The sequence below is a fragment of the Adiantum capillus-veneris genome, chromosome 20 (assembly GCF_014529385.1).
Source record: "Adiantum capillus-veneris isolate H3 chromosome 20, ASM1452938v2, whole genome shotgun sequence".
Lineage (NCBI taxonomy): Eukaryota > Viridiplantae > Streptophyta > Polypodiopsida > Polypodiales > Pteridaceae > Adiantum > Adiantum capillus-veneris.
Window position 1 is genome coordinate 40,697,872 of NC_140950.1, and position 144,179 is coordinate 40,842,050.

Below are 144,179 nucleotides of genomic sequence, written 5' to 3' on the forward strand. Positions count from 1 at the left end.
CTGATTACAGAAGATGACAGAGAAAATAGGTGAGACTCGGAAGGAGAAACCTTAAAGGCTTTTTGGCTCTATCTCTTTGACAATGATAAGAAGGACCATGGCTTCATTGATAAGGATGACCATGGCTTCATTGATTTTTAGAAATGATGATGCAGAAAATGGGTGAGAAAGACTCGCAACGACAAAGGGCTTTTCAGCAATTTTGTGCTCTCAGTGCTCTAGAGCTTACCAACCTGCCCTCCTATCCAAGTGGCAGTTGCTTTTAATAAGGAGCAAGTTATCCCCAATAGGGCCACATTAAGGCCCATGGTCAAGAAACTGTGTTGGTTTCCACCGCTGCAAAATGAGGGCAGACATGACAACAATAAGGTGCAAGATGGAGAGCAAATGCGTGAAATGGTGCTGCAACATCTGGTGCTTCAAATGGAGCTCTTAGCAGAATTATGAAGCCAAATTATGGTAGATGCATGTGCATTGCTAGGGCCTTGGATTGTTGTAGGGTTTCAGTCCCCTTTGAGACATACAAGCTGAGATGAGAGGGACCACCCCTCTGTGGTTTCCCATGTTGATTTACAACAAGGTTTGTTTGTTGGAAGAAAGAACCCATTGTATCAATGCCCCTATGAGGCACAAGAAGATTTAGAAATTTTCTCATGTAGGAAAACCTAGTCTTTCTCAGTGTTGTCATACAATGCATAACATCATGAGCTTCTGCTCGAGAGGCACTGCATACCTAGCTCGGTACGATTGGGGGCAGGGGACCGCCGGCCCCCCCACCGGGCCGGGGGTCCCCTGCCCCCAATCGTACCTAGCTCAGTATGCGGCACCTCCCTCACAGAAGCTCATGATGTTGAGGTAAGTCACAATGTGGGAAATGTTGTAAGAATTTGTCCAAAACTTCTTGTGAGGGTTGTGGGAGCATGCGCATGATAGCCATGGCCTTTTGAGAGGCCTACAACCTTGGATTGCCTTTGAGCTCGAGCCCCCTTTGATGCATGTGCATCGATTAGATTGCTTCACAGCAAGCGTCATCCTACAGGGCACAAGCAAAGGGAGCGTGAGAGTAAAACATTGCAGCCAAAGGGGCTTGTAGGTTCTGAGTGGAAAGGTTGAAGCTCTTGCATAGACTAAGATCGGCTTGGTAACTATGGAGAAAAGGTATAATCACATGCTAGTGGTAGCCAAGCAATTTGATTCTAAGAAGAGTGGATCAACATATGGAAGCTTGGTTTGGAATGTCATCCCTTGGAAGGTATCAAGATTGCAACAAAGGTTTTTTGTATGCCAATATAAGTGTGAGAGCATTAATGAGCCAGGGATTGGAACACATATAGTTGTTTACGAGGTTCTTTTGTTTGCTTTTATTGAGCCACTTGATGAACGAATAAATAATGCTAATGGTTGAGGAGAAAGTACACAACGACATGAATTGGTAGTACGACAAAGATTCACCTCGAGAAGAGGACCAAACTCAGTAAGTCTTAGAGACTTGGTCAAATTGGTGCACTCTACGAGTGTATAGTTGAATGTCATGAATCCCTCCCAATGCATTGCAAATCGAAAGAAAGGTGACCCTCCTATATGGGAGGAGAAGCAATGTGACCCTTAACATTGAAGGAGAAGCATACCTAGCATTGGAGGAGGAAACAAGCATACGAGGGAAGGTTACGTTTCCTATGGTTTATAATAATTAGGTGAGGGCGGTGCCACCTCCTTGCCATACTTATGTATGGTTTTCCTTTTCTTTTTTGATGGCACGACATGCGAGTCCGTACTGCATTCATCACGATTTGTTAACCCATGTCTATAAAATTTTATTGCTATTGATGTTTGTTGATCTTTAATTTTCCATTGTTGTGAGGTTTAAACGATTGAAAATTTTATGCGCTATTTTCGAAACAAAATACAGGTACATTGCTACCCTTCCGTAGAATCATATCTGATGGTGATTTTCTTTATGAATGTGGCGTGACTTAAATCATTTCCTACTAAGTAATCATGACAAACTAGTTAGTCTTAGGTCAGACGAGATTGACTTGACATTTGCTTGTCATTCTCCACAAACATATGACGCGAAAGGGGGGTAATATGAGAAAATCCTAATTATTAGAAAAAAGGACGGGTTAATTTATCATAATTACCGCCCCCCCCCCCTCTTTTTCCTTTGTAAATTACAACCCCATCCCTGTGGGGGTACCCTTAAGCTTGATATTTATGATCCACAAGCAATTGCCTATTGAAATCAAACAACATGCTTTGGTTTGTTTGCAAGCTAGAAAGTGATGACCCCTAGAGAGAGCCACATGAATATAATTCTCACCCCTCGTGGTGCCCACATGCACCACATGTTTGTTTTTGAGGGGCACGCCCACTCTTTTGGAGGCATGCATATTGGTTTATGATGATTCTCTTCATGAATGTGGCTTGAATTGATGTTACGAGACTGGGCACTCTCCTGTTGTAGTGGTCAGCTGCAATTGGGATAGCTGACGTAATGGTTAATTATGTGCTGTCTATTTATTTTCTAATTGAGTTGATGATGATTTTGTAGAGTGGAATGCGGGGAGTTGATGAAGAGGCGTCGGCAATTACTCTTGGCCATTTTATATTTGCACAGTATTTTAGAATATCATTTCAATAACCAACTATGGCTCTGTAAATAGTTGTAATGGGAACTCCCCTTATGGGTCATGCAAGAACTAATGAGCTTCACTCATTTACAAAAGTGAAGTGGTTGTAAAAAGAGGGGCCTCAATTTTTAGCACCTTAAATTCAAAAACAATATATTAAATACCAACTCCACAAGAGAGGTGCCGTAGAGTTTGGGGCTAGATTTATGCATTTCTCTTACGAATTCTCTTCTCTACTCTCTTATCCTATGGTTATTTGCTATGTACTCTTTAATTTAGTCTCCATCTCTTACACATCTCTTACAAGCATGTCTATGTCAATTCTTTGTTTTTTTTTTGTGTGTGTGTGTGTGTGTGTGTGTGTGTGTGTGAGAGAGAGAGAGAGAGAGAGAGAGAGAGAGAGATAGTTTAGGTGTATGTGTATGTGCTTGGAAATTGGAAGAAGAGGTGGACAGGTTGATGGTGATGTTTTGGAGCATGTGTTGAATAGCTTAAGCGTCGATCTTCGCCTCTTATCCCAAGAGTGGTATCAGAGCAAACGGATTCGAGTTAATTGACATCGGATTTCAATTTTCAAGAAGGGAATTTCTCAAATCGCCAACCTCGAAATTGTAATTTATCAAATTTGCAATACAAAGACTCAAGGATTTGTGGAAATTCAAAGCTTAATCGGTCAAATTTGCAAAACAAATTTTGCTTGGTCGCTAATCGGCGATGAATTGGTGACTAATTAGCAAGCGGTTTTCAATTTCGGCTTCATGATGGTCAAAGGATGGTATGTCAAGTTTCAACTTTCAATTTTAATGCATAATCAGTGCGGATTGTGAAGGCAAGAAGAAAGCAGAAAGGCTTGGAGGGTCGAAAGATTCCTGGTTTCGAAAAGTAATTGCAATCGAGTAATTGGTTTGTCATGGAGGACGGTATTGGAAAGCATAAATAGAGAGGAAAGAAAGAAGATTGCTGGGCAAGCGTGCAAGTTTAGCTCAAAAACAATTTTTTTTTTGGGTTTTAACACGATTGCCGAGCCTACGTAGGAAGCAACACCTGCAGTTGAAAAAGCATCTTTGTCGACCTGCTCGAAAACGGCCGAAATTACCACCAAAGGGGACGCATTGCCTGTGGGAGTACTTTTGCTTCCTGGCATGTGCACAGAAGAGGTACACATCACCCACTATACCTCCATCTTGCAAACGGCGCTGTCATCTTCAATCTGCTCATCGCCATGCACTCCTTTTCATACTTTTGCTTACAAAAGTAAGCAACTACAAGTAAATCTCGGCGGGCCGCCCACTCTGCAGTTACCATTTTCTTTTTAATAACAAACCTTCAAAGGGCTTTCACATGTTACTTTGGCCGCCCGGTGCAGAGTTTCCACTTCTTTTTTTTAAATTCAATCTCATCATCAATCCAAGGGGCAATCATACCTCCCTACTGTTCGGCCGCTAAAAAAGTCCAAGTAACCCACTGAAGACGAAGATAAAATTGCGCTTCGATTGGCTTTCTATAACATTTGAAATTGCCAGTCACCCAAATTTTACGACCGTTATTTTTCAAGAATCATATCCAAATATTGAAGCAGGCGACGATTAAAAGCCGCGCATCATTAGCAATTATCCTCTACAACATAGGACGCGGATCGGGCAGTGACCATAAGTAAAATTATCAATTATATTATTATTTTGGGGTAAGGGAGATTGGACGCTACAAAATTCGACCGGCTCGCTAACGCACTGTCGGACCGTCCACTTTTCTAGCAATTTCCTAGCACATCGCCATTCTGGAATGCACGCCATCAAAATTTTTCAGCTAAGTACATTACATTTTTGTTATTTATTTTACTCTTTTATTCCGCATATTGTACCTGTAAATATCAGTAAATAGCCCTTTGTAAAAATTATTCTTAAAAATCATTAAAAAAACCCAAAAAAAGAGAGAAAATATAAAAAGCACGCAATCAAGACACACCTTCCTCAGGCACCCACGATTGCTGAACAACTTCAAAATCTGCAACAATCACTCACATATGAACGCATGCGAAGGCTCTTAGAACTTGAAGATAAATTATTGCATTCTGCACGCACCGAATCTGCACCGACAGCCAAGAAAAACAAAATTAGTAGAAAAGCCTTCACTATCAAAGATTTTGATGGCACTAAAGATGCTAGCACGGTTCTAGCATGAGTTAGTCAACTAGATGACTATTTCATGATGAAAACTCTCGAGCGTGAAATGGTAAAATGTGCATCAAATCATCTCACTAGTAGTGCTGCATTGTGGTGGAACGCCACCAAATAGCATGGAAAAAGACCACGCACCTGGCATGCATTTAAAAAAGTGTTTTTATCCCAATTTTTGCCCACACAGTACAAATCTAAAGCACGACGTCAATGGGATTTAATTTGACAGGGTCAAAATGAAGATGTACAGGGTTACCTTGACCGTTTTTCGAATTGTTTAATTCAATTGCAAGCTATTGAACATGTTAATCGCAGGAAATTGAAACGTAAATACATATCAGGCTTGGTACTACAAATTGGTGCTGAGGTAGATATGTTCGAACCAGATCCTCTGTCAAAGGCTATTAATTTAGCTCTCAATGCAGAAAAGAAGAAAGGTGGACAACCCTCTCACACTGATCAACCTGCTAACACTAATCGCAACAAGAGACCTCCTTTCTCTACTAACTTTGACAGAAACAAACACCAAAGCCGTACTTTTTTAAAGAGATGTAGATTCGACAATTCTCCTACAACTGATTAACCTCATACAAGCAAAAACAACAACAACACCCAGCAACGAGGCAACCAAAACTCTTTCAACCAACGTCCTCCTCCAAATTCTAATGGTAATAAAAAGGTGAAGTGTTTTAAATGCTTTCAGTATGGTCACTATGCAGATAAGTGCCCAAATGGTCATGCTAAGGGCAATGGTCAATCCAATGGCCATTCCAATGGAGTCAACAAAAATTCAAGTCAAAAACCCTTCAACAACAACCGCCCCAACGGAGCTACCCTTAACCTCATCGAAGATGCTACACCCGATGACAATGAAGTGAAAGTTAACTACGGTGTGGGATATGATCCTGATTATGATAACGATGACAACCCATCCTCAGGTACTCTTATATCTCCTCACACTTTGTTTAAAGTGCAAGGCACTGTTAAGGGTGAAAGTGTCACCATTCTGTTAGATGATGGTAGTAGGCATGATTTCATTTCCACACGTTTGGCACAGCAACTATCTCTCTCTGAAATCTCATCACCTCACAAGGTCAAAACTGTTTTTTATTATCAACAACCCAAGTCAGTGTTGAAGTTTGCATTGGTGAATTTACACAAGCACGTACGTTTCTGGTAGCACCATTGCATGGTCTTGATATGATTTTGGGAATGCCGTTTCGTCATGAATTTGACCCGTTGATTAATTATAAAACACGTACAATGTCTCTCACTCATAATAATAAAAATTTCTCCATCCAAGCAACACTAGCACATCAAAAAATTTCCCTCCTCTCTCACACTCAAGCCAAAAGAGCAATTCGAAAACAAGGGAAAACATATCTAGTATTGGTAAATCAAATTTCTGCTGAAACTGAAACTTCACGTAACTCCACACGATGAATTTCTCTCACAATTTAAAGATTGTTTCATGCATGATCTGCCACATGGAATTCCACCATCATGTCCAGAAGACCACAAAATTGACATTATACCGGGTAGTGAACCTCTTTGTAGAGCAACTTATCGTAAATCCTACCGCACATAGGGAAATACAAACTCAAATCACTGATTTACTTGATCGATGCTTAATCCTACCTAGTAGTTCACCATACGGAGCCTTGTCAAGAAGAAAAATGGAACCTTTCGTATGTGTATCGACTACAGGGCTTTAAACAAGATCACCATTAAGAATAGGTTTCCTATTCCTAGAGTGGATGATCTATTAGACAAACTGAAAGGGGCAAACATCTTTAGCAAAAAATTGACCTCAAATCAAGGTACCATCAAGTTAAAGTGTTTGAACATGATGTCTACAAAACTGCTTTTAGAACGCAAACTGGACACTATGAATTCCTTATCATGCCATTTGGTTTGACAAATGCACCAGCCACCTTCACACGCATGATGAATAGAATTTTCATTGACCATCAAGGTTTTGTGATTGTATTTTTTGATGACATTTTGGTATTCAGTAAATCTGAAGAAGAGTATAGAAAACATTTAACACGTGTATTTGATCTGCTTGCACAAAATCACTTGTATTTGAATCCTGAAAGATTCAAAAACTTGCATGAGCTACGTCCTTTTATCAGTCTTTATAGCTATTACAGAAAATTTGTTCGTAATTTTGCTTACAAATTACATTATTTGACTCTCCTGTTGAAGAAAAACACACCTTATGAATGGAATGATTTGCAAGAAAGCTCATTTAATGCACTTAAACATGCTTTGACTAATGCACCTGTATTCCAATTGCCTGATTTTGAAAGACCATTCTTTGTGGTAGTCATGATGCTAGTGGAAAAGGTATCGGTGTAGTCCTTATGCAAGATAACCATCCAATTGCTTTTGAAAGTCGTAAGTTCAAACCGTCTGAAACAAAGTTCAGTACTTATGATAAAGAGTTGACTGTTGTGGTACATGCATTGAAAACTTGGAAACACTATGTAATGGATACTGACTTGATCATTAAAACTGATCAACAAAGTATCAAATATTTACTTTCTCAGTCCTTAATAGATGATAGACATATTAAGTGGGACACTTTTATTCAAAGTTTTCAGCCCAACATTCAATACCAACCTGGTAAAGAAAACGTTGTAGCTGATGCTTTGAGTAGAAGACCCTCACTTAATCATCTATTAGCCATTACGGGAACTTCATTGACACTATGCCTGACACTTATGCACATGGTGATGACTTCAAAACGACATGGTTGCATATGCTTGATAATTCTGTGCACACATTTCTCAAATACACTATTCAAGAAAACTTCCTTTATTTCAAACAAAAATTGTGTGTGACTCTACCTTTCCGTACATTAATTATTGAAGAATTGCACAAACCACCTTATGCTGGACATAGAGGATTTTCTCTAACTTTTAAAAATTTATGTCGTGATTTTTATTGGCCTACTATGAGAATGGATGTTAAACAGTATGTTTCAACTTGTTTGATTCGTCAAAAAATCAAAGCAGCTAACAGGTAAGAAATTGGGACTTTTACACCCTCTCCCCATTCCTGAAAGACCTTGGGAACACATTTCAATGGATTTTGTTACTGGTTTCCCACTCACAATGCACAAACATGACATGATTTGGACTATTATTGACCGTTTCTCTAAACAAGCGTATTTCATTCCTTGTAAGAAAACATTCACAGCACATCAAGCTGCACTTTTGTTTCTTAAGACTGTTTTTCCACATCATGGTTTGCCTAAAGTGATTATTTCTGATCGAGATTCAAAACTTTGTAGTGCTTTTTGGACTACTGTGTTTGAAAATCTTGGCACTACACTTGACTTCACTTCTGCATTTCATCCTGAATCTAATGGTCAAACCGAAGTCACCAACCGCACTATTAGGACTTGTTAAAGGCTTATGTTTCTTCTCAACCTAAAAAATGGAATGATTACCTGCATATTCTACAATTTACATACAACAGCACCACTCACACTGCCACGGGTAAATCTCCATTTGAAGTTGTATATGGTCACTCTCTTCCTACTCTTGCTTCACGTCTTTCTAATGTTGTGCTTGCCGCCGCTGATAATTTCACTATTGACTTTCATGATATTTATGCAAGTGTGCATTTTTCCATTAAACACTCACAAGAACTTCACACCAAGCATGCTAACAAGCACCACAAGGCACACCAATTCAAAGAAGGTGATCACGTTTTACTTCGCATCGAAAAACAAAGGATCAAAAGTGTTGATACCAATGTATTTGTTAAGCTTGCTCCTCGTTTTAATGGACCTTTTAAAATTTCAACTACCTATCATTAATAATGTTTCTTTTTGTTTAGACTTACCTGCACATTGGCACATTCACAATGCCTTTCACATTAGTCTTTTACGCCCATTCAGAGGACCCCTAGCTACACACCACATTTATGAAGACCCACCTTCACTTGTAGACCAAGAAGAGAAACTCATCCCTGACAAAATAGTTGATCACGAGACCACCACTACACGCATTGGCATGGTTTATAACCGTTACCTTTTGACTTTCAAGGGCCACCCTAGAGAGGATGCCAAATGGATGTCTGAAAAGTTTTTTTCGCAACTTCCCCGACCTTTTCTACAATTTCTATCACTCACGGACCAGTTGATTTCTCTATTGAGAAACTAAGGACTTGGCCATTTTATATTTGCACAGTATTTTAAAATATCATTTCAATAAGCCACTATGGCTTTGTAAATAGTTGTAGTGGGAACTCCCCTTATGGGTCATGCAAGAACTAATGAGCTTCACTCATTTACAAAAGTAAAGTGGTTGTAAAAAGAGGGCCCTCAAATTTTAGCACCTTAAACTCAAAAATAATATATTAAATACCAACTCCATAAGAGAGATTCCTTGGAGTTGGGGGCTAGATTTGGGCCTTTCTCTTGCAGATTCTCTTCTCTACTCTCTTATGCTATGGTTATTTGCTGTGTACTCTCTAATTTAGTCTCCATCTCTTACACATCTCTTACACTCTCTTACAAGCATGTCTATGTCAATTCTTTGCTCTTTGTGTGTGTGTGTGTGTGTGTGTGTGTGTGTGTGTGTGTGTGTGTGTGTGTGTGTGTGTGTGTGTGTGTGTGTGTGTGTGTCATAGTCTAGGTGTGTGTGTGTGTGTGTGTGTGTGTGTGTGCGCTTGGAAATTGGAAGAAGAGGTGGACAGGTTGATGGTGATGTTTTGGAGCATGCGTTGAATAGCTTAAGCGGTCGATCTCCCCCTCTTCTCCCAACAATTGAATCATTCCCTACTAAATAATTATCGCAAACTAGTTAGTCTTGGGTAAGACGAGATTGATTTGACAGTTGCTTGTCATTCTCCACAAACATACGACGAGAAAGGGGAGGGGGAGGGAGGGGATGTTAATATGAGAAAATCCTAATTACACCTATTTTGGGTCAAGGACTAGGAGGAAGGACATGTTAACTTATGATAATCCCCCCTCCCCCCTTTCCCCCTTTTCCTTTGTAAATTACAATACCATCCCTATGGGGGTACCGTTAAGCTTGATATTTATGATCCACAAGCAATAACCGAACGACATTCTTTGGTTTGTTTGCAAGCTAGAAAGTGATGAATTCTAGAGAGAGCCACATGAATATAATCCTCGCTCCTCGTGGTGCGCACATGCACCACAATTCTACTTCTGAGGGATAAATTCCTATCTGGTCTGCCCACTCTTTTGGAGGCATGCATATTGGCTTATGCTATACGGTGAGGAATCCAAAGCATCAAAAAGTTTGTAGGGTGTCTTTTTGGGTGCAAGCTTCTCATTTTTTGGTAAAGTACAAATGAGTTTTTTGCGCTGCTTTGTTTTTGGAGTTTCTTGCAGCTTTTTTGATGTAGGCATCCATCAACAACCAGCTTTGAGCATGTGCTCGGTTTTTTCTTCCACAACTGATTAAGATTTGTGCCTCTTCGATCAGTTGGCACCTGCACATGTGCGCCCTCTATCAATGAATGCAACCAAATTTCTCTTCCTTGTGTGCATGCTGTTATGCTTTTGTCGACCCTCATCAACACTAGCTCTTCAAGTTGCAACAAGAAGAAGTTCTTTGTCCTACTAGCTTGACATAATAGAAAAGAAATAAAATCCATAGTCGTTTCTCCATATGGACACTAGTGTTTTGCCAACGCGGAATTTTTGTTGTTGCCGCATTTCTAAAAAACAATACTAAACCAAGTAATTACTTGGTAAGCCTAATGTGATTTTTCAGATTCTTGAGCCTACATGTGGCCAGTTGGCATGATCTAGGCTACTTGTGACAAGCTAAATTGTGTGGGCAAGAGCCTGAAGCTTGCTTTTAGAAATGACCTCACACATACTTTTAATATCATCCCTAACAACTTCACTAAGTGTTTAAGCACCCTGCAAAAAATAGCTAGTTATGGAGAGGGCATTCCAATAGCAACACACCACGGATGATGGGATGAAGAATTCCCTAATAATGGGGAAGGTAACCCTCTGAAACCTCAGGGGAAACCTCAAAGACATGACCCAGTGTATGTAGTGCATAATGCCTCTCCTACAGAGGAAGTAAATGATGAACATTCCTTTGAAAAGCTTTCAGTGGATAATTATCATAACCAGGGACCTAGGATAGATAGTGAGGTTATTGTGGGGTTGATCGAGTTGGAAAATTGGTACATACATCTTTAGGACAGAGTGGTTATAGGTTCATGGGATTAGGCCTCCTGTTGAGGTACTGAAATAATGGATTTCACAAGAATGAGAGTCTAGGAATCTATACCCAGGCCAAGTACAATACCTCTCTAATAACTACCACCTATTTTTCTTTGATGATGCTGACAGTGGTCTGCAAGTTATCAACAGGGGATAGTGGTTAATTAGGAAAAATCCCCTTTCTATCTCCAAGTGGAACAAAGGCTTTGATCCCAAAGGAAAAAATACCTCTAAGGTGCTTGTGTGGATAGATATCCTTGATTTTCCAATTGAGTTTTTTCCTTGGCTCAAGCAGGTGGGCTCTCAGGTTGGAAAGGTACTGGGTTAGAAGTCCTCCAATGGGATTAATGCCAAATGGGACCCTCATCTTCTCATTGAAGTAGATACACATTCTCCTTCCAGAGATTCCATAACACTTAAAGATCAAATGGGGCAAGTCCTCCATGTTCAAAAAATCATTTACAAAAATCTTCCAAATGCTTGCTTTCATTGTTTCAAACAGGGTCATCTTATAAAGGACTGCACTGAACTGGCTATCAAAGTATAGAAGGAAGCTGACAATATTGAAGACAACAACCAGGGATTTCAACAAGTCAATAGAAGGGGGAATGCAAGAAACAACAACATTAGTAGTGAGGCGGTCCGGGGCGGGCAACAAGAAGAGCGGCCTCTAAACACCCTTCGAGGCTCCCGTGCTGCTCAATTGGGGATGGGGCAAGCACAATCAGAGACAACAACAACCCACAGCCAGAAACCAAACAAGAAAAGGGGCACCACCTAGTTGTAGATGCGAACTAGGACGCACGTGATATCTCCTTATACTCAAACACACAAAGAGAGGGGAATGCAAGATATCCACACACACCAAACACAAACATTCACCACGCCAGAGAGAGGTAAGAGCACAAATCCACTTGAGCAACTCAGTCTTAGCCTTAAAGGCTAGATGCACACAAAGCTTGATGAGAAATAGAGAGACAACACAAAACTTGACCTTGTTGCCAATACACAAATTGTCTTAGGGTCACGGGAGCCCTCTCACCGAGCACCCTCTTACAATTGACTTTTTAGGCAAACAATTCAACAAGCCCTCAAACCATCAAGCATGAAATAGCACAACAGACTTCAAGGACAATATACCTTCAACCACTTGATGAGCCAACTTATCAAGTCAATTTGGAGAGAAGAGTCGTAGTTGCAGCATACAATTGCACCCAAAACTATGAATCTTATTTATGGACAAGAGTAGGCTACAAGTGTGATGCAGAGTATGGTATCACTCCACTCCTCTAGATGGCATAACTAACTTCAAGCTTCTCCATGCACTTATGTGTAGTGATGGAATAGAGCACTCACAATGCACACACTCTACACAACTAGGCTTGAAGAGTGGTGTGTTATGTGTTGAGTGTTGGAATTAGGGTTGCAGAGAAACGCACACAGCTTGGAGAAGACAAAGGAAGCTCAAGGCACACAATAGAGAGTGTGTTTCTTAGTGTGCAATGGAAAGATAGATAGCCCTAGAGTGATGGGCGTATATACAATGCACGGGGGAAAAAAACTCCTAAAGAGGGAAAAAATGCCCCGGCGGTCCTAGTGTGTTCACACACATCACTACCACATGTATATGGTAACAAATCCCCCCTGGAGTGATGCGGTGAACGAGAGCTGGCACATGAGTAAAGGGAAGTGCCATGCCCTGAGGACATAATCAGTCCACAAAGGGGAGTAAGCCCAAAGCTTTGCGGAAAGCTTCAAGCTTCTCACGAGACAATGTCTGCAAGGTTGTCCTGTGTTGGCACATAAGCCAAGCTGATCTCTCCTGCTGAGAGCCTCTCCCTGACATAGTGGTAATGCACCTCAATGTGCTTTGTGCGAGCATGAAAAACTAGGTTCCTCGCAACTGCCAATGCGCTCTGACTGTCAGTATAGATAGTGTTGGCAGTGTCCTGTCCAACACCCAAATCAGCCATAAGGCGTCTGAGCCATACACACTCAACCGTAGCTGTGAAGACTGCCTTGTACTCAGCCTCACAACTCGAAGTGGCCACAGTAGGTTGCTTCTTGCTCAACCATGATATACATGAACTGCCAAGCATGAAACAAAAACCACTTGTGGACACTCGTGTGTCAAAACAACCAGCCCAATCTGAGTTCGAAAAAGCATGTAAGTCTGGCGGCAATGATCCCCCCTTGGGATAAAACAAGCCAAGATGTAAAGTGCCACTAAGGTAGCGGAAAATCCTCTTGACAGCCTGCCAATGCTTAGACCCTGGGCTATGCATAAATCTGCTGACCTGTGAGACTGCAAACTGAATATCCGGCCTCGTGTTGCATACATAAATGAGGCAGCCACTAGCAGTTTGGTAAAGAGTGACATCAGCAGGATCACCAACATCATGTAGACTCAAATTCAAACCTGTTTCCATGGGAGTGGCAATAGGTTTGCAATCCTCAAGTCCAAACTTACATAGCAATGTCTCTATGTAACTTTTCTGACACAAGGCAATACCAGCATCACACTGCTTAAACTGTATACCCAAATAATGATGCAACATCCCCAAATCTTTCATCTTGAAAGTAGCATTCAAATCAGCCTTAAATTCAGCAATATGTCTCTCATTAGGTCCAGTGATCAGCAAATCATCAACATAAAGAACCACAATGAGAAGTACATCACCCTCACGCTTTACATACAATGTGCTTTCTGTTGGACTGTTACGAAAGCCTTGTTTGACCAAATGAGTGTCAGCTTTCTCATACCAAGCACAAGGAGATTGCTTCAACCCATACAAAGCCTTGTTACATTTGCACACTTTGTCCTCTTGTCCTTTTATGACAAAACCGCGAGGCTGCATTACATAAACTTCCTCAAATATGTCACCATTCAAGAAAGCAGTAACAATGTCTGATTGATGTACATCCCAACCAAAATGAGCTGCCAATGCACATAGAAAACGTACAGTAGTCATACGACAAGTGGGAGCAAAAGTCTCTTCATAATCTATGCCTTTTTGCTGTGCATAACCCTTTGCAACAAGTCGAGCCTTATGGCGATCGATCTCACCATCCGGTTTGCGTTTCAACTTGTAAACCCACTTCGTACCAATGGCCTTTTTGCCATGAGGCAAATCACATAAAGTCCATGTGTCATTCTCTATAAGTGCATCATATTTTGATTGCATGGCAGCCATCCAATTTTTTGAATTCTGTGCTTCATCAAAAGTCAGAGGCTCCTCAACATCATGTAAGCTAGACACAGCCAAAGCATAACAATCTGATGCATAAGATGCATGGCGAGAGCCTGAACGAGTACGACTAGTCAAAGGTGCGTCCAATTTACTGTCACGCAAAGTGTGCACCAGCCATTTTGGCATACCTCTAGCCTGCTCATTTTCAGCCCTTTCCTCATCAAGTACATCATGTACATCTGCATCAGTAATAGGCTGATCTAAAACATTTTCAGAAACCCCCATAGGCTGTACATTTGCCTCATCGGAACTTACATTCATATTTCCACCACTGAAAAGAGGCAACAAAGTGTCATAAATGTCCTGTGAGCTTACATTACTGTCTCTAGTACATGACAGCAAGGGCTGAACAGAATCTTCCACAAACACTACATCCCGAGAAACCAGAATAAGTTTTTTTTGCGGATGATACAACCTGTAACCTTTTCTTTGAGCACTATAACCAACAAAAATACATTTGACAGCCTTATCATCCAATTTTCTGCGCTGCACTTGTGGCACCAAAGCATATGCCAAACAACCAAAAACACGCATGTGCTCAATAGAAGGCTTTCTATCATGCCATGCTTCATATAGAGTAATAGACTGCAAAGCTTTCGTAGGACACCTGTTTAGTACATAAGTGGCACACATGATGGCCTCAAGCCAAAAAGAATGCGGCAAAGCTTGACTTTTGACCATACATCGTGCCATTTTCGTCAGTGACCTGTTTTTCCTCTTAGCAACACCATTTTGCTGAGGTGTATAAGGCACTGTACATTGGTGTTTTATCCCACGACTGGCCAGAAATGCATTAAATTCATGAGACATATACTCCCCCCCTCGATCGGAACGGAGGGTGCCCATAGTACATTTCGAGACATTTTCAGCCATAGCCAGAAATTGTTTGAAGCACATAAAAACTTCGGACTTCGCTTTAAGTGGAAATACCCATGCATGCCTGGAGTAATCATCAATGAAAGTAACGAAGTACAGGTAATTGCCCAAGGACGGAGTTTGCATGGGCCCACAAACATCACTATGCACTAGCTGCAATCTGCATGTGGCCCGAACTGAACCATTCTTTGGAAATTTAGAACGCTGCATCTTACCCAAAATACAGCCTTCACAAACATGTTTGATAGGTGCTTCAAGAGGCGGCAAAGAAGCAACCATATCAGATTTCTACAAACGCAGCAAACTGGCAAAATTCAGATGACCAAAACGTGCATGCCAAAGTTTTGCATCTGAAATAGCCCTTGAATCCGCAACAGCATTTGCATAATTTTGTCCATACTTGTCATACAAAGTGAGCTTATACAGCCCACGGCACAAAAGCCGAGATGCAACAATTTCATCACCAAAACTGAGATCATGAACTGTACATTTGTCCGCTAAAAGCCCATTCTGCATCAACATCAGCAACACAGTCTCCTTTCACAGAAGACTCAACAATGGCTGCATTTGTAGTGGAACCAGCATTTGCAGTGGAACCACCCTCTTTCTTCTTAGCCTCTTTGGCCTTCAACTTAGGACACGACTTGATCAAGTGATCATTGGCTTTACAATAATGGCAACGCATCTTCTTTTTGCCCTTATCACTAGAATTGCCAGACGAAGTACTGCCAAAAGAAGCATTAGGAACAGAATTTCTGCCACTTGCAACAGAACCATAAGAAGTGGCTGCATTACTGTTACCACCCTTTCTTTGAGAAGCAATAAAAGCCTGTTCAACTGCACGCTGCCTAGTCCTGTTTTTTCTAGAAAGTGACTCTTGCAACAGCAATGTGCATAATGCATCAAACTTGACAACTTCAAGATTTCCTTGGGTCATCAGTCTCCAAGTACTAGCAAAAGTCTGGTAGGAATCTGGTAAGGCATCAAGAACAGTCTGCACAAGGGAACTGTCTGAAATGACTTCACGTGCAGAAATAAGCTGCTCATTGATATCCTTGACACTAGCAAGGAAAGTGTCCATATCATCTTCCTCATGCATATTCTTCGACTCCAGCTCTTTACGCAGCAAAGCAATTTTAGCCTCATTGCGGCTTGCATAAAGACCTGCTAAAATATCCCAAGCCTGTTTTGCTGATTTTGCTGAACGGATGTGAGGAACAATGGTGCGCTTCACAGACAACGCAATCAATGCATGAGCTTGCGCATCCTTAACATCCCAACGAGCTTGTTCTGCCGTAGGCAAAACAACTCTAACAGCTGCAATCCTTGTAATAAGACCTGCAACATCCTCAACATCGCCTACATCTTCAGAACCAGGACGTACATCAATGCCCTGCAAAATGTTCCAGAAACCCTATGACACAAGAACATGTTGCATCATATAAGCCCACATAGGGTAGTTGTCCCCATCCAACCTGTCCTCAACAGCAAACATCTTGAACACATCTCTGTTGTTGTTGTGAGCCATGGTAAATGCTGCACCTGATGTGAAAACTGTCCGAAAATAGGAGAAATGGAGCGGGAACAACCTGTGCTATATAGCACAAACCGTAGAAGACCGTAAGGCACCTGTTATGCAGAAAACGGCACTGACAAAAATTCTGCACAAAATGACGAAATAGCCTATGTAGTATTGCCTACAGTGGAAATGGAGGCCAAAATGAGCCCAAATCAAAATATTTGTCGACCTGCAAATGCTCGCCAAAGCTCACTGAAATCGGAGAAAGTGAGCAGGCGTGTGCTGGAGCAGCTGGCGACTAATCCCGGGAGGACGTGACCTGCTCTGATACCAATTGTTGGAATTAGGGTTGCAGAGAAATGCACACAGCTTGGAGAAGACGAAGGAAGCTCAAGGCACACAATAGAGAGTGTTTTTCTTAGTGTGCAATGGAAAGATAGATAGCCCTAGAGTGATGGGCGTATATACAATGCACGGAGGAAAAAACCTCCTAAAGAGGGAAAAAATGCCCCGGCGGTCCTAGTGTGTTCACACACATCACTACCACATGTATATGTTAACATTGAGAATGGTGTGGTGTAGTGTGATTATGTGATGATTTACAAGGGAGATAAGGGCTCTATTTATAGGTTTTAGAAGCCCCGATTAGGATTAGACCTAATCAAATTTATTTGAAGAAATCAAAGATTATGCAAATTTTTATTTTTTTAAATGAGGGTGGGTCTCTCTTGTCCTTTGAGTCACATGGATGTGGGCTCAAGGGAAGAGAATTATTGAGGATGAAAGGAGAGAGGATTGAGTGAATAATATGGGAGTGCCTACTCTAGTAGAGGGTGCATTTTACAATAAGGTTAGTGGTTAGTAGTTAGTAATTATCACTACAAAATATTTACAAAATCATTCACCAAATTGTGAGATATATGATGAGAAAAGTTAGAGAAGGGATGAGCTTGTAAAGAGAGGTTGAAGCTTTGGAGAAGTTGACATTCACCTCTTTACAACACTGGAAGAAGAAGCGGTCAGCATGGCGAAGTAGCGCGTGTCGATGAAGCTATGTTATCCTCAAACCTTGGAAAATTCATGATAAAAGCCTTCATTTGCAGAGGTTAACCTTGGATTTTTTCTGAATTTTTGAAGTTCTTTACAAAGCTGAAGAGAGTATGGTAATATGGACATATATGTAGAGAGAAAGGGGAGCACCTAGGGGTGTAGAAATGGAGGATGAAGGCTATGGAGGTGTGAGAGAAGTGGCAATGGTGAAGAGGGTGAATTAGGAAATGGGAGTTGCAGGTTTGGGAGTAGGAAGGAGAGGGAGGAGTGTGTAAGAGTGAGTAGGTGTGTGGAAGGGTGAGAGAAATAGGAAGATTTTTTGGTGTATGAGGTGGCAGTTTTGAAGTCGGCCATAAATTTCATGTAAAATCGCCCTTGACTTCAAAATTTCTGAAAAAATTATGACAAATACTTCAGCTCACGAGCTACGTTTTGTCTTGTGGAAGTATCCTCAAATTCGGATCATAAGAAGGTGCCAAAATTCGAGCAAAAAGCTGTCCCTGCAACACCTAATCAAGCTTGAAGTGGGCCACTATTTGATTCTTTTTCCTTTGTAGTCTTCCAAGTGAGCCCCCCATACATCAACCATGACCTAATATTGCTAAGGATCTTGCACACATGTATGATATAGGATAAGTATCAAATATAATATATAATTGTGGGGTAAGAAGATAGGCTAGCTAGTCATGAAAAATGGACACATGGGATGCATGGTGGCAAAAAATATATAAAATAAAAGGAGAAAAATCATGAGGGAAGGGACCCTCGGTTATTATCTACTTTGAGTAATTCATGGAATATATTTGAAGATAAAATCTATGTACTTGTGAATGTTTAACTGGGAGGGATGGAAAATAAATAAATAAATAAATATGACGGAGCCGATAAGGTTATTGGTGAATTTTTACAATGAAGTCACATAAAGTTTTTTCAAGGCTTGTGTGAGTAGAGCTTAAGGGATAGAATGATAGTAAAATATGTATAAGGAACGACACGAAATGCAAGCTAGCATACTTAGGCCTAATAACGCACACCTAGGAATATGTATTTATATAAATACAATTTTTTTGAAAAAAACCCTTTATACTTAGGTCCTTTATTTGATAGAAAATATTTACATATAAAGAGGACCGTAATATTATAAATTTATTTTTTGGTCTCCTAGCCCAATGACTCGCTCAATGATTTGATATATAAAAAAATATGATAAAAACCTAAACGCACGCACACTATTTATAATGAAAAAGAGAGCCTAGTCATTGTGCTAGGGTGTTTTTGTGGGGTGAAGTGGCTTCTTAAAAGTATTTTATGAGAGCTGAAAAACGGCTATCAGTACATATGTGAACTGTTGATGGATTCACTAAACATGTGCCCACCGAGTTTTACACCACATTTTTAATGAATTTATACTATGTTATTTTCTTAAGCTAGTTTAGCTACACTATGTGTAAATCTTGATCTCAGAGTAGCAGGTTGAATCCTTGAGTTGAAGGCCCACATAAGTCGGCCACTAGCCATTTAGAAAGCCCTAGGTATAAAAGTCAATAATTTCAATGTGGAAAGAGGCTTATCTTTTGGAGAAGAAAGAGCTCTATTGTACGAGCGCTCAAGAGGCCAAGGAACTCCGACTTGTAATCATCAAAACTAATGATTGAATAATTATTTTTCAATTTCAAAAAGTGTATTGTGTTCATGTTTCCATGCTCTTTCAATTAAGTATAAACATTGCAAATTCCATTGTGGTTCGCGATACTACGAGCTTAATCTTCAGATTTGAGTGCTTGAATCCCTATTTTTTGTCATTTTGATCATCGGAGAGTGTTATTAGATCTTAGGGAGACCTATTTCGGGATGTTCTCTTGTAGTTTCTATGACTTGGATCATGATTTGTGTACCTTGTCAGAATGCGACAAGACTTTTGTAGACTTGACCTTTAGGACTAGTGAAGCTTCCCTTAAAGTTTTGTGACGATCCGAGTCTGTTTGGTCGACAAAATGGTGCGATGACTGAGAGTAGTGAGAAGAGACATTGACATATTTTTTAATCATTAAATGGTGATTTTCTTGTTGAGTTAACGTGTTTGATTTTTAGGTTCACTTCTTGAGGACTGGCAACCTCAAAGAGTCTCCGTATCCTATCCGAGTCACTTCCCTGAGTATTGACATAGTATGTTAGTGCCAGAGAGCTATGCTATAGTCGTCTTATCTTGGTGGCCCGCTAACATTGGCATCATTGTCGGGGAGTGATCCATAGATGGTGAGTGACTAAGTGCGTATTTAGAGTTTTCTTGTTCAAAGATTAGTCTTTCCATTGCGTTTATACCTTAGCAGTGAAGCAGCTGGAGATGAGATTTAGTGCTTGATCAAAAGTCGGGGACTTGCTAGATCTATTCTCGAGAGGTAAAGAGAGTTGTGAGTGAGATAGCCAAAAGCATTTTATTCTTCGATTGCTAGATCTATACTTTCAAAGTGCTGTATCTTTTTTTGTTACGACTTTATTTTGTACTGTTTTGTTTTTTTTTGTTCCTGGTTTCTTTCTAGAACATAAAAGAAGGGTACATAGAAACTATCACCATCAAATTGGGCTGAAAAGATCAGGGGAAAAAGGGTTGAAAACCATATTTTAAGCAAAATGACCATAACTCTGAAATTCTAAAAATTTAATAACAGACTCCTAAAAGTTGATCCAAAACCAAAAATTTGGTAGTCAAGGGCTTTAGAATACTCATTGAAAGCAGCCTGGAAAGTTTCACTAGAATTTGTGGAGGAACATGGATCGCGATCCATGTACCTTTTTAGGATTTTGGGTTGAGATTTGAGCAACTGGTAGCTGACCATTAGGAACAAAGTTCCAAAAGGCACATTAGCAAAAAGTTGGAAAAAATTGTTCAAAAGTGTCAAATATCAAAAACTAGTCAAAAATCGCAAAGCAGACACAAAATTCCACTTTTAATTGGCAAAAAGTGATCCAAATCCAAAAAAGTTTTGGAAATATCTTAATAGCAAGAAACACCAGCTGACCAAGTTTCATGTCAAAATGAGGTCAAATAAGGATTGTGATCCATGTACCTCATCATGATTTTTGGTTGAGATTTGAGCAGCAGGTAGCTGAGACATAGCCAAACACTTTTCCCAAAAGTAACATTCATAAAAAAAGTTGAAAAAAGTGGTCAAAAGAGCCAAAAATAGAAGATTGTAAACAATTGTCAAAGTAGACTCAAGAATTTACTTTTGGCTGGCAAAAACTGATCCAAACTCAAAAAGATTTTGGAAGCAGGCTACGTTATTGTTACCATATACATGTGGTAGTGATGTGTGTGAACACACTTAGTACCGTCGGGGTATTTTTCCCTCTTTAGGAGGTTTTTCCCCCGTGCATTATTGTATATACGGCCATCACTCTAGGGCTATCTATCTTTCCATTGCACACTAAGTAATATACTCTCTGTTGTGTGCCTTGAGATTCCTTTATCTTCTCCAAGTTGTGTGTGTTTTCCTACAACCCTAATTTCAACAATTGGTATTAGAGTAGGTTGCGTCCTCCCGGGCTTAGTCACCAACAACTCCAGCACATGCCCGCTCACTTTCTCTAATTTCAGTGAGCTTTGGCAAGCGTTTGCAAGTCGATAAAATTTTTGGGCAAGTTCATAGAGTTGAGTCCGCTCAAATTTCTAATTCAGGCTCATTTTGGCCTTTGTTTCCCCACTACAGGCAGTACTGCACATGCTATTGTCATTTTGTGCAAAATTTTTGTTAGTTTCAATTACTTCATAACAAGTCCCATACGGTCTACTGCGGGTTGTGCTATATAGAACGTGTCAGTCTCACTCAGTTTCTCCTCACTTTGAGCAGTTTTCACATCAGGTGCATGCATTTTCCATGGCTCACAACAACACAGATGTGTTCAAGATGTTTGCTGCCGAGGACATATTGGATGGGGACAATTACCTTATGTAGGCTCACATGATGCAACATGTTCTTGTGTCAAAAGGGTGTTTGGAATATTGTGCATGGCACTGATGTACGTCCTGGTTCTGAGAATGTAGGCGACGTTGAGGATGTTGCAGGTATTGCTGCTGTTAGAGTTGTTTTGCCTATGAAAGAACAAGCTCGTTGGGATGTAAAGGATGCGCAAGATCATGCATTGATTGCGTTGTCTAGGAAGCGCACCATTACTCCTCACATTCATTCAACGAAATCTGTAAAACAGACGAGATATTTTGGTTGGTCTTTATGCAAGCCGCAATAAGGCAAAAATTGCATTGCTGCATAAAGAGCTGGAGTCGAAGATTATGCATGAGGAAGATGATATGGACACTTTTCTTGCTGGTGTCAAGGATATCAATGAGCGACTGATTTTTGCAAGTGAAGTCATTTCAGACAGTTCCCTTGTGCAGACTATTCATGCTGCTTTGCCAGATTACCAGAATTTTTCTAGTACTTGGAGACTTATGACCCAAGTAAATCCTAAAGAAAGAAAGGGTGGTAACAACAATGCAACCACTACTTATGGTTCTTCTGCGAGTGGAAAATCACCTATTCCTAATGCTTCTGTTGGCAGCAATTTGTCTGGAAATTCTTGTGTATATAAGGGCAAAAAGAAGATGCGTTTCCATTATTGTAAAGCTAATGATTACTTGATCAAGCAGTTTTCTAAGTTTAAGGCCAAAGAGGCAAAGAAGAAAGAGGGTGGTTCCATTGCAAATGATGGTTCCACTACAAATGCAGCTATTGTTGAGTCTTCTGTGAGAGGAGACTGTGATGTTGATGTTGATGTAGAATGGGCTTTTAGTGTACAATGTACCTATAATCCCACTGTCCATGATGCATGCATGTCAGTCTGCTGCAGATTCACATGTGTGGTATTTTAACAGTGGTGCTACAAAGCACATTACCTCACATCGTGATTTGTTCACCTCTCTCGAGTTTGTCCCTCGTGGGAATTTAGTCACTTATGCCAACAATACCTCTTATCCAGTTCAGGGAGTTGGAAAGATTGTGCTTACTGCTGCAAATGGCTTGTTGATGCACTTTATGTACCTGGGATCAAGAAGAAGCTTTTGTCTGTATCTGCACTTGCTAGACTTGAACTTGTGGTCAAATTTGTCGATGACAGATGTACAGTTCATGATCTCAGTTTTGGTGATGAAATTGTTGCATCTAGCCTTTTGTGCCGTGGGTTGTATAAGATCACTCTGTGACAAGTGTGGATAAAATTTTGCAAATGCAAATGCAATTGCAGATTCAAGGGCTATTTCAGATGCAAAACTGTGGCATACACGTTTTGGGCATCTAAATTTTGCCAGTTTGCTGCGTTTGCAGAAATCTAATATGGTTGCTTCTTTGCCGCCTCTTGAAGCACCTGTCAAACATGTTTGTGAAGGCTGTATTTTGGGTAAAATGCAGCGTTCTAAGTTTCCAAAGGATGGGTCAGTTCGTGCTACATGCAGATTGCAACTTGTGCATAGTGAAGTTTGTGGACCTATGCAAACTCCGTCCTTGGGAAATTACTTGTTCTTCGTGACTTTCATTGATGACCACTCCATGCATGCATAGGTAAATCCGTTGAAAGCTAAGTCCAAAGTGTTCACGTGCTTCAAGCAATTTCTTGCTATGGCTGAAAATGTCTCGAAATGTACTATGGACACCCTCCATTCTGATCGAGGGGGGGAGTATATGTCTCATGAATTTAATGCATTTCTGGCTAGTCGTGGGATAAAACACCAATGTAAATGTCGTATACTCCTCAACAAAATGGTGTTGCTGAGAGGAAAAAAAGGTCTCTTACAAAAATGGCAAGATGTATGGTCAAGAGTCAAGCTTTACCACATTCGTTTTGGCTCGAGGCTGTCATGTGTGCCACTTATGTACTCAATAGTTGTCCTACGAAAGGGTTGCAGTCTATGACTCCATACGAAGCATGGCATGATGGAAAGCCATCTATTGAGCACATGAATGTTTTTGGCTATCAAATATATTTTTTTGGTTATAGTGCTGAAAGCAAAGGTTACAGGTTGCACCATTCGCAAAAAAAAACGTATTTTGGTCTCACATGATGTTGTGGCTAGTTTTTTTTTTTTTTTTTTTTTTTTGGGGGGGGGGGGGGGCTTATTATGTAGCTCTCATCTTGCATATATAAGTTATCCTTCCATAGGTCCACTGACCTCGCGGACCCTTGTGCGGGACAGTAAACCAGTTCTCTACTTGCTGAGCATTGTTTGATGGCCAGAGGTTGTTTTTGATAGCTTGGAAGGTGGCCTCATCTAGGAGTGTCTCTCTTTACTTTTCTGCCTTGTCAAAGCAGAGTTTGAGGCACTCCATTGGGTTACTAGAGGTTTTCATTGCCTCGTCATCACAACTGTCATCAGACACAAATCCACTTCTCCCCTCTTGAAATTTGGAGAGTGTGACAAGTGCAAAGTCCTCCCTTAAAGAAAATATACTTTGAATGTCATGGAGGAAAATGTATGATCTCTCACCAAATTTGAAGTCTGGTAGTACAGGAAGCATCAATGTGGCTTGTTTCTCATTAAAGCCAGAGACATCTAAAGGTCGTTTGATGTCAGATGTTTTAACTGTAAGTATTTTGCTTCGTTGCTCCTCTTTAGCCTCTACCTCAAGATTAATATCCTCCTCAATCTCAAGAACCTCATTGGTCTCCAAGTTCTCATCATCTTGTTCATCGGGTGGTAGATCCTCCTCATCCATTACCTCTAAAGGATCATTCAATAGACTAGCAACAAATAGAGAATTTCAAAATAAAAGGAACCCAAAGGATTCTTTAATTAGCTTGCAATCTCGTTCGTACATAGGACGCCGTGAGGGTCTATAGATAATAGGCAGCTGATGGTACTTCTTGTATGACCGTCTTGTGGAATCACAATCTTTTAAGTGCACCACCACCATGTCAGCAAGAACCACCCTGCCCCTGTGGACCTCAAGCTCAAACTTGTCTCTTTTAGACTTGAGGAAATCGTTGTGCTGAGCTACAAGGTCATCTAGAATGAATGGGGCATTGAAGATAGAAGAGACCTTGTCGAACATTTCAGCAGCTCCTGCAGATGCTGCAAAATAAAAAAGTCTTTCATCCACACATGCAGGATTTTCAACCCCTTGCTTACATTTTCTAGCTAGCTCACTGGCAGAAGAAAGATCAATGTTTCTTTTTTTGGTGTTAGTGTTAGGTAAAGGTGTTGTGCCTCACCGTGCTTTGCCCGTGTCCGCCCAGTGTCTGGTTGTCCACATTTATCTCCTTATTCTTTATACATACAAAGAATAAGGAGCTCTCACTCACATTCTCACATGGTGCTCATACAGTGAGATTTGGGAGCTCTACCCACATCCTGTGTCGTGCTCTCTCTCTCTCTCTCTCTCTCTCTCTCTCTCTCTCTCTCTCCCCTTCACACTCTTTGTACACGCACCGCATCCGCGCACTCACAATTGGTATTAGAGCCATGGTGACTGCGAACAGCACGACGGCTTTGAGAGCTTCGAGGCGATAGCTCGCTCGCTCTCGGCGGTGGAGAGATTAAGAAAGCTTGGAAGATTTGTGAGAATGCAATGGGATCTTGTGAGCTCAGTTGAGAGCGATGTATGCTCTTTTGGAAGCTCAAAAAGGAGTGTGGAAGATTGTGTGTAAGTGAAGGTGCTGCTCTAAAAATTGTGTGCGTAGCAGCACTGTTTTCAGATTCGTTTTTCTCCTTGTAGAATGAAGATCTGAGAATTCTGTCCACAAAATCCATCCGTTTTGACATGGTCTACAACTTTGCATAAGAAATTTTTTGCAAATTCCTCACCGTTTTGCTGATATTCAGCTCAGACTGACTGTATACAGAAATTGCAGGTTTTTTGTTTTCGCATAGTGTGAGAGTTTGATGCACTTTTGGAAGCAGTGCAGGTGCTCGAACTTAGGTGCATTAATTCTGAGCTGAAGATGAAATTTGAGCTTGCGCAGAGCTTGTGGTTTGAGGGTTTTTGGTAGATTTGGGCAACAAAGTACGGAGGCGTTTACACACCACCGAAGCGGTCTCTTGAGAGACACGGTTTTTGAAGCACACATGTGGAGCTTCTTTCACTTGTTTTCACAGGATACTTTGGCAGTGATTTTGTGCTTGGATTCATGGTCTTTGTGAATGGGTTTGCATATGGTATGGTGCATAGTTGATGTCTATTATACATGCATTTTGGCGAGCACTTTCAAGTGCCAGTAAGTTCTCTTGAGAGCATTGTTTTCGCATTGATCAAGTTTCCGGATTGCAACTCTTTTGGCGCTTGCTTGTGCGCGGTCACTCCGTTGATGTACGTTGAGTGCGGATTGCCATTGTATGTGAAAATGTGGAGCCATTTTGTCATTTCTACTCATTGGCATTGAGTAGTGTTATGGTTTATGGTAGAGATTGTACTTGAGTTTTTGCTCAATTTTCAGGGGAAACTCTGCCGGATTTTTCCTAGATTCTCGCCATAGTTTGTGATTGAGTGTTTACTCTCCCTTTGACAGGTTTTGTCAGTTTGGACACACCTTTGTGTTTTAGTATCCACTCTCGCAAGAGTGAGGAGTTGTGTATCCTTCTTTGCTTGAGACAGTGGTTTTCTCTCAGGTGGGAGAGTCTTGTGATCTCGAGCATTGTTTTCCATAGTTTTGGCATGGAGACACTTCAGGTTCGAGGCGGTTCTCGTTCACGATCGTGAATGACATGTTGGCACTGTGGCCGTGATGGCCATATTAGGCGTCGTTGCTTCAGGCGTATGAGGCAGATGCATGGTGCTACTATGAGAACACATGCTAGAGTGTGTGCATGTGACAGACATGTCACTTTTGAGTCTAGCTTGCCTTCAGACTACTTCGTGTCTTGGGATAGCACATTGTCTACGCGTTTTCTACTAGACGAGCATGCATTTTTTCACGTGATGCCACATCGTGATTTGTTTTGCTCTTTCTCTAGTGGAAGACTTGGTTGTGTGCAGTTTGTTGATGGTTCAACATATGACATAGAGGGTGATGGAGATGTATGCATGTCTTTACCTAGTGGTGCATTGCTTACGCTATGAGATGTATGTTATGTACGAGGGCTCAATCAGAGTCTCATTTCAGTACGTCAGTTTTGCAGAGTAGTGGACATTGTGTACTGCTTAGAGAGTAGTCATTTCAGATGCATAAGGGATCACTGGTAATAGCCAGAGGTGCTAAGAGTGGTCTGGTATATCCTTTGTATATTTCTGACACACGAGGCGGTGTAGTCTCTTTGTATTTGCAGCCATGTTTGGAGCGAGAGACGAGGCGTGTCTCTTTTGCAGATGTGCTGCATGGAGAGCAGGTTGTGCATTTGTCTTGTGGTGATGTTGACGCAGGCAGTGGTATCTCTGGGGATGCATAGCTTTGTCAGTCATTAGTTGAGGTGACATGAATTGAGCTAGAGATCGATGCATTGTTCTATGATGCGTCTGATACATTTGAGGGTGACAGTGTCCTTCAAACAGCTGTGTGTGATTGCAGTGGTGCTGATTTTTCAGTTTTGCAGTCATTCTCAACAGACATGCCTTTACCAGATGATGCTGACATGGTGATGCATAGTTAGGTGGTTCCTGATGAGGATGCATATGGCACTGAGGTTGCTGACAGGGATAGGTTGGCACACATAGTGCATGTTTCATTGGCTTTCGGGTCTCTCATGTCTGACCTTTTGGTTTCGAGACCTGATCTTGCTTATGCAGTTGGTGCATTTGCAGTGGGAGTTGTCAGTCGTGCGATGACTGACACTGGTATTGTGCATTGTGAAGCCATGCAGGTCGTCACTCGATACCTGCATCATGAGTGTCATCATAGCTCTAGCCCTAGTGGTATGCATGTTGCATCTACACTAGAGCATGTTTGGAGTTAGCCAGTGGGCATAGGTTGAGAGTCGTCTTCTCTCACCTCTTGTATATACTAGTTGTAGGCTAGTCTTCTCGCCACTTATCGGCACACAGCCTTTAGTGGGAGAATGTTAGGTAAAGGTGGTGTGCCTCACTGTGCTTTTCCCGTGTCCGCCGGCCAGTGTCCGGCTGCCCACATTTATCTCCTTATTCTTTATACATACAAAGAATAAGGAGCTCTCACTCACATTCTCACATGGTGCTCATACAGTGAGATTTAGGAGCTCCACCCACATCCTGTGTCGTGCTCTCTCTCTCCCTCTCTCCCCTTCACACTCTCTGCACACGTACCGCATCCGCACACTCACAGTTAGTCATTTGAAGCTTCTGGCTTACAGGCACTTCTTCTTGTTCTGAAGCTTTTGAGTCATTGGGGGGTTCCTTTGTCCCCCACAACATCATCTCCAAGAAATGTATCTTTAGCCAGAGCAAAGTCCACATCTCTCTTTAAAGAGCCTCTCAACAACTTAGGTGGTCTCTCTTCTGCTTCCTGTTCACCTAAGACAATTTCTGGATCCACCCTCTACCTCTTCATTCTGTGGAATCTTAATCCAAAGAAAAACAAAATATAGGCAAAAAAAGGGAAGTATTGGGACACACCACCATTTAACTCTCTCTCTCTCTCTCTCTCTCTCTCTCTATGACAAATTGGTCTCATAGGTCATGTTTTGTTTTTTTACAGAGGTTACTTAGAGCAGCTCATTTTATTTGAGTTCCAACTCCTCTCTCTTGCTATTTTGCTACCCCTTATATGCTCCACCGCGTGCGAAGAACGATCAGAAGACCAATATTACGTATATGTGTGCCATAGGACAAAAAATAGAGGGAGCGGCTTCTCTCTCACTATGTGTCAGTCTTATTTGATTGCATATCACCGAACATAACCATTTAGTGCTCTACGTGTGGACAAGAATCGGCTTACAAAAAAGACCCGTCCACGTGCCATAAGTCGAGTAAAATTGTCCTCTCTCTCTCTCTCTCTCTCTCTCTCTCACACACACACACACACACACACACACACACACACACACACACACACACAAAATGTACATTCAATCGTGCCTATAAGAAAAGAACAATCATCGGGGTTATGTTTTCCTGGGCTTGGCATGGCGACCTTCAAGATGCTATTTTGCGTACCTCTCTCTCTCTCTATGTATACGAGTTCTAATGTTATTCCACTTACAAATTTTGAAATCTACCTAAGAAAAATCTCTCTCTCAACCTAGTCAAATGTGCAGAACCTTTTCTCTCTCTCTCTCTCTCTCTCTCTCTCTCTCTCTCTCCTGTTAAGGCTAGTTGACAGTGCGGTGTGGCACTACCGACTTGGGCATATGAGTGCCAAAGGAATGCAAATCCTTCAAACAAAGAAGCTTCTACCAGGTTTGAAAGAAGTGGACTTAGAGTTCTGTGAAGATTGTGTTTATGGTAAACAAAAGAGGGTAAAATTTCAAAAATCAGGAAATGAAAGAAAAAATAAAAAACTTGAGTTGGTTCATTCTGATGTTTGGGGTCCTGCAAGTACACCATCACTTGGTGGCTCATTGTACTATGTAACATTCATAGACGATGCGACTAGAAAAACATGGGTTTATGTCATGAAGAATAAATCCGATGTATTTTCCATATTTCAAAGGTGGAAAGCCTTTGTGGAGAATGAAACAGGTACCAAGGTTAAATGCCTCAGATCCGACAATGGAGGTGAATATTGCAGCCAAGCTTTTGAAAGCTTTTGTGCTAGCAATGGAATTCGGAGGCAAAGGACAACCCCAAGGACACCTCAACAAAATGGGATTTTGGAAAGGATGAACAGGACAATTATGGAACGAGCACGAAGCATGCAGCTACATGCAGGCCTATCGCTTGAACTTTGGGCGGAAGCTGTAAGTACGTCTGTGTACTTAATCAATCGGTCACCCTCAACGGCATTGGATGGGGGAGTTCCAGAAGAGGCATGGACAGGTAAACCGGTGAATTATGCATTTCTCAAAGTGTTTGGGTGTGAGGCTTTCATGCACATAGATAGAAGCCTAAGATCAAAGTTAGATGCAAAGTCCAAAAAGTGTTTCTTCATTGGCTATGGAGAAGGAGACTTTGGGTATCGCCTATGGAATCCTGAAGATGGTAAAATCTTAAGGAGTAGGGATGTAATTTTTAATGAACAAAATATGTACAAAGATTACTTGGAAAGAAAACAAAGAAAAGAAACAGGTGATGAGTACATGGAGCTTGAGGACGGTGAAGACTCAAGGACTGCAAACGGTGACAATGTGCAACAACATCAACCAAATGAGGAGCCTCAACCTATTCCCCGAAGATCTACAAGAGCAAGTAGACCTCCAGAAAGGTTTGTTCCTTCCTTCAACCATCTCTTGATCTCAGATTCTGGAGAGCCGGAATCATATGACGAAGCTATGCAACATGAATCCAAAGAAGAATGGACGAAGAGCATGCAAGTGGAGATGGACTCACTACATCAGAACCAAACATGGGAGTTGGTTGAGTTGCCTAAAGGTAAGCGGGCACTTCAAAACAAATGGGTGTACAAGATAAAGGAAGAAGAAGGTGGGAAGAAAAGGTACAAATCTAGGCTTGTGGTAAAAGGTTTTTCTCAAAAGAAAGGTATTGACTTCAATGAAATATTTTCTCCTGTTGTAAAAATGAACTCAATTAGGCTTGTCTTAAGCCTTGTGGCTGCTCATGATCTAAATCTCGAGCAAATGGATGTAAATACGGCATTCCCTCACGGTGACTTAGAGGAGGAAATCTACATGCTTCAACCAAAGGGGTATGAAGTAAAAGGTAAGGAGAAAATGGTTTGCAGATTAAAGAAGAGCTTGTATGGTTTAAAGCAAGCATCAAGACAATGGTACTTGAAGTTTGATCGATGGATGTTGGATCATGGATTCACAAGATGCAACTCGGATCACTGCGTCTACACGAAGAATTTGGGAGATGGGAAATTCATCATCCTAATGTTGTATGTTGATGACATGTTGATTGCAAGTGCTAACATGCAGGACATCAAAGACCTAAAAGAGGAGCTGTCCAAATCTTTTTCAATGAAAGATTTAGGTGCTGCAAAGAGGATACTTGGTATGAAAATATCAAGGGACAGGACGAAGAAGACAATAAAGCTATCTCAAGAAGATTACATCAAGAAGGTACTAGAAAGGTTTGCAATGCAAAATGCAAAACCAGTTTCTACACCTTTGGTTGGTCATTTTAAACTAACGAAGGATATGTGTCCAAAGACACAAGAGGAGATAGCCTATATGTCTAAAGTTCCATATGCTGCAGCGGTAGGTTCTCTAATGTATGCTATGGTTTGGACAAGGCCAGACATTGCACATGCAGTGGGAGTTGTGAGTAGGTTCATGGACAACCCAGGTAAAGAGCATTGGCAAGCTGTGAAGTGGATACTTAGGTATCTAAAAGGGACAACAACAAATGCTTTGTATTTTGGAGGAACTGATATTTTTCTAGAAGGGTATGCTGATGCAGATATGGCAGGTGACAAAGATACTCGAAGGAGCACTACTGGCTATGTGTTCACGGTTGGAGGCACAGCAGTAAGCTGGGCTTCAAAGCTGCAGAAAGTGGTTTCACTTTCTACCACGGAAGCAGAGTATGTAGCAATGACGGAGGCAAGCAAAGAAATTCTGTGGCTTCACAGATTCTTAGAAGAGCTTGGATTCAAACAAGACAATTGTGTCTTGTACAGTGATAGCCAAAGCGCTATCCATCTTGCGAAGAACTCAGCCTTTCATTCAAGGACAAAGCACATTGAGGTGAGATATCACTTCATACGCACTCTTTTGGAAGAGGGACAACTAAAGCTAGGAAAGGTGCATACAAGTGAAAATCCTGCAGACATGTTTACAAAGGTGGTCAACAAGGAGAAGTTGAGCTTTTGCTCATCTTCAATCGGCATTCAAGGATAAAAAGCCAGAATGGAAAGCAGTCACAGGTTTGGTTTGGAGATCAGTCTCCAAGTGGGAGATTGTTAAGTATGGAGCCTGATTTACCCTTGTAATTTTCTGCGGTAAAAGCGCACATTTGTAAGGCCCCCATTATAAGGAGAAGCCATCGTGCGTGAAGGAAAATCACTCACCGGAAACCAAAATTTTCACGGACAAGAATCAGGGGCAACTTTAAAGGCCTCGGGGGCGGAGGCCCCCGAGACTTTTTTTCGCCGGAATATTATGGCCGGACGGCGGTCGGAAAGTGGTCGGAAAACAACCGGTCGGTTGGCCGGTGGCCGATAGTCAATGGCCAATGGCCGGTGGTCGGAAGTCAATGGCCGGTGGCCGGTGGTCGGAAGTCAATGGCCGGTGGCCGGTGGCCGAATTCAAAAGCGGACTTGTCTTCTCAAGGGCGGCCACACATGGGCGGATTGGAGGGTCCGATTTGGACTTATTCGCACAAGGGCGGCTACACATGGCTGTCTCTCATAAGAGAGGGCAGCCCTTTTGGCCTATAAAAGGAGGCCATTTCTACACACATTTCATAGTGTGAAGTTGATGCAACAAGGTGAGTGTGAGGTGGTGAGAGTGAAGCAAGGCGGGAGCTCCATTAAGGGTATAATCCCTTTGTAAACTACTTCTTGTTTTGAAGTACCAAAGCCATTGAGTGGCTGCTTTCCCGTGGACGTAGCCCACATTGGGTGAACCACGTATATCGTGTGTACTCTCTCTCTCTCTCTCTCTCTCTCTACACTATAATCTCGTGTATATAAATTTGTCTCTCTCCATTAAGTAATCTACTCAATTATCTATTTAGCTACGTCTTATTTCCTAACACATCACCCTCACGCTTTACATACAATGTGCTTTCTATTGGACTGTTACAAAAGCCTCGTTTGACCAAATGAGTGTCAGCCTTCTCATACCAAGAACGAGGAGATTGCTTCAACCCATACAGAGCTTTCTTACATCTGCACACTTTATCCTCTTGTCCTTTCTTGACAAAACCGTGAGGCTGCGTTACATAACTTCCTCAAATACGTCACGATTCAAGAAAGCAGTAACAATGTTTGACTGATGTACATCCCAACCAAAATGAGTTGCCAATGCACATAAAAAAGACACAGTATTCATACGACAAGTGGGAGCAAAAGTCTCTTCATAATCTATGCCTTTTTGCTATGCATAACCCTTTGCAACAAGTCGAGCCTTATAGCCATCAATCTCACCGTCTGGCTTGCGATTCGATTTGTAAACCCACTTTGTACCAATGGCCAAGAGGCAAATCACATAAAGTCCATGTGTCATTTTCTATAAGTGCATCATATTCTGATTCCATGACAACCATCCAATTTTTAGGACTTTGTGCTTCATCAAAAGAGAGAGGTTCCTCAACATCATGTAAGCTAGACACAGCAAGAGTCCTTGAGCTTCTCCTTGCTCATGTGACTTGGTTAACACTAATCAAGGTTTAATTCTCTTTCACTATGCCTCTCTCATACCTCTTTTGATTGTTAATGATGATTGATTAGCTAAATCGTAACTAATTAGTGATTAATCTCTCTCTTATCTTGTGTGATTGCCCTCTTTTTCTTGTGTGTGCATGTAGGTTTGATTGGAGTGTGGTGCTCAATAGATCTATGTGTGTGTTTGTGATATGGTGTGTCGCATGATGGGATTAGTGATGTGTGTGTCTATGCAATTGCTAATGTGTGTAATTGGGTTGATTTGAGGCGAATAGAAGTGGACATGGAGATTGCCAATCATTGTGGCTTAGCTCCTCCATAGGCTGAGAAGCTCACCTCATCGAGTCACCATTCGAATTACCATGATTAGCTCATTAATTGTGTGAGTGTTTTTCATGTCCTAGTCGGGTAGCTCATCTCTTCGGATTGATAATTTTTTTGGTCATTGGAGCTATGCTACGATGGTACCCCCAACATTTGGCGCCGTTGTTAGGGATTGATGGCCTATGTTAGTGTAATTATGGCATAATCGAATGTGTTTTCTCACTTATTTATTCACTAATTTCACTTGTGTGTTTATTGTTTTGTGGATTTTGGATGTGTGTGCATGAAGAAATGTGTTCAATTTCTCATAATTTGATACCATATCTTGCTAATTGTGTGTCTATACACTCTAATTTCACACTAAACCTTTGCTAGTTTCACTAATTTTGGTTAATTTACACACTAATTTTCTACTAATTTGATTAATATTTGGAGTCTACACATAGATATTTGCCTAATTAGAGGATTGGATTGCATTCTAATAATGTTGTTTTGTGCTAATCTATTACCAATTTCTTGATTTTGAAGTGCAAGTTTAAGGATTGGAGCTTCCAACCGTTCAACCGATCTTCATTGGAAAGGTAAACAAGGTGGTATTCTCAACCTCCCTAGAATCTAAACATATGTAGAGATGAGTAGAGATATACAACACCATGTCGATGCTATGTTATGCTTTGGAAAATTTTAAAATGTTCATTTTCATGCCGTCGTAATGTCAAATTTTTTTAGATTTAGAGGTGTATGGAATTGACAAGTTCAATTGCTAATTGTGTGGCTAATTGATCTAATTGCAAGCTTGTGCATTCTAATTAAGTGTGTGTGCACTCTTTTGAAATGCAGATCGGGCCTATTTGAAGGATATGCTTAGTAAGTCAGAAAGCACAAAAAGTGTTTTTGGAATGTGATAGCGGGAAAAAGAGCAGTGCAATCGGGTGGCCTCTGTACTCGTGCACACTCCACAAACCACGCCTCATGCAAACAAGCAAAGAACAAAACAAAGGGGGCACCCTAAATTAAGAGGTTTAGGGACCTCACACATAGTGCACATAGGCAAGTGAGACTTCTGGCATTATGATGGCATCAAAACATATGGCAAAACACATAGAAACGAAGCTTAGGGACCTTATGTAGCATATATATACACAAGACATCAGCTTAACAATACAACGGCATCTGATCATACATAACAAGGATATAGAGAAGCAAGCCAAGGATGGCATAATCCCTTGTCAAAAACAATCAACCCAGCAAGTAGGTATGATCCTACTAGCAACACATCAATACCTTAGAGAATGATGGCGAGGATGGTGGCCATGGAGCATGAGAGAAGACTCCTTATTTAGGTTTTAGGGCTAGTAATGTAGCATACTAGAGGGAGAGAGAGTAGAGCTCCATCCATAGCTCCTCGTTGTGAGCAATGTCGCCATAGCTTCGTTGCTTGGTGAAGTGGGTGAAGTGTTGGTTTTGAGTGAGAGAAGGCCTCCTTATATAGGTTTCTGAGAGGGTTTAGGATTAGGGATAAACATGCTTAAATCCGCTGATTGGGGTTACTTTTTGCTTAGGGTGGTTAACAGATTGAGGTCACCTGATATGTCACCATCAAGATATTCTCTAGAGTGATGTGAGAGGGGAGGATAAATGCTGATTTTTCTGATTGTGACACATGGGGATAAGGCCTTGACCAGCATTTAAGAGCAGGTAAGGTGGCTGTTGAAACTGGAGGTTCTGCACATGTCAGCTGGGTCCTCCTGAATATCAAATTCTCAAAAAATCCTCAACCATGGCTTCTTTTGACATGTGTTCTTTGAAAAAATCAGCATGTCTCTTTTCAACTCAAAAGTCTTTATCCCTGTTGACTCACCTTTACCATAAGATTTTCCCCTTTTCTCCTCCTGTAACTGCATTGTTGATGCCCAATCACTGCTTCTAGTAACAGTGAACTGTTACCTACCAAATACTTATGGTGCAGTAAAAAATATTTACCATGGGTAAAAAAAGTTACTGTAGGTAAAAAGTGATTTGTATTTACCATGTAGGTGAAAAATATTTACTGTGGTAAAAAATATTTACTGTTGGTAAAAAAGTGAAAACGGAGTATGCTGTGCTGTGAGTCCACACGAACATCCTCGTGTAAATTTCACTAGAAATTCACACCTAGAATGGGCTATTCTGTAAGATATAGGTTGTAGGCATGCATAAGAGCTCGTTCCCACGTATCTTCTGTCCATGGCACTTTTTACTCTTTGGTGCTTGTGAAGTAGATTTTTCTTCTCTTTCGAGATCCCTTGGACTAGAGTATCCTCATCTCCCCAACAACTGGCTGTGCCTTTATTGCATCTTCAGAAGGGGTCCTAAAAACCATGCATCAGAATGTCTTCTCATGTAGTGCATTGACAACAGGATATGCTAAGCAATGACTTGGTTAGAAATGTTGTGCTCGCCAATCCTAAATGATATTTATGCCAAATGTGATGCTTTAGTTGACAGTTCATCTTGGAGCTACCTTGGCTATCAACATGCCAAAAGCGGTGTACTTTAGAAATCACTAAGAGTGCTTGCAGAGTTTATTTTATGGAATGTTGTCTCTCGGAGTACATTGATTGTGAGATATTCCTAATGCGATACTTATTTTGATAAATCGAAAATATCATCAATTGGATTGCCTTAAGTGTGGGATATTTTCAAAGAAATTGCAGTGAAGCTTTGGCGAAATATGTTGTGCACGGCAATGCTTTATTTTTCTTGACGCTGAGGTGGACATTGCATGGAGGAGAGAAAGGAGAGACTCTAGAGGAGGCCACGAGGGCGTCAATGAGGGGGATTGAGAAGGGATTAGAGGCGGCCATAGTAGGCGACACTACAGGGAGGGAAAGCGAAGAGGATTGAGCACTTTAGGAGGGAAGGAGAAGCGCAACAGAGGAGAGAAGGGGATCGGCTACAAAGAGAGGCCCGACATCAGAGTGGCGCAACTGGTGAGAGTGAGGGGCTATGAGAGCTTGATGGACGTGACATCCACGCGCAAACCAATTAACAATTTTTATATGGAAGAGGGAAGCCACTTTATTAACACTAGTCCTGTAATTGGACACTCAAGTATCCTGAGACACTAGAGTGTCCTATTTTCCTACCAAGTTTTGTCAATTTATTTGTCATGCTAGAAAGAAGTTTTCTACGCCTTGCTTCTACCATAGGTTGGTTATGAGGGAATGAAAACATTGGATTTTTCTCCATATCAAAAGACAAGTCCTATGGAGAGAATCGTGGTAAGTTCTAAGTCATAAATTCTACTAAAATTTGAAGCTATTTTACCAAAAATATCTTAAATTCTTATATCGTTTTGTAAAGATGACCTTTTTTATGTTTGTAAAAGCCAAGTGTTGGTACTTAGAGTAACAAAACAATGAAATTACCTTCAAGGAATTGTTTCCAAGCCATTTGCAAGTTATAGACATAATTTCATACTTGAGCACGTGTTGACTAAGAGCATAATTTTTACCTTTCAAAGGTTCTCTCATGAAATTGGGGCTATTCTAGTGTAATTTGACAACTGCAAATGAATTTATATGTTGAAACCAAGAAACTACATATTTTTTTTGGCTTCCTAATGCAGTTAAATCTCGTTGCTTGAACCCAATCTTGAATTTTTTTACTATGCAAAAACTCTTGAAAATCTTTAGTTCTCCACAATAACATTGAAACCAAAGTTTTAGGTGCCCTAACTGTGTCCATACCATGTACTTTGACACATTTAGTTGATCTACATGGAAAGTTTGAAGTTATTTGAGGTTCTGAATGATTATGTATCAAGAATCAAAATATAAAATATGCAGTTTTGAAGTTTTGAAATGATCCAATAATTGTTGCTTACCAAAGCACTTCTACTTGCCACCTTGAATACTCAATGGAGAGGGTAAGCAATGTATCGCTTTCTAAAACACACAAATACATCAAATACTTATAATTCTTTGTATACAACAATATGCTTGAAATGGCCATATCAAACATATAAAACTTTCCACTATTTTATATGCTTTCTAGTAATTTTTCTTGCACATGAAACTTACAATTATCTATAGTACAATTGTGGAAAAGTTGCGTACAATTTTCTACAAGGTCGCTTCACTTTTTCTTGAGCTTATAAAGTCGATTTCTTTAAAGCATCAATCACAGTGTTACGAGGGTCCACTTGATAAGTATATTTTTTGATCATGATATCTTCTAAAATGTAAGGTTATATTTTTAAAAGACCCTCTAGCTAACATATTTAATCATATCAAGAGAGTTTTCTTAAATACACAGTCTAATGCAAGTAGCATTTAGTCTAAATTTGTAAAAAAGAGGACACTACGAATCTTGTTTTGGTACCAATCTATTGTTAACACCAAGGGATGAAGGAGTATGCAAGGAAAGGGACATGTGGAGGTCAATCTTGCACCAAAGATCAGTGATGGTGTGCAAGTGAACTCTTCTCTAGTAGTGGATATGACCACGTAAACAATGGTCGCGTGGTTTGTCCTCATCGCGTTCAATGATGGCTACTAGCATCACCAATCGAACAAGAATGATGATTGTTCACCTTTTTATGCAATGCCACGCTGGTTATAGTAGCATCACCTTCTCAAGCCAACCTTGGCTGCCAAACGCAGATACAACATTGGGGGCAATCCACCCTCCAAAATGTCTACAATATTGTGTGGATTACCAGTTGGCGAGTTTTCAAAATGTTTTACAATTTTTTGTGGATTTCCGACAAGAGAGTTCTGCATGATCAGCAAATGGTTGTGCTATCCTGTGCTAGGAACTAGTGAAGGGACACCCGTGATCCCATCAATATTTGTAGTTGGGCTACAGGCATTGATGATGTGAATACAACGGCTAGCCCTAGAATCTTGTCATTCTCGATGGATATTAGACACAAAACGTCTCCCTAAAATCCCGTTGTTCTCGATGGCACATATCATGCAAAGTAGGTACTGCTTATTTTGTCAACACCCAAAGAATCATGATGCACCACCACTCATTCACATCATTCACCCACCTAAGGTCCCACTGGCTACTTTGCGCAACTTCCTTAGCTGAACATACACTATTGTCATCCTCACTATCATCAACGAATAGACATGTACCTAGCAACCATATTGAGACACTTGATTGGGCTTTATGAAATTTAGACTAGGACTAAAGCTATAATGTGAAAGTGAATTCCTTGAAGCTTAGGAAAATACCACTTCTACCACGAGAACCTGACAGACCATGAACTCAAACTATACCTCTGTTAAGACAGATGCATCTCTTTATGCATGCGTTCTTAAGGGTTCATTTTGTGAGCCATGACAATGCCTCTTTTCGACTACTATCATGTTTTCCTTTCATTTGAGATACTTCTGGTCCCATATTACCATTAATAATTGTTGTGTGATGATGCATGTTAGTGTGTTTCGCTCTATTAGATAATTGCTTGGAAAGATTCATTCCGAGGTTGGAACTCCACATTTGAATGGCAATATACCGATACTGCTTGTACTTCACAAATGTATGCACATTGAATTGTACTGTTTCCTATAAATAGTCAAGGCATGGTAGCTCTACAGGTTTGAGGGTTCGATTTCCCTGCTTTGACACCCCCTGCTCTCTTTTGTGAAGATGTGAGCCAAATCTATAATCATCCATCTCTCTACATCTGCTTATCCCCTCGCATGGGGGGCACCTTATTGACCCAGCAAACATAAGTTTCCTTAGAACATCTAAGTTTCTGAAGGTCGGTGTAAAGAGGTGGACTAAATAAACTGGTTAAGAGCTGTGCATGGTATGGCTCAAATCACATTGTGGGTTGGAAATACCATTACACACAAAAGAAACAGTAGAAAACATTGCCACAACTTATCAGGGCACTTCAATATTCAAGAAAACCAAGAGACCTCAGTAGCTACTCATCCTTCAGTCTACTTTAAATGCCCAAGAGAAGATTTTAATCATAAATGTGCACACATACACATCCCCCCAACACAGACATTGGTAAAAATTCCACATTGATGAGCGATTGGGGAGGCACCTTGTGCTGTATCTCCAAGTGTTACTGAAGCACTTCATGTGCAAAAAACACATGGATTGAAAGACACATAATTGGTAAAACGTGAGGTATGTCTTGCATTCCTTGCTGTCAGGTGAATACACCTTTAAGTTGTCAATACAAAATACGACAACTCCCAGCTGTTCAGAAGCAGCCTGTACTTACACCTCACTTACATGCGAACTTCTAATTGCACAAAAAAATGGCCTGAATGTTCTGCTCTATAACCCTTTTATGGGAGAAAAGCAAAGCAAAAAATCATCATACAGCAATCAACATTACAACCTCACTTTATATATTGTGATAGCCATTTGAAACCTTCTCCATAACCCATCTTTCTGACAATGCTGCACATAAACACTTCAATAGCTCGCATATTCTCGCCAAGATTGACATTCCCTTTGCCAGTTGTGTAGTTGGATAGACCTAAATAGTACCTGAGCTCCTCCTCCGAAGCAGCTATAGGTATATCTATCTTATTTCCCAAGATTAGAAAAGGAACGCCAGCCAAAGAATCATCTGAGAGTAGCCCATCAAGCTCTTTCTTTGATTCGGGAAACCTCTCTTTGTCAGCAGCATCAACAAGATACACTATTCCATCGACCTGCATCAACAAATGGAAGCTTGTATTGACAGACAATTTAGATACCAGAAAATGTGAATCATGCCTGCCACGAACCCCCATACCTTGGCATAGTAATCTTTCCACACACGGCGAGCAATCTGATGACCACCCAAATCAAACGCCTTAAATTTGATCTTCCCAATACTCAACTCTTCTGAAGTAGGATGTTGGGTAGGCTGATGTTGAGCTAATCTCTGCAGGAAACAGCACCGACCTTGTGTCAGTACAAAATCTTCAGAGAGAGGGCAAGACAGCACCATGCAAAAGCTTTCACAAGGCCAAGCCACAATGACAACTGGAAAAAATGACCTGCTGCCCTTCCTTGCCAATAATTAAAACCACATGACTATCACTCAATATGTTTAAAATATGCAAATCCACGGTCTTAAACCTAAAAAAAGCTTCACAAGCACTACCAATAGAGGACTGCATATTGCCTGTTGAAACTTGAAGCCACTAACAACAAGTTCATACTACATGAAATAATGCAGTCAATATTGCTAAGCGGACTGTTGAATTGAAAAAACATAAGTTAGGCCATTGTTTATATTCTCATACACCCCTCTGTGAACTGAAAGACCATCATCTGCAAGGCTGGCAACAAGGTTTTCCAGTTTTAGTTGTCAACAAGTGGGCAGTAGCAGATTTTCTAATATGAAGCCTTGCCAGCATAGTCGTCAGCTTCCCACTACCATCCATGATTGGGAGATCTTTGCTGGTTTCAATCATTGCTGTGTCATCATCAAATAGGAGAGCCGTGGATATTCGACAGCTCCGCACAAGCAGACTAGCAGACAAACAAGCAGCCCTTAGACTACTTGTACAATCTCTACCTTTACGGCCATCGGAATAACACTATAGAAAAGTTCCAAACAAATAACAGCTTTGGTCGTGCACTCTGCTTAGTTGTTAAAGCCTTCATCAGCCTAGAAATGATCTTGTTCACTTGCCCATCTGCAGATTGCAGCTGAACCTCCAAAGCACAAGTGCGGTCATTGTGGTCAAAAACCAGATTGCAGCCACTGCCGCTTGCTAAATTTTCTGTGTAATCAGTCGCTAGGGGTCTAGCGGAAAGCAAACACAAGTAGAAAGAGAGACAATTAGCTCAACATAATGCACAAAGCGTAAATAAAAAAATCAGGCAAGCAGACCTAATCGAAGAGACGGCATCAAAGAAGAAGAGGGGAAGAGACGGCGTACTGCGTCCTTGAGCATGTGAAGAAGAGTAGTTTTTCCGGCGTTGTCGAGGCCGAGGAAGAGGATCTTGGCTTCCTTCTGCCACAATCCCAGCGAGGCGAGGAGCCCATAGAACCAATCAAACAGAAACATGTCTGGCTATGGCGGAGTGGAGATCTCGCAGATCTCCAAGATGGAACTGTGTATAGCTGTATATTAACTTTGTGTAGTATTCATGTCAACTTGTGTATTAACTTGTGTAGTATGCATGCCAACTTTTCGACCGACCCAAAGGGGCCCAAGGTTCGAACTCGCAGTCAGCTCAACGTCCCAAGAGCAACAACGCGTCCGGATGGCCAGGGTTGAACCCCCGCCCTTTTTCGAATTGGCAGAGTTGAGAAACGCCCTATCCTACCCCGCCCTCTTCAAACGGCACTGCACAATGCTCGTTGTGTTTACAACTCCAAGCCAGAATTGCTAACGCACGGCAAGGGTAGAAAACCCCGCTCGTGCAAATCTGCCCCAACTCATTCTAGGCTCCACACACAACCTCAACCGCCCCCATAGCATCTCATTCTAGCATGCCACCACATGCTAGAACTCACAATCGCTCTGTCCAAAGAGCAACTCATGGTTGGGTGCTAACGAAGGCTCCGAATTTCAAAAATTGCTTTGAGATGCTATCATATGTGGAGATGCCATTTTTTACATGCTAGAAACGAACAACTACGTACCCACATCTCCACACCCCCTTTCTCTTGCAACGCCATAGCCCATCTTTGCATACCAATTCCCTTTGTACATGCCCCCCATCTCACTAGCAAATCTTCATCAATCTCTTTGTTGGTGTGCAGATTTGGCAAAAGCTCTATGTCAAATGTTGGCCTACACCTAAAAGATTGTCATCCCCATCCCCGTCATTTGGCAAGTGATTGTCTACCCTTATTCATTCATGTCCCATGACCACCCTATTTTCACGATCCTACCTTCAATGTGCCAATCGAAAAATCCTGACAAAAGACACATTCTATGGCCCCAACCACATGAATCATCTCCAAATCAAAATATGAGACGATCAAGGTGTTACCCATCACCTGGGGATGCTACATATCAAGTTTGGGCCAAAATGACCAATCTGGGGGATTTCTCACTTCCAATGCCTTTATACAATTAATCTTAGCCCACATCCCAAGTCTCATCAAGTTTTGACTCTTTATACCCGTCTAAAACCCAGGTTTTGGAATCCTAAGCTCTATACCTGATTTTGGCTTCAAACACATGAGAAGAAACCCAAATCAAAGTTCAATTTCATAGAAGGGTATGCCATACTAAAACCCAGCTCTAGTATAAGTTCCCTACTAAGCACGATGATGAGAGCATCTACCAAGTTTCACCTCATTTGAACCTTATTTGCTAGCCAGAATCCAACTTCAAAGCCTGAAAGGAGTTCTAATGGTCACAGCTTGTCCAAATGACATCCAAATCGAAATTCGGGAATATATACAGGATGTACATGCTATGAGCTATGTCAATATGAAAAATCAATTCATTTTGAGCATGTGTATGATGTCTCACAACATGAATTTGCACCCAAAATGCATTTTTGACCACATGCATAGCACCCTTAGGCCCTGATTAGCTTGTGTTTCAAATTTGAAGTCATTTGGATAGCTTGAAACTGAGAAAATGCCAGATTTTGTGAGCAACGCTAACGTTTGCACTTGGAGTGCCCACAGGATCAATGGAATCTAGCAAATCGCTAGCAAAGAAGAAGTTGTACTTGAAAGACATCATTGCGGTGACAGAACCCTACACTATCCCTAACGAAACACTAAAATGGACCAATGCTTGGATAGATGAAGCCACATTGGAAGCTGAAGGAATTTTACTTTACTAAGGTACATTCAGAGATCCACAGGGCAATACAGTAGATGTGCCCATGATCCCCAGTGAGCTTAGTGAGTATGCCAGCAAATAAGGCATCCTCAACCACCTAGAGAGGGCCGATTTGCATAATTTCTTTGCAACAATACCAATAGGTGTGGATACATAGAGGGTCTACTGTAATGTACCCAACATTTATCCATATAAGCCATTTCAGTTATTTTGCAAAGTAATTGAGATTCTCAATTTTGTGAGTCATCATGAGTTTATCAGAGCAATCGGATTGAATCGGGTTTAGAATCTATTTAGTTATGATCTTTCTTTATGTGGAACAATAGGTTTATGTGGGAACCTAATCTATGTATGAAGAAAAAGCTTAGAGATAGTATTTTTAGGAAAGAAAGAGAGGTGAGTCAAAATTAGGATACTTCTTTCTTTCTCTCTCTCAAGATAGAATGGAAACTTGTAAGTATAGAGCTTTTTAAAAATCGCACATAAGATTCGTGAACGTCAAAAAAAAAAAAAGAGCCGCACGACGCGCGAGCTTTTCCTTCTCCTATTCTTGAAACCCTCTCAGTATTCTTAGCACCCCCCTAGGGCCTATATAAAGGACCCTTCTCCTCTCACTTTGAACACACACACCTACAGAAGCAAAAGCTCTTTTGCAACGACACGCCAAAGGGAGCCTCTCTCCCTCAACCTCTCACCTTCAAGCGATCTCCATCTCCAATCGTCGACGTGCCATCTCCCAGTTTGTGAACTCTCTCTCTCTCTCTCTCTCTCTCTCTCTCTCTCTCTCTCTCTCTCTCTCCCTAACAACGCGCTTTTCTTTTCTCTATTCCGAAGCTATGGCTCCAAAGCGTGTGATGCAAAGTTCTAAGGACGTCCATGCCGTTGCACCACCAAGGAAGGTGGGAAGAAAGGTGTCTACTCCAAACATATCTCATGCGAAAGCATCAACCGAAGAAGAAGTCGAAGCCATCCAACCTCCAACACAGGAGTTAGCCGCACGCGCTCCAAATCCGGTAAGACAAATTTATAATTCTGCATAGTATTCATGTTGACCGGTAAGACGAACTTAGACCTTACCTTAAACCGACCGGAAGCGTGATTGTTCAATCACAAGAAACAAGCATATGTTTCATAGAGTAGTAAAAGCATTGTTTTTATAAACTGTTATTGTTTGATAAAGAAAAACTGTTGATAAGTTATTATGGTTTGAGAATATGATTTTTGATTGATCTGGTTGAAAGAAACACTTAGAATATGAAATGCTGAAAGAAAATCTTGTTTCCAGATGGAACTCGTGGTTAGCGAGGTGATTCCGTGATTAGCAGAAATTAAACTGAGGTTATCGGCTCTCTTTTTGTCTCTTGCGATTAGCAAGATGCCTTGCGGTTAGCGAGATGCTCCCTTGCGGTTAGCGACTGGGAAAGTATGCGTATTTCGCTATTAGCGAATAAGTAATCTTTTGCAAAGGCTCTGTTGGTTAGACAGAGAAAGTCCGCGGGTAGCGGCAAACTCTTAAGAATAATTGAAAGATTCATTTTTGTTGAATTATAGGATTGTTTTCATTAGACCATGTTTGAGAAAGAAATGTTTTGGTGATGTTTGAAGGGCTGGATGAAAGAACCTAGGCTTAGAATTAAGAAAAGAACATTGTTTATATATGTAAAACAGTGTGGTAGTAATTAGAAAACAAGCTAAAAAGTGTGAGTGTGGGGTGGAAAGTGGGGACTGGCTTAGGTTTCCAGTCAGGATGGGTAGTCTCGATTAATCGAAAAACTCTCCACTCCCTCTTATTAAGAGAAGTGAAATTAGAAACTCATTGTGCCAAGTGTCGATATGGAACAAAACTTTGTGACACAAGATTGCTATTTAGTTTAGACTAAGTCTCATATCATATTTATAATTTATGGATGGCGGTCGTGCCTCTTAAACGTGGGGGAAAAGGCGTTGTTTATGGATTCTAAATATGTCAATGGGATTTCATCTTTATGTTAGGAAACAGCTTCATTGGATTCCTAGATTTATCGACTTGGCTTGTGGCGTATGACCCTTATAACCACGTAAACGATGGATAGAGGACTTCCTCTCTTCTGTTGTTCGTATCTCTACTTTGTGGAAACAGAGTAGGGTGTCGTCAATGGAAAAGGAGAATAAAGGAAGGCCATCTATCAAAATCGCTCCAGTATTCTCGGGGTTGGGACCTCACAATTGGTATCAGAGCCTTAGGTTGAAAGGCTTTAGTAGTTACATCAAAATTCATTGTGTGTATGGTTGTTTATTTCCATTACCAGAATCACGGAGACATTGCGATATTTCAGTTGATGCGTACCATAGTTATGGTTGAAACCTCTATTATATATTCTCATGGAGAGATCTCTTGTAGACCCCTATATGGCTTTTTAATGAGTTTATGGATAGTATTGTTTTGCTTCAAAAAAAGATTGTCGACTGGTTAAGTCATTTGATTGAGTTGTTTTCTTCAAAGAAATTGTATAACTAGTTAAGTATTGTATTCTGCGACACATGCTCCCGTCGGCGAAATGTCTACAAGGATGCAGCCATTGATCTCGGGAAGGAAATGCTAGTTCTATCGCAGTAAAAATTCTCTTCTCGGTATCTTCAGTGTTTTGCATTGGGCTACTAGCTGCATACTAAGAAATGGCACTAACTACATCTTTTTCCAACATCCCCATGATTACCTGATGTTAAGGGCATTGTTGGTCACCAAGGCTACCTAGCTGGTGTGTGATATTATTATCTCCCCCAATCATCAACCAGTCCCGCAACAGGTCGCCCTGATTTGCACACGTAGAGAAGCTGATAATGCTAGGCGCCCGCTCTGCTGTGTGTGTGTGTATGTGTGTGTGTGAGAGAGAGAACAAAGGAAAGTCTCTGTATAGATTTCTGCTTGAGAGCAGCAAATGGAGGCCTTCAGCCTATAAGCATATATAGGCTCAAGTGCAAATGCACTTTCTCTGCTCTAGTGGTAACGACAGCCTCATCATCAGCACCCAGTACCTCAACTCCCTCATCCATGTTAACTTCTTCTCTTTCACAGTCATGACCATGCATGATGGCGTCCAGCTTCGAGGTCTTGTTGTAAAGCTCACCGATTTCGAGCTCACCCTGCCTAACTCCCCTGTTTGGCATGGAGTCTCTATTGCCGGCATGTTTAGAATTGGCACCCATGGAAGCAGCATATTGTGGCCGCATCTTGGCAGTTCCCTTCATGACTATGTGGTGGGCATGAGGCTCATTGTGGCAGCAGATGAGCAGGAGGGCTTTGCTAAGATCATCGATCTGTGTGAGCACGATGTGGATTTGAATGCTGCAAGGCTTTCGCTGGGCCGTGTTGCATGCAGTACAGAACAATGCCCAAGGAGGAGAAGTTGTGCGCGCCATAGCCACGGGCTCCACAACTACACCTACATCACGTGGTGTCGAAGCGTGTGCTGAGTGTGAGGATACCTAGCATCTTGATTGAGCAAGATGCCGACTCTTCTGCCACAGAGAGACATCACAGTAGAAACCCGAGAAAAGATGAAAAGAGAGAGAAAGAGAGGAACACATGGAAAGAGAATGGGGGGGGGGGGGGGGGGGGGGGGGGGAGAGAGAGAGAGAGAGAGAGAGAGAGAGAGAGAGAGAGAGAGAGAGAGAGAGAGAGAGAGAGAGAGATTTGCCTCATGGGTTTTTTACGGCTCTCGCTCTATGATATTTTGATCTTGGCTGAGCATAATTTCGGTCTCTGTTTGGGAGGGGAAATTTGACTAAGTCAACCCAAAGGGGCCCCTTGAGTTTGTATGAGGAAAAAAAAACTATGATAGTTTGGGAAGCCAGTAGATCTGTCCAATTCACTGTTGGCATGGACACTCTCGAGAGAATGAGAGACAGAATGTTGGCTGCTCATGTGCCGATGTGTTATTGAAATGGTCTTTTTACTTCCACCCTTTCTCTTGAGGGTAGGCCTCGTGATTTTATCATTTTTTCCCCCTTGTTACTTGGTGTGAGGTCCCCACCCCGTCGTCTCAACAATGGATCTGATGGTAAACCTGGTGGCCACTAGATCTATAGCGGAAGCAAAAAAAGTGGTCTGGGTTCATCTAGCGGACGATCTCTCATCACAAAGTGAATTGAGTTCGAGTCTATTAGCAAGGAGATCTAGCTCCACCTCGCAAGGGAAGCATGATTTAACCTATGTAGCGATCCTAAGTCTCACCTTCCAAGAGGAGAGAAACCTCGAGTGCCTTTTTCTCCATGTTTCAAAGGCACGTACTCTCGAGATTTCACCGCTCTAGGGCCAATGAGTATTACTAATATCGAAGTAAGCACAATGGGGACAGAGAGTTCCCGACCCATCGGGACCACCCATCTCGTAGGCATTGGCAACTTGAGCCAAGCCCCCATTTTCCACCCCCACACTCACACTTCTTTGTGTGACCTAATTACTACCACAAAGGTTGTTCAACATAAAGATTTCTTGTTTAATTTCGAATCACATTGTTCGTTAATACAGCCCTTCAACCAGTATTGCAAACAACACCAAGACAGAATTCTGATAAAACTCAAACTTATTCATAAAAGTTCCAATGTTCTGGAGGTACAACATCCCCCTTCCAGCGAGAGTTCACTCCTTCCGTTGTCGCCTAGCTGCCCATACAACTCGGTATGTCCACCGCATAGTAAGCACGTCATGGACACTCCCACCGCATAGAAAGCAAGACATGGGTTCTCACCGCATAGAAAATAAGTCGTGGGTATCCACCGCATAGAAAGCAAGTCGTGGATTCAAGAACCCTTAACGAGGAACTCTGCCCCCTGTGATCAGTAGGGAGGTTAGGACTGATTCAATATTGGAATTAAAATGAACATGTCGAGCTAAAATTTTCCTAGCAGACATTCTTTCCTATTGCAAACAGCATACCCATCAAACATTACCTTCCTACTTTAGAACTTAATGTACAATGATTTCAATGCCGAGGTTTCCGTCGAATTTCTCCAACATGTTTGGGGATATGAGAATTCCTAACTAGCGTATGCAATGTTAATTTAATCAGCTTGAATAAAAATATGATCTACCTCTTCCACTTCTTCATCGATGGTCCATGAGATGGCCCGTATTTGTTCCTGCATAGGAGCTTTCCCCTTTCCGTTGACATTACTCGTTCCTGCCTCGCGATCGTGGGCACCACCGAAGCGCGTCTTCTTAACCGGGGCCATTTCTCACTACTTTAAATGATTAGCTTGGAGAAAGAGCTAAGGTTCGCAAGCATCATAATAGTCCAATGGGTAGATTAGTGACATCAATTAATTTCTCCTATATGAGAGATCTAGATTTTTTTCATAAAGCAATCATTAAGGATGGCACATAATCCTATGGGAACCGGCTCTAAGATAATTATTCGGCTTACATGATTAAGAATAATTAGGATTTCACTATTGGAATTACCAGAGAATTGAATTAAGTATGATTAAACTATTTCCTGGCAAATAGACGATGCACATTTACCTTAGGCATATGTGTGAGGAAAACCAATTCTTAGAGTCTTAATGACAGATTAATTCATCCTTAATTACATCTTAATGCATAAGAGAATGTATTCAATTAAGCTTCATTATTAATGAGTGATTAAAAAGAGTGATTCTCTTCAATCTACACAATTACTAGCTTACCGATTGATTACTATGCTACCTAGAGAGAGAAAATTCTGATAATTATGTTCTAATCATTAACCGAGAGTGATGTATGGCTGATAATTCAGCTATGGAATGATGATTACATAATAGAATATGGATAAGGAGAATTTAGAGAGTAGTCATAGAGAATTACGATTATGAATAAGCATAATAGACGAGAAATTTAGATGGTAATGAAAAAGGATTTGTAGAAAGCAATAATTAAACCGTGGTTACCGTGATTAAGGGCTGATAATCCTCTCGATTCTCTGACCTAATCGAGCTTCTTGAGACGAGAATTCGACAGCACCTCCCTCCTTGCTTCCCTTTCAAAAGGTGTGTGTTCCGGCAGCACCGTGCCAGAGTGTGTGTAAGTGTGTGTGTGTGTGTGTGTGTGTGTGTGTATGTGCACTGTGTGTGTGTGAGCATATGTGTGTGTGTGCAGGTCTTTAAATAGGCCTCCTCAAGCTGAAAATCGATTTGGGTTGCTAAATGCATCTGGGAGCTTCTCCAGTTCCCTGTCCACCAAGTGTCAGGTTGGCTTGGTTAACTGGTTCTGAGACTGAGCTGCTGGCTTGGAAACTCTCCCAGGACTCCCACAAAGCAAGAGGGCGTCCCCTAGCTGCTAAAGCTGATATGGAGTGGGCTGGAACCGGCTCCCACACAGTCCCGGGCCCCCGGTACCTCCCCGGACAATTTTTCGGAAAATTGGTTCTAGGCTAAAACGGGTCATACGAGTCGGATTTTGATGCCGAAAATTGCTATAGCAAGCTCTAACTAAGGCGTACTGGCCCGAGTACCTGCCATATTTAGCAGCCCCCGGGGCCTGAAATGCATTTTTTTGAAATTTGGGGTACGGGTGCAGTTTTTTGAGACGATCAAAACTGGACGGGTTGGGTGACCAAAAACTTACTATTTTTGGAAATTTTTTATAAAAATTATTTTAATTCATTTCGGAGCTTTAAAACATCCTAAACATCATGGCACTGACAGAATCTGGAAAACTGCTAAAAATAGTAACTTATTCCATTATTTTCATTTCAAGGTACAAGGGTGCTCTTTTTGATCGGGGTCGGAGACCTTACACTTGGTGAGCCAAAGGTCCTTTTCTGGATCTTTGAGCTCACAAGTAGCCACTTGGCATGATCATAGCCTTTGCCCACATGATCAAATCGTATGGCGTATGGCCACGCGCTTCAAGTAAAAAGCCTCAAGTGAAAAGCTTCGCGTTAATAAAATAAAACAAGTAAAATAAAGCCCAGCACTTTGCAGCCAACGTTCGCAGCAGCATCAACGACGCAGGTACGTCCGTAGCAACCGGGCAGGTTCGCAATTCTGCACCAGCATCAGCGCAGCAGGCAGTTTGGACGTTTGCAGCCACGTTCGCAGCAGCATCGGCACAGCCGTTAGCAACCAAGCAGGTTCGCAATTCTGCTGCAGCATCAGCACAGCAGGCAGTTTCACACCAATCAGACAGACTCATACCAGCACTGCAACAGTTTCGAGCAATTCAAAAACCATCAGCAGGTTCGCAAGCAATTATGCTTTTCCATGGGGGAGAGAGAGAGAGAGAGAGAGAGAGAGAGAGAGAGAGAGAGAGAGAGAGAGAGAGAGAGAGAGAGAGAGAGAGAGAGAGAGAGAGAGAGAGAGAGAGAGAGAGAGAGATTATGCTCATTAACCAAGTAAAAAGTTCGCCATGAGAGAGAGAGAGAGAGAGAGAGAGAGAGAGAGATTATGCCTGTCGAGGCACTTGGGATACGCTATGGGATTAGATCCTGGTATTCTTTGCAAGCGGGTATTGCCAATGATAATCATCATGATGATGGTATCGCGCTGAAGCATTTTCGCCATGAGAGAGAGAGAGAGAGAGAGAGAGAGAGAGAGAGAGAGAGAGAGAGAGAGAGAGAGAGAGAGAGAGAGAGAGAGAGAGAGAGAGAGAGAGAGAGAGAGAGAGAGAGAGAGAGAGAGAGAGAGATTATGCCTGTCGAGGTCAGCACCTCGAGAATCGAGACTCAACAGCACAACACTTTCTGAAACTTAGAAGGGCGATGATGGGTTGAAAGATTTCAAGTACTTGTCCCTTGTTTTGGGTTGCAAATATACAGAGCTGGAAGCCTCGTTATGATAAAGTCTTAGCAAAGTTTATGATTGACCTCGCCTAGAAGAGTGAGAAGCAAACAAAAAAAAGTGAGAAACAAGCAACGTTTGATGAAAGCCTTCTGTGAAAGCTATAACGATAACAACGGCACAAGGAGATCCGCAACACAAGGAGTCGATTCATGCAAAGAGGCAAGCAAGCTAATACTGTTGTAGCTTGCGTTTTATTGTCGAATAGGAAGCGAGCAGTGCATGAGCCGCCCCAGACCTTGACGAGTGTGCGTTTTTGCAATGAAGGACAGCCTCATGTAATATGTAGCGATGGCGATGGATCAACAAAGCGCCTTTTCAGTACCCTCCTCGACTTTCTTCTCTTCAGGATGATCATACCCGATTCTGAGTTCTTGAGAAAGGCCTAGTGCACGTTGGATAAGCCATGGGATGAGCTTGTGTCATTCTGTGCAGGCGGGGATTGGCAATGATAATCATGATGATGATGGCGTACAACAGCGCGATAATACTAATGATGGCTGAGGCAAACGTGGCCATGCCACGTGATAAGGAAAGCAAAGCAGAGCAGCCTGAGTTGATGAGAGTAATCAAGCAAAGTGCCGTGTGGTAAAGAGAGAGAGAGAGAGAGAGAGAGAGAGAGAGAGAGAGAGAGAGAGAGAGAGAGAGAGAGAGAGAGAGAATTACGCCAACTAATCATGTGTCATAATAATCAATATCTAATTCTCCTAAATGATTTTCTCATATTAAACTGATCATTTAATGTGGGGAAGTGCCAAGGGAGAAAAAGCTAGAATATTGGTTAAGTTAGCAGACCGGTCACAGTAGGGATCCAAAGGAGGGAAAATAGGGATCCAAAGGGGGGGGCCATCTGCAAAAGAACCATGTGAAACAATGGGCCAAAAAGACCCTAAGGTTCAGCCCATTAAGACTTCCAAAATGCTAAGGTTCCAAAATTCAAAGGTTGTGTCCAAAGGTTAACCCTAGGGAAAAATTGGATGCTTAGTGTGAGCTCAAAAAGTCTTTGCATATCCCTACATGGGAGGGGGCGAGCCCCAAAGCTAGGGGATGAGAGAGAAAGCCACACACACACACACAGGCTCCCTTTGCACAAAGGGAATGAGGGACACATGTCAGCTCCCTAGGCCAGATGCCCACAAGGTGTGCCCAATTCCTATTGGAAGACCCTTGAAGTGGACCAATGAGAATTAAGCTAGAGTAAATCTAGTTTAATTAATTTAAAAACATTTCATAAAAGAAACCAATAAGAATTAAGTGTCCTAGAAGACTATTGGGCAGTCTCCCAAGGGGTCCAATGAGCATTCAGGAGCCCCATGGCTTGCCTGATTCCTATTGGCCAGGAGGCAAAGGGGTCCAATGAGAGTTTAGTTTAATTATTTAATTATCTAAAGCTCTCACAAAAGGGGAAAGGGGGACACATGTCAGAAGGCTATCACTTATGCTGCTTAATTCCTATTGGCTTGACCTGGGGAGGTCCAATGAGGAAAAAGCCAGCCTAACTTAGCAGCTAGGGCTCGCCCAAGAGAGAGGGGGGGCTGATTTTTGCTGGGCATTCACTCTCACACTCTCACACTTGACCATGTGTGAAGGGAAAAATACTCTATCTCCTCCCAAGCTTTAATGGAGAGCTCATCACCTACTCCAAGCTTGTGAGATAGAAGCCTACATCAATAATCTCTTGGCATGTGGATGCAAATCCAACCAAGAGCCAAGCTTCAATGCATGCTCATCTTCTCTACCAAGCTAATTACTAAGCTAAGCTATGCTAATATGAGTGATTATGTGAGGAGATGTACTTCTTTCTCGTAAGATACTTCTTTTTCCTCTCAATCTACTCTCATACCCTGCTAGCTCTCACCATCTTCGAAGGTGTGTGAGGTCTTGGGTCTGAGAACGGGGATAATTCAAGTTGTGTTTGATTAAGTGTTTTGCTTGGTGTATGAAGCTTCCATCTTCATTGCACTAGCTAGTCTTGAAGGAACACAAAGAATTGTATTGTACAATGTCTCTCTTGATGGGAGAAACCATAATACAAAGCCTTTTGGAGGGGGGACCGGCTCCATGCAAATCCGGTCCTCAACTGTTGTCAATAGCTTAATTGCTCTCTCTTTTGAAAGTATTGTCGATGCTATCTAACTAGGTGTTATGCTTTTTGTTGCTCTCTCCACCCAAGCACTCTTGTAATTCTCATTAGGAATCTATTCTAATGAAATGCCCACTATGTTCATGCTAATATCCGCTACAAATGAGATTTTAGGCCATTAAATGTTACATTGGTATCAGAGCCAAGGTTTCTCTTTTCTTGCTCAAGAAGGGAGGTCCTCAAGCTAGCTACAAATGGTTGGTATTATTAATTGCCTGTGAGTAAGTAGAATAGGGATTTTTCAGCCTTGCAGTGCGCCTGCCTTTGTGCAGTTAACGGGGCATCACCGTCGAGAGCTATGGTCTTAATAGTGGAGTCCTACGGGGCTTGCCTACGGCTTAACCACTATTGAGCTATTAGAAGCTTGACAGGAGCCGGTGCTGTTTTGGTGTCGAAAGACCCTCTCTTCTATTCCTTGCAATTAATGGTATTCGAGCCGCGGGTACAGTAGCTTGAGTGCTTTTTCTAAAGGGGTAAAGAGGAGTAGCAACTAGGGCTTGAAGTGCCAAAGTACACCTAAAAAGTTTACACCTAAAAGTTGTTAGAATGGCTGACAATATTAAAGAGAGTGAAATTAATGTTGATAACTTTGATTTTGCTCATGAGCAAGCTACTAATGATGCTTCAATGCTTGTTAATTATCTTGTTTCTAGGCTTCAACAAGCCATGGGCAATCCATCTCTCCAAAGTGAAGTGCAACGGCAGCTCCGTGCTCACGGGATTCTCCAAGCTCATCACCATGACGAGAGAACACCTAGGAAGCCTCCTTGTGAGACTACCAAAAGAGGTCTCTCTCCGATTCGGGAAGAAGAAGAGAATCCATATGAAGGGCTCAAGAACTTACTTCTTGATGATGCATCTCCTTCCCAAAGGAGAACTCAAGAGCCTCCACCGAAGGAACGAGAAAGAAGCGAGTCTCCCGCCACCTCGGCGGAGATGGCTCCACGAAGACGGCGGGCTAAACGCTCTCCATCACCACCAAAGCGGAGAAGACCATCACACTCTTCTCCACGCCATAATTCAAAGAGGGATGATAAAAAGCAAGAGAAGAAAAAGGCGAGAAAGAGGACACCCTCTTCTCCATCTTCTTCATCCTCTTCCTCTTATGAAAGCTATGGTGAAGACGACAAAGATCAAGACAAGAAAAAGGCGAGAAAGAGGTCACCCTCTTCTCCACCTTCTTCAAATTCTTCATCTTCTGAAGAAAGTGATGGTGCAACTTTTGAACCATCAAAAAGAAGAGGCCATAGAAAATCCTATGCCGCATGGAAGAGGTCGTCCAAGCTGAAGAAATTCAAAGAGGGAGGGAAGAGCATCTCTTTCCTTACCTATGATGGCACCTTCGGTGCTACAGACAAAGTTTTGGCCTTTATCCAGCAATTCGATGCGGCGTTTGGAGATGAGGGCTTCACGGAGTCCTCTAAGCTACGCCATGTAGCTATGCACTTTCAAAAGTCCGCCAGACAATGGTGGTCTAGCCTACGAGCCAACGGTGAAGCTCCACGAACATGGAAGGCTTTAAGAGCTTCCATTATGAAGCAGTTTTTGGCCACCGATGCCAAAGACAAAGTACTCACCGAATGGCGAAGCTTAAAGCTCTCTCCCAATGAATCCATCCACAAATATGTAGACAAGTTTTGGGACCTACAACTCAAAGCCACTGTCTTCAAAAAGTTGGATTTTGGAGAGCAAAAGCAACAATTTTGTGCGGGCTTAACCGAAGAAATGGCGGAGTATGTCAACTCCCAAAGGCCACGTACCATATCGGCGGTAATACACCATACTATGGTGGCCTCGCGAATCAATTTCCAAACGGGGGGTAAAAGAAATAATAAGCCCCCGGAAAACAAAGGTTCCAATGAGCCTAAGGGGAAGGACAATGTCCAAAAGTCTCCTAAGGGCAATTCCAACAAAGCTAAAGAGAAGGGAGTTTACAAAGGAAAGAATAAACTCTCTCCTGAAGAGCTTGAGCGTTATCGTAAAGATAACCGGTGTTTCAAGTGCGGCGAACAAGGGCATGCGTACCGCGCTTGTCCCCAAAAGAACAACCGCCAAGATCCTCCTAGAGCTTCTTTGGTTGAAATCCAAGAGGAGGAGATTCACCAAACTCACCACAAAGGATCTCCTCTATGCCATGCTTGGGGAAAGGTAAGAGAACATGATGCTTTTATTCTCTTTGACCCTGGTTCTACTCACAATTTCATATCTATGGAGTTAGCCACCAAGCTAGGCATACAATCCTACGAGATGGGAGATATCCTACCCGCAGACAGTGCCTTCAAGGGGCAAGAAGCTTCAGTCACTCCCTTAATCGGGAAATTGAGGCTTCATGTCCAAGGCTATGTGGACAAAGAGGATTTCTTTATCTCTCCTCTCAAGCATGAGGATGTAATCCTAGGGGCACCATGGTTTGACCGTCTGGCTGCCCATGTTAAATTTCCTGAAAGGAGAATCTCCTTTAAGTTCAGGGAAAAGGACATGTATATAGATGCTAGGGAGATGGGTAACACCATCCCCATTGTACATACACCAGCTTTCAACAAGTCAATAAAGAGCTCTATTTCCGTGTACATGATTTTTGTTAAAGATTCTCAAAATGAACCTAATGCTTTAGCAAAAGAAAATAAAAGCAACCAAAAGGAATTAGAGTTATCCAATTTTCTCAAGGGGTTTCAAGATGTCTTTATTGACGACATCCCTTGTGAGCTACCTCCTAAACGAGGTAATGACGACCATGCAATTGAACTTCTTCCAGGAAGTTCACCGCCTAACAAACCTCCTTATAGAGTTTCTCAAGCTCAACAAGAGGAGATTATGCGGCAAGTGCATGAGTTAATTGAGAAGGGCATGGTTAGGCCTAGCTCATCTCCATTTTGCTCACCTGTGCTATTAGTGCAAAAGAAAGACGGCACATATCGTATGTGTGTCGACTATAGAGCACTAAATAGGATCACTATCAAGAATAGGTTTCCCGTTCCACGGGTAGAAGACCTATTTGATAAGCTACAAGGATCGACCTACTTCAGTAGGATTGACCTAAAAAGTGGCTATCATCAAATAAGGATAGTTGATCAAGACATTGTAAAGACCGCATTTCGTACTACATTTGGTCTTTACGAATACATTGTCATGCCTTTTGGCTTGACTAATGCACCAGCCACATTTAACCGCTTGATGGAGAAGCTGTTCAGACCTCATCGAACCTTCACTGGAGTGTTCTTTGATGATATTATCATCTACTCTAATTCATTAGAGGAACATAAGCAACACCTCCAGGTAATATTTCAAGTTTTAAGAGAGAATAAACTTTATGTTAATCGAAAGAAAAGTGAATTTTTCTTGCAAGAGATTCAATATTTAGGTCACATTATCTCTCAAGATGGAATCCAAATGGATCCATCCAAGTTAGAGGTAATAAAAGGATGGCCTAAACCAAGGAATCTTCATGAACTAAGAAGCTTTATAGGTATGTGTGCATACTATAGACGCTTCATAGAAAAGTTCTCACAAATTGCGGGACCATTACATGACCTAACAAAGAAAAATGTTAGGTATACGTGGTCTGCTAAGGAGAACAATGCTTTCGAAAAGCTTAAAGAAAAGCTTATCTCTCAACCTGTGCTTACACTACCGGATCTCTCAAAACCATTTGAGGTCCAATGTGATGCTTGTGGTGATTGCCTTGGGGCTGTTTTGCTCCAAGAAGGGCACGCCATAGGCTATGAGAGTCGAAGGCTCGACCCTGTTGAGCAAGCTCTAGGCATATACGAAAAAGAACTCCTTGCAGTTCTACATGCCTTAGACTCATGGAAGCACTATTTATTGGGGACTCCTTTCATTCTGCGAACGGATCACCAAAGTCTTAAGTACTTCATGACGCAGACCAAGCTCTCCGACAAACAAATGAGGTGGGCAAATTTCCTTTCGCAATTTCATTTTCATATTGCTCACATTGCTGGCAAGCATAATCAAGTAGCCGATGCACTCTCAAGACGACCGAGAGTGAATGCGGTTTCCATAGCAACTCACAATGATCTATCTTCAATGATAGATGAGTATGCTATTGATCCCGATTTTAGAGATGTGATTTCAGCCCTTGCATTAGGGAAGAAAGAAGAACCATTTACTTTACAAGATGGTTATCTTCTCTATGGCAATAGACTATGCGTTACTAACTCACTACGTGAGAAAGTAATGTATGAATCTCATGCTCCCCCATATGCGGGGCATAGAGGGATTCAGTCTACCCTAAAGGGAATTGAAACATATTTCTATTGGCCTACCATGAAAGTGAACATACATGAGTATGTTTCCAAATGTGTGGTATGTCAAAAGACAAAATTTGATAGAGGGAAGCAACTTGGATTGCTTCAACCCTTGCCAATCCCTAATTCACCATGGGAGAGCATATCCATGGATTTTATCTTTGGATTGCCTAAGTCTATCCATGGGAATACGGGAATATGGACGATAGTAGACAGGTTCAGTAAACAAGCTCATTTTATACCTGTCAAAAAACTATCAAAGCCCATCAAATGGCAACCCTCTTCATTTCACAAATTTTCAAGTACCATGGCTTGCCAATGTCCATAGTGTCGGATAGAGATCCTAGAATGACCAGTAATTTCTGGAAGGGTCTCTTTGAGAATTTAGGAACAAGGCTAAACTTCTCTTCGGCCTATCATCCACAAACTGATGGCCAAAGTGAAATAGCTAACCTAACTATTCTCGATCTACTAAAAGCCTATGTAACGGAAGTAGATCAAAGATCCCAATGGGAGAAGTACTTACCCTTAGTAGAGTATGCTTACAATAACACTGTACATACTTCTACAGGAAAAGCACCTTTCGAGGTAATTGAGGGAAGATCAAAAAGTCCCTTGCTACTTAAGGTACATGGGAAGATCTTCGCTGCAGATGAGTATAGCCGAGACCTACAAGAATCTTTCCAAAAGATTAAGGATGCTATCTCTATCTCACAGCAAAGGCAAAAGGCTGCTGCTGACAAGCACAGAAGAGCCCAAGCCTTTAAAGAAAACGATTGGGTCTTGTTAAAGTTTCCCAAGGCTCGATTAAGGCACACGACGGGCAAGAATCCTACGGGCCACCAAAAGTACTATGCTAAACTAGCAAAAAGGTACTATGGTCCCTTCCAGATTCTTAGGCCAATCAATGAGATGGCCTATCAACTTAAGTTGCCCAATCATTGGCTCATACACAATGCTTTTCATGTGAGCCTCTTAAAGCCTTACAAAGGAGAGCCACCTCAAGAACCAACTATTGAAGACCCACCGGAGATCGAGGACCACGAGGAGGTGCTGCAGCCCGAGTCCATTCTCCGACATGAAGACAAGGTATTAAGAGGCGGTAAGACTATCCGACGATATCTTATTAAGTTTAAGAATTATCCTTTTGAAGATGCTAGATGGATGCAAGGCATACAATTAAAGGATAACCTAAACCTTGTCAATGCTTACAATGCTTCCCAAGAGTAAGCAAATGTACAAAATGTTAAAAATGAACAAAAATTTTTGTCTTATAAGACTCTCTTTTTCTTTATTTGTGCACAAAAATGAAGTAGTATGCATGCTTAGATCAAGTTTGTGGAGACGACGTCTCCCGAACACCAAGTAGAGCTTGTCACTCTACTATGGAAGACTGATAGGACTAATGTGCAGACATGCTTGCGGCAGCCTCAGGCTCTCAAGCGCCAAATGGACTAGTCATCCATTATGGAATGATGTCGTAGGGTAACATAGGGATCCTCTACCCGCTAAGAAAAGGACTCATGCATATGCTTTATCTTCTCTACACCATAGTCGAGGACGACTATGATTTCAAGAGAGAGGTAATGTCATAATAATCAATATCTAATTCTCCTAAATGATTTTCTCATATTAAACTGATCATTTAATGTGGGGAAGTGCCAAGGGAGAAAAAGCTAGAATATTGGTTAAGTTAGCAGACCGGCACAGTAGGGATCCAAAGGAGGGAAAATAGGGATCCAAAGGGGGGGCCATCTGCAAAAGAGCCATGTGAAACAATGGGCCAAAAAGACCCTAAGGTTCAGCCCATTAAGACTTCCAAAATGCTAAGGTTCCAAAATTCAAAGGTTGTGTCCAAAGGTTAACCCTAGGGAAAAATTGGATGCTTAGTGTGAGCTCAAAAAGTCTTTGCATATCCCTACATGGGAGGGGGCGAGCCCCAAAGCTAGGGGATGAGAGAGAAAGCCACACACACACACACAGGCTCCCTTTACACAAAGGGAATGAGGGACACATGTCAGCTCCCTAGGCCAGATGCCCACAAGGTGTGCCCAATTCCTATTGGAAGACCCTTGAAGTGGACCAATGAGAATTAAGCTAGAGTAAATCTAGTTTAATTAATTTAAAAACATTTAATAAAAGAAACCAATAAGAATTAAGTGTCCTAGAAGACTATTGGGCAGTCTCCCAAGGGGTCCAATGAGCATTCAGGAGCCCCATGGCTTGCCTGATTCCTATTGGCCAGGAGGCAAAGGGGTCCAATGAGAGTTTAGTTTAATTATTTAATTATCTAAAGCTCTCACAAAAGGGGAAAGGGGGACACATGTCAGAAGGCTATCACTTATGCTGCTTAATTCCTATTGGCTTGACCTGGGGAGGTCCAATGAGGAAAAAGCCAGCCTAACTTAGCAGCTAGGGCTCGCCCAAGAGAGAGGGGGGGCTGATTTTTGCTGGGCATTCACTCTCACACTCTCACACTTGACCATGTGTGAAGGGAAAAATACTCTATCTCCTCCCAAGCTTTAATGGAGAGCTCATCACCTACTCCAAGCTTGTGAGATAGAAGCCTACATCAATAATCTCTTGGCATGTGGATGCGAATCCAACCAAGAGCCAAGCTTCAATGCATGCTCATCTTCTCTACCAAGCTAATTACTAAGCTAAGCTATGCTAATATGAGTGATTATGTGAGGAGATGTACTTCTTTCTCGTAAGATACTTCTTTTTCCTCTCAATCTACTCTCATACCCTGCTAGCTCTCACCATCTTCGAAGGTGTGTGAGGTCTTGGGTCTGAGAACGGGGATAATTCAAGTTGTGTTTGATTAAGTGTTTTGCTTGGTGTATGAAGCTTCCATCTTCATTGCACTAGCTAGTCTTGAAGGAACACAAAGAATTGTATTGTACAATGTCTCTCTTGATGGGAGAAACCATAATACAAAGCCTTTTGGAGGGGGGACCGGCTCCATGCCAATCCGGTCCTCAACTGTTGTCAATAGCTTAATTTCTCTCTCTTTTGAAAGTATTGTCGATGCTATCTAACTAGGTGTTATGCTTTTTGTTGCTCTCTCCACCCAAGCACTCTTGTAATTCTCATTAGGAATCTATTCTAATGAAATGCCCACTATGTTCATGCTAATTTCCGCTACAAATGAGATTTTAGGCCATTAAAATGTTACATCATGCCTACTTTCATAAATCATAGTCCCTTGCATTTGTATCGTAAGCATTGCCAAGCTTCTTTTTCAACTATTCACATTATGTAACCTACTAATATGGTTCAGTAGCCCTAGAACAGCCCTGTGCCATGAGAGAGAGAAAGAGAGAGAGGATTATGGCACCTAATCATCGATCCATATATGATATCTTCAGTTTCAATAGCACTAGACCAGACTTGTGCCATGAGAGAGAGAGAGAGAGAGAGAGAGAGAGAGAGAGAGAGAGAGAGAGAGAGAGAGAGAGAGAGAGAGAGAGAGAGAGAGAGAGATAGGAATATGCCAATTAAACATCGATTCAAATGTGAAATCTTTTATTTTAGTAGGACTAGACAGACCGATGCCGTAAGAGAGAGAGAGAGAGAGAGAGAGAGAGAGAGAGAGAGAGAGAGAGAGAGAGAGAGAGAGAGAGAGAGAGAGAGAGAGAGAGAGAGAGAGAGAGAGAGAGAGAGAGAGAGAGAGAGAGAGAGAGAGAGAGAGGAGAGAGAGTCGTGCCCGTGTCTGTTACTACTGACTCGATTCTAGATTATGCCAAATGACCATCGATTGAAATCTGATATCTTCTGTTTCAATAGTACTAGAACAGACCTTTTCCAGTCAGAGAGGATACACAGGATTTTGCAAGTTAATCATCGATTCAAGTCTGACATCTTCTATTTCTATAGAACTAGATCAAACCGATGCCATGTGTGTGAGAGAGAGATAGATTCATGCCCGTGTCTATTACTGTTGACTCGATTGCCAAATGATCATTGAATGAAATCTGACATCTTATATTTCCTTGCATGCCCTGTATTATGCTAATGCGTATTTTGTGTCTTGTAGAGAGAACATATACTCACAACACTGGACATTTGGATTGCAACACAAACGATACTCTAGTTGTACTACACTGCAAGGTTCGTTATTTCCATCCAACTCCTCATGACTACATGTTTGCTTGGCGCAACACATAAACGCTACGAGGCAGGGCATGGCTTCCGTTTCTTATAACTTTTGGAGAGACCACAGTGCCAACTCTCCACCATACTTTTGTATGGCACTTCTGCATGCCGTGCACTGTTTACTTAACATCTCCAATTTATGGCACTTCACTATAAGATGAAATGTTTAACTATTCACATTCCTTTTCTATAGCTCGAGCCAAATATCGGGGTGTAGCTTGGACAATCCGAAAACATTTGTACCACATTCCAGGTCGGTAAAGCACGGCATTTTAAATTTCAATCATTGAAGCTTTATCGATTTGTTTCTTTTAGAATTTTGTAGCTCGGTTCCTTCAGTTTTCTTTGCTTGCATACTGCTTTTATAAGTATACAATCGATGACGACCAACATCTATATATATTATTTATACATACAACTCTTTGACTAGTAAACACAAGTAGTATATTGCAATCATAAATCCAAGTTTTTGCATCTTTACTTTTCACCTAAACAATTGATGCCATACTGTATTTGTCCTCATTTCTCCTATACTAGGTATCAATATGAAGTTCTCAAGGCCTACAAGGTTACAGTCCAAGCGTCATGATGCCAGGAAACGAACTGCAGCCAAGTTGAAAGCAGCTCACCGTCCATATGCTAGGTCATGGTTTGAAATTACTCCATTATATAAAGATTGGATCATGCAATGTGACATCCTCGCTCACAATCTAGAACTATGTCCTTCTTGCGCTGTGACAAACCTCACGTACAACGACAAAAGAGGCCGTCAGACAAATGAAATAGACAGTCCTGCTGCACTCACTTCAGTATTATTGTTGAGCGCTTTGGAACACGCAGAAGTCAAATACTCATGGACGACATGTAGTTCTTGTAAAACAACTAATTCCCATCAAAGATATATTGCCATTCATGCACCTGACTACATAGAGCGTATTCTCTCTGCTCGACAAATACACACACAACTGCTTAGCATTATAGATGTATCAATAAGTGTGACAAAAACTACACATGCAATAGCACGAGGATCACTAGAGCGGAGATCATTGCTAGATACCCACTAATATCTTGGTCGAGTGCTGCTAGTCTACACTCTACAAGCCATCAGCTATCCTCCTCAAGCATTTCAGATGTCCTGGCTTTCAATATCAAGAACAATCCCATATTGCAGAGATATAAGTGCATGGCCGAACAACCACACAAGAGAATAGGGTTGTGCATATTGTCTGAAGAGGTTCTAGGAGAAATAATTCGTCGTCATTCAGAGGTACAACCCTTCGACTTGATGGAGCAAGCCCAGAATGAAAACAGCTTCTCAATTTTGGAAACATTGGCTGAGCCATCAAGATGGCACGCATATACTACATACGACACCCATGAGTTTGGTTCCATACAGCTCCGTAACGGATATATGCTTCTCAATCGTGTTGCTTCCTTCATGTACAATGGCTTGCCAAGCCGGATATCAGATTTCAAAGACATCACAATAGAGTCAGCTCTTTTTCCGTTCTTCTTTCCTTATGGACATGGCCAGTACAATGGGTAGATTCGATTCAGTGACTATATTCGAATGATAATTCACACCCTATTCTCTTTGTATACATTGTACAAGCCATACCTCCTGCTAATGTACCAGCTGAAACAGGCAATTTTGATCGCGAACAATATAACAACCACCATTTTGCAAGATATTGACAAGTACAAAAGAGCACACAAGAATGCAAACGACGAGGAAGCCATAAGGAACATATTCCGCTTCAATCTCCCAGCGACAATTGCTGGCAGTCCATCTTGGCATAGACGTTCATTAAAGGATTTGATCACCATGGTTGATGCATGGGGTTTGCCAAACATATTCATTACTTTCACAGTTGATGAAGTCACCGCCACAAAATGGAATGAGATCCGTACAATCGAGATGATAGCTTGGACATTCAATGCTGAGTTCTCTTGGAAAGATTGTCTAGTTGAATGTGCATTGCTCTTTCACAATCGATTAAAACAATTCATGAATCGCTATATCTTACAAGGAAACCAGATCCTGGGCCGAATCCATCACCACCTTGTAAGGTACGAGATCCAAAACAGAGGGTCCCTTCATGCCCATGTCATCCTATGGGTCGATGAGAACGACATCGAGCAAACAGCAACAGAGATTTCTGCTCATATTCCTGTTTCACTTGCTGATGACATACATGCAAGCACACTTCGTGAGCTCGTCCTTAACAAACAAATGCATGTATGTCGCAATGCATGTCACGTCCACAGCCACAACGGCAAATGCAAGTACGGATTTCCATACGACATTCAGCCAAATCCTTTTCCATCTCTAGATTCCCATTCCTTGAAGTGGATGTACTATCGGCCAACTCACGATGATTGGACTGTGGTTCCGTACCATTCAACTGTTCTTCTACTTTGGGGCGCTCATATGAATATCCAACGTGTCACAAATTCATCTTTGTCGTATTATCTACTCAAGTACACAATGAAGACTGAAGATATTGGACCATTGAACATATCTGCAGAAGCAGCCACCAAATTGGGTTTGGAAGGCCTCGACAAGATTAAACTGCAACTGATAGCTGCTGCTCTTTTGACTAAGCCAATTTCTGCCACAGAAGCTGCATTGAACTGCTTACAGATTCCAATCATAACAAAAAGCGACGCTGTATTCTACATAGATTCATCGCCTCCAAAACTCGGACAACATATTATGTCCAAATCACACAATATTGTGATGCATCCTGTTGACTTGTACTGTGCTAGACCAACCACCCTTGAAACCTTGACATTCTTTGAGTACCACAAAAACCACATTATCGAAAAACGTCGTCAAACTGCACAATCTACACCTTTGCTGGACAACTATGGCAATGCCATTAAACACCAGAAAAGATTGGTCAGGTTCACCGAATACCATCCAGGACACCACACAGAAGCCTTCTTCTACAACATCTTGCTACGTTATGTATGCTTCCGAAGAGAGACAGAGCTTCTATCAGCTGATAATAGAATGGGCTCTTACTTCGTAGAGTGTCAGACAAGGGATTTGATCCAAAGTAATGAGGACTTGGAGATGTACATTACAGAGTACACACAAAGAAACATGCTAGTCAGTGAACAAATCGATCAGCTTGTCCATATGATACTTCAAAAAATTGCATTGCGAACAGCAAATGAAACAATTACATCTTCAACAGATACATGGACCACCATCGAGTTAAGTCACTAGACATATTGAGGGAGTTCGCTGCTGTCAATGACTCAGAACTCACAACGGAACAGTTCAATATATACAACAAATTGTTGTATACCAAGAATGGCTTGCATGTCGTCACGGGGACACCGGGGAGTGGAAAAACACATCTTATCAGATATTTGACATATGATATGTCAGACGAAACATGAGCGTCATACTTGCTGCATCGACCGGAGCTGTAGCAACAAAACTAAGCAGCATCGCATCTACAGTCCATTATCAATTCAAGATACCAACAAGAAATCAACAATATCCTCTCTCTATTCATGAAACCGATGAACGATATTTGGATATAAAAGAAGCAGATATTATAATCATAGACGAGCTGTCTATGTTAACACGAACCACTTTTGACCTTATCATAAGACAGATTGTCAATGTAAGAAGCGGCACATTGACACATCCCTTCAACAACACATGTATTCTCTTGCTTGGTGACTTTGCACAGTTGCCCCCAGTTTGTAACCACGCACGAGACCTTTGTGAAGCATGCCATATCACAAGCTCGGTGCACTGACTGCATGCAACTTTCTACAAGATGTCATGCTCCGTATGACATGCAACGGACCCTGAACTCCTCCAATTCTTGACCATTATTCGTGAAAGAAGACCAACCACAGATGAGATCAATTGTACCTTGGGAGCATGCATTATAGACGAATCACATGTTCATGACTACATCAACGACTCCACTACAATAATTTGCACTCATAGATCAGACGTCCAACACTACAACAACCTTGCCTTGAATAAGTTGTACAATCAAATTGACATTACAAAAGTTGACCTGAAGACGAACGCAGGTAACATAAATGTACTTCGGCAATGGCTCCTAGACCCTAAGTTCAACGAGCTGGACTCGATCGCAATTGGGGCTCGTTGCATGATCACTGAAAACATCGACTTAACAATCGGTGTAGCAAATGGTGCAACATGTACTGTTGACGCCATAACGCATAACAACGAAGGTCAACTTATATGTATCGTCGTTCTCATTCATTGTACCGGTAAAAAGATGGAACTTCGTCGAACAAAGCATAAACGAACTGCAGTCAATGGCACATGGTTTCACAAATCCACATTCCCCTTGACACTTGCATACGCCATGACTGGACACAAGGCACAAGGTGCAACAATTTCTACCAAAGTTCTTCTTATCTTGAGAGATGCATTTGCACCGGGGCTTGCATACGTCATGTTATCGCGCATCACAGATCGGCGAAATCTCCGAATTCTCAATCTACCGACTCCTGATATATTTCGCCATGTTCCACTCCATGTTATACACGGAACTCATTAAAAATGTTTTGGTGGCTAGTAAATCATGTACTCTAATAGTTCATAAAATTTTCATATGCCTTTGGTTTCCAGCATCTGTGCAAAAAGTAATCTATAAACATATAACTAATGTCTCAAGAGTTCTTCCATTTTGATCTTTCGAAACTGTCATTAACTTGCACTGCATTCTTTGTAGCGTTATCTTGCGCTCTACTTTTGTCTCGATTCTTATGAACAATTTCTCATCACTTCTGCACAATTCTACAATTGGTTTTTTCAGTATGAACTCTAACCATGTCACCATTGTAGGCAACATAAATAACGAAGAGAATAAAATGAGCAATTCAAAGGTATACTGCTCTATAAACCATATCACATTATGATCCTGCAATGCACACAAAATACTGATCTCATTTGTATAACCTTGCAAAGACTTGTTACCCTTTTCAAGCAAAACATTGCCTCAAAGAAAAAACCCCAAATCGAACCACGTCAGTATCCAACAGAGAGACAAATGCATCTTCTTAACTTGGCAGGTTGCCGGCCGGACACTTACGTCAACGGTTTTGCAAACTATGCTGAACTACGATTGTTAATAGATAGATCCGTAAAGCAGCTCGAACAAAACAAGAGCATGGGTATTAAAAGAGCAACAGGTTAGCTCTACACACATACAATTTTCACTTTTTTTTCCTTCTTCTCATTGCTTTAAACATTAAAAAAACATGCTTTTTTACAAGAAATACAAATTTGTTTGTCCCTTCTAATACTCCTTTTTTTTCTAGGTCTAATGAAAGAGATCATTTGCAAACTATCTATAGAGATTGGCGTGCCCGAGGATCTCATGACAGTCGAGGATGGTAATCGTCTACTTCAATTGAAGACACGAATAAAGCCCTACATTCTTGAGATGTTGCACTATGGCTACGATGTCGCGCTCTAGGACCTCTTAGATACAACGAACAATGACGGAAGTGAGATCTTCGCAGGCTTCAAGAAACAGTGCAACGACGAGCCACCATCAATTACAGAACAAAAGCTGATGTGGCAACACAACAAAGATGTTTACAAAGCACGCTTTGGAAGTGACTATCCATACGATTTCATCAACATCGACAACCCACCCACAGGTGACACCACCATGAAAAAAATTTCAAGAAATACCCCACTCAATTATATAGTCTAATATTCTCAAGCTTCAGCATACAAACTTGCATTAATCCTGTTTCTTTCTTTCTTGATTTTGCTGTGCAGAACAGGACAACAAGCCTCAAGTTTTGCTTCTCGACCACGACAATCAACCGAGCAAAAAACAACGGACATTGAATACACCGTCTACTCCATCACATGCTGCCAAAACGGACGAAAGTACATAGGTGTCACAAACAATTTTGAAAGACAAAAGGCAGAGCACATTCGACAACCACCTTCAAAAATGCGATCCGACGTTAATCGCTACCAACCATTCGAAGAAAACTTCATTTTTGACATACTTTCCGTCTCCAAGAATTTACATGTAGCACGTACATTAGAAAAAACATTCATCAATACACATAGTAGTACAAGCTCATTTGGATATAATATTCTACGAGCTCATCCCCCTCACTGCAAAAAATACATGCTCTTGAAACAAAAAAGAAAGATCTAAATTATCCTTGTCGCTTTCGTGCACGTCTCAATGAAATCTGATTTTTTTCTGTCTGCTAACACAACATCTCTTTTTCTTAAGATGTTAAATGTCAATTTCCATATGTGCTACTGTATTCTATAGATGTTACTTAGCAAGGCCCACCAAGCAAGACTAGTTTATTTTAGAGAGCACAAAAACGAAACACACGCACACACGCTTTCTTGGGAAGATTATTAGTGGACGCAGCGAGTCTGAGGATGTTGAGAAGATCATGAGCGACATCGAGCGTTTTATCTAAGCTTGGGAAGGAGAACGCAATGGCTCTTATTGCAAAAGAGTGCTGCCTTGAATGTATGCTTTTGTGGTCACAATGATCCATTGCAAGAGGGAGAGGCTCCAAGACTTCTCTGTTGTAGCGATTCTCTCACCGACAGCAGGTGTACGCACGGAGCTGCATTGCTGACAGATCTGCCACACTTCTTTCCAAGGAGCCTTCATAGACCCCATCCGACCTTGCCCACATTCTAATTTCTCTCACATGATGTTGCTCCCATGGTTCTATCGTAGGTGCTTCTTCATCCTCGCATCCCTCCCTACATTTCCTTGCGCCTCTTTCGATGGGCATGCAGTTGTGCTCCCTTCTTGGTTGGTGACCTCTCCAACTCAAAAGCCCTGGCCACCTTCCTTACTCACCCACCCCAACTCCCACATTTGTCCTCTGCTCCAAGGGGTCACCTCTGCCGCTTCCAAGCCACTTTTTTAGTGCCTTGATTAAGCATTTGGGTGAGGCAAGCTTGCCAAGCACCACTTCTTTTCCATGCCCTTCATGTCTTGTGCCAGTTCTGATGTTTACACTTGCAATGCCCCTTTGCATGCCGTGGTTGGCTACAGCCTTGCTCATACTCCTGTCAGTAAATCGCTACCAATGTTATTGTCAGAGTTTCTAGGCCAAGCTCTGGCTCTGTTTGGCCACATGGATGGAATGGGAATCCAGCGAGATGTCTCCACTTTTAGCATTCTTATAAATGGCATGTTGAACTCCACAAAGCTCTGGTTGTGTTGATTCAAATGGAGACTAGGGGATGCATTCTAAATGGGATCACCTACACCAACCTGAGGGGCGGCCCGTTGAAGGCCAAGTAAGTTGACAAGACTCTTGTGGTATTTACTCAAATTGAGGAGGAGGGAATGCATGCCGAGCGTACAATAACCTGATGGATGGCCTGTTGAAGGCCAAGGAAACGAACAAGGCTCCAGTTATACTGACTCAAATGGAGACGAAGGGATGCATCCCAAATGAGGTCACATATACCAACCCAGTAGATGGCTTGTTGAAGGCCAAGGAACTCCACAAAGCTCTACTCAGATTGGGGGAGGACAACAACCTATACTGACTCAGATGGGGAGGAGGGGATGCATTGTAGACACAGGCACCTACAACAGTCTGATGGACGGTCTGCTGAAGTCCTAGGAGATTGACAAGGCTCTTTCCATACTGTCTCAAATGGAGAAGAGGGGATGCTTCCCAGACTCAGATAGAGAAGAAGGCTCCCAAATTGTGTTCACCTACATCGGCCTGGTCGATTGCCTCTTGAAGGCCGAGGAAATGCTTAATGCTCTTGATATACTGACTCGGGTGGAGAAGAAGGGATGCATGCCAGACGTAGTCACCTACAACGGCCTGATGGATTGCCTGTTGAGTACCAAGGAATTTGCCAAGGCTCTTGTTGTCCTGACTGCATGCCACACGTGATCACCAAAAAGAGCTTGATGGATGTCCTATTGAGGGGATGCATGCCACACACAATCACCTAAGAGAGCTTGATGGATGACCCGTTGAAGGCCCAGGGGACCTATAGGACATTACCGCATCAAGAAAACCTGGTCTTGTGTATTTACCTATTGCACAAATGCATCATCATCTTCCAAAAAGATTAGCAAAAAAACCTGCCCTAGCCTGTGCTTGTGTGTGTGTGTGTGTGTGTGTGTGTGTGTGTGTGAGAGAGAGAGAGAGAGAGAGAGAGAGAGAGAGAGAGAGAGAGAGAGAGAGAGAGAGAGAGAGAGAGAGAGAGAGAGAGAGAGCAAAAGATATGCATGGATAGACATAAAAAAAGGTTAGAGAGAGAATACTAAACAAGGCCGTCACAATGACGATGGAGGCACTGCCCATGGTAATGTTTAGTTAATCCAATAGTTGAAAGGAAATATGTGTATAGAATCAGAATCAGTGGCATGGCAGTACCAATCGTCCTCTATTGAGAAGCCACAAAGGCTTGATCAATGGAATGATATTGAGCCTTATTTTTCCTAGGCTTTATCCTCCTATGTATGAGCTACGCATCGCTTTTATCCCAAAGTGCATTTTCTATTGATAATCCAAGCATTCTTTTGTTGGCATACTGTTGATTATCACTGATGGGCAGCCTGGCAGGTTCGATGCTCGAGTTGCAGGAACCTCTTGATTTCAGCATTTACCTCGACATCAGTGATGAAGTCAAGTTTGCTTGGAGATCCAGGTAGATACTTGAGTAGCTATTGCCAGTACTGTTGAAAACTTTCAATGTTCATGTCTCAGGTCTATACTTGATCCAACCTGACTCGCTTTCCTTCTGCAGCAAGACATGGCAGAATGCGGACATAGTTTGGAGAGCATCAAGGCAAGCATGCAGCAAGGAAGCCTGACTTTAATGCCTTCATAGGTATGTAGCTGGTGATATCTTCTTGTATCATTGTGATCTCCCAAGGCCATGGTACAATCTAAATTTGTGATGAATGCAGACCCTTGAAAGTAGTATGAAGATGTAGTGATCCAAGTGTTGCCCACACAATTGATTCTGGATGACAAGAAGGGCAAAGTCCTACGGTATGCGCACGATAATGAAAGAGGATGTGCCTCCCTTCAAACACGTGCATTTTTTTTTATGAAGGTTCCACCATCTTTTGGGTGCCTTGTGGCCAAAAACTCACATGCTCCTACCTTGACTCAAGTTCTTCTATGGTTTTGATACGTACTACATAATGAGGTATGTTTTGTGCACATCGATATGTTTGTGCATGGCTATATTGCATATACATATGCCCATGCATAAGCATTACATAGGCATATGCATATCTCTATGTAGCGCTTAGGAATAGGCAGTGCCTGCCTATGTTGCATATGCTTATGCGCATTGCGATAAATGGTTCCAAGTCCGGGGGTTGTTATGATAGAATATGCTTGCAAAGCATTTGTATCGTTGATCATAATGTTATTTGTTGTGCCTACATTACCAGCATATCCTCGATTTGTTTTGTGCATCCAGGTGACTGCCTTAAGATGGATAGAAAGTTTGACAAGCTAGAGGAGCTTATTTATGTTGAGAGACATTTGAGCAACATTTCAAGCAAATTCTATGGAGAGATCACATAGAAAATGCTAAAGCATGCTGACTACCCACGTGTTCACAATGGCATTGGCTTCTTCTAAACCATAGTCAGATTGAAGATCCGAGAGGTCTATGAGGGTATCATTGCCAAGGAAGGTGCAAGCCTAGAAACTGTGAAGTCCTAAGGCTTTTCCATTTTGTAGGCTCTTGTATTGCATTTCTCTCCATAATATAGAGAGAGGCTCCATCCCTATATAAAATCCTTCCCCTTCTCATTTTTATGTCTTCCTCTGTACATATACGGTCTGTCCGATGAACGTACAAGGTTTCTTGTACAATACTTCTCTCAGGAAAGAAGTTCCTACTTTGAAAAACCTCATTGTTTTCTCTTCTTGCTATGTCTTAACATGCTTTATTTCAAGGCTTACTAATGGAAGCTAAACTTGTGGACAAGTCTGTGCCCTACAATGGAACGTCGATTTTGGATTTCAAAAACTTTAATGGCCATAATTTCCTCTATTCTAAATGTAGGTCAAGGCTCGTTGAAGGCCTTTGGATTTTGTTGCTGCAAAAGAAACACGCAAAGATCGTCTTTCCATTCTACTTATGCAATAAGCACACACATACTTTCTTATCATGCTATGAACTTGCAAATTCATAGTCCATTGTTACTTTTGAGTATCTTCTCCTTTATTGATTTTTTTTTGAGAACATTGAGAAATTGTTGCCATTAAGAAGTTAGAAAACCAATTAAAGTCTAAAGATGATGTTTTGCTTGTTTTTTGGAGGAATGTGATTGAATTTTTAGCATGCTGTGGGGGAACTACCGCTTATCCTATGGGGCTAAATGAGCAAGGCATTGTTGGCACTGTGCAAGAAAGTGGTCCTAAGTGGTCTAATTTACTCCTTGTTAAGATGCTACCATGAAGATCTAACAATACTTTGTGTAAATTTGCAACAATTTTTTCTTCTCTTCCTTGCATTCAAATAATTTGAAGTTTTAACGCAAGTTCTAGCCCAAGCTAAGATGAACCTTTCCTTGACATTTACCTTATTTTTCAATGATACTTTTTTTTTTCTTTCTTTGGAAGTTGAAAATTTGTGGAGTGTAGTAAATCCTTCACTTGTTTTTAGAGAGGTGCATCTCATGATTGGTAAGCTTGGTGACTCCATCTCATTATATACATACAAAATGTGAAGAGTACCTATCTCTAAAGAGATGATTATAATAAATTTTAGTTGTAGTTGAGGTTATGATAGCTCTAGTGAATTTTTCACTAGTTGTTGGCTTGCATAAAGGCATGGTTTAGCATTAGTTCTTGGGAGCAATTGTGGACAATCGGAGAAAATTGCCCAGCTATAGCCACATATAACAAGCTATTGATGGAAAAGTTTTTTTCCCGTAAAGGGGCATTAACTAAGCATTGTCTTATGTACATGTAGGTCATGTGAAAGATAGTTAACATTTGTTTTTCTAATTCTATAAAGAGAGACATGAGTAGTAGGTGACAGACTCTTTCTTATCTTCTTCATTCTGTACACCATTGTGATTTTCCAACTTGTTACAAAGGTGTGTAACTTGCACCGAATAGTCAAGGTGTGATGAGTTAAGTCTTATTACTTTTTTGATAAACGTTATTCTTTATACAAATTTCCTAGCCACAAGCTCTACTTCACATACACTTCATATACTTGCTCATGTTTTACCTTATGTACTCCTCATATATTTGCTCATCTTTTATCTTGTAGGCAGGCCTTGTGATTTTTTCACTTGTTTTTTAAAACAAAACCTTGACTTACACACATTTTCTGTGCAAGTGGCCGATCCCACAAGGTTCTCAACCATCTGACCCAGACTCCCCAACCGCCACTCACAAAAACACCCAAGAGAACAAGGCTTTGAGCGTGGGAGAGCTTGAGAGCTGTGAGAGTGAGCATGGCTTCATCATCAGTTTTGGAGACTCTCGTCCGGCGGCGAGAGACGACCTTGACATCGGTGATTAGAGTTGTTTTTGACACCAACATCAGGGATTTGCACCGATTCACATCGGCTAGACACAGATGGTCCATTGCCCGGTTGAGAGAGCTTCTCTTCACGATTCTCTCACCATTCTTCCTCTACGGCTTCACGCATTAGCTATTTGCATTGACACCTCGACATTGGTTTCAACACCGATCAGGTAGCTATTTGGGTAGCATGGTTTTTTCCACTGACGAAAGACGACATCGAGCGTTTTCTTGGCTTTGAGCACAAGCGGCTATGGCATCGACGCTTCCATCCGACGGTGGAAGACGGTATCAATGACACTTTTCTCGGCTTCTTGACCTCGACCCACAGGAGACGATAGAGCAGGAGCGACAAGGGATCTCCTCTATCCCCCATCCGAAGCGGCCCAGCCTTGACCTAGTCTCCACGGTGCTTTGACTTCGACGATTCTCTAGTTTTTGACTTTAACGACACACACAGGACACATTCAGCTCCAACGGCCCATTTTGGAGTGGGATTTTTCCTCGAGCGCGCTCAACTCTTGGATGATGTTTTCAATCGATGTGATTATCAATTGATGAGGTAGTGTGTGAGAGCAGCAAGCTAACTCGAATACCATTTTTTGGAGCTCTCATTGTAAAAACACTTATTCTTTTGATAAATCAAGAATATTGTAACTCCTATTTTTCAGATAAACTTTGTAATAGATGAGCCAGGGCTACAAGCTTCCAGATTGTATCAACCTATCATTACCCATCTTTAGTTAGAGATCCCAGATTATTAGTTTTGACCACCAAAAACCTTGGCTAAGGTATAAAAGCCAATTTTTGTAAGCTAATTTCAAGTTTTGGATAATGAAATACACAGCGTGAGCTAACGGCGCTTACTTCTCTCCTTCTCGTGCTTCCTACTCCCTCCTCGGTTGTCACATTACAGTCGCGTTTGTTGCATTGCAACCGCAAGTAAGAGTTCTATGCATTGACGTAAGCATTTCACATTATTTCCTAGCTTTTGGCGTCGCTGACCTGCAGCCTAATTTTATCATAAGTAAGAATTTACACTTCAAGATTAAAAACTAAACATAGGCAAGATATTGGGGCATCATTGCTAACCATTCAGGTGCATTCTAGGTCGAAAACGACTAGGTTAAAAATTCACTGTTGTTAATAATCGCAATTTTTGCACTTGACCTAAAGTGGGATTTGAGACCATAAGCATGTGTGCTTAGGTCTTATAAACATGTCCTAAAAATTTCGTTACGTTTGGATGTCATTTGATGCTACAACGGATGTGATTTGTTTGTCGATGAGCGAAGCGATTGGCTTTTGGTGATTTTAGTCACTCGAGTGTAACTTGAGTTAGATACGAGTTGTTTATTGTTTTTCAAGAGATTGACAACCTGTTGTAGCCTCTATGCACTAGTTGAGTCAGCTTCATCTCATAGATTGACAATTTAATCATGGTTCTCTCTAAATCTGCAATAAGATAGGAGTGAGGTTAGATACCTGTCCCACTGTTAACCCTCACGGCTCACGGACACCCTATCACCTACGATGGAAGTTCTAACCTATGGCGGACATTGTATTATTTATCGGGTAGAGTCAGGTACCGGGCTTGTCGGTCCAATAGGAAAAGGGTAAGAGTGATCGCCGATGAGAGGCGCACTCTAACTGGAACATTCAAGGGATTAGTTGGCTAAGCATGGGCGCCCAAGTGTGAATGTGGTGAGCTCATATAAAAGTCAACTAAACCTAAAATTCAGGGATTCTCTCATTTGTGCAATTGAAGAGTGCTCTTGCTCCATCTCCTTCTTCTTCTTCTTCATCTCTTTGTGTGTGTGAGAGAGAGAGAGAGAGAGAGAGAGTGAGAGAGAGGGAGTGTGTGGGCGATCGAGCATTACGAAGGCACGACGACGGTGAAGCGGTTGAGCGCGGCGTAGCGGCATCTCCTTCTTCTTCGCGACGAGGAATCCTCCACGAAGCAAGCGTAGAGCGGTGAGTGACACACCATCGCCTTCTTTGAGCTTACTAGTTTAGGCTTGTTGTGTACATAGAGCCATTTGTGGCTCACACACGGTGTATCGGCAAGTTCCTTGCATTGACACGTGCGACATATGCGCACATTTTTGGCGTCGCTGCCGAGGAGTGCCATACATGAAGCTCGAGTAGCACTCTGTGCTTCTCCGTGGTGCAATTTCTATTGTAGGAAAGGTAAGGAAGGAGTGTGTGTGTGTTGAGAAGAGGGATTTGGTGTTATATTGTGTGTTTTTTTTATTAATGGAGTTTTCAAAGGTTCTGTGTTTATTCTCTGTGTATTAAGGTAGTTAGTTTTCTTTGTTAATAGAGATTTCAAAGGTTCTGTGTTTATTCTCTGTGTATTAAGGTAGTTAGTTTTCTTTGTTAATAGAGATTTCAAAGGTTCTGTGTTTATTCTCTGTGTATTAAGGTAGTTAGTTTTCTGTGTACAGTAAGTAGGAAGTAGATTAGTGAGAGTTAATAGAGTGGGTTAGTGTGTAAGAGTAGGTGTATTAGTTAGAAGTAGGTAGAGAGAGTGTGTGTGTGCTCTCGTGCAGGCCGCGACGGCCTTATCCTTTTAAAAAAAAAAAAAAAATTAAAAAAAAATTTAAAGGTAGGACCGGGATCGGGAATATCTCCCAGACCCAAGCCCAGACCCAAGCTCAGACCCAAGCCCAAGCTCATGCTCAGGCCTAGGCCTCAGTCGCCTTAAAAAAAAAAAACGAATTTTAGCTTCACACGTAGCTAAAAATCGATTTTTTGAGGACCAACGGAACGTCAAATGCCCGAAAATTGTGTTGTAAAGCACACAGCAACCCTCTACGTGATACGCTCGTTTCGAGCTATCACACACTTCAATCAAAAAAATCAAACATTAAAAAACATTCAAAAAACATCAAAAACATCAAAAACATCAAAAACAAGAAAAAATCAAGTAGAAAACGGGGTGCAAAACACCCACAAAACAAAGCAATTAACCTTTGAGAGTACTTGCCGACACTTGTAGGGCACCCAAAGCACATGTATCTACTCTCTGGTCATGTACTAGAGTCCGAACAACTAGCTAGTGCTTCGATTTACGAGGGTACTCACTATCCTTCCACGCTAGGGTCTACGCCCTCGGCGGGGACCCAAGGTAGTGTAACCCAAGACCCAAATATAGCGGCTAGCGACTCTTCCTCTGACTACGATATTATGGAAGAGCATCTTACACAAAGCCCCGGGGGAACAAATGAAACCATACCTAGTTGGGCCCAACAACCTGGAACTAGTGTTTTTAGCCGTTTGATGGAAACTTTTAGTAGAGCTACGCGCTCTGAACCTACGGCTAGTGAAGTAAACGAAGGGGGTGGGGAAGTAGAATCACCATTCACATCTCCTGTAGACCCCACACTCCCTCAGAGTGTCCACGTGGACATTCTACCTACCTCATATAATGAGGGCCCTACCGAGCTACCACCTTCCAAAGTCGCCTCTAAGGTAGCTGTGACTAAAAGTCAAAACACGGGAAGCAACATTGCATCCACCTCACGGCAACCCTCTAGTACACCAAGTTTGGACGGGGTATTTCTCAATGAAAATTGGGAATATGACCTACACATAGAGACTATGACCGACCTATACATGGGCTACACATACCATGTCGGTTGGTTAGAAGTTGTACAATCCACATCTAGTGCCACTAGTCTAGAGGAACAACAACACATGATCTGCAATGTCATCCATAGGATTATCCAGTCCGAGAGGCAAAATCGAGGAATAAACATACCTTCTACGGGTCCTATGCGATTTTTAGACACGGGCAAAGGGAAACAACCCACTCTATCACAAATAAAGACTCCTCCAGTGAGTCCCATCGATCCCCCATATGTTGTTTTGCCAGGGGTCTCAATGCAATCTGAGCCCACAAGTGATAGCTTTACTTTTCCAAGTCTAGCTCATCTTTCCTTGGATGACACCACGGATACCATGCCTACCCCAATGATGGGCATGCCAAGAAACACACCATGGACCTCGTTTGTTAGTAAAGCACCACTACATGGTAGCGCAATGCCTGCAATAGTACCTACAAGTGCGTACCAATCGTATGCACCTATGGGTCCAGGTACTCATGTAGTCCCTACCCCTCCCATTGTTTCAACTACCTATGCTCCACAACCACAATACACAAGTTCTTATTTCCATGGGACTATACCGGCTAGCATTAGCGTGTCACATCCGACGTCTGCTATGCTTAGGGCCACTCATATGAACTATGGACCACCACATGGCACAACATCGTACCCAACGTGGAACCCAAGGGCTTCCTATGCGCCAAGCCCAATGCCAATACCTACTCCACATGTAGTCTCTGGAGCGCCTTCACCCACGGTGCCTGCTCACTTAGGTGACTTGGCAACATTTGCTCAAGCTATTGGTCGATCTATTGCTGAGAATATGTGTAACACGCTTGATAGAGAGCCTAGAAGTAAGGCAGTACAAATAGCCAAGCTCACACAAAAATTTAGTGGAGACGGGGATGTGAGAAAGCATATCGAAGTGTTTGAACAAATATGCGATTCTCTAGGAGAACACAATGACCTACATAAGAGCAATGCTTTAAGCCTAACCTTAAGTGGAAAGGCTGGGGATTGGTATAGAACCCTAAGGGTGGAAGAAAAAACGATTTACCCTACTCTTAGGAGACTGTTCTTAAAAGAATACATACGAGAGGGAGTGCTTTGGGGTGTAGCCTCTCAGCTCCAGAAAGCCCAACGAGAGGAAGGAGAGTCGGTGAGAGACTTTATAAGTCGCTTGAAGCATTTGAATTCTTGTTGTAATCCAAATGAGTGCTTCAACAATAACCAATTGCTTGATAGATTCATTAGGGGATTACGACATGAGGATATCTACAATGGCCTGGTCATTAGAGGTATCACCACTTGGAAAGCAGTCACCACCAATGCGATCCAATTGGAGGATAATTTAATGATTCAAGGAGAAAGAGTGTCTGTTGAGTCTAAATCTATTAGCTTACAAGCATCGGGGCATCAGCCAATGACTCTAAAGCCTATTGCTAAGGAGCCAAAGATATCCGAGATGACTTTAGCAGATCTCACCAAGGCTATTCAAGAGAGTCTTAGAGACAATCGTGCTCCGCAATACAATCATATGTATCCAAGAAGGGAGCAACAATGGTGCTCAGTATGCTATGGACCGTATAGTACGAGTGAATGCCCTACTTTTAGAGTAAAATTCAATGGGAACTGCAATGCATGTGGGAGGTATGGTTATCAAGCTAAGGATTGCATAGTATTTAAGCGCGTGATGGCCAACCTTAGCATGGACAAACACACCTCGAGTGCCTGCCTTGATGCCGGCCCCACCTCTTGAACAAACAATACAACACAACACATGGTCCCTAGGGCCCAAAATGTTGTTCAAACAACACCCTTACCACCTCCAGTGCTAGGACCGCAACCACCACATCTGAGAATCACCTCTGTGAATCAAGTGGGTTGTGAGTCATCTATTTCTTGTTTGGAAGTCTATGAGGAAGATATAGATCCTAATATCGCCTATGGGATGGATGTGCTTGAAGAAAGTCCACAATACTACATGGAGGACTATTGGGGACAAGTCAAACCTGTATATCAAGTAGCTGCTCTTGCGGCAAGAGGCCAAAATATCAACTACACTGCTAAGAGACCACCTCTTCAATGCTATGAGTGTGGAGGTCCACATCGTGTAGCCGAGTGTCCTATTAGGCTACAAAAGAACGCCACACTAATGCAAACCAATCAAGCGAGCACGTCTACAATACCGATACTCATGTGTAATCGATGTGGCATAGATCATTTGATTGTCCAATGTCCAAATAATCCAAATGCACCGAAGATCACGCCATTAAACTTGATTGAAGTTACCGAGGAGCCATCACTAAGTACACCCGTGGTACCAGTAAATGTACTCACACGATCGATGCTCCAAAAACAAAATTATATTCTTGAGGAAAGAGACACGACATCAATTGCCCAATCTCAAAAAAAGAAGAAAACACGAAGAAAGAGATCGCACAAAGTAGCAAAGTCATATCCCAGTTCAAAGACCAACATAGGGACTGGTGACGACCCCGTATATATGAACGACGCTGAAGAAGATTCTGATTCAGGTGAAACCATGGAGACCAAAACAACCACTAACATAGAAACCAACAAGGAATATCTTCATGAGCCACAATGGCCAGGATCCAAAAAGAAGATAGGAACTTACCCAAACCCTACAGAGGAGATTGAGCGAGTCAAGCAATTAAGGAGTTTGGTAGAAGATACCCAAAGGGATCTAGAACCAGCACCTAGGAAGATCCAGATTACAGACACCATGTTCCCTACGCAACAACAACCTAACCAAGTCCATAGACCCTTGGACATACCTAGTGTCATCCAAGAAGAAAGTGACTTAAAGTCATGGGAAAGTGGGCGTACTCACTTCTTGATGGAAAGAATGTTTACAGAGGGACTACCTGATCCTATCGAAGAAATAGAAATCCCATCTTCGCCACATCAAGGGACTGAAGTCCAAAAGGTGCCGTTAAACATTGCCAAATTGATGGATTTCATGTCTTCAGAAGTTAGAACCACCATCATGTCCAAACTATATAAAGACCACGAGCTAGTCTCAGCTCTTCGAGCCTTCCTCAATGGAGAACTGAAGTTTGGGCTACCACAATTTTCACAGATGGATGGAGCTGGGGAGATGCCAATAGAGGAGGAATACATAGATCCACAACCCAACCTAGATGAGAACCTTGTTATAGAAATACCTGTTAACAAGTTGGGACAATACTTTGAGGGTGATGAATCTAATGCAACTATACCAATCACTACTAAGGGATTAACTGTGAAGGGAATCCTTGATGGTGGCGCTGGGGTTAGCATTGTGACTAAAAATTGTTGGGAAACTATGGGAAGACCTCACCTTTTGACCACAACCATAGTAGTGAAGATGGCCAATGGGTCTATTGTTAAACCTATTGGGATGCTAGAAGATCTCAAGATCAAGGTCTTTGGACATAAAATAAGAGTTACCTTTATTGTTATGGATTTCTCCAAACACACTATGGAATCGGAGATGATCTTAGGACGTCCTTTCATGAGGGAAGCAAAAATGGTGCATGACTGGTCTAAAAACCATGTCTACTTGCAGTTCCAAGATTCTTTCATTCGAGTGGATCTTGTGACGGGTCGAGCACATCCTCTAGGAAACAGGTTTATGATTGATCATAGATCTGACACCACATTTCACTCAGCCCCATTGCAGTATTGTTACACGTGTAAAGCGGACACTGATGTTGGGGAAGATTCTCCTTATATGGATGTACCACCTGGGATGACTGAGTCGGACAATGTGGATTGGGTCCACCTAGCAGCAACCATAGACACTTGGGGAAATAGGGGGACAATCTGGGTAACACCTGAGGGGGATGAAATCCCCGTACCCTTAAATATGCTACAAGCAATGCATATAGCTTCTGAAAAGACTCATTCTTATATAATGAAGAAAATATACAAGTGGGTCTCTAAAGCTTCTTTAGCGACCATAGCTAGTGCTAAAAAACAGAAGCCTTGTAAGAAATGTACCACTCGCTCCAAGAAAAGTAAGAAAATGTGGCTTTGGATTCCTAAACGACTATTGGAAGCCCAAGGCTACTATCAAAGAAATGATCAAATCTGGGTGCCAAAACGTAGATTGTGTTCTTACTTATCACCTGACCCATGTGAGACCAATCTCGTAGCTCCAAAACAAATCAAAGATCGCGGAAAGAAAAAAATCACAGAATGCTACACACACGCTCCAGAGCTAGTTTGGGTACCGAAGAAAGAACGATTTGTTCCACCTAGCTCAGGAAGGGGGGAGGCCCATGAAGCTTCTAGCTTCTCATGTAATGCATCCATAGAGGTAAAATCTTCTCCATAGCCTCCACCTACAATAGTGGACCTCCATAAAGCTACAAAGGAATCCACACCTCCTAGTGTTCAAGAATCACCTGATGAACCACTTCAAGTTCGATCATGGGAGAGTACCTTACCACCTTTACAACTCGATGACGCACCTAAGGTAAGAGAAAACTACTGGAAAAAATCTCCACCTATTACCAACTGGAACAATTGGTTTCAAAGGGTGACGAGCTCATTTCAAACTACATGATCTACCCAAGGAAGGGTGGAGTGTTTGCTGACATCCATCATTCACTTGCTTCCCTCTCAACCTTGTTTCCCTGACCTCTCAATTTCCCAATCTTAGGGAATGTATATATAAAGACTTATATACACAAAAAACAAAAATAATAAAGAGCAAGAGAAATTAACAAACGAGTATGCACAATAAAAATCAAAATATTGACCGAGACCTACACATTCACATCCGGTACACTGAAGTAGAAACCTATGCCATAAAACACCTTTGATCCTCATCACTTGAGTGATGGAGAGTAGGTAGAATTAGTACGATAGGAGTGTTTCTGTTCTAGAGTTGAGTGATTAGCAAAGTTCTTTCTTCCCACTGATGTGCCTCCTAGAGGTATTCTTTGTGTTTCCTTGTGTGTACAGGAACGTGTTGCTGTTGTTAGTATTTGGACCTTATGGAATCTTTCTCTCGTTCACACTTCAAATCAAGCGCGACCATCAACGCAAACAGGTGTTTCTTGTCCATTAGCATTGCCCCTTATCTTTTTTGCATCCATGTGTTTGTCTGCTTTAATTGTGATTGGTAGCATAATATTCAACACATTTGATTAGTATCAAACATTTAATTCAATGTAATTTTTTGTCATGATCACTTGTTTAGGTTTAAAAATCAAGCAGTCCGACTAAGCTAGTTTGACCAAGTTAGGTGTTAGAGATCTTCTCTTAATACCATGGGAATGCCTTCCTAATAATCAATGGTTACTTAGGTTCTTAATCCGATTTAGGTAGCATTGTGTGAAATGTACTACGACTTTCTAGTGGGCTTGACCCTATTGACCTTTAGCTTAAGTATTATAAAGGGAGTTTACTTGTGTGATGAGCCTGGGGAGGTGTATCAGTGTTATATGACCCCCCAAAGTTATAAAATTAAAATGTTGAAAATGAACAAACAAAAAATCAAAGTGCCACAATGTAAAATCTTAAGCTGGAAGAGAAATCTCAGTTTGATTTGGTACTTCACTCACATGTATCGCCTATGGTACTAGAGTCCTAGAGGTTCCCAGTATGGGCGCTTTTCCTTGAAAAGCAAAAAAAACCAAGGCATACAAAATAAGCACACACATCAAAATTGAATCACTGTGAAAAGACTTTGGGGGGTCAAAGGAAAGGTAATCACTCAGGCGATGATTTCATGATAAATTCCTTTTATCGTAGCTTAACTACAAGGTCTTCTAGGTATAGCCTCTAGTCAGCCCTCGAACATGAAATACTTGGCTCTCGCGATTAAACAACTTAATTGACCAGAGAAAATTAAGAAGCTTACCCATGGTATTAATAGTCGATCTCTAGTGCCTTTCGACCGTTAAATTAGCGACCGCATACTTGTTTAATTTTTTACCTTTACATCTGTTTATGCATTTGATTACATTGAAATTTAATGTTTATTGCTGATAAATTGTTTAAAATTCTGTTACCAATCAATTTGTCCGCCTTAAACTGCATATGCTTTTTAATTGCTTATGAGAATGCAATTACTGTGCCAATGTTGTTTGATTTTGCAGTGACTGAAGAAGGCTAATGACATTCATCTCAAATGCTCTTCCACCCCGACGAACGAGCTTAAACTCAATAGCTTCCGAGGACGGAATTTACATCAGGAAGGGGGGCATGTTAACCCTCACGGCTCACGGACACCCTATCGCCTACGATGGACGTTCTAAGCTACGGCGGACATTGTATTATTTATCGGGTAGAGTCATGTACCGGGTTTGTCGGTCCAATAGGAAAAGGGTAAGAGTGATCGCCGATGAGAGGCGCACTCTAACTGGAACATTCAAGGGATTAGTTGGCTAAGTATGGGCGCCCAAGTGTGAATGGGGTGAGCTCATATAAAAGTCAACTAAACCTAAATTTCAGGGATTCTCTCATTTGTGCAATTGAAGAGTGCTCTTGCTCCATCTCCTTCTTCTTCTTCTTCATCTCTTTGTGTGTGTGTGTGAGAGAGAGAGTGAGAGAGGGAGAGAGAGGGAGTGTGTGGGCGATCGAGCATTACAAAGGCACGACGGCGGTAAAGCGGTTGAGCGCGCCGTAGCGGCGTCTCCTTCTTCTTCGCGGTGAGGAATCCTCCACGAAGAAAGCGTAGAGCGGTGAGTGACACACCATCGCCTTCTTTGAGCTTACTAGTTTAGGCTTGTTGTGTGCTTGGAGCCATTTGTGGCTCGCACACGGTGTATCGGTAAGTTCCTTTCATTGACACGTGCGACATACGCGCACATTTTTGGCACCGCTGCCGGGGAGTGCCATACATGAAGCTTGAGTAGCACTCTGTGCTTCTCCGTGATGCAATTTCTATTGTAGGAAAGGTAAGGAAGGAGTGTGTGTGTGTGTGTTGAGAAGAGAGATTTGGTGTTATACTGTGTGTTTTTTTTATTAATGGAGTTTTCAAAGGTTCTGTGTTTATTCTCTGTGTATTAAGGTAGTTAGTTTTCTTTGTTAATAGAGATTTCAAAGGTTCTGTGTTTATTCTCTGTGTATTAAGGTAGTTAGTTTTCTGTGTACACGTGTCAATGCAAGGAACTTGCCGATACATCGTATGCGAGCCACAAATGGCTCCAAGCACACAACAAGCCTAAACTAGTAAGCTCAAAGAAGGCGATGGTGTGTCACTCACCGCTCTACGCTTGCTTCGTGGAGGATTCCTCACCGCGAAGAAGAAGGAGACGCCGCTACGGCGCGCTCAACCGCTTTACCGCCGTCGTGCCTTCGTAATGCTCGCTCGCCCACACACTCCCTCTCTCTCCCTCTCTCACTCTCTCTCTCTCACACACACACAAAGAGATGAAGAAGAAGAAGAAGGAGATGGAGCAAGAGCACTCTTCAATTGCACAAATGAGAGAATCCATGAATTTTAGGTTTAGTTGACTTTTATATGAGCTCACCCCATTCACACTTGGGCGCCCATGCTTAGCCAACTAATCCCTTGAATGTTCCAGTTAGAGTGCGCCTCTCATCGGCGATCACTCTTACCCTTTTCCTATTGGACCGACAAACCCGGTACCTGACTCTACGTGATAAATAATACAATGTCCGCCGTAGGTTAGAACGTCCATCGTAGGTGATAGGGTGTCCATGAGTCGTGAGGGTTAACACCCACATTTGGCGCCGCTACCAGGGATCGAAGAGACCTAAGCTAGGGAAAAACACGAGAGTCTTATGAAGTTATCCTTTAACTTTCTTTAAGAACCGTATAGCCTAAGATTGTCGTCTTTTGTTGTGTAGAGGTAGCTTGGAAGTAATCGTACTTGCTAAGTGCCTTTAGGATTGTAGGATTGTAGAATAGATTAGAATTTTGAGGATGATTGATAGACGAGACAAGTCATAAGATCAATGCTCAAAAAACCATAAAAAACATGACAACGGGACACTTTCCACAATCCCATTGCATGAGATCCTAGGAGTAGGGTAAGTAGGATCCGATGTGAATTTCAGAACATTTCTCTCTCCGAAAGAATCACTGTGAGTGTTATTTGAAGTTGCAGAATCTTAGGTCTACGGCTAGAAATAGCACGAAAAGACTCCAAACCACTCAATCCAACTGGAGAGTATGCTTAAAAGTTGTATGAACCAGAGGGTAAGCTCAAGGACACATTGTGGTAAAAATTTTAAGAGTTTTCAAAAACTTAGATTATTTACTTTTTCTTGATATTTTAGGCCAAATTAAGTTTTGACTTGATTCATGGGCTTAAAATAACTCATGAAAAGACTGTCCATTGAAAAAGTGCAAAAAAATATTCATTTTAAGCCTGAAGTAAATAATTGCGATTATTTACTTTCAGCTCAAAATAAACCAAGCTTGATACCAATGACTCATTGCATGTCTACAAACAACTTTTGTAAAGGCCCATAGAATTTGGATCACCAAACTGACAAAAAACTGGGTAAAAACTAAACTTTGTACTGACTTTCGAGAACTTGAGTGTAAATTCAAAAAAAATTATCCAAACTCAATGAAATTTGATTCATAGGCTTATATTGATGTGATAGACATGTCATGCTCGCTTGACAAAAAATGGTAATGCAAAAAGTTGCCAGAAGTAAATAATCGCGATTATTTACATCTATCCCATTTTTTAACTTTTTTGACTAAGTTAGCCTACCACTAGTTTGACCATGTTGTAATAAGCCCATAAACCAAATTTGATTTGGATCATTGGATTGAAAATTGTGACCAAATTTGCAAAGTCAATCTCTGCGGACAGAAAACTGATGACCATTTGACCAAAAAATTGTCCAAACTTGATGAAACTTGGCTAGAGACCTTAAGTTGAGATGCTTAACAGATTTGTGTCAAGATTGGGATAAAAATTTGTAAATAATCGTGATTATTTACATTTGCTTAAAAAATTGGCATTCTTGCATACTTGAGCATACCACAAGGTCAAGCATATCAAGTAGACCACACAATTCAATTTTGGTCAAAATTGGATCACAAAAGTGAGACTTAAGCCAGATTCTTGAAATTAGAGTCTACGAACACGAAACTGTTGATTAACTTGAACAGATTTTGTCCAAACTTGTTAAAACTTGTCCAAGGACATTCATAGGTTGTATACTTGGCAAACCAAGCCAAAAGGTGCAAAAAAATGACAAAATTAAATAATCATGATTATTTACTACTGCTACACAGAGCCACCATTTTTTACTTTTGAACTTATAGAGTGTTAGACCAGCATAATACAAAGCCACCGAGCAATTTTGGGTTCAATCGAATCCAAATTGGTACATGTTCACTCAGTTTCTAGGTTGCAGATTAATCTTTTGATTTTTGCCAAAGTTGAGTATGAAAATATCAATTATTGACTTAATTAACTCGAATTGAAGTGATACACATAGACCAATTACAATAGTTAACAAAAATTACACAGTCTTTGTGAAATAATAGCTAACTTGATCAAAATTGATACAGGAATCAGGTTGCAGACAAGGAATCGGCAGCTTGACAAAAGTTGCAATCAAGTCAAGTTTTTTAGAAGAAATTGACAACGAGTCAATCCGATGGTAAGTACTCTATCCAGGGCTTCACAAGTCTTTATGAACCTTAGATCTGGTTGTGTACTGGGAAATTGTTGAGATGTCGAGCTCTACATCTTGAGCTGGCATCCACTACGGGTCTTGGCCGCTTACGATATTTACTCACTGGCGTGTTAGGTGACCGACACGGAGGATCTCTGCCAGTGATTCTACAGCTGGACTACACTTATAGTGCCAGCCTAGTACGCTTCTAGCGAGTTCACACTTAGTGACCGAATGTACATATGTGCTACTTTTCAGTTTTAGCACTTAGTCATTTTGTACTCTCTTTTCTTAGAGAAGAAGAAGAAGCTTTCCATCTCTGTGTGCTTTGTGCTTGTCTTGTGTGGCTCTCTTGCATCCTCTTTCTTTACATGGTGTCACAGCCTAGTGCAGGCAAGAGAGGCTAAGAGAGCAAGAGCATCACAATCCCTTCGTTCGCAATCCACGACTAGATGCCGAAGACGCCCCGCGCAGTGGAAAAAATTTTAGGGGTTTTTTGTACAAGTTTCTGAACAGGTCTCCAAAGTGCAGTACATAGAGATTTACTGTACAAGTACAGTGGTTGTATGTACGTTTGATTGTGGACACTCGTTGAGTGTGGAAATCATTACAGGTACCACGATAGTAGGTTCAAAATATTTGCAGGTTTTTTGTCTTGGTGCTTCAAGATGTCTGACAGTTTCAGTCAGATTGTCACTGAGAAGCTTGAGAAAAATAACTACCCTGCATGGAAGTTAAGAATAAAAAATTTCCTAAAACGAAAAGGTTATTGGGACTATGTAGAAGGAGACAATGAAAAGGAACCAGAGATTCCCGAGGCAAATGCTACAGTAGAACAAAGGAAAGCTTTGAGGGACTGGCAACAAGGCCAGAGCAAAGTGATGTATTGGCTTTCTATGAGCATCACAGATGGCATGATGGGTATCTATAGGATGCTGGAACCCCCGCCATTGCATGGAAAAACTTAGGCAGAGTGTTCGAGGTGAACACCAAGGCCAGAAAGCTTCAACTAAAGTCGGAGCTAAATCAGGTTAAGAGGAACAACCTCTCCATCAATGATTATGCTTTGAAGATCAAGAGTATCATTGAGGCTCTTGGATCTATTAAAGTCTCAGTGGAAGATGATGAAATTGTCTGTGCATGCTTGGATGGTCTAGGAGATGAGTATGTAAATTTCATGTCTTCCATGAATACAAGAGACGACATCCCCGTGCTCCAAGATTTGATTTCTATGCTTATTCTTGAGGAGAAGAACCTTGGTCTTGACACGTCTTCTTCTCGTGGCAGAAATAGGTATGAACATGCCTTCTATTCTAACTCCAACAGAGGTAGAGGTTGTGGTCGAGGCCCTAGTGGTTGCAAGGGCCAATTTCAAGAAGGTCAATCAAATCAAAACAATACAGGTGGCAGGGGAAACCAGTCACAAGGCAGGGGGAGTCAAAGAGGTCGTGGTGCAGGATCAAGCAGGCAGCAACATACTGCAGATAGCAGAGAATGTTGGACTTGTGGTGAAAGAGGTCACATGTCACATGACTGTCCAAAGGGAAAAGCAAGTGGAAAGAGAGAACATGGCAACTATGCATCTACTAGTAGAGATGCAGATGACAGCAAAAACGAGCGCATGTTTGTTATGCAGCATGTAATGAATACAATCACTGCAGAGAATTCCACCCAAGATGATGTTTGGTATGTGGATTCAGGTGCCTCTAATCACATGACGTCTCGTGGAGAGTGGTTTAGAGATATGCGCAAACCAGATGTGTCAGGCTATGTGCAGACAGGAGATGATACAGCTCACCCCATTGCTCATGTAGGAGACATACCTCTAAATACGAAGAGTGGGAAATCAAAGTACTTAGCAGATGTACTTCATGTCCCAAACATTACAAAAAATCTTGTTTCTATTGGACAAATGGTTGAGCAGGGTTTGCAGGTTCGCTTCAATCCAAATGGCTGTTATGTAGAAGATTTCCAAAATGGCTGTAAGCTGATCACAAAGGGCAAATGTGTGGGTAGAATGTTTACGCTCAATGTAGACATGCCTGAGATAAAAGATACATTATTTGCACAGGGCACATGTGTTGTGGCTGATGTTGACATTTGGCACAAACGCATTGGCCATGTCAATGATCAGAGATTGCGCAACATGCAATCAAAACAAATTGTAAAAGGTTTGCCCAAGTTCAAGGTGGATGGTATGCATAAAGTGTGTGCAACATTTCCACATGAGCGCAATGTATGTAAAAAGCCACTTGAAGTGGTGCACACAGATGTTTGGGGTCCAACCGATACTGCAAGTATACATGGTTGCAAGTATTATGTCTCTTTCATTGATGACCATACAAGGATAGTATGGGTCTACTCATGCGTAACAAAAGTGAAGTGTTTGGTCACTTTCAGGACTTCAAAGTCATGATTGAGAAGGAGACAGATATGCAAATCAAGACATTGAGGTCAGATGGAGGGGGAGAGTACTTCTCCAATGATTTTTCAGATTTTCTGCGAATGAATGGTATACGCAGGCAGTTTACATGCATATATACTCCACAGCAGAATGGGGTCGCAGAAAGGAAAAACAGGCACATTGCAGAGGTTGCACGTGCATTGATGAATGAGAAGAACATGCCTCATCATTTCTGGGCTGAAGCTGTAAATACAGCTGTGTACATTATGAACAGGACACCTACAGCTGCGGTGCATGATGTAACGCCTGAGGAAAAGTTTACAGGTACAAAGCCTGATTTGGCACACTTGAAAGTGTTTGGTTGCATAGCTTACGTGCATGTACCAGATGAGTTGCATATGAAATTGGATCCTAAAGCAGAGAAATGTATTGTTGTGGGATATTCCCTTGAACAAAAGGGGTACAGGTGCTACAATCCTACTACACGAGAATTACGAGTGAGCAGAGATGTAGTCTTTGATGAGATGAGTAGCTGGTATAGTAATGCATATGGCACTATTGGGGCTGATGTAAAAGATGATGTGGTTGTAGAAAATGTGAGGCCACAATCACAGGTTTTGAGTGGATCACAAGAGTCCTCTTCTTATGGCTCTATTGAGAAGCCATGGAATGGTAGACTACGTACGCAGGTTACTCCACCAACAGGTACAGGGAATGTATCACAAAAAGGAAAGGAAAAGATAGATGAACCTCCCTTTATGGCTGATGCATCATTAGGGTTTTCACATGTAGACATGGATTCAGATGGTTCTGAACAAAGTCTTGATGAGGAATTTAGAATTCCGGCTGTCAGGACACCTGGTGTAAGGAAAGTACAAGAAGATGCTAGAGGGCAAAGGAGTGACCCATGACCGCACAGATCTAACAGAGTCAGAAATCTAGTTCAGAAATTGACTTATGATGGGTATCTAGCGCATCACCAAGCCTACATGGCTAAGGTGATATAGGATGTGGAGCCCACATGTTTTGAGGATGCAGTTGGAAATGTGCATTGGGATGACGCAATGAATGAAGAGATGGCTACATTGGAAGCAAACGAGACATGGGAGTTGGTGCCATTGCCAAGTGGCAAGAAAGCTATTGGCTATAAATGGGTGTATAAAACCAAGCATAAGACTGATGGTAACATTGAGCGTCACAAGGCAAGGTTGGTCGCAAAGGGTTATGCACAGACGTATGGCATAGACTATGAGGAGACCTTTGCTCCAGTGGCAAAGATGACGACTGTGAGAGCTGTCATAGCAGTGGCTGCATCTAGAGGATGGATTATGCATCAAATGGATGTAAAGAATGCCTTCTTGAATGGTGAGTTGCAAGAGGAAGTGTATATGGATCAGCCACCTGGTTATGTCGATCTAGGTTACCTAGATTATGTATGCAGACTTCTCAAAGCTTTGTATGGTTTGAAGCAGGGCTCTAGAGCATGGTATGACAGGATTTCCAAGTATCTTGTCCGTATTGGGTTTAGGAGATCTCATGCTGATCATTCACTCTATGTACGTGAGAGTGATGTGGGGATTGTGGTCATTACCATATATGTAGATGACCTTATTATTGTGGGTGACAATGCTATGGAGATTGACCATGTGAAGGGTCTTCTCAAACAGAAGTTTGAAATGAAAGATTTGGGCGAGTTGCGCTACTTTCTTGGCATTGAGGTGATCAGGACTCCAGAGGGTGTATGGCTGTCACAGAGACAATATGCTTTGGACATGTTGTCAAAGTATGGTATGGTTGATTGTAAGCCAATTTCTATTCCCTTGGATGTGAATGCAAAGCTGAGTGCAGAGAAGGGTGATGTTGTTGAGGATGTCAAGATGTATAGAAAGATTGTGGGTAGTCTAATCTACTTGACTATCACGAGGCCAGACTTGAGCTACACAGTAGGCTTGGAGAGTCAGTTCATGCAGCTTTCGAGGAAGCCACATTTAGATGGAGTACGACGCACACTTCGGTATGTGCAAGGGGCTCTTGACTACGCATTGTTCTATGCAGCAGATGCGCCATTAGCATTGTATGGGTATACAGATGCAGATTGGGCAGGTAGCATTGTTGATAGGAGATCTACAAGTGGATTCATGTTCTCTTTTGGGAGTGTTGTTGTTACTTGGAGCAGCAAAAAGCAGCCTACAGTCGCTTTATCGAGCACAGAGGCCGAGTACAGAGGTGCAGTAGTTGCAGCGTGTGAGGTAGCTTGGCTACGCACATTACTTGAGGACTTGGGAGTGCAGGTGGACCAGCAGATTGTCATCCATTGTGAAAACCTCAGCAGCATGCAGTTGGCTAAGAACCCAGTGTTCCATGCCAGGACCAAGCACATAGAGGTCCATTACCACTACGTTTGAGAGCGAGTGTTGGCGGGCGACATCGACTTGGTCTACGTCAGCACAGAGGAGCAGATAGTGGATATCTTTACCAAGGCCCTCGGAGCTGAGAAGATTCGATGTTTCTGGACTATGCTTCGACTCTGCGACATGCAGAGCTCGAGGGGGAGTGTTGAGATGTCAAGCTCTACATCTTGAGCTGGCATCCACTACGGGTCTTGGCCGCTTACGATATTTACTCACTGGCGCGTTAGGTGACCGACACGGAGGATCTCTGCCAGTGATTCTACAGTTGGACTACACTTAAAGTGCCAGCCTAGTACGCTTCTAGCGAGTTCACACTTAGTGACCGCATGTACGTATGTGCTACTTTTCAGTTTTAGCACTTAGTCATTTTGTACTCTCTTTTCTTAGAGAAGAAGAAGAAGCTTTCCATCTCTGTGTGCTTTGTGATTGTCTTGTGTGGCTCTCTTGCATCCTCTTTCTTTATAGAAATCAAGGCATATTTGGACCAGTAGAGTATTCACCGAAGAAAGTGTGAATCAAGGCAATTCCTTGCACACTATCCTTGAAGAAGTCTTAGACACTTTTTCTGATTCAACATCTGAATGTCTTCATGCTCGACTCACTCAGAAACCGGAATGACAGTGCGCTATAAGCATATAATCTAATTTTATAAGACTAATCGCCATGGAGCTCAGGTTTACCTGGATCCTTACGAATAGTATGCTATTTGCATTGATGACCATGGTATTGAGTTCGAAGAGGAGATCAGGGCAAACAAACAAGGAAAAATATACATGGATAGAAACAAAACTCAATACTTACAAGTCAAAAACCTTGACGTTGTGAGCGGGATGAAAACACACACAGCGCCTCTATAATGACCCAACACACACTCTTGGAAAGATACACACACACATTATGGGGCACCACTCGGCTTAGACAACACACCTGGCCGAGACAGGGAACACACCTCTGGAGTGAGAGGAGAGAGACTATCCACATGCCCATTCCACACAGACACACACACACACCCAAAAAACTCAGCTCAAAAGAGGATAATTTCTGATGTTTAGATACAATTGAGCTTGGGCCAACACCAATGGGGCAAATAGCTCACACAATATGGGTAAAATAAGCCACATACAATCACAAACTAAAGCAGAAACTTCGCTCATAGGACAAACTTACATAGAAAACCAGAAAGAAAAGAGTGAGGAATTTGGAAAAATGGACAGCACCATCGCGTCCGGAACGGTCCAAAACCCTAGTCTACAATGTCAAAGTGCTCAAATCTGACCTCGGATGAGCAGTTTACGGCCAAAACAAGCTCCAAAATGAGCAAAAACACACCCGCGGCTGTTCCTCCTCTCTTCTCCACGTTTTTTCTGGTCTTCTCTCACTTTTTTCAGTTCCCACACTTAGCTTTATTAGTTGGGCACCCTTGGCCTTTTAGATGACCTGAAACGGACCCCGAACAGGCCAAAAACTGACCTCGCAGTGCATAGTTGTCACCTTTTTTGCATCATCCGCACACTTGGCACTCATTTCTTTTCAATAATGCGTCTCGCGACCACGTGAAGTGGCCCCAAAAAGTGGTCCTAATGATGACCTTTCTGCATAACTCTCACAAGAAAACACCACTTTGTGTCCGTATTCATCCACATGCAAATATTGACCCCGTTCGCCCTCCTGACGCCGCTAGATGCCATCTGACGCACCTGCTTACCTCATGTCGTCGGCCCGCGAATAGCTTCCTCGAGAATTTTTACGCGCTATAAACTCCTCATTATTGTAGAAAAAACATACTGGTACTGGTGATAGTGAAAATAGATGCACTATGTACATGCTGTCCTACCTGTACACGTGTGGGCCCCACGTAACCACCTGGCTCTGAAAAATGGGCAATTCTTTATTTGATGCACCATGCATGGGTATGTACATATGCGCAATCCCTTGCTCCAAAAAACTCCTGACATAATTTGCCCACCCCCTAGCCTGCTAGATCATTCATGATGAGCAGCAGCAAAAAGAGATATGAGACTCGCCGCATCACAGGTCTCCTCATCCCTCACCAACACTCCTTGATCCACATACAGCTCATCCTGCTCGACCATCATCAACCTGGCATGATACAATTTAAGACGCAATCCATTTACCCTTGACTTATGTAGAAACCCATCCACGTTAGCCAACTGATATGTGCCATTCGGGAAACACTCCACTACCTTGAAAGGGCCTTCCCACTTAATTTGAAACTTCTTTTGGAAGGTGTTGTCCAGCTTACTGTTGTAGCGCAAAACCAAGTCATGCTTCTTGATACCCTTACTTTTGACCTTTTCATTTATCTTTGCTAAAGCCCTATCTTGCATCTGCCCATAATGTTCCAACGCACTCATCCTATCCAGCTGAACCTCTTGTAGCTGTAAGAGCCTCTCTTCGAATGCATCACTAGGCGGCCCAAGCAACTTCTCTAACATCTTGACCGCAGGCAACTCGACCTCCATAGGCAATAGTGCTTCCTTTCCATACACCAAATGAAATGGAGTAAACCCTGTACTTGTCTTCACCGAAGTACGGTAAGCCCATAATGCACTAGGCAATTCCAAATCCCAATTCTTTCCTTGGTGCTCTGTCACTTTCGAAAGAATCTATACCAACTCACCATTGAATCTTTCATTTAAGCCATTACACTGTGGGTAATAAGGAGTGGTATGCTGGTGCCTAATCTTCATCTTTGCACATAAAAAATCTAGCAGTTTAGCTCTAAAGCCAGGCCCCTTATCTGAAAGTAGCTCCAGTGGCACCCCAAACTTGCAACATATTTCATCATACACAAATTTTGCCACATCCTTTGCAGTGATCTGTTTTACTACTATAGCCTCTGCCCATCTAGAAAGATAGTCCACTGCCGTCAAAATATAGCTTTTGCCCCTGCTTGTGATAGGTAACGGGCCTATTGCATCAATCCCCCACTTTTCAAACACATCAAACGCCATAATGGTTTTTCGTAGCTCTGGCTTCAACACTCTCTTCCCAAATGCTTGACACCTATTTCAAGACCTACACCAATGGTGAACATCCTTGTGCAAACTAGGCCATACATACCCCTCTTGAAAAATCTTATGCAAGGTGATCTTTAGAGAAAAATGGCCACCACATGCGCCTTCATGATTCTCTTCCAACACTCTGTAAAGCTCCTCCCGCCAAGGTACACGTCTCAACACGAGATCAGCCCCTTTCATGTATAAGACATCACCAATCAATTTGTACCTGTATGCTCTACGCACAAAGCCATACTTCTTAGACTTCTAAATCTCCTTTGGAATGATTCGTGTTAGCAAAAACTCCTCTTCTTGATCCAAACTTTCCCGGCCATGATAAAGAGGTAAAGTGGTCCTCAACACAAATAGCTCCCCAATCATGCCTTGAGCTGCTTCATGTGCCTCTCCATTTAGAGCACGTTCAATGTGTCTGATGATCCATGCTTTGAACTTTTTTAACAGGCCTTTAATTCTGAAGCACATTTCCTTCAATGAGGTGTTCTTGCTCTTCCACACACCCAGCACTTGCTTCACCAGTAACAAGGCATCACCTTTTATGCTCAACCTTCGAACCCCATGCTTCAAACAAATGTGTAATCCAGCTTCCAGAGTAGCATATTCAGCCTCATTGTTACTATGAGCATCCAATTTGAAACCTCTCTTGCATACTAGCTTCCCCTCTGGATCATAAAGTGCTATACCCCCTGAAGTTGCATCATGGCTCTTTTTGTATGAACCATCAAAGAACAACACATGTGCATTGCTGATCTGTGGCACTTCTTCAACTACCTTTCTCACCACCTCTTCCTTAACAATAAGGGGATTCTCCTTGTAGGTCAACAAATCAGCTAGGGTAGCCCTTGTACTATCTTCCACTAGAAAAGAGAACTCAAACTCTTGCAGCTCAATTACCCATTTCTTCACCACATTTGACATGTTAGTACCATTAATTAACTGTGGCAAAAAGGAATAACTCGTCAAGAAAACAAAAGGCTGTGGTAGCAAGTAATGACGAAATCGTCGACAAGCAAATATTACACTGGCCATCACTAGCTCTACTTCCGAGAACTTTCTCTCCGCTACCAACTTCACTCGGCTTGCACAATACACTGGCCTCATATAATGGCTGCCCTTCCCCTTTTGCAATAGCATGGCTCCAATGGCATCATCCCCTACTGAGGGATTTACATAAAAAACTTTCTCCCGATCAGGAGCCTGCATGGCTGACAAACCCCCTAACACCTCTTTCACCTCTTGAAACACTTCTTCACACTTGTCATCCCATTGCAATGGATCATGCTTTGCCACTTGTTGTAATGGGTAAAGAATCTGAGAAGACAATGGAATAAACCTTGCCATGTACTTCACTTTGTGTATAAAGGTTGCCAATTGCTTCGTACTCGTAGGTGATGGAAGAAGAATAATAGACTTAACCTTGTCTGGATCAGCCTCAATGCCATTTTCTGACACCATGTGGCCCAATAACTTCACCCTTGGCTGTGCTAGATGAGATTTCTTTGTATTTAGTTGTCCTCCACATTCATCATATCGAGCCAATACCATCTGCAGCTTCTCATGGTGTTCAGCCCTACTGCTATAAACACAGAAGTCATCCATAAAAGCTTTAACACAACTACCAATGAATGGTTCCAACACCCAATTTGCTCTCTCTTGATAGAAGGAAGGTCCATTTGACAACCCAAATGGCAATACTGTGTAGCAATAGCAGCCCCATGGAGTAATAAAAGTTGTCTTTGTGCGGTCTTTAAGAGCAATCTTCAATTGAAAATAGCATGAAAAACCATCACACACACTGTACCTCTCATAACCTGCCACTGAATCCAAGATTTGATCAATGAATGGAAGAGGATATGGGTTCTTTTTAGTGGCTGCGTTTAAGGGTTTAAAATCTACACAAATTCTCCACTTCCCATCCTTCTTTGGACTGACCACTACTGGACTCACCCATTCTGTGGTCTCTACTGGAACTATGAACCCTGCCTTCAATAACTTGTCCACCTCTACCCGCAAGGCTTCCATTTGCTCTTGACCCATCCTTCTTAGCCTTTGCCGCACTGGCTTAGCACCTTCTTTCAGCTCTATATGCATCTCTTCTCCCTTGAACCCTCCGATCTCTTCATATGAAGTAATGAACAAATCAGGAAAACTAGCCAGCATGTGCAAATATATATCCTTCTCCATAGCTGAGAGGTCTCCACTGATCATTTGTGTCAACAATTCTTGCTTCTTTGAAAACTCAACCTTGGTTTGCATCAGCCCTTCAATCACTTCATAAGGCCCTTCACTCTCATCTTCAACTTCATTCGCAAATGCAACTAAACCAGACTCCTGGATTTCTTTGTCCATCAAAAGAAATGCAACATCAACATCCTCATCACTGCTGGTAGTGCTATCACTGTCCTCATCTGTCACCGTGGAAGAGTCTTCATCACTAGACTCATCCTCATCTTCATAAAGCTTCTCTAATCGTTTCCTTGTGTCCATATTATAAAGCTTCTTGGTACCTGTCTTTCCATAGAGGCTAATCGTACCATGTCGCCAATCTTGAACAGCTCCCACTGCACGTAACCATGGTCTGCCCAGTATAATAGGATATGCTCCCAACCCTGCTGGCATCACATGAAAATCAACCACTGCCTTTGCATCATATGCCTCCACTTCTAAGCTCTTTACAACACCCAAGCATTTTACTTTTTGATGGTTTGCCAATCTGATCCGAAAACCTGACACCCCAGCCACTGTGAGACCCATCTTCTCAACGCATGAATGTGTTATGACGCATTTTTGGTCTCCGCCATCCACATAACCTTGTCCCAAATTTTTCCTTTTATGCCACACATCTACTATTGGACAAATGTCTGGTAGCTCATCCATTGCCAACACCTTTACTGAACCTCTCTCTGGCTCTTTCTCCATTGGGTTAACCATCCTCTTACACTATCGCTTTAGCTTAGGCACCATCTCTATAAGCTGCCCAAAAGTAACATCTGCCTTCCTGCTCGTCAGATCCTCCTTCAAGTCATAGCTTAATTACCCATCCCCTAGTGGAAAATCTGAGACATGAAACTTTCGACGAGCTCTCCTTTTCCAAGTTAGCCTTGACATCCTCGCCTTCATGGCTCTTTCCTTTCTTCTTACTAGGACCTGGGGCACTTCTTCCTTCCTTATCCTCTGTGGTCCTCTTCCCAATAGGCATCACTAATGTATCCTCTAGCTTTGATGCCTTCTCCAAGGTGACTACACTTAGCACTTTTGTCTTTCCCTTTTCCTCCTGGGTTAGTCCACTGGTTTCTTCATCTCCCTTAATTTCGATGCCATAATCATTTGACCTAGTTAGCACCTGTCTTGGCAATGGATACATGTCTCCCCCCATCCTTGGTGGCTTATCACATTGCGGACTGATGTGACCCAACTCTCCACAATTATAACATGTGGGTGTCAGCCTCCAAAACCTACCATTGCTTTGTCCAACACCATTCCTAGGCCTTTCTTCACCTCCTGGCTGACTTGCAAACCTCCCTCGACCTCGATTATTTCCCACTTGACCTAGCATGTTTAGGCTGAGATTCTTCATCAAATCTACCACTTGCCTCATGTCTTGCCTTAGGCCATCATCTTGCACTGCTGTAGTGACCACTGCTGGCATAACCTGAGTAGTAACAGGAACCACTGGTTCGTGATGAACCCCTGACATGCGACCTTGTAAAGATTCTATAGGCTGAAATTCAGACCTCATTGGCAAAGACTCCACCCCTAACTGGCTCATTTTCCTCAACTTCCACTCTTTGTTCCTTGCTACCTCTAGTGCATCTTCATATGTCCTAGGCTTCTTTAGCTCCACTCTCCAACGTATATTCTCCCAAAGACCAGCCAAGAACCTGTCCTTCTTCATCATGTCAGGCGGGGGTACCTGTGGTGCTAAGGCCTTGCACATTCGCTCCCATGCCAATGAAAACTTACGTATGTACGCATCTACTGGCTCACCTTCCTTCTGCACCAAACCTTGTACTTCTTGTCACACTTTGTCAGGATCTTCTATCTTCACAAACTCCACTTCCAATCCATGCCTTAGATTGTCCCAACTCAATCTTACAGGTGGATCAGCCATACGCAACTCCTCTTCAAATGCTTTGGACCAAGCTCATGCATCACTCTTCAAACAAATTTGGAGAAGACGTAACATTTGCACCGGTTCATGAATCTGGTTGCTAATGCAGGCAACCTCCATCTTTTCCAGAAAGTCCTCCACATCTTCATCACTTCTTCCATGAAACTCCGGATAAGAGAAAGCCATGGCTAGAGAACCCCTTCAAACACACGTGCAAGAACCCAAGACTGTTAACTGACTCAATTCCCAAAAACTTCAATGGAGCTCAACTTCAGATAAGGACAAACACATGCACATCAAATGAGTTTTCGTAGTTGATCATTGGAATTACAACAGCCAAAGGACATTCCAGGATCTCTCTTAATCTTCTTGGCCCGAACATAAAGACTATGCGCTGCTGGAAAAAAATCTTCCTAGACACATGAACATTAATCTGGATTCTTCGAGTTAAATGAAAAGGAGTGAACTGAGGTCCATTTTGATCATCCATTAAAGCCAACCAAGTAGCTCCCAAGAAGGCACACCTGACTTATCCTCTGATTTTGCCAAAATTTCAGCAGCATAACAGCATAAATGCCTTAAAAGACCAAAAGACCAACCATCATAACTTGGAAAAAATTCGACAGAGTTTCCCCAGAAGTAGAGGAATGAGAACCCAAAACATAGACTGTATATGTATTCATAAACTGCCAACAATAGAACCCGAGCATCAAATAGAACTCACTAGTACATAGCCTATGGCGAGGTCATGAAAAGGGTGCTCCAACTACCTGTATCACCGAAAGGATCTCCACATTTGAGAATCCCCCAGCTCAATAAAACCTCACGCTATCGACCCTCACACGAAGGCTAATGCAAATCGTGTATAGTCAAGTCTCAGAAATGACTATCTTCCAGACCAAGTCTCAGAAATGGCTGTGACTGCCAAATACAACCAAGTATGGCTCCACAAATGCGTACAATGGTAGTTTCCACAAGTAACGTACAATCCAGCAGACAATGCGCTCAAACAGGCGCCAAGTGATGCATACCCACAACAACTGCAAGTGACATCACTGCTAGTATATCACTATACTCCAGCTACCTGTACCTGTGTGAATCACCTGTACCTGTACATGTCCCTGTAACCTGTAACCTGTAATCTGTAATCCCGAAGCTCAAAGCTTGAAGTTCGAAGCAGAAGGTACTCGAAGAAGATCCTCCATGGGGGCACCAAAAGAATGTGAGCGGGATGAAAACACACACAGCGCCTCTATAACGACCCAACACACACTCTTGGAAAGATACACACACACACTATGGGGCACCACTCGGCTTAGACAACACACTTGGCCGAGACAGGGAACACACCTCTGGAGTGAGAGGAGAGAGACTATCCACTTGCCCACTCCACACAGACACACACACACACACACACACCCAAAAAATGCAGCTCAAAAGAGGATAATTTTTGATGTTTAGATACAATTGATCTTGGGCCAACACCAATGGGGAAAATAGCTCACACAATATGGGTAAAATAAGCCACATACAATCACAAACTAGAGCAGAAACTTCGCTCATAGGAGAAACTTACATAGAAAACCAGCAAGAAAAGAGTGAGGAATTTGGCAAAATGGACAGCACCATCGCGTCCGGAACGGCCCAAAACCCTAGTCTACAATGTCAAAGTGCTCCAATCCGACCTCGGATGAGCAGTTTACGGCCAAAACAAGCTCCAAAATGAGCAAAAACACACCCGCGGCTGTTCCTCCTCTCTTCTCCACGTTTTTTCTGGTCTTCTCTCACTTTTTTCAGTTCCCACACTTAGCTTTATTAGTTGGGCACCCTTGGCCTTTTAGATGACCTCAAACGGACCCCGAACAGGCCAAAAACTGACCTCGCAGTGCATAGTTGTCACCTTTTTTGCATCATCCGCACACTTGGCACTCATTTCTTTTCAATAATGCGTCTCGTGACCACGTGAAGTGGCCCCAAAAAGGCGTCCTAATGATGACCTTTCTGCATAACTCTCACAAGAAAACACCACTTTGTGTCCGTATTCATCCACATGCAAATATTGACCCCGTTCGCCCTCCTGACGCCACTAGATGCCATCTGACGCACCTGCTTACCTCATGTCGTCGGCCCATGGATAGCTTCCTCGAGAATTTTTATGCGCTATAAACTCCTCATTATTGTAGAAAAAACATACTGGTACTGGTGATAGTGAAAATCGATGCACTATGTACATGCTGTCCTACCTGTACACGTGTGGGCCCCACGTAACCACCTGGCTGTGAAAAATGGGCAATTCTTTATTTGATGCACCATGCATGGGTATGCACATATGCGCAATCCCTTGCTCGAAAAAACTCCTAACAACGTGATAGACAAATGGGGGTTAGAAGTAAACACCATAATGCCAGATATCGCAGCTAAAGAAGGACCACCAACTTTAGAATTTGAGGGATACGATCAAGTTGATTTGAAGCCTTTGAAACGGCTTAGTACGGATAATCCTAGGATCAAAGTCTATTGTTGGGAGGATAGAAATGTAAAATATCTTCTATGGACTTCGCATGCCAAATCAGGACAGCTAACATCCATGAAGATCATTTATATCTTCAAGATCAAAGATAAGGGATTAGCAGATCTACCAACCTACATGTTCAAGGATTGTTATAAGAACAACTTTGTTATGATGACTCCTAAGGAGGTAGAACAAACCAAATATCAAGGGTATTCAATAAGGGATTGGATATTGGGCCAAGGACCAGAAACTGTTCCAAGAGATGAACACCATGAGATATCTTCTGAGAGTAATGTTAAGAAACCAAAAACCACCTCATCAGAAAGAAGTCCAGGGCTACATGAGTCACTATTTCCAACAGACTGGTTTGAAGGACTCGAAACAGGACCAACTGCAAGGAGATCGAGAGTTGACCAAATAGACGTGTCAGACCAGCTGATTTTAAAAAATGGGTCAAAAAATACAGTGGATCGGGGGGTCCATATGACCACTTAGCAAGCTTTAAGCAAGTGCTAAGAGCAGAATGCATCTTTGACTTCCATACCCAATTCGAGGGGTTTGGAATGACATTACAAGGAAAAGCATTGACATGGTTCCAAAACATTCCACCAAGGTCAATCATGGACTTGAAGACATCAGCTCAAGGATTTACAGCTGCTTGTTCCAAAACGGGGATTAAATACAATACGATAGCTCAAATCTACAGCTTTAAACAGAAGCAAGGTGCGTCTTTTAGGGATTGTGCAACTCGAATGAAACAATACATTGCTAGGTGCCCAGAGCTAGAGATACCTGCAGAAGAAGGATTGGTATCATTGTTTCTAGAGAGACTGCTAAACAAAGAACTTCATGCTATACTGTATAGCAAGAAGCATACAACCCTAGAAGAGTGTGTGTCAGATGCTATTGACTTAGGAGACAATTGTGATATTTTTAATGAAGAAGATGTCTCGAAGGATAACCAAAGTGAGAAAACAGCATCCATTAAACCAGCACAAGTGGGAATGACTGTTGTAGCATCACTTTCAACCATAGAGGGCATGCTCAAAAGGATAAATGACATGATGAATAACATGCAAAAAGCACCTATGAGAGGACCAGGGCAAGGGATACCTCAATAGGGACAACCAAATAGACCGCAAAAATGGCGTGCAATCGAGTGTAAATGGACCAACCATGAGACTTATGAGTGTTATTACCAACCAAAGTATGATGGGAATGTTCAGTATGTGCTTATGAGGCCACAAGGACAACCCATGTAAAGCCTAACATGGCCCTAGCTCAAAGACCACGGATGGGTATGGAAAGACTTGAACCCGTGTTGTTTCAACAACCTAATGCAATGCTTGTAAAGTACATGCATTCAGAAGGAGTCATAGATGAACAAACACTAGTGCCTGTTACACCCTATGTTGAGCCTAGTCCATCTATAGTAATGGTAGAAGGAGATTGGTATAATTCACATCCACCACCAATGGAAGAACCTGTAACATATACTCCACCAGAGCTTGCACCAATGATAAGACCCATGATTAATGGGAAACTGTCATAATTGTGGTACACATGACCATTGGAAAAATGAATGCCCAAAGTCTGACAAAAATCTCAAGCCAGTTGAAGCTTATTGCATACAATGTTGCAAAAAGGGAGGAAATTTCCCGGAAGATTCCAAAAAATCGTTTAAACAAGGAAAAAACAGTAGTGAATGTAGTTTAAGTGATACCTAGTAGCTCATCGAGGGTGAACCGATTGTTTCAATCAAGGTAATCACTAGAGCTTAGGCTAAGAAAAAGAAACATAACACCTTTGATGATTCATAGAGTACAAAAATTACCTCTCAAAAAACCAAAAGAAGCAGAAGCAAAAGGTATGAGATGAGAAAACAAAAACAACGGGCTGAAATTGAGGAGAGAGGAAAATAACTATTCCAGGAAAAGGTGAAAGAAATTGGAAGCGAAGTCAAAGAAACCACTGTGAAATCTGGAGGATCAATTTTGATTGATAAAATTTTTGAGCCTATTAATGCAGCTTTGGAAGCCTACCAAACAGGACTTAAAGCAAACCAAAACATGAAAAACAAATGGAAAAATTATCCTTCTCCAAACATGGAGCCAGCTGAGTTTAAATCTTATCAAAATTTGGTAAGAATCACGCAAGAAATGCTGGAAAAACAATAAGCCAAGCTGAAAATATGGCAATACCTGAGGAGCTTGTAGTAAGAGACAATCAAGAAAAATCCAAAGTAGTGGTAGACCCCACCTTGAAACACAAGAGCCAGAACTTATAGTGCCGGACAGCAAAGATGCCTTAGATGGAATTCCATTCGTAGAAGAAGACTGGCCAGGACACTTATGGGAAAAAGTTAGAGAAATCAATGATGGGAGCCTAACTCTTAGGTTAGCTCCTATAGAAGAAGTATGGTTAGACAACCTACCTCCTGATATACACATGGATGTACAATCCTTATATGGGGATTGCGGATCTGAAGCTTCAGGAATGTCTAAACCATTGACCTTGAAAACATTACCCTCCTACTTGGGAGATAACAAAGATGAATCCATAGTGTGTAAGACCACTCAGGTAAAGAGAGCGGAACAGACCCTAGAATTGGACAACATTCATTCAATCATGTCTACACCCATCCAATGCACTCTTACTTTAGGAGAACTGTTAAAAATCAGACCATATTTATGGAATGACCTACAGAAAACTCTAGAGAAGGTGGGGATAACGAGGATAATCGCAAAAAATTTGGGAAAATTGAAACATGAGATGGATAACAAAGAGATTCGATCTGTTCCAATGAACAAAGTTGGAGAATACTACAAAGGAGAAGAAGGAAACACAACCCTTCCAATGAAATATAATGACATAGAAACCATGGAAATACTGGATAGTGGGGCAGGCATAGCCATAGCCACGAAAGCAGTATGGGAATCCTGGGGACAACCATCCATTAGAAAAACTCGAATAAAATTGCAATTGGTTGATGGACATATGGAAAGACCCTTAGGACTGCTTAAAAAAGTGATAGTTAATTCCTGTGGGGTTGAATATCAACACACTTTTGCCATAGTAGACTTTGGGAAGAAACTCAATTACGAAATCATATTGGGAAGACCTTTCATGCGACAGGTACATCTCATCCAGGATTGGGGAAACAAGTATCTGTACTTGAGGCAAGTAGGATCAATAACAAGGGTCAATCTAAAATATTACACTTATAGAGATGTCATGAAAACGCCCATACAAGAGTTTGATTCAGTCTCTTCGGCTGAAACTAAGCTTCCATCTTTTGTTGAACAAAGACACTCCTATTTGGATGTGTGGAGCTTCAGAAAATGGGAGCTTAAAAAGAAAAGAATGTATCTTAGAAAGGGCTTGCACCAACGAAGCCTATGTACCTGACCCCTTTCCAGATCATTTGTTTGAGCCATTTGAATGGACTCAAATTTTAGCGACAATGGATGTATGTGTGAATACGTCTATGCCTACTCAATTCTGCAATGAGGACGGCTATGATATAATTCCCATACAGATGATCCAAACCTCCACATTGAAGATGAAATTCACGAACCCAAGGACATGATGAAAGATTGACAAGTCTTTTCAAACCTCTACTACGATGCAACAGATGAGTTAGAAGAACACTCAGCTACCTCAGATCATTTGGGGTCGGAAAAAGAACATGTGAGAGCTAAGCTACTCATGAAAGAAGGAGAGGAAATTTTTTTTGACTTTTCTAACCAGAAACCGAGAAGACAAAAATGGTATAGATGAAAAAGAGACACCAGAAACGAAAAAGCTAGACCTATGCCATCAATCTCCTGTAGAACACAATTCCTGATGCAAATAGATGCACATGATTGTGTCAAAGACAAAATGACTAGTAGATATCCTTCAAAAAAAATCCAAAAATATCAAAAACATTTAGAAAAACGAGGAAGTAAACTCAAGAAAAACCTAAAAAATAGGACAAGGAGCCAACCATGACACGAGTTGAGCGAAAAAAGAAGTATCAAGAGTTAAAAAAGCTCTAAAGGAGATATATACGACAAAAATGGAAACTACAAAAGAGGATGGTAAAGATGTAATGAGTGTTCTATCCCATTACAATAAATATACTCTCCAAGATCAAAAAATCATAGTCGAACAACGTGTTAGAGAACTGTGAAAACAGGGCGAGTCCTACGAAGGGCCTCAAAACGCAAAAAAGATAGATTTGGTTAAACCAAGAGAAGAGGCTAGACTAGCCTACATTGGAAATGACCCAACAGAAGAAGAAGAAGAGATTTTGTTAAGCTTACTGAAAGAATACCAATATATTTTTGCTTGGTCTTATAAGGATCTCAAGGGTGTTGATCCAGAAATCTGTCAACATACCATGCCCATGAGAGATGATGCGAAGCCAAGTAGACAAAGGCCATACACATATAATGAGACAGTTGCCAGAAAGATCAAAGAAGAGATTGAAAAACTAAAGGAAGCCGAATTTATTTATGAAATTGAACACACAGATTGGGTGTCTCCAATTGTGGTAGTACCCAAGAAAAATGAAAAATTATGAGTGTGTGTAAACATCAAGAAAGTGAATGTAGCTACCATTAGAGACAACTTTCCTCTTCCAATCACTGAGAATGTTTTAGGACAAGTTGCAGGTAAAGAAGCTTACAGCTTTCTAGATGGCTTTTCGGGATATAATCAACTTTTGGTTGACCCAAAAGATCAGCATAAAACTGCTTTTGCAACAAAATGGGATATTTTTGCCTATTTGGTTATGCCTTTTGGGTTAACTAATGCTCCTGCCACCTTTCGAAGATTGTTGAGCCATGCTTTTAAAGAATATCTAAGGAAATTCTTGGAAGTTTATATGGATGATCTATATACTTACTCATCAATCCGGGCTGATCATTTTGAACACCTCAAAAAGGTATTCGAAAAATGTAGACTTTATAGGATCTGCCTTAAATCCTAAAAAGTGCACATTTATGGGTAGACAAGGAAACATTCTTGGACATATAGTGTCTAAAAATGGCATAGCTACTGATATGGATAAAATTCATGGTATTGCGGATTTTTCTAGACCAACAACAATCAAGGGGGTTCAAGCCTTCATGGGACATTGTGGATATTACAGACGATTCATTTACATGTACGCTATAATTGCAAAACCCATATATAACTTGTTTACACACTTTGAATGGACTAATGAGTGTGAAGAATCCTTCATGAAGCTTAAGCAAGCTCTCATATCAGCGCCAATATTGAAAGCGCCATGTTGGAATAAGATAATCCACATACATGTTGATGCTTCCAATTTTGCCATTGGGTATATACTAGCTCAACCAGGAGATGGAAAAATTGAGTTTCTTATTTCTTATGCTAGCAAACAGTTGAACATGGCGGAAAAGAGTTATACCACCATAGAAAGGGAAGGATTAGGAATGATCTATGCTATAAAAAAGTATAGACATTGTCTATTAGCAAACAAATTTGTGTTCTTTGTGGACCACCAAGCCTTATCGCACTTGGTCAACAAGCCATGCAGCACATGAAGAATAGTGAGATGGTTCATCATTCTTCTAGAATTTGATTATTTCATTGTAGCTGTAAAAAAGGGCACTACTCATCAAAGAGCAAATCATTCGTCTAGGATTGTTTCAGGGGAACCACCGCGGAACCACCTAAGGGAGTCAACGATGATCTACCAGATACATATCTGTTCTCCATGGAAATGATACCTCGATGGTCAAAAAATATGGTATCATTGATGACCATAGATCAAGTGGATTTTCAAATACTACTTCCTATTACAATTGGATTAATCGAGCAATCGGCTATGTATCAATTACTAGTTGGTAGGCTATACAAAAGAAATCAAGATGAAATATTGCTCTTATGCATTAATCCTGAAGTGAAAACCCAATACCTAAGTCAAGCACATATTACCATAGTAGGACTTCACTTTGCGGAAGACCAAACTATGCAAAGGATCTTGAGACTTGGAGTATTTTGGCCAACTATGAGAAGTGATGTTCGCTCTTTTGTAAATGATTTTTCTCAATGTAAAAAAAAAACACCCATACCTCATGTAACATTGTTCCAAATGTTGCATGTTCCTAAGTGGAGCACCTATCTAGTTACTTACTTAACAAGCGAACATTCTTTCCTGAGGATATGAATGAACGCCATCAAAGATCAATTGAAACAGAAGCAAGAGACTATGCTCTTATCGGAAACCAATTGTATCGGCGGAGAGGTAAGGATCAACATTTGCGTCTTTGTGCAAATGAAGACGAATATATTCCAGTTGTAGAACAAGCACATGTTGGATTAGTTGGAGGTCGCTTTTCTAGTGAGACACCACAAGAGAAATCTTAATGGCATGCATATGGTGGCCAACACTTTTTGCAGATGCCAAAGAATATGTTCAAAGGTGTGATGCTTGTCAACAAGCAAAAATGCCAACAAGAGTAGATAGCATGTTCTTAAGACCAATGATGGGAGCTAGAGCTTTTGTAAAATGGGGTATAGATACAGCCACCTTCTTACAGAACCCAAGCTCAATATATTATTGTAGCTACGGACTATTTGACCAAGTGAGCCGAGGCTAAAGCAACTCAAAAGAATGATGCTAGAACCACTGCCGCACTCTTCTATGAGTATATATTCACAAGATATGGGCTACCAATAGAAATTATCAGTGATAGGGGAACTCATTTCCTCAATGAGGTAATCAAGAATCTGCTTAATGAATTTATAGTCATCCATAACAAATTAGCCCCCTATCACCCACAAGCAAACAAAAAATTTGAGCATACAAATAAAATTCTTAGTTTGGTATTGACTAAAGTGGTTAGTTTATGAAGGAGATATTGGGAAATGAATTTCCATGCTGCTCTATGGGCTTATCGAGTTTCATTCAAAACAACTTTAATGGTTACACCCTTTAACCTTGTTTATGGTCTTGATGCCATACTGCCAATAGAGTTTCTATTGCCCACACTAAGGGTAACTAAGGATCTTGAGTGGACTGGACATGAATTGTCACAGAGACTTGAAGATTTGGAGAAGCTAGATGAGCAAAGGCTAACTATTGTAGCTCACGTCTATGCACACAAGAAAAAACAAAAACAGTTTTTTGATTCCCATCTAATTACAAAAATCTTCAAAAAAGGGGACTTAGTTTTAATATATTCCCTTAAGCAACACATTCCTAAGTTTAAGAAAAAAGAAAACGAACCGTTTATCATTGAAGATGTGTCTCCAAGTGGAGGATCGGTTAAGTTGTCCACCCTAGATGGTGAATCAATGGCTAATTGGATTAGTGGATTTCGTTTAAAGAAGTACAATTTGCCACTAACCAATGAAATGCTAGAAAGAATGCATGCAGCCAAGCAAAGGAAGATAAAACAACAGCAGGTTATTGATGAAGCCCCTGTAGGAGGAAGCTTGGCTTCGGGTACTCAAAAGGAAAGCTACTCTCAAGAATCAACAAATAGCTATTCCCATCAACATACTGGAAATAGATAACGGACAATGGGAATTGCAGAAAGATGCAGTGTCAATAGATGATGAATGGTTAGATGGAATGGACCTTCACATCAAAGTACAACTCAATAATCATAGCACAAATGCATTGGTCGATACAGGAGCTAGAGTAAATGCAGTCAGTTATTCCGCGAACAAAAAAACAACAAGTCAGTCTTTGACAGCATGAATAGCGACTATCAAAAGATGTAACAAGAATCCAACACCAACATTAGGAGTAGTCAACCTAAATGTGATAGTACATGGATGTTCATGTACTCATTAGTTTGTATGCTTACCAGATGAACACACGAATAAGACAATGATTCTTGGAATTCCCTGGATGCGGACATACAAGGCAGTACCAAATTGGGATACCAATCAACTCAAGCTATCACCTAAAGGTGGACAACTCATTGTTCCAATTGCACCACGCAAGGAGGAATGGAAAGGTAATTACCAGCAAAGCAAACCACTATATAATCAATCTTCTCCATCCTCTCGACCAGTAAATGCTACAAGTAGCATGCAAGGAGTTGGGCAAATTTGGGTACTGAAAGCACAACTTAAGGACAAACCGATTCAAATCTGGGTGCCCAAAACATCATCGACAATGCCAAAGACAGCTCCAAGGTTCAAAACACATAGACAAGCATCACCGCGCAAGGAACCTAACACAAAATGGATTTGAAAGAAAAAGGAGCACTTATCTTCTCCGCAAATTGGAAAACCAATCAAGCAATGGAGAGTTAAGTCTCAAAAAACTCAACCACACAATTCTGACCAAGACAAACCAAGACATCAATGGTGGGTAAAAGCTCAACAACATTCATTATTGATACCAAAAGCTCAGGAAATCAGCATGCTAAAGCATCGTGATGGTACAATCAAGCAAAGAGCACACAAGCTACAAGATTTGCTCTTTGGAAGACAACATCAGAAAGCCTTTCAAAATTCCTTGAGTTAATTACTCAAGACCCAACTCTTGCATAGCATGATGGTTTTAATTGCATTGATCTTCAAAGCATGGTAGAGCCAACCAAGGCTATGCATAAACACGATTGTTCAACCCATGCACACAGTCGTCCCGGAGTACGCCACCTTGGAGGGATGGAAGGGCACTAAGTACTTAAGGGCAATGTTTGAAGAGGGAAGAAAAAGTTTGATCTTAACGTGTGATTTTTGTAAAATTACCTAGTAATGTCCTTATAAATCATCAACAGGAGAATTTAACTAATAATATCTCCCGATGAGTGTAAATACTAACAGAAATCATCAAAAAATAGTCCTTTTTGGTTATTTTTCATCATTTTTTGTGATATTGAGACTTAAAAATAGAAAAATCCAACAAAATCCAATAAAGCTACGTTTTTCAATGGATTTTCTTAATTATTGGATTTTCACTTTGCTTTTTTAACGCATTTTTTTTCTAATAAACAGGTTAAAAATTAATAAATAGCAAAGGAGCTCAGATGGAAAAATTGAAGACACGATGATGATCAGAAAGACAAGGTGGACAAGTATAAAAACTTTCAATCAAATTGGCAGATGGAAGCGCAAAGCCTAAATCAGGCAACCAAACCTACTTTTGGAGACTTCTTGCAGAATGAGCTACAGGAATCCGATCCGGAAAATTTTTACTCTAACATAGATTTCACGGTCTAGTAGGACTAACAGGGGAATTTAGGAAAAATGGTTCGGGAAGTCTGAGTATAGATACCCAAGGTAGGCTAAAATCACCTCATTTCCACTTGTTGCCTTTGGAGAGAGAGCTTTTCGACCAACTTCACGCGTATTTTCCGAAGTCCACAATCACATGTTTTCAACGCTGTCTCACACGAGACATGAGGGGTAAGTTCTATACTTATCAATGATCCATTTTGAACGGCTGGTAGCTAGTCTAAACCCCTGGAAAAAATCCTAGAATCCGAGCAGTGCACGAAGATCTACGACCAAAAATCAACCATAGCGGCCTGTCAGCTCAACCAAATCAGATGAGATTTGAAATGTAGCATGCCCCAACATAATAGAACACTTCTATACCAACAGTTGACCATTCAGCAAGGGTCGAGGGAGTCCCAAGTAGAAAAGCTAGGTTTTTGGCAGATGCCAAAATTGGATTCTGACTCCACAGACAGCTTACATATGAGGTCTATACACAATGTATATGATTGGTTTCATAAAATCAATCAAGCCAAGCCCTCGAAAAGCAAAAAACGGCTCGAAGGCTATAAAGTGTCAAGTTCGATATACGAGTTCAAATTGACACCAAATGAGCCAAAATTGGATGAGTTTCTTCAAGACTATGTTACGGACAAGTCCATAGCCTCAAAAGTGACTAACCAACTTTACAGGCCATGTAGTCACAGAAATCAGTGATTTCAGAGTCGACAAAGCACAAAGTGATGCCTGCAAGACCAAAGTTTACCAAATTCAATTTAGGACTTGTTTTAGGTGTATAGAATGTGTTTAGGTCAAAATTTTCAAGGTTTGCAAGAAAAAAGTGGATTCTGTAAATAATCGTGATTATTTACTTTTGCAATATTTTGACTTGAAATTGGTATCATCACCTCAGCTCTCACTTGTACACACCTATTACATGCAAAATTTCAAGTATAAGCCAAAATTATCAATTATAAGTTGGAAAATTGCCAAAAAAACGCAAACAAGTCCTTGCAAGCCAAATTCTGAGTTCTGAGCAACATTTTTTGATCCAAATCACCTCATATTACATACACAGGGTCTATACCATGCCTAGAACCAAGTTGCACCAAAAAATGTTCATTTTGATGAAAAAGTTAATAATCACGATTATTTACTTTTTTGCCAAGATGGGAGAAATTTGCAACTTTGCCATCATAGGACCAAAGTACATGATGTCCTAAGCCCACTAGCCAAGTTTGATCAAATTTTGGAGCTCAAAATCTCAAAATTCCTTTACATCTATTGTTTCAAAGACCTAAAACCTAAATCTGGCACCATTTTCACCTTGTGCACCTAAATGAGCCCATATTTCACTGAGAGTATCAATTTGACATATACTTAAAGCCTAAAATGCCAAATTTACAAAAAGTTAAAATATTACTCAGCTGTAAATAATCACGATTATTTACTTTTGTTGCAATTTTTTGTTTGAACTTCATGATTTTGATCTTTACATGTTTTTATGCATCTATGCATGTTCAAAAATTAATTTGAAGCAAATTGGACTCGGTTCAGCAATTTAGACTGAAGGACATTTCAGAGAAGAATCTGCCAAATTTGCTAACTTTGACACTCTATTCACTTAACAAGAGCCATGCAAGCTACAAAAAAGGCCAAGAAGAGAGTCACTCAAAATAAAAGTTGCAAGAGCTACCACCATACCAATTGGATCCCAGTTTAGTCAAAACTGCCAAAGCGACCTATCTGTCAAAAAGAACAGTTGGAGGAGAACAACACCACAGTGTTAAAAGGTAGATTCAAAAGCGAAGAAGGAGATCAGGTAGAACTACAACTTCTACCAAAAGAACTCTATGATGTCTCCGCAAAGCGCGAGATAAAAGAAGCCAACAGAAGGCTTGGCCTCAACTGAAGGAATGACCATGAGGGCAAGAGATAGAAAGATGGCAGGGACCTTCACCAAGGAAACCGCTGCAGCAACATTTGCCGATCTCATCCAGAAACAGGTGGAAGAACCTACAAGATTATATCACCAACACTTCCACTTTCTCGCAAAGAGACTGCCAAGATACACTAGACCCAATCATGCAGTTGCCACCGCATTTACACAAGTTCTAAAGTCGACAACCAGGCAACCAATCGACCACGTGCAGTATGTGTTGTCCACATTGAAGGGGACAAAGAAAGAGGGTAAAATAACATATTTGGGAGCATCAGAGGTACTCACAAGAATTGCCTACCATGCTATTGGCATGATAGAAAACTTGCCACCTGCCCCATATCAAAACGCATGGATCATGTCCACACAACCATCCCCTCGAGCCACAAGATCTACCAAGAGAACATAAAAATCTGATGAAGAATCTGTTGAGAGCTTGCCAGAACGGCATAGTAGTGAAAGCTCTGACAATGAGGAAAGAAGAGCACGCATCGAGGAAATGAACAGAAAAGTAGTAGCAGCACATCAAGAGGAGCCACAACAGAAGCAAGCAAGGTATGAGAGAGAAAAGCACTCCTATGAACGTAGCCGCTAAGCTCAAGGCAAGGGTCGTGCAAAGTGGGTACCCATTGAACTTAAAGGACCAAGAACAAAGCACCATGCTAGGAAAGAGGCCGAAGACTCCAAAGAGTTATTGGAAAGAATGTATCAGGAGGCAGAAGCATTAAAGCTGAAAGAAGCCCAAGAAGCGGAACGAAAAGCTAAAGAGACGGCGGAGCAGCAAAAATAAGCAGAAGAAGCAACCGCACAAGGAGAAGCCCAGCATGAACAAGGTGACACGTCTCCTCAACCTTCTTCACCTGCTAACTACAAAATAGCATGATCACCCCATGCCATGCCCACCACCATCACCAACAAATAGAACCACAGAAACTGATCCCACAAAAGAAACAGAGCTTGAACAGAAAGAAGACACTACACAGGGGGAAACCAAAGCACAAGAACCAGAGCTAGAAAGGGCAGCAAGTCCTACACAAGAGGAGACCACAAAGTTTAAGCAAACAAATGAACAGGATTAAGAAGGAGTTAGAGGAGTTAGGTGATGTCATAATAATCAATATCTAATTCTCCTAAATGATTTTCACATGTTAAACTGATCATTTAATATGGGGAAGTGCCAGGGGAGAAAAAGCTAGAATATTGATTAAGCTAGCAGACCGGCCACAGTAGGGATCCAAAGGAGGGAAAATAGGGATCCAAGGGGGGGGGGGGGGGCATCTACAAAAGAGCAATGTGCAACAATGGGCTTAAAATACCCTAAGGTTCAACCCATTAAGACTTCCAAAATGCTAAGGTTCCAAAATTCAAAGGTTGTGTCCAAAGGTCAAACATTGGGGGAATTGGATGCTTTGTGTGTGTCCCAAAAGTCTTCATCAATCCCTACGTAGGAGGGGGCGAGCCTTGCAAGTAGGGGATGAGAGATAAACACACACACACACACACACACACACACACACACACACACACATACACACACACACACACACACACACACACAAGCTCCCTTTACACAAAGGGAATGAGGGACACATGTCAGCTCCCTAGCCCAGATGCCCACAAGGTGTAACCAATTCCTATTGGATGGCCTTGGAGGTGGACCAATGAGAATTAAGCTAGAGTAAATCTAGCTTAATTAATTTAAAGACACTTAATAAAAGAACCAATAAGAATTAAGCTCTCTAGAAGACTATTGGACAGTCTCCCAAGGGGACCAATGAGCATTCAGCAGCCTAATGGCTTGCCTGATTCCTATTGGTCAGGAGGCAAAGGGGTCCAATGAGAGTTTAGTTGAATTAAATAAATACCTAAATCTATCACAAAAGGGAAAAGAGGGACACATGTCAGAAGGCTATCACTTATGCTGCTTAATTACCATTGGCTAAGCCTAGGGAGGTCCAATAGGATGCTAGCAAGAGCAAATAGCAAGAGGGGTCGACCAAGAGAGAGAGGGTGCTGATTTTTCAAAGGAATTATCACCTACACTCTCACACTAACTCATGTGTGAAGAAAAGAAGAGTCTCTCTCCTTCTCAAGCTTTAATGGAAAGCTTACCACCTACTCCAAGCTTGTGAGAAGGGAGGCCTACACCAACAACTCTTGGCTTTGTGATGAAAATCCAACCAAGAGCCAAGCTTCAATGCATGCTCATCTCCTCTACCATGCTAATTACTAAGCTAAGCTATGCTAATATGAGTGGTTATGTGAGGAGATGTACATCTTTCTTGTAAGAATACTCCTTCTTCCTCTCAATCTACTCTCATACCCCGCTAGCTCTCACCATCTTCGAAGGTGTGTGAGGTCTTGGGTTTGAGACCGTGAGGGAATTGATGTTGTGTTTGATAAGTGTTTTGCCTAGTGCATGAAGTTTCCATATTCATTGCACTAGCTAGTATTGAAGGAACACAAGAAATTGTATTGTAAACTGTCTCTCTTGATGGGAGAAACCATAATACAAAGCCTTTTGGAGGGGGGACCGGCTCCATGCAAATCCGGTCCTCAACTGTTGTCAATTGCATAATTTCTCTCTCTTTAGAAGTATTGTTCATGCTATCTAACTAGGTGTTATACTTTTTGTTGCTCTCTCTACCCAAGCACTCTTGTTAATCTCATTAGGAATCTATTTTAATGAAATGCTCACTATTTTCATGCTCTTTTCTGCTACACACAAGGTACTAGGACATTAAATGTTACATTGGTATTAGAGCATAAGGTTTCTCTTTTCTTGCTCAAGAAGTGAGGCCCTCAAGCTAGCTATAAATGGTTGGTACTATTAATTGCATGTGAGTAAGTAGAATAGGGATTTTTCAGCCTTGCAGTGCGCCTACCTTTGTGCAGTTAACGGGGCATCACAGTCGAGAGCTATGGTCCTAATAGTGCAGTCCTACGGGGCTTGCCTACAGCTTAACCACTATTGAGCTATTAAAAGCTTGACAAGAGCCGGTGTTGATTTTGGTGCTACGGACAAAGTCTTGGCCTTTATCCAACAATTCGATGCGGCATTTGGAGATGAGGGCTTCACGGAGTCCTCTAAGCTACGCCATGTAGCCATGCACTTTCAAAAGTCCACCAGACAATGATGGTCTAGCCTACAGGCCAACGGTGAAGCTCCACGAACATGGAAAGCTTTAAGAGCTTCCATTATGACGTAGTTTTTGGCCACCGATGCCAAAGACAAAGTACTCACCGAATGGCGAAGCTTGAAGCTCTCTCCCTATGAATCCATACACAAATATGTAGACAAGTTTTGGGACCTACAACTCAAAGCCACTATCTTCAAAAAGTTGGATTTGGAGAGCAAAAGCATCAATTTTGTGCGGGCTTAACCGAAGAAATGGCGGAGTATGTCAACTCCCAAAGGCCACGCACCTTATCGGTGGTAATACATCATACTATGGTGGCCTCTCGAATCACTTTCCAAAAAAGGGCTGAGAGGAATTCTAAGCCCCCTGAAAACAAGGGTTCCAATGAGCCTAAGGGAAAGGACAATGTCCAAAAATCTCCTAAGGGCAATTCCTACAAAGCTAAGGAGAAGGGAGTTTACAAAGTCAAAAATAAACTCTCTCTTGAAGAGCTTGAGTGTTATCGCAAAGATAACCGGTGTTTCAAGTGCGGCAAACAAGGGTATGTGTACCGTGCTTGTCCCCAAAAGAACAACCACCATGATCCTTCTAGAGCTACCTTGGTCGAAATCTAAGAGGAGGAAACTCACCACAAAGGATCTCCTCTATGCCATGCTTGGGGAAAGGTAAGAGAACATGATGCTTTTATTCTCTTTGACCCCGGTTCTACTCACAATTTTATATCTATAGAGTTGGCCACCAAGCTAGGCATACAAGCCTACGAGATGGGAGATGTTCTACCCACAGACGGTGCTTTCAAGGGGCAAGAAGCTTCAGTCACTCCCTTAATCAAAGCTATGTGGACAAAGAGGACTTCTTTATCTCTCCTCTCAAGCATGAGGATGTAATCCTAGGGGCACCATGGTTTGATCGCATGGTTGCCAATGTTGAATTCCCTCATTTCGGCCTCCGTTTCCACTACAAGCAGTACTGCACAGGCTATTTCGTCATTTTGTGCAGAATTTCTGTCGGTGCCGTTTTCTGCAAAACAGGTGCCTTATAGTCTTCTACGGTTTGTGCTATATATCACAGGTTGTTCCCGCTCCCTTTCTCCTATTTTTGGGCAGTTTTCACATCAGGTGCAGCATTTACCATGGCTGACAACAACAACACAGATGTGTTCAAGATGTTTGCTGCTGAGGACAGGTTGGATGGGGACAACTACTCTATGTGGGCTTATATGATGCAACATGTTCTTGTGTCAAAGGGCGTCTAGAACATTTTGCAGGGCATTGATGTACGTCCTAGTTCTGAGGATGTAGGCGATGTTGAGGATGTTGCAGGTCTTGCTGCAAGGATTGCAGTTGTTAGAGTTGTTTTGCCTACGACAGAACAAGCTCGTTGGGATGTTAAGGATGCGCAGGCTCATGCATTGATTGCGTTGTCTATGAAGCGCACCATTGTTCCTCATATCCGTTCAGCAAAATCTGCAAAACAGGCTTGGGATATTTTAGCAGGTCTTTATGCAAGCCGCAATGAGGCTAAAATTGCTTTGCTACGTAAAGAGCTGGAGTCAAAGATTATGCATGAGGCAGATGATATGGACACTTTCCTTGCTAGTGTCAAGGATATCAATGAGCAGCTTATTTCTGCAGGTGAAGTCATTTCAGACAGCTCCCTTGTGCAGACTGTTCTTGATGCCTTACCACATTCCTACCAGACTTTTGCTAGTACTTGGAGACTGATGACCCAAGGAAATCTAGAAGTTGTCAAGTTTGATGCATTATGCACATTGCTGTTGCAAGAGTCACTGTCCAGAAAAAATAGGACTAGACAGCGTGCAGTTGAACAGGCTTTTATTGCTTCTCAAAGAAAGGGTGGTAATAGCAATGCAGCCACTTCTTATGGTTCTGCTGCGAGTGGCAAAAATTATGTTCCTAATGCTTCTGCTGACCGTATTTTGTCTGGCAGTTCTGGTGATAAGGGCAAAAAGAAGATGCTTTATCATTATTGTAAAGCCAATGATCACTTGATCAAGTTGTGTCCTAAGTTGAAGGCCAAAGAGGCTAAGAAGAAAGAGGGTGGTTCCAATGCAAATGCTGGTTCCACTACAAATGCAGCCATTGTTGAGTCTTCCGTGAAAGGAGACTGTGTTGCTGATGTTGATGTAGAATGGGCTTTTAGCGCAGAGTGCACTTACAATCCTGCTGTCCATGATGCATGCCTGTCAGTTGCTGCGGATTCACATGTGTGGTATTTCGACAGTGGTGCTACAAAGCACATTACCTCACATCGTGAATTGTTTACCTCTCTTGAGTCTGTCCCTCATGGGAATTCAATCACTTGTGCCAACAACGCCTCTTATCCAATTCAGGGAGTTGGAAAGATTGTGCTCACTGCTGCTAATGGCAGTTCCTTCACACTTGTTGATGCACTTTATGTCCCTAGGATCAAGAAGAATATCTTGTCTGTATCCGCACTTGCTAGACTTGGACTTGTAGTCAAATTTGTGGATGACAAATGTACAGTTCATGATCTCAGTTTTGGTGATGAAATTGTTGCATCTGGGCTTTTGTGCCGTGGGCTGTATAAGCTCACTTTGCATGACAAGTGTGGACAAAACTTTGCAAATGCTGTTGCAGATTCAAGGGCTATTTCAGATGCAAAACTTTGGCATGCACGTTTTGGTCATCTGAATTTTTCCAGTTTGCTGCATTTGCAGAAATCTGATATGGTTGCTTCTTTGCCGCCTCTTGAAGCACCTGTCAAACATGTTTGTGAAGGCTGTATTTTGGGTAAGATGCAGCGTTCTAAATTTCCAAAAGATGGTTCAGTTCAGGCCACATGCAGGTTGCAGCTTGGGCATAGTGATGTTTGTGGGCCCATGCAAACTCCGTCCTTGGGCAATTACCTGTACTTTGTGACTTTCATTGATGATTACTCCAGGCATGCATGGATATTTCCGCTTAAAGCGAAGTCCGAAGTTTTTATGTGCTTCAAACAATTTCTGGCTATGGTTGAAAATGTCTCTAAATGTACTATGGGCACCCTCCGTTCCGATCGAGGGGGGAGTATATGTCTCATGAATTTAATGCATTTCTGGCTAGTCGTGGGATAAAACACCAATGTACAGTGCCTTATACACCTTAGCAAAATGGTGTTGCTGAGAGGAAAAACAGGTCACTGACGGAAATGGCACGTGGTATGGTCAAAAGTCAAGCTTTACCACATTCTTTTTGGATTGAGGCCATCATGTGTGCCACTTATGTACTTAACAGGTGTCCTACGAAAGCTTTGCAGTCTATTACTCCATATGAAGCATGGCATGATAGAAAGCCTTCTATTGAGCACATGCGTGTTTTTGGTTGTTTGGCATATGCTTTGGTGCCACAAGTGAAGCGCAGAAAAGTGGATGATAAGGCTGTCAAATGTATTTTTGTTGGTTATAGTGCTGAAAGCAAAGGATACAGATTGTATCATCCGCAAAAAAAATGTATTCTGGTTTCACGAGATGTAGTGTTTGTGAAAGATTTTGTTCAGCCCTTGCTGTCATGTACTAGAGACAGTAATGTAAGCTCACAGGACATTTATGACACTTTGTTGCCTCTTTTCAGTGGTGGAAATACGAATGTAAGTTCCAATGAGGCAAATGTACAGCCTATGGGGGTTTTTGAAAATGTAGGTATGCCAAAATGGCTGGTGCACACTTTGCGTGATAGTAAATTGGATGCACCTTTGTCTAGTCATACTCGTTCAGGCTCTCACCATGCATCTTATGCATCAGATTGTTATGCTTTCGTTGTGTCTAGCTTACATGATGTTGAGGAGCCTCTGACTTTTGATGAAGCACAAAATTCAGAAAATTGGATGGCTGCCATGCAATCAGAATATGATGCACTTATAGAAAATGACACATGGACTTTATGTGATTTGCCTCCTGGCAAAAGGCCATTGGTACAAAGTGGGTTTACAAGTTGAAACGCAAGCCGGATGGTGAGATCGATCTCCATAAGGCTCGACTTGTTGCAAAGGGTTATGCACAACAAAAAGGCATAGATTATGAAGAGACTTTTGCTCCCACTTGTCGTATGACTACTGTGCGTTTTCTATGTGCATTGGCAGCTCATTTTGGTTGGGATGTACATCAATCAGACATTGTTACTGCTTTCTTGAATGGTGACATATTTGAGGAAGTTTATGTAACGCAGCCTCGCGGTTTTGTCATAAAAGGACAAGAGGACAAAGTGTGCAATGTAACAAGGCTTTGTATGGGTTGAAGCAATCTCCTCGTGCTTGGTATGAGAAAGATGACACTCATTTGGTCAAACAAGGCTTTCGTAATAGTCCAACAGAAAGCACATTGTATGTAAAGCGTGAGGGTGATGTATTTCTCATCGTGGTTCTTTATGTTGATGATTTGCTGATCACCGGACCAAATGAGAGACATATTGCTGAATTTAAGGCTGATCTGAATGCTACTTTCAAGATGAAAGATTTGGGGCTGTTGCATCATTATTTGGGTATACAGTTTAAGCAGTGTGATGGTGGTATTGCCTTGTGTCAGAAAAGTTACATAGAGACATTGCTATGTAAGTTTGGACTTGAGGATTGCAAACCTACTGCCACTCCCATGGAAACAGGTTTGAAGTTGAGTCTACATGATGCTGGCGATCCTGCTGATGTCACTCTTTACCAAAATGTTGTTGGCTGCCTCATTTATGTATGCAACACGAGGCCGGATATTCAGTTTGCAGTCTCACACGTCAACAGATTTTTGCATAGCCCAGGGTCTAAGCATTGGCAGGCTGTCAAGAGGATTTTCCGCTACCTTAGTGGCACTTTACATCTTGGCTTGTTTTATCCCAAGGGGGGATCATTGCCGCCAGATTTACATGCTTTTTCGGACTCAGATTGGGCTGGTTGTTTTGACACGAGAGTGTCCACAAGTGGTTTTTGTTTCATGCTTTGCAGTTCATGTATATCATGGTTGAGCAAGAAGCAACCTACTGTGGCCACTTCGAGTTGTGAGGCTGAGTACAGGGAAGTCTTCATAGCTACGGTTGAGTGTGTATGGCTCAGACGCCTTATGGCTGATTTGGGTGTTGGACAGGACACTGCCAACACTATCTACACTGACAGTCAGAGCGCATTGGCAGTGGCGAGGAACCCAGTTTTTCATGCTCGCACAGAGCACATCGAGGTGCATTACCACTATGTCAGGGAGAGGCTCTCAGCAGGAGAGATCAGCTTGGCTTATGTGCCAACACATGACAACATTGCAGATCTTTTCACAAAGGCATTGTCTCGTGAGAAGCTTGAAGCTTTCCGCAAAGCTTTGGGCTTACTCCCCTTTGTGTACTGATCCTGTGCGCAGGGCATGGCACTTCCCTCTACTCATGTGCCAGCTCTCATTCACCGCATCACTCCAGGGGGGATTTGTTACCATATACATGTGGTAGTGATGTATGTGAACACACTAGGACCGCCGGGGCAGTTTTTCCCTCTTTAGGAGGTTTTTTCCCCCGTGCATTGTATATACGCCCATCACTCTAGGGCTATTTATCTTTCCATTGCACACTAAGTAACACACTCTCTATTGTGTGCCTTGAGCTTTCTTCGTCTTCTCCAAGCTGTGTGTGTTTCTCTGCAACCCTAATTCCAACAAATGTTAGCAGCAAGGTAACTCGAGTACCATTTTTTGGAGCTCCCATTGTTTCGAATATTGTAACTCCTATTTTTTGGATAAACTTCGTAATAGATGAGCCGTGGCTACAACCCGGGGATTTACTCTATATACCAAACAGGATGCCACCTGCGAGCGGACAACTTTGATAAAATCCCTATATACGACTCATATTAGGGAATATGACCCCCCTTTCTACGCTTATACTAAAGTCAATGCAGAAAACTATCATACCCCTATTTTACATATAAAATTTAGGTCTCACATGATCTAAATAAGTAAAACTAGTCAAAGAGCGTTTAGCATAGTGACTGGCAATGTACTAAGGAACCACTTTTGTTGATAACTAGATGTACCCTTAATGTGTCTTAGTTTGACTTTCAAACTATGTGCCCGTTCAGCCTGCACTCTAGCTACTAGTCCAATTTTGACCCATCTAAATCACTTAAAAAATATGGTTATAAAGTTGTGTTAGGTTCTCCATGTAAATTTGCATCTTTACAAACTCTTTATAGCTTTCATTCCTCAATAAATCAACTATAATAACAAAACAAGCAATTGATACAAAGTAGTGTTGGTTCTTGCATGTATCTTGGTAGCTATTGACTCACAAGTTTGAGGGAAGACTCTTTCGGGAAGCCATGATTTTGAAACACAAAAACTTTCTCTCATTTTTTCCTTTTCTCACTTCCCCACACCCCTCCCCCCCCCCCGACTAAATATGATACCCCTTCCCTTATTTTTAAGCTTAGGAGATAAAATATTGGGGTCCTACCCCTAACATATACGCTTATGTAACTCGTAAAAAAACCCCCCTCCCTTGCACTTACGTGGTGTGATAAGTTTTCCATGGTGAATCCCCCGGGGGCTACAAGCTTTCAGATTGTATCAACTTGTCATTACCCATCTTTAGTTAGAGCTCCCAGATTATTAGTTTTGACCACCAAAAACCTTGGTTAAGGTATAAAAGCCAATTTTTGTAAGTTAATTTCAAGTTTTGGATAATGAAATAAACAGTGCGAGCTAACAGTGCTTATTTCTCTCCTTCTTGCGCTTCCTACTCCCTCCCCGGTTGTCACATTGCAGTCATGTTTGTTGCATTGCAACCGCAGGTAAGAGCTCTGCGCATTGACGTAAGCATTTCAGAGTAATTTGTAGCTTTTGGTATCACCGACTTGTGGCCTAATTTCATCATAAGTAGGAATTAACAATTCAAAATAAAAAACTAAGCATAGGCGGGGTATTGGGGTATCATTGCTAAGCATTCAGGTGCATTCTGGGTCGAAAACGACTAGTTCAAAAATCCACTGCTGTTAATAATCGTGATTTTTTCACTTGACCTAAAGTGGGATTTGAGACCATAAGCATGTGTGCTTAGGTCTTATAAACATGTCCTAGAAGTTTTGTTACGTTTGGATGTCATTTGATGCTGTAACGGATGTGATTTGTTTACCGATGAGCGATTGGCTTTTGGTGATTTGAGTCACTTGAGTGTAGCTTGAGTTAGATGCGAGTTGTTTGTTGTTTTGCGAGAGATTGACAATCTCTTGTAGCCTCTATGCACTAGTCGAGTCAGCTTCATCCCATGGATTGAAAATTAGTCATGGTTCTCGCTAAATCTACAATAAGATAGGAGTGAGGTTAGACACCTGTCCCAGAGTGTGCCAGTTTCCTAACAGTTTTTCTCATAGGTTGCACAGTCTTTCCAACACAATTGATGCGGCACATGTAGTGCTCATTATGACTGTGGAGCATTTCAAAGAGCTTTTTTGCACAATTTGGAGCAGCTTCATGCTATGTATGCATTATGTGGATAGAGCTTGAGCTTGGTATACCTCACAGGTAGCAAGTTTGCAGGTTTACAAGTGTTTTTGGATGGGTATTTGTCCATAGAGCCACTCGATCGGGAGTGAGCTATTTTGTTAGGGTTCTGGCAGTGCTATGTATGCCATTTGTGGATTTTTCTAATGTCTATTTTCATGCATATTTGGTGAGATTTTTGAGTTTTTTTGCTCAGTTTAGGGATAACTCTACCAAATTTTTCCTAGATTCTTGCCATGGTTTATGCATATTCGCAATTTACTCTTTGATGGTTTAGTGGTCGAGTTTACTTCCACTCTGGCAGTTATCTACAGTTTTTTGGCTTGTGGTTTGCGTTGAGTTTTGGCTTTTTCAAAGGAAACTCTGTTCATTTTTTTCCCATCTTCTCGCCATGAAAGTTTGTAGTATTATGCCATCTTCTACGGTGGTTGATATATTCCCACTTTGACAGTTATCGAGTGCTTAATCTCATTTTGACAGGTTTTGGCACTTTGGACACAATTTGGTGTTCATGTATCTACTCTCGTAGGAGTGAGGATTAGTGTATGCTTGTGTGGGCATACCCACCATTTCAGTCCACATGGCTTCCACCCATTCGCCCCTTCCATTATCTGCTTTTTGCAAATAAAGAGGCCCCCTTAGACACCATTCCCTTCCTAATGAGCATAGAGACTCTACAAAGATCGATAGAGACCAAATGAAGGAAAAACAAGAGCAAAAAATGAGTTGATGTCAGGGGTCTTTAGACAACCAATTACTCAAGATGGGGGTCCAACTTCACCATACTCTTCTGTTCAGCCCTTGCTATCATGTACTAGAGACAATAATATAAGCTCAAAGGACATTTATGACACTTTATTGCCTCTTTTCAGTGGTGGAAATACAAATGTACATTCTAATGAGGCAAATGTTCATTCTATAAGATTTTTCAAAAATGTTACAGATCAACCTATTACTGATGTAGATGTACATTATGTACTTGATGAGGAAAGGGCTAAAAATGAGTAGGCTAGAGGTATGCCAAAATGACTGGTACATACTTTGCATGACAGTAAATTGGATGCACCTTTGTCTACTCGTGCTCATTCAGGCTCTCACCATGCATCTTATGCATCAGATTGTTATGCTTTGGCTATGTCTAGCTTACATGATGTTGAAGAGCCTCTGTCTTTTGATGAAGCACAGAATTGAGAAAATTGGATGGATGCCATGCAATCAGAATGTGATGCACTTATAAAAAATGACACATGGACTTTATGTGATTTGCCTCCTGGCAAAAAGGCCATTGGTACCAAGTGGGTTTACAAGTGGAAATGCAAACCGGATGGTGAGATTGATCGCCATAAGGCTCGATTTGTTGCAAAGGGTTATGCACAGCAAAAAGGCATAGATTATGAATAGACTTTTGCTTCCACTTGTTGTATGACTACTGTGCGTTTTCTATGTGCATTGGCAGCTCATTTTGGTTGGGATGTATATCAATCAGACATTGTTACTGCTTTCTTGAATGGTGACATATTTGAGGAAGTTTATGTGACGCAGCCTCGCGGTTTTGTCAAAAAAGGACAAGAGGACAAAGTGTGCAGATGTAAGAAGTCTTTGTATGGGTTGAAGCAATCTCCTCGTGCCTGGTATGAGAAAGCTGACACTCATTTGGTTAAACAAGGCTTTCGTAACAGTCCAACAGAAAGCACACTGTATGTAAAGCGTGAGGGTGATGTACTTCTCGTTGTGGTTCTTTATGTAGATGATTTGCTGATCACTGGACCAAATGAGAGACATATTGCTGAATTCAAGGCTGATTTGAATGCTACTTTCAAGATGAAAGATTTGGGACTGTTGCATCATTACTTGGCTATACAGTTTAAGCAGTGTGATGGTGGTATTGCCTTGTGTCAGAAAAGTTACATAGAGACATTGCTATGTAAGTTTGGACTTGAGGATTGCAAACCTATTGCCACTCCTATGGAAACAGGTTTGAAGTTGAGTGTACATGATGCTAGTGATCCTGCTGATGTCACTCTTTACCAAACTGTTGTTGGATGCCTCATTTATATATGCAGCACGAGGCCAGATATTTAGTTTGCAGTCTCACAGGTCAGTAGATTTATGCATAGCCTTATGCATAGCCCAGGGTCTAAGCATTGGCAGGCTGTCAAGACGGATTTTTGCTACCTTAGTGGAACTTTACATCTTGGCTTGTTTTATCCCAAGGGAGGATCATTGCCACCATACTTACATGCTTTTTCGGACTCAGATTGGGCTGGTTGTTTTGACACGCGAGTGTCCACAAGTGGTTTTTGTTTTATGCTCGGCAATTCATGTATATCATGGTTGAGCAAGAAGAAACCTAATGTGGTCACTTCTAGTTGTGAGGCTGAGTACAAGGCAATCTTCACAGGTACAATTGAGTGTGTAAGGCTCCGACGCCTTATGGATGATTTGGGTGTTGGACAGGACACTGCCAACCCTATCTACACAGACAATCATAGCGCATTGGCAGTTGCAAGGAACCCAGTTTTCATGCTCGCACAAATCACATTGAGGTGAATTACCACTATGTTAGGGAGAGGCTCTTAGCAGGAGAGATCAGCTTGGCTTATGTGCCAAAACAGGACAACCTTGCAGATCTTTTCACAAAGGCATTGTCTCATGAGAAGCTTGAAGCTTTCTGCAAGCTTTGGGCTTACTCCCCTTTGTGGATTGATCATGTCCTCAGAGCATGGAACTTCCCTTTACTCATGTGCCAGCTCTCATTCACCGCATCACTCCAGGGGGGATTTGTTACCATATATATGTGGTAGTGATGTGTGTGAACACACTAGGACCGCCGGGGCATTTTTTCCCTCTTTAGGAGGTTTTTTCCCCCATGCATTGTATATACGCCCATCACTCTAGGGCTATCGAGCTTTCCATTGCACACTAAGTAACACACTCCCTATTGTGTGCCTTGAGCTCCCTTCATCTTCTCCAATCTATGTGCATTTCTCTGCAACCCTAATTCCTACATAAGCCAACAAGCAAAGCATAGCAATAAGTGGCATCCTTCATCTTTGTGTACCATCAAGAATCTTGCTCTTTATATAGCTGAGAACATGGATGTGCAATGTCTAATCATATTTTTTTTTTGCAGGTTGTGTCACTTTTCCCGTGACATCATTTGGTACTCAATGACCTAGGAGCGTCATTGACTCCATTTCATGCAGCAATATACAAGACAATAGTGGATGTTGGGTGACGATGGAGTTCAAACAATTGATGTGGGTGACAATGAATCCCACCTTAAGAGGTGCACACAATGTCTCAAGTAGACACATGGCTTCTTGAGCACACCATTGGAAGGGAAGGATCATGGAGTTCAAGAAAACCCATGATGGCAAGCGACTTGCAAAGGTGAAACATGTGTATTTTGCTTCACAATTGAAGCTAGAGACAATAGTGGCTCCATTGAGGTTTCCTGCAAACTATGATTTCACTCCTCTGTCAAGTTTTTATATTGTATAATTTGTATTTCTACCATATATATTGCTTTGATGTCTATAAGGTTTTCATTGCTTGTTCATGTTTGAAGATGCTTTCCCATCCAATTTTGTAGAGTGGAAGCCAATAGAGTCCTTCACAAGAACTTTTGAGGCCATCCATGTTGACTTGGCAAGCTCCTCTATGCTAGTTGTCCATTCGTGGAGCTTGTCTCACGGGACGTTATTTTTTATAACCATACTTATGTAACGCCTAGACAAACCTTGCAGAGTATGGAATGGCCTAAGCCAGATAGTGCCTTGATCATAGCAACCACAAGGAGAATCAAGGTGGATGTGCATTCAACAATGAAGTGCACCTATGGTTCTCACAAAGCTTTCCTAACTTGATTTATATCCCTTCATGTGTTTGTGTTAATATTTTGATTGCAAAGTGTTCACATGACATAAACAATTTGGACTTGCAATGGGGGAAGTGTGATCAATGGCTTCCTTGCAGTTGGATGGGAGACTAAGGTGGTCAACCACCTGGGAGATACAATCAAGTGCTCTATAATTGATGATGAGAATGTGGTGTGCAGATACCATATTGCAAAGCAAAGCTTGTAATTTGGTACAAGTACAAAGTTGTATGCTTATAGGATACACTAAGCCTTTCTCTACGAGGGCTTGTAGTTGTATGCTTATAGGATAAACTACGACATAGACATGGTTCGCACGGGATCATATGCATGGGGCATCCAACACATTCGAATAAGGAGCTTTCCTCAGCCCAGCATTCTCTCTCTCTCTCTCTTCCCAACTTCTATGCGGGAACGGTGAAACTAAGCATGATTTTCTTGAAATCTTTCTATGTCAATATGGTAACAGGAAAGGCTAAGAGCCATCTCTTACCACCTATTTTGGCATGGCTCAAAGCCATCTGTTTGTAGTCCATCAGTGATTGATTTCACGATCGAACACTTCTATCCAGTTGAGTACCCATCGATTCTAATGGCCAAGCAAGAGTCTTGCCATTAGTGAATCTTTGGGCATTTTTTTTAGCACTCCACAATTTAAGTGTGAAAGTCAAGTTGAATTTTTGAACGTCTTAAACTCGTAAGGGCTTATCTCTACTAAGGTGTATGGATGAAGCCATCATTTTAAACCGCACAACTATTCACAAAAACCCAAGATTATGGATTTTTGGGTGTGACAAAGATCTAGTTGTGAATACGTCTTCAACTTTAGTGGAGCTCCTATTAGCACTAAGATTGTCTAGTTGAGAACAGTTTGGGGGTAAGACCTAGCTTGTGATTACTACATCACTTAGTAAGGGTCCATGGTCAATTCTTGGAACCTTCTCACTTGCATTTTCAAGGAAAGAAGTACACAACCTGCCAAGGGGTAGTGGAAAAATTTCAGCTTCCAAATTAATGTACTGCCACGGCCAAGCCCAAGGGGGGTCATGAACATAGGCCAAGGGTTGGTAGCTAGTTGAACAGTTTTCTTCCAAAAGTTTAACCAAGGTGTTAGCGGGTTGCCGCAACGGATGTCTACACCATAGCTTTCTGGCACTCACATAATGTCAATACTCAGGGAAAGTGACTCGGATAGGGCACGGAGACTCTATGAGATTGTCAATCTCACGAAGTGAACCTTAACAAGAAAACATAACAACTCTACAAGCAAACCAACACTCAATGATCAAGGAAATTTGTCTATGTCCTTTCTCACAGCTCTAGGTCATCACGCCATTTCGGCACTCGAACAGAATCGAAATGCAATGAAACTTTAGGAGGAGATCAAGGACACCTAGAGGCACTATCCTTCCAAGCCTGGTCACAATCCGACAAGGTACTAAAATCACGATCTATCATGAAAAAGGTCCTGAAAACTGTAACAAAACATGCCAAAAATGTCATCCTATGGTCTAAGAATACTCTCCTATGGTCAAAATGACTAAACACAATGATTTAAGCACTCAAATCTACAATTAAGGCTCACAGACGCGTAGTCACAAACCACAGCAAAATTGAAAATGCTTACACTTGAATTAAAGAGCAAAGAGACAAGAACACAATGCAAGTTTTGGAATCAAAAACTGATTAACCATTCATTAGCTGCGATGATTGCAAGTTTGGAGCAGCTCGTAACTTGACTATACGTTTTTTGAGCTCTTTCTTCCTCTAAAGATAAGCCTCCTTTCACATTAAGTTTATTGACCTTTATACCTAGGGCATTTTAAATAGTTAGTGGGTGGCTCACACGGACCTTTAAGATAATCGTGACAACATTACAACTCAGGGGATTGATCCACTACTCTGGAATCAGGATTTACATAGAGTATTACTGTTGAGAGAGAAGGAGAGAGCACAGAAATAGAACCCCAAAGTGTGTAGAATACACACATGAGATGATGTATATATAGAGGGGATCTGGGTGCCATATATAGAGAAGCCATATATTGAGTAGCTTCATATATAAGCTCAACACCCCCGCTCAAATAAGGGTCCCTAACTGTGGATGAAAAAACCCTTGGGGGATCAAGGGAAAAACCCACAGCTCTATATACACCCACCGTTATATTATAAAAATCATTGAATGTACAAATGTTCATGGGTAGCTACATCACTCGTTTTACAATGAATATTTTATGAGGAGCTACTGATTGATGAAGAGAAAATATAATTGAGAAGTTTTCAATTATGAGGAAAACCAAAAGCAAAAAGTAAAATTTGCTTTTCAAACATATTCACAGTACGAGAACGATAACCCAAAATCGGTGCAGAATTTAGAGAAACTTTCTTCTGTAAAGTTATACACCACATCATTTTTCTGCATAGTTTTTGCTAAATCATTTGCAATAAGCAGAAAAATCAAAAAACCAAAAACAAAAGTTGCTTTTCTGGCATGTACGCAGTCCGTAAACGATAACTAAAAATCAATGCAGAATTTGAAAAAAAAAACTTTCTTCTTCAAAGTTGTAGACCATATCGATTCCAGTGCCTCCACAGGCTGTTTCTGCAAAATCATTCTCAATTATGAGAAAAATCAAAAAACAAAAACGAAATTTTTTTTCAATCATGTACGCAGTCCGCCAACGATAACTCAAAATCAATGAAGAAGTTGAAAAAACTTTCATCTGCAAAATTGTAGACCACATCGATTCCGGTGCTTCTAGCGGGTAGTTTCTGCAAAATCTGATCTACAACTTTGCAGAAGGAATCGCGGACTACGTACATGCGTGGAATGCAACTTTCACTTTTTGTTTTTGATTTTTCTACTAATCAAAAACAATTTTGCAGAAACTACTCACGAGAGGCATCGGAATCGATGTGGTCTACAACTTTGCAGAAGGAAGTTTTTTCAAAATTCTGCACCGATTTTGAGTTATCGTTCGCGGACTGTGTATATGTTTGAAAAGAAACTTTCTCTTTTTGTTTTCGATTTTTCTGATAATTGACAACGATTTTGTAGAAACTTACCCGCTGGGGACACTGGAATCGTTGTGGTCTACAAATTTGCTGCCCATTGGATCTTCCTCAAACATTCCCCGCTTCCTAATTCGTGTCGTCCCTTGACACGACCTTGTGCAGTCTTGTCATAGGGTTGTCTTCATCTTGGTCTTCACTATTGGACTTTAGCTTGGGAAGTGCTTTGTCGTTGATGACGCTCCCCCCTTCCTTGAGTGATTCATATCTGCTGTGAAGAGTTCTTTTGATGTTCTATCTTTGTCATTGACTTGAAATAATTCACTAGCTTCAGCACTATGGGACTCGTTATGTTTTGTTGTTAGGAGCTTTTTTGCTGAAGTTATCATTGTTTTTATGTTGTCTTTGTATGACATTCTTCATCTTTCCATTGATCGTTGAATCTTTTCTTCAGCTTCAGAAGATCTTTGGTGTTGATGAAACTCCCCCCTTCCTTGAGTGATTCATATCTTCTCATTGCACAGTCTTCTCTTTGTTGCCAATCTTGGCCGCCGTGAAGATGTATTTTGATGTGTTTGAGTTTGTAGAATTGACCCTCTTTGTGGAATAGACTTTATGACTTTATGATGGGTTTGCTTTCCATGTCCACTGCAATTTGAGTTGTCTGCAATAGGTCACCAATGTTGAAGCACTGTGTGAGCTACTTTTGATTGTTGTTGATGACTCTCTAGCGGAATTTGTCATTGCTTGTCTGTGTAGGCCATTCTTTGACTTGCCATTGTTTGATGGAGCTTTGTTGTTGACCTTGGAGATAAAATATTCTCTTGATAAGCATCTGGAGACCTGCAATTTTTACTACAAGTCGCTGTCGATTGATTTGGGTAGCCATTTCTTTATTACTGATGTAGAAGAAATATATACAAGAAGACGATGTGATTCTAGATTAGGGTCTAAAACCTAGATGACCAAAGGGGAAAACCCGGTGGGAAAAAAGTGCCTTTGGTATACACTCTTCTTGGAGTTGAGCATTTGTACTTGAAGTACCTGTCATGCAAGGTGGGTGCTTAGGAGAAACAAAGGAAGAGTGCCTAATGCAAGTGCCAATTATGGGACACTCTATATGCTTATGAGAAATTTTCAAACAAAAGCATGTAGTGTAAGAGGTGGAGTTAATGGGTGCTTCAAAGAATAAATGTAGCACATGTGACATCAAAGGACGTTTCAATAGCTTCCACATTTCCAAGAAGGGTTTTTGATGTAGAAGCTTCTCAACTGATTCCTCACTGTGTTGAGTGCGTGAGTGTCTTTTGGACTTCCTCCTTCACTTACCACTATACTACAATGACTTCGACTCTTATGCTCACCTATACCAGCATGAGCCACACAATGTAATTATGCTCAACTCTTCCATCTTGAGCAGTAACTAGAATAACTAAGACGCTTAGACCACATAGAATATTACATGAATCTTTGGGACTAGCATCTCGCTCATTTAGTGGCTTAGCTGTCAGAATCTGATTTGGACTTACCTGCTCAAGGCCAGACACCCAATTCCATAAGTTCTTGAAATTTAGGCCTTTTCCATTGTGTTGATCTTTGGATGCCACCATTTTTTCGAGTAGGCTGGCATATTTTGGCTCCTCTTGACTTGCTTGTCGTATATTCACATTTCTTTGTGAAACAAGTTCTCCAGCTGATGTTTAGACTGATGGAGCCTTTGCTTTATCTTGCATGAGAAGCGGTTGTCAATATGTGTGGGTTTTTTATGATTGAGTTTCCATGAGCAATTTTGGAACCTAGCTTGACTTGGGCCGTGTGTGACCGTCTTTTGCATTTGCTTCTTTTGTTTGATGACTTGATGGACACTAGGCTTTGATAGCCATATCTAATTTTTTCCGTTGTAGAAGCCTTGATTCTGTAGTTGATGAGGTATCCATCTGTAGATTGTAGCAGCCTTGGTTGCAATTATCTTCTGTTGGATGTTGGTTGTCTTTGCTTGCTTTGGGGTAGAAGCTTGTACTGCATGATTTGTCTTGGTTATTCCAGATTGAGCTACAATTTTTGGTAACCATATTTGAGTGTTACCTTCATAAAATCCTTGTGCTTCGAGTAGCTGACTAGAATCATCCATTGCTTCACCTGTTTGTGTTGGGTAGCTTGGCCGAGGTCTGACTTTGGTACCCAAACTTGTCGCATTCCTTGCTGCTTTGGTTTTTTCTTTTGCCTTTTGTGGTAGTTCTTTCTCCTCATTGAGTTGTTTGTCTTGCATTTATAGCTCGTCTTTCTCTTTGTAGAACTCTTTGGTTGAGGTGGCTAGGTCCAGGCTATTACTTTAGGCTTTTTGTCCCAAACATTAGCGTTTCCTTGGTAGTATCCCTAAGGAGTGATTGACTCATTTGATGCTACCCACCCTGTCACACCATTTGTTGATGTTAAGCTTGTGCTTCATGTATCCAAACTGGGTCTTTGACTTGAATGTGCTCTTTGGATACTAACACTTGGTTGACATTCTTCGGCTTCTTCTGGATGTTCTTTTGTGATGGAAACTTTGGTTGATAGACTTTTTTCTTTGGTCTTCATTGCATTGTCAATGGTTTGGCTCTTGATGTAGAGACTTCGTTGGAGGTTTGATGTAGGCTCGTTGAAGGTAAAGTCGTCTTGCGAGGTTGATTTACTTCAGTGTTTACCTTTTCTTTACCTTTTTCTACAATGGTCGGTGATTTCCTCTCCGCATGGATTTGAGAAGCTTCATGGAGTCTTACTGTTGTTGTTGTTGAATCTTTTGATTGTTGTCAAAAGAAGATGTTCCCCCAGCTTTCTGTCAGGACTAGACTCTCTTTGATGTGATGGGATTCAATTATGTGGAAAGTATCCTTATACTCCCGGGTACTCAACTTGAGTACGGCTTCTGCCACTCCGAAGCTAGGAATTGACATTTTTGAACTTGTGTACACTATCTCCTCTAGCTCGGTGATTGGTGGCTTTCCCATCATTATCCATGTCCATAAGTCATTACATTCTTTGTCGCTTTTGGATCTATCACTACCAAACATGTGATTTTGAGTCATGTTTCTCTGCATATGTTGAATTATATCATCGTATAAGACAATCAATCTTCTTCCTTATCACTATTTTTGTCTTGATCTTGCTTTTGTTGAAGATTTTCCATTGAACCTAAAAACTTTTCTCCTTCATCTGCTTTTATTTGCACTTTTTTTGGAGTTGGCTTTTTTGAAAAAGCTTTTCTTGATTCTTCAAGTATGTCAATGATGACATATTCTCGTTGTTGCTCTGCTTCTTTCATGTGCACTTTGGCATCATGCTCCAGGACGTAGCTATCTGTCTCACCTTTTTTGCTTTCACACTCACAAACTTCATTAGCTTCCTTCAACACCTTTATTGTAAATAAGGGAGTTATATCATAGCCATCTTCATCACAAAATTTGGTGTATGTCACCTCATTTACGCAAACATCAAGAGTCGCCAATATTTGATCCATCCAAAGGGTTCAAATAACTCCTTTGGAAAAGGCTCTGGTACACATGCCTCATCTTGTACTGACCGCTTTAGGATGCAATCTTCTTTTCTAAGATTTTCACTCTTAAGAGCTTGATACATCCAAATATGCTCTTTGCTTTCCAAATCAGTTGTGGTTTAATTCTTCTCCTAGGGTTCGTTCTAAGTTTCTATAACTATGATCCGTGACACTGATCTTCGTAGTGACATCCTTGTGTCTTAGGTAGATATAGTCATATCCCCAATCTTGTACCATTTTGAGCTAACGCATGAATGGTCTACCCAATATGATATCAAAGTTGTTGCTCTTATCAAAATTCATTATGAAAAAAGTATGCTCATACTCTATGCCACATGAGGATACAATGATTTGTTCTAATATTCCTATCGGTTTCTCCACGTATCCATCCGGTAATTGCAGTTTCATTTGAGTTTTTGTAAGAGCACGCTTTCCCCATTTTTTCCATATTTCTTTGGTTGCAATGGCAATTCCTGCCCCATATCTAATATAGCAATCGTCTTTACTCCTTGTACTCAAGTGGTAAGGTGGTATTTCATTCTTCTCTTTCATAGTAGTCACCCACCTTTTGTCCGCAAGTTGGTCATGTGAAGGGATTTTCAACCCCATCTTTTCCAGGTGTTTGCCCATTTGGCCCCATAAATGCGGTCTAATTTTTAGTAGCTCTAAGAGATATTGTATAGGAGAAGACATCAATTCATGCAAGCTCTTGGTATCCATCATTTTTGTGTGGCTTTCCACTAAGAAGGTACCATTTTAACCTCCGATTTTGTTTCGAGTTCTCCTATGAAACATGGAAAAGTCTATAAGAGTGTGGTTTACTCTCTTTAGATACGACAGACCCGATATCCCCATCCAAAGATCTTATATCCCCTGGGAAAAATTCGTGATCCATGTTTATCTCAGGGATAGGTGCTAATTGTAAAGTAGCACTACCATCTTTTCGATTTCTGATTGATTTCCACAAGGATTGTGGCCACGGTTCTTCTACCTCCGGAATAGGCATCACTACTTGTGAGCCCACCCCATCTCTGGTATTGGCTACTTCCCTTGTATCTAAAGGTGCCTCAAATGTCGTCTCTTCCTCTTTGTTTACAATACCAAGACTTTCCAATTCTTGGATTTTTTTGTGGGCTAGCAACTTCATTTTTAGAGCATCTGGAATTGGTTCCATAAGAGCTTGGGCCTTCTAGATGAGCTCCTTGCACATTTGCAACCTCTCTTTTTCATACCCTAGATCAGGATACGTCAGCCATCTATTCTCTTGGGTTTGGTTGGTCTTTAACTTAGCATCATAAACTTTCAAAATTACATCCAAAGGTTCAAAGACTTTGTTGACCAAGACTGAACCTCCTGAGTTAGTCTTTGACTCTTTATGTCCCTTTGTGTTTTTGTTCCTTTCTTGCTCTTGTCTAAGTTGCTCTCTTGTTTGATTCAATTTAGTTTCCAAAGCATCTTTCTCCTTCAGCCTCTTTGCTTTCATTTTGTCTCGTTTGGCTTTCCATGATCTTCTTCTGAAGGTTCTCACCTATATGTTTTCAATTTTTGTTTGAACAGGCAATGTGGCTTCTTCAGTTGGTTTGTTTTGGCAACTTGTTGAACTTGAGCTCAAGTCATCACTTTTAAAGGAACGGAAGGTTCTATCTCGGATCCGCTTGAAGAAGGCATTACGCCTACAATGTTCATTGTTGCTTTCCCTATTTAGTTTGGATTTTTAGCACATTTTTGGCGTAGATGGTTTGTCACACAACGTTCACAGAATACAAGTAAATCTATTTGTGGACCCTTGTTTCGACAACTTCGTGCCCAATGATCACCTCCACACTCATAGCGTGGACCTTCTTGTTTCACAGTTGGTGATCCAGCCAATGGTTGTTCTTGCCTTGTGAGACTGTTATTTGAACCATACTCATGATTGGCTATGAACATGAGTGTATTGGCATCCATGGAGTACTGGTTTTTCATGGGTTGTGGCACATGCATTGGTTGAGCGTAGTTGACTACTACTCTACCATCATTCAAAAGATGCGGTTACTGCCCTAGCATTTGTTGTGGTTTTGGTTGAGTGCTACACAATGGAGTGGGATGATCCCCTCTACAAGTATCACATATCCTCAATTGAGGCTGTCATACAATCAGGTTTTGTACGTAGCCTTGGTTTATTCTTCTAATCACTCGCTCGATCACTTGATCAATGATCGGTTCCCAAGGAGTTTGAACATCTTTCTTTGTTGTTGATTTGCTCTTCGGAGATGAGACACTACTAGTCATGTTGTCTGTATCTTCACTCACCTCTTCGTAAGCCTTACAATTGTCAACTAGATATAGAGCTTCTCTAGCGACTTGCTCAAATGTTGTGCATCCCTTCAAATGTAGGTCCTTTTTGAGAGTTTCATTTTTTAAGCCTTCAATGAAGAGACCTGACAATCTCTCATCTTGCGGTAGCTCTCTCACAGGACATCTATCTATGTATTGTTTGAAGCGAAGCAAAGCTTCCTTCACTATTTTGTTTGTTTTTTGTTTGAAAGCGTAGATCTTGGATACTGTGTTGTGTTTGATTCCCCTTCTTGAGAACTCCTCTAAAAACTCTTGTAAGAGTTTTGCTATGCTGAAAAAATCATCTCTATTTAGTGGTTGGAACAAAGTCAAGGCTGTTCCTTCCAATGTCAACCCAAATCCCTCATATTGAGTATGGAAACCTGCAATCTGTTCAGCTCTCAAAACTTGTTTGAAGAGAGAGACATGAGCATATGGATCCCCATACCCATTATATTTTGTTTTGACACATTGAGCCACTTGATATGGTCTTAACCATTGTGGTCCAGTCACCAATCTAACCAATTCATGGTCTCGTGGAAAGATGTCTCTCGTGCTCTCATCTCGTCTTGGAGAAAATCCCGGGTGGAACCCTCTCTGATTTGTACTCTGGCATCATTTTTTTATGGAAGCAAGTAGAGATTGGAGTACCCTTGTATGTGTAGCATTCTAAGTCAATTGGATCAACAAGTTTGTACTCTCTTCCATACTTATCTACCATCAAAACTTGCACTCCATTGGCATCTGTATACGTAAATGCATAGAGGTTCTTATGGGATGTCAACTCTCCAGCATAGAGTTCTACACACCTGTAGAAGATGTATGGCTCCCCATTTGTGAATCTATATAAGCCGTCATGAGAAAAATTTGTTAGAATTTGCATGGCTTCATTGGCTCTAATGAATTTCATGTTTGGTTTGTTGATCAGAGGATGCCTCTCCTCTATGTATTCTCCCAATCCCATTGTTGTCGGCATTGCAGTGTTTCTTGCGTGTTTCATGTCTCTGAGTGGACTAGAAAACCCTGGGGGTGGATTTGTCATGGTTAATGCCCACTCAAGATTCTCAAGATAGTCTCTTACAAGCCCACTTTGGCTTAGTGGAACTTATCCATTTTTGCCTCTGGTAAGGTCTCTCAAAAGTCAAGAACTTGTGACTTTTTTGGTTTTTGAAAACTAGTTCTGGGTACCCTAAAAGTTTGTAATTAGAAGCTTTCTTCCTGGCTATACCTGACTCAATTTGGAGTTGTCTATCAAAATTTAGAGCACTTTTAGTGAATTGCACTTGAAACAACACTCAAAACAGTCTCAGGACCAGAACACAGGAACTTTGGCTAGTGTCTTGGTCTCCATAAGGTATTTTTAGCTTGAGCTTGAGATTTAGGATGTACTCAAGTATGTCTAGAAGATCACCAACTCAAATACCCCCACTATGTTGAGGTACATGGATCGCGATCCATGTTCCTCTATCAAATTTTTTTCTCAAAATTTTGACTGTGTGTAGACAAGGTCATATGCAGACTATTTACCAATTTTCATCAAATTCTGAGTTTGAGGTACATGGATCGTGATCCATGTTCAACCGCATTTGGACTTGTCCTCTTAGCAGCTTGTTGCACTCTATGTCCATAAGCTAAATCTCAAATATTTTTGGATTTGGACTTGGTTTGATAGGTCAAATAGCCAACACTAGGTCTGCACATCGGTTTTCTATTTGTCACCTGTTTTGCTCCCTTTTGACCCAAATTTGCTCAATTTTTTCCAAAACTGGACTTGGGGATATGTTTTCTTGTGTATGCACTATTAATCTGGAAATTTTAGGTCAAGCTGTCACTATGGATACATGGATCACGATCCATGTTTGGAGCCCAAATTAAGTTTTCTTAGTACCATCAGAATTAGCATGACTAGTAGGTTCTATGGTATCAATGTTTTTGAAAATGGACCTCTGGATTGAAAGTTAGGTCAATTCTTGCACTTTGTCAGAATGCTTGGCAGTTTTGGGCTTTTGGTTTGGTTTTTGGTATCCAAATTCACTTTTGAAAATACAACTAGACTCCTTGTGATGTCCTCTAACTGTGACACAAGTTTGGTATCAATCTGTGACAAAGGAACATGGATCACGATCCATGTACCTATGTGTTAGATGGTAATAAAAACTTGGCACACAACTTCCTCTTGGTCCATTGATCCTTGCTATATGGTTTTTACGTGATTTGGATCACTTTAGGTCAACCAAAAGTCAATCCCTAGGTTTGTTTTAGGGTCTTCCTTTGCAGTGTTTTTGGCTCTTTTCACCCACTTTTTGAACTTTTTTGACAATGCTTCTTTGGGGACTTTTGTTCACAATGGTCTCTGCTACAAGCTGAAAAAGTTTCTGTCCAAAATTTTCTCAAGGGTACATGGATCGCGATCCATGTTCCACACTTTTGGACTTGATCTTTGGTGTGATGATAGCTTATGATGTTTGTAGCTTGCTCCACAAATATTCTTGAATTTGGATCAGTTTTGCCCAACCAAAACTGACTTCTACAGTCTGCTGTGACAGTTTTGACAATGAACTGTTTTTGGCTCTTTTAACCACTTTTTACAACGATTTTGCATATGATTCTTTTGGGAAAGTTGTTCCAAATGGTACCAGCTACCTACTCCTTAAATCTCAGCCAAAAAAAAATTCAAATTTTTTTCATGAGGTACATGGATCACGATCCATGTTTGGAAGCCAAACTGACATTTCTTGGTACCAATAGAATCAGCATGTTTACTAGATGCTATGGTATCAAAAGTTTTGGATTTGGACCAGTTTTTGTCATTCAAAAGAAAGTTGTTTTGTCTGCTCTACGGTTTTTGACTAGTTTGTGTATTTGGCTATTTTCACCAACTTTTTTCAATTTTTTGCTATGACTCCTTTTGGCAAAGTTGTTCCACTAGTTATCAGGAATGTACTTGTCAAATATTAGCCCAAAATGTCAAAAAGGTACATGGATCGTGATCCATGTTTGGCAGCATGTTTTCATGAATTTTGTTCTACAGGTTCTCTATGCCCTATAGAAGCCAAATCTCACCCCTTTTTGAATTCAGATCCCAAAATCTCAAGATTTACCCAATTTTGTATTTGAATCCCTGTTTTGGCTACTTTTGACCTATAAGTCAATTTTGATGTGATTTTTTGAGTTTTTCTTTCAAGCAAACTTGATCAAAGCAATTACCCATTGATGCACAATGTAACTAGTCACTTTTTTGCAAATTTTATCTCTAAGGTACATGGATCGCGATCCATGTTCCTCCACAAAATCTGGCCAAACTTTCCAAATTGCTTCTAGAGAGTCTGTTGATACCTTTGATCCACAAATTTTTGAATTGGATCACTTTTGAGGTCTCTACCATCAAATTTTCAAAATTTTAGAGTTATGGTCGTTTTGGCCAAAATATGGTTTTCACCCTTTTTTCCCTTGATCTTTTAGCCCAAATTTGATGGTGGTAGTTTCTATTTACCCTACTCCTAAGTATTAAAATGAAACATAAAACAAAAACAAAGAGAACGGTACAAAATAAAGTCGAAACGGAAAATAGAACAACACTCTGAAAGTAATGAGAAAATCGAAGAATGAAATGCTTTAGGCTATCTCATTCACAACCTTCTATACCTCTCAAGAATAGATCTAGCAAGTCCTCGACTTCTAGACTCTATCAAGCACTAAACCCCGAGTCTAGTTGCTTCACTGCTAAAGTGTAAATGGAATGGAGAGACAAATCTTAGAAAAGAACGCTCTAAATACACAGTAGGTCACTCACCATCTAAGGATCGTATCCCCGGCAGCGGCGCCAATGTTAGCGTGTCCCTGTGATGGAAATATGTAGTATAGCTTTCTGGCACTAATATAATGTCAATACTCAGGGAAAGTGACTCGGACTCTATGAGATTGTCAATCTCACGAAGTGAACCTTAACAAGCAAACACAACAACTCCATAAGCAAATCAACACTCAATGATCAGAAAAATCTGCCTATATCCTTTCTCACAGCTCTAGGTCATCACGCCATTTCGGCACTCGAACGGACTCGAAATGCAACAAAACTTTAGGAGGAGGTCACGGGCACCTAGGGGCACTATCCTACCAAGTCTGATCGCAATGCGACAAGGTATCAAAATCACAATTCATCATGAAAAAGGTCCTAAAAACTGCAACAAAACATGCCAAAAATGTCGTCCTATGGTCTAAGAACACTCTCCTATGGTCAAAATGACTAAAAACAATTATTTAAGCACTCAAATCTGCAATTAAGGCTCACAAACGCGTAGTCGCAAACCACAACAAAAATGACAATGCTTACACTTGAATTAAAGAGCAAAGAGAGAGGAATACAATGCAAGTTTTCGAATCAAAAATTGATTACCCATTCATTAGCTGCGATGATTACAAGTTTGGAGCAGCTCGTAGCTTAGTGTAAGTTTCCTGAGCTCTTTCTTCCTCTAAAGATAAGTCTCCTTTCACGTTAAGGTTATTGACCTTTATACCTAGGGCATTCTAAATGGCCAGTGGGCGGCTCACACGTACCTTTACAATTATCATGACAACATTACAACTCAACGGATTGATCCACTACTCTGGAATCAGGATTTACATAGAGTATTACTACACTAGCTCGGCAAAATAATAAACTACAAATGTAGTGTCTGGGTACATGTTCGGCCAAGTGGGTGCCCGTTGGATCTGTCCTCAAACACAAGGGGTCTAGATTGCAAAGGCAACACCCAAGGTTACATGTGCTATTAATACTACTTGCATTTCACTAATTTTCAATGAGTGTTCCTAGGCCTTTGCAGGTGGGAAATTTGGGCAAGCGCCTTTCACTCTGGATAAGTGAACACTATGTTTAACCTATAGAGAAATGACCAGGTCATGTAAGAGCCAAGTAATTTGGGTTGTGGTGTCCAAAATAAGTTTCTGCCTAATGCAATTATAGACCCACTTGTAGGATTTATTTGGCACACGTTGTCACATGGGATACAATATGATCTAGGAACTCAAGGATTTTGGTTTAGCCAGTATGGAGCAAGACTAATGAGGGTCCCTCTCACTCCTATCGTAGAGTATTTGCAGTTACCTCCACGCACAAGTATATCTTGTACTTCAAGGATGTTCTTTTTTTTAGACATCTTTACATGAGACATATTCCACATGTGGAGAATATGAGTCTCTGGGACTGACACTGGCGCCCACTATTTCAAGTATGTGTCACGACAAAGTCCCTAAGTGCTGGTCAAATCTATTTTCTAGACCATTTTTAGCACGACATATCAAGAGCAATTTTGGTGGCCAAAAATTTTCAGATACTTAGAATGACTTGTTAAGGTACAAGTACAGCTAAACAACATTATAGATGGTTGTTTATGTATATAGCAAGGCTATGAGTTATTAATGAAGAGGTTTCATTGTTTGTACTTAGAAGTGATTACTATTTCACCTTCTATTATGGTTCAAACATTTCAGTAAGGCTTGCAAATGATTGCAACTGAAAGTCTTTAGTTTCTTTTCAAAACTATTTACATTACTCTTTAATGTGTGCTAGGAGCATCACATTCGCCATAAGTATTGGCAAGGATGATCATGGATATACAGGTTCGGCATGGCTTGGTTTGGGTGCTTGTGGATTTTTCACATTAACCAAGATGGTTATTCATGACATTGTTGTTTCTTCAGCAATGTTGTATGATATGGTGATCCCCATTTACAGTTCATCTAGGAAGACTGTCTGTAAACCGTGGGAAAAAACACCTCAGTATTGTCAGTTATCCAAGGGGATAAACATATTACAAAGTGTAATCTTGTGCTAAAGGATATCCAAAGTGGGTATGTTAACACCAAGCAATCCGATTAGTAAGCATATTGCTCTACTTGGAGTTTGCTTACCATAAGTTAAAGCATGTTTGCGACTAGGTTTAGTCTCTTCATGTATAAGTCAGGTTCTCAACCTTGACACTAGTTATGGTGGGGTTGTTTACTAAAGAAATTTGAGAACAAGTCAAGGACTTAAACTCGGTTGATGAGTTATGTCAGCAAGTTACTTTCATGGAACGTGAAAAGAGGTACTCTTTCCGGTACATCGTTGTTCTGATAACTCGTTTAGCATGCTCATGTGTGTTCTAGATGGAGTCTACACACTATGCTTGGAAAGGAACCAGTACAATCAGATGGTTGCAAATGGACAACAATGTGGAAAATCAAGGTGTTACTGTTGGTTTCATTGAACCTCCTACTAAACCATGTTCCGATCAAGAAAACAGTTGGATCCATGAAGGATTCCACTGTGGAAAACATTAGTGTATCATCACTCTTGTTTTTGAGGACGAACACGCTTCTCCAAGGGGGGAGTAATTTCAGGCCAAGGGCCACCCTGGAGGTCAAGGACAATGCCGGCTGCTATGGGAGACGGGATCCTAGGGGCAAGGTCTATAAAGGGAGGTTGGGAAGAGGATTGAAGCTAAGGCAGTCCCAGGGTCTCACACCTCTGTAAACATTCTCTCCAACAAGAAGGGAGTACGTCCACTTTCCAATAACTTAAAGTCACTTTCTTCTTGGATGACACTAGGTATGGCTAGTGGTCTATGGTCTTTGTGAGGTTGATTTTGCGTAGAGAACACTGTGTCTGTAATGTGGATCTGCCTAGGTGCTGGCTCTAGATCCATTTGGGTCTCTTCAACCAAACTCATTAATTTCTTGACTCACTCGATCTCCTCTATAGGGTTTGCTATCTTCTTCTTGGGTTCCTTGGGTCCTCGCCATTGTGGCTCATGATGATCTTTCTTGTTTGTTTGTTTCCTAGTGACTGTTTTAGTCTCCATGGTCTCATTCAAATCAAAATCCTTTTCAGCGTCGTTCATATACACGGGGTTGTCACCAATCCCTATGTTGGTCTTTGAACTAGGGCATGTCATAAGAACTAATGTCTAATTCTCCCAAATGATTTTCTCATGTTAAACTGATCATTTAATATGGGGAAGTACTAGGGGAGTAAAAGCTAGAATATTGGTAAGGATGCCAGATCGGTCTCTGCAGGGATCCAAAGGAGGAAAATAGGGATCCAACAGGGGGAAATCTGCAAAAGAGCAATGTGCTTCAATGGGGCTTAAAAGACCTAAGGCTCACCTCCATTAAGGCTTTCATAGGCTAAGGTTCCTAATTTTAATTCAATTGTCCAAAGGCCAAAGTAGGGAAAAATTGGATGGTCATGGGAAGTCTAAAAAGTCTTCCCACATCCCTAGAAAGGAGGTGGTGAGCCCTTTTAGTAGGGGATGAGAGAGAAACACGCACACTCCAAAGGTCCCCTTTTACACAAAGGGAATATTGGACACATGTCAGGCTCCTAGGCCAGTTGCCCCCTATTGGATGGCCATAGAGGTGGACGAATGAGAATTAGGCTAGAGAAAAGTTAGTTTAATCAATATAAAAAAATGCTTGATAAAAGAATCATAGAAATTAAGCTCCCTAGAAGACTATTGGACAGTCTACTTAGGGGTCCAATGAGCATCGAGCAGCCCAATGGCTTGCCCGATTCCTATTGGCCAGACGACTAATAGGTCCAATGAAGTTTAACTGAATTTTTTTAAAACCTAAAGCTCTTACAAAAGGGGAAAGGGAAACACTTGTCAAAAGGATATCAATTATGCTTCTAATTTGTGATTGGCTAAGCTTTGCAAGAGCCAATAGGATGCCAACAAAAGCGAAACTCAAGAGGGGTCAACCAAGAGAGAGGAAGATTAGCATTTTAGTTTAGCTTTTATGATACACACACACAACTCATGTGTGCAAGAAGAACTCCATCTCCTTCTCCAAGCATTGAGAAGTGAAGGCCTACACCAACAACTCTTGGCTATGGAATGCAAATCCAACCAAGAGCCAAGCTTCAATGGCATGCTCATCTCCTCTACCATGCTAATTACTAAGCTAAGCTATGATATTAGAGTGATTATGTGAGGATAATACTTCTTTCTCGTAAGACACATCTTTTTCCTCTCAATCTATCCTCATTCCGTGCTAGCTCTCACCATTTTTGAAGGGGCGTGATGTCTTGGGATTGAGGCTAGGGACACTAGGTGTGTTTTTCAAGAATAATTTGGTGCATGAAGCTTCCATCTTCATTGCATCAACTAGTTTTGTTAAGGAACACAAAGATTGTATTGTACAAAATTCTCCTTTGATGGGAAAAGTTATAATACAAAGCCTTTATGGAGGGGGGACTGGCTCCATGTAAATCCGATCCTCAACTGTTGTCAATTGTTCTATTTCTCTCTCTTTTCAAGTATTGTCAATGCCAAATTAGCTAGGTGTATATGCTATGTTGCTTTCTCAAATTAAGTACTCTCTCTATGCTCTTTACAAACTTGTTCTTAATGAAATGCTCACTACGTTATCAATTTTTACTACACACAAGTTACTAGTGCATTAAATGTTACATTGGTATCAGAGCTATTGGTTTCTCTTTTCTTGCTCAAGAACAGAGGTCCTCAAGCTTGCTACAAATAGTTGGTGTTATTAATTGAAAAAGAGTAAGTAGAATAGGGATTTTTCATCCTTGAAGCACGTCTACTTTATGTAGTTGACGGGGATTTCGGCGAGAGCTATGGTCTTAATAATAGAGTCCTACGGGACTTGCCTATGGCTTAACCATTATTGAGCCAGTAGAAGCTTGACAGGAACCGGTCCTGTCTTGGCTCTGTTCAATCCTCTCTTCTATTCCTTGCAATTAGTAATATTCAAGCCACGGGTATAGATGCTTAAGTGCTTATCTTTGAAGGTAAAGTGGAGTAGCAACTAGGGCTTGAAGTGCCAAAGTACAAGTAAAAATTTACACCTAAAATTTGCTAGTATGGCTGACAAGGGAGAAGAGATTGAAATGAGTGT

General features: G+C 41.4%; 1 protein-coding gene and 4 pseudogenes across 1 annotated transcript; 4 read left to right on the forward strand and 1 right to left on the reverse strand.

Moving 5' to 3' along the window:
* Positions 1 to 39,521: 39,521 nt before the first annotated feature.
* LOC147432403 (small COPII coat GTPase SAR1A-like) lies at positions 39,522 to 41,499 on the reverse strand. Its single transcript, XM_086492378.1, has 3 exons — positions 41,294 to 41,499; positions 40,156 to 40,287; positions 39,522 to 40,072 (listed from the first exon to the last, which is right to left on the reverse strand). Exons 1-3 carry the CDS (start codon positions 41,420 to 41,422, stop codon positions 39,755 to 39,757), a joined length of 579 nt encoding a protein of 192 aa, XP_086348504.1. The 5' UTR covers positions 41,423 to 41,499; the 3' UTR covers positions 39,522 to 39,754.
* Positions 41,500 to 66,858: 25,359 nt separating this feature from the next.
* On the forward strand, positions 66,859 to 67,444 carry LOC147432404 (uncharacterized; annotated as a pseudogene).
* A 571-nt stretch (positions 67,445 to 68,015) lies between these two features.
* Positions 68,016 to 68,731, forward strand: LOC147432405 (uncharacterized; annotated as a pseudogene).
* Positions 68,732 to 68,739: 8 nt separating this feature from the next.
* Positions 68,740 to 69,636, forward strand: LOC147432406 (uncharacterized; annotated as a pseudogene).
* A 477-nt stretch (positions 69,637 to 70,113) lies between these two features.
* On the forward strand, positions 70,114 to 112,699 carry LOC147432407 (phosphoribulokinase, chloroplastic-like; annotated as a pseudogene).
* The last annotated feature ends 31,480 nt before the right edge of the window (positions 112,700 to 144,179 follow it).

Coding starts and splice junctions, on each gene's coding strand:
- LOC147432403 (XM_086492378.1), bottom strand. CDS start 41,422: ATGTTTCTGTTTGATTGGTTCTATGGGCTCCTCGCCTCGCTGGGATTG. Junction 40,288..41,293: donor TTCACATGCTCAAGGACGCA/GTACGCCGTCTC, acceptor TGTTTCCTGCAG/AGATTAGCTCAACATCAGCC. Junction 40,073..40,155: donor GGAAAGATTACTATGCCAAG/GTATGGGGGTTC, acceptor TTGTTGATGCAG/GTCGATGGAATAGTGTATCT.